The 144,179-nt window shown below is 40.6% G+C and overlaps 1 protein-coding gene and 1 long non-coding RNA gene across 2 annotated transcripts; one reads left to right on the forward strand and one right to left on the reverse strand.

The window, feature by feature from the left end:
* Positions 1 to 9,360: 9,360 nt before the first annotated feature.
* MAP1B (microtubule associated protein 1B) lies at positions 9,361 to 81,309 on the reverse strand. The gene is made up of 7 exons (XM_063180615.1): positions 81,056 to 81,309; positions 76,354 to 76,455; positions 35,190 to 35,272; positions 31,453 to 31,593; positions 18,087 to 24,561; positions 15,744 to 15,982; positions 9,361 to 13,986 (listed from the first exon to the last, which is right to left on the reverse strand). Exons 1-7 carry the CDS (start codon positions 81,231 to 81,233, stop codon positions 13,831 to 13,833), a joined length of 7,374 nt encoding a protein of 2,457 aa, XP_063036685.1. The 5' UTR covers positions 81,234 to 81,309; the 3' UTR covers positions 9,361 to 13,830.
* LOC134432145 (uncharacterized) lies at positions 81,031 to 101,487 on the forward strand. The gene is made up of 4 exons (XR_010031233.1): positions 81,031 to 81,125; positions 83,449 to 83,530; positions 95,993 to 96,141; positions 101,179 to 101,487. It is a non-coding gene; the product is annotated as an uncharacterized LOC134432145 (long non-coding RNA).
* Positions 101,488 to 144,179: the final 42,692 nt, after the last annotated feature.

Below are 144,179 nucleotides of genomic sequence, written 5' to 3' on the forward strand. Positions count from 1 at the left end.
ATTCTTCAGATCAGTAAAACAATGTAGCTATTCACAAGAACACAAGGAAATGGCAAGGCAGGAAAGAATCATAGTGCATTGATTGTGGTTGTGATGCATCAGCATCCATCCCTTCATGCATTCCCACTGAATCTTGTCAGCTGCAGCCAGCAACTTTTTGGAGTGCACATTGGGGCAAGATCCTTTAAAACAGGGAGACCTGAGTAACAGCCGTGCTGTAATTGCAGTTTGTTAAGGCAGCAGCACTGTTGTCTCACTGTGCTTTACCACAGGGTCTAAATAAGCATTTCAAGTTTTATTGTGCGTCTGCGTAGTTTTGCAGTGATAAAACTCACACCACAAACCCTCTGTAAATCCAGTAAGAACATGCTGCAGACCTGTGAACTTGTTTTAAGTCTAGGAAAGTGTACATTAAATACACCAGACAGCTTTCTTAGAATTCCCAGCAAACACACTCAGAGCCTGATTGCTCTTTTATGTCTAGGAAACCTGATACTAAGGTCCCTGACCCCATCTTGTCAGCATCTCCTGTAGTTTATCCCATAGAGCAACAAGAGAGTGCTGTCTCCAGCCAGGTAAGTGGATGATTTTTTGGCTTGCCTAGCAGTGGAGTTTCCTGGAAAAGTCTCCTGAATTTTTTTTCTCTTTCTTGGTCTAAATACTGTCTGATTACTAGGAGAAGTTAGGGAGCCTTAAGGAAGGGTAGAAAGCCAAATACACTCTTAAGAACAATTTCCTTAAAACTAGTAATTTTAAAAAGGTCATAGTCACTTCTAATTGAGACACAAGAGAATGGAGTATCCCTTCCCTGACCACTATTTCAGTTATTCAGTTTCAGAACATCATCTGTAGCTCCAAAGGTTTTGCAATCACTCCTGCATCCAAATTCCTGTACGAGCTTCTCTACAGACATCACCTCTTGGGATCTTCACTACAATTTTACACGTTTCTCCTTGGTTATTGTTGGCCACTTGGCAGCACAAGGAGCCTGTTTCCGTGGGCACCTCCACTCTCCCTCCCTCAACCTGCTGGTAGATACACCAGGCTGCTAATGCTAATTGAGCTCCAGCAAGCTGCCAGCTGCTGTGTCCCTGCTGTCTCACAGAGTTGGCTTCACTTCCCCCACAACTGCCCCCCTTCCCATTTATTCAGACTTAACTATTACAGCAATAGGAGAAAAAAAATCCTCCTGTGAGCTCTGAGTAGCCTGCTAATGAATATTGTAGGTTGCCTCTTTGTTTTACTCCAGGCATGTGGGCTGGAATTCTCTGACAACAGTTCAAAGCATAAACCGGTAGGTACAACCTTTCTCTGCCTTTTCACCAGTCTCCTCTCATATCCCCCTGTGCCCTTGAGAGAAGGGGATTTCTTTGCAAAGTGCTTTGCAGGCAGCAAATCGGATTCATGGGGCCAGATGAAGGATATCAAACCCAAGACCAGAGAATCCAGAGCAGAGGATCCAGATTATTTGTGACATGAACCAAAAGCCAAGCCCTCACATTTATCTGTCCTCTTGGTATCACTGTGAGTGAGATGCCACTTTTGACACTTTGACCAGCTCAACCAACTGCACACTAGGGACCTTCTTCCTCTTAGGGCCCAGCTAAGTATTTCTCCGTGGTCCAGTAGCTACTGTCCTGCTCCTCCCCACCATAGGTTTCACCATGGCCTCAACAGCAACCAGTTTCTAATGTTTGGTCTAGTCAAAGTGTTTTCACATTTAGTAAATCCTTACACGTCCAATATGTGTACCTGCACCCTCCTGAATTCTCCAGCAATCCTCATTGCTACTCCCTTTTTGATCTTGCCTGTGATTCTCTTCGAGTTCCTCCTATGTATCATCTCACATTTATTTGTTATCCTTTTCCAAGGAGGCTAGCCATGTCTCTGCCCTGCAGCCACATCTCAGTGGTGCAAGCAGCTTGGGGTACCAAGTGCTTGGGCACCCTGTGGTTTGAGGACTGTGGGTACAGCTGAATCTCAAGATGCTCAAAACATGTATTAGCAAATGAAGCTGGAGGGAGGGGAAGAAGGTACTCTCCTCTTTGGTGCTCTCTCCTACCTGCTGACTTTGAGCAAGGTCAACAGTAAGACAAGTTGTGAGACAGGCTAATTCAGAGCCCACTGCTGTTCAGTGCTGTTTGTCTTCCCCAGGAAGATACATACAGTAGCTCTGTACCAAATGCAACAGCATGAAAAGTCAACACAATATCAGCTAACTTGGCTTAACTTACCTGATTTTCTCCTTCCCACTCCAGGAAGACGTGATTATTTGCCCCCTTGCATAAATCATGTTGCACACAGAATCTGGTTTTTTACCTGCTTGCTGAATTACTTTTAAAAAAGAATTTTGAAGCAGCACCTAGGAGTGAAACTGGGCCCCAAGAAGTCAAAAGCCTTTATGTCCAGATGCCTGCAGCCATGTGTGCTCTGCTGTGTTCGCCGTCGCCTGCTGTGATGCAGCTGTCCACATTTAAAAGGAGGAGGGGCAGGGAAGTCATACAGCTTCTTTTGATCTGCTGCTGCTTAAATGTGAGCTCTGATGCTAAAGGAAGAGTGTGGATGTGTTTTTGTATATGTATATTACAAAAATAGCTTTGTGCTCTACAAGCACAAAAAGCTCTGAGTCATCCAGCCCTGCTCCCTGGTGCTTGATTTGATGTTTAATGCAAGTTCACAACCCAATGAACACTCTTACTAGGATGCTAGGGTACTCTCAATGCTTTTTGAAACATTTCTGGTTCTTGCTGTCCTGTTTCAGACAGCTGTCTAGACCTTTCTATGCATGAATAGGACTGGCTAAATACTTCCTGCAGGGGACATACCAAAATCTTTCTTAGTAGTAACACTAGCTCGTATTTTTGGAGCACCTCTCCTGGAAATGTTCCTTCACATCCTGTTTTCATTTGTCTACAGCTGTGATTAGGATTAAAGTTATTGCAGTTTTTCCCTTGTCAGTATATTTCTAAATCACAGTACTGCATCTTTCTTCTTGCAAGTTTTTGAATAATTTCCCTGCTCGTTCTGGTGTTTTTATTGCTGAAGGCAGAGGAAAATCTCCCATTGCTATATACATTGTCTTGCATAGTCACTGAGCTGTGATGAGCAGCCCAAATGATACCTGACTGGGGTAGTGTGTGTGGCACAGCATTGCCAGACTTGTACATGCCAGTGTGAGCAGCTCTCCCATGTTTTCCCAAGTCTGGGAGAAACCCTTCAACAATACTAGCCAAAAGAAACAGAGGCCAATACAAATGCAAAACCTGCTTGGTATGTTGGTAAGAATTTGGCTGCTCTTAAAAGAAAAAAACAGCATCCCAATTCAAACCCATGGCAGACACCAAATATGCTGCTGCTGAGGCAAGTAAATACGTAACTGCCCGTGTTACTGGCAAAACAGTTCCAACAAAGCATTGAAGGTCATTATCCATTATTCACAAGAAGAGAATTACATATTTATACCCTTGCAGCTCAAATAAATGTTGCCAGAAGCCTTGCACAGATGGGCCCTATTTATGGTAACACCTGATCTTGCCAAGATAAGGTTACAAGATGCTTTCAGACTGGGTCATATGTTGTGTCCTACACACAGTGCTGGTGTCAAGCACCTGTTCCTTCCCTAAGTGGCCAGTCCCAGATGCTTGCCTGCCCATGCCAGAGTTCTCTGGTCACCCTTAAACGATAGGACTAGGATGATGATGCTTGCCAGCTTTGGGTGAAGGTTGGCTGGTACAAGGGAATTTCTGACCTGAGCAGCCATCACTGTGCTGTTGAGACAGATGGAAGACAGTCTGGGACACAGATTAGCAAGTGTCGTCTCTTCCCCTGCCTCCTCGGGAAGCTGGAGTCAACAGTTACAAAAGGGAGTTGCACCACTGATTTAGAAGGATGCAAGATGTGGTCCGCTGAACAGCATCCACTTTTGCTGAGCTTCCTGGGTCAGTTTAAACTACAATTCCTGAGGTTCCTGGGTCAGTAGAAACTACTATTCGGCCCTGCAAAGTATATTTGAATATTTGAACGTATCTGTGGAGAGTAGAGTTAAATTTACCTTTCCAGAAATTTAATGATAGAACTGTTGAGATGAGGAAAAGGCTTTTCAACTGTAGAAGAGAAGCTACTGCTATACTGCTGACAACCTGAACTTGTGACAGTGACTCTTTCACAATAAAACCATGGAGAATGAAGTATAGGTCAAAAATTAGTGACAAACCATTAATTCAAAAGTAGCTTTAGATGCTAAATGTGGTAGAAAACTGTGCCACCTGCTCTGCATCAGTCCCCACAGAAATCAAAGTTGTCACTGAACTCAGCTAGCAATTACATAGTACTTAATCATGCTACTCTTAAACCTTTCTGATGAACTCAAGTCCATTCTACCCATTTGAAATTGAAAATGCCCCAGGCACAGAAATAATCTTAGAATTAGAGCTCCAGTGACTAGCACATGACAAAATTCAGCTTTCAATATATCTTGCTTATTGCAAATCTTGACCATTTCTCCTTTAAATGATTTGGGCAAAGAAATTTTCAAGCCTGTTCTGATCCTTACAGAGGGTAACTCCTGGTATAATTTCATCTTTGGAAACTAAATTCTGCCTGGGAATGCTGAATTGCACTCTCGAGGAGGGTTCATATTAAGTATTTAATTGACTTGGTGGTTCGGTTTACCTTCAGCTGTTAGGAAAGTGTCATGGTTTGAGAGGAAGTAAGTTTTCTGGGATATGCTGTGGTCACACCAATAGGTGCTCAGATTGGAATATTGGCACCTGGTGTGACCACTGGGGACATTGGATACACCTCTGAGAACACAGGGGTTAAAAGCAGAGCACTCCCAGGGGAAGCTCTCTTGGGTTCCAGTGAGGAGAGAGTTCGGATCTCTCCCTGGTCCAGCTGCTGCTGCTGGGCAGCCATGCGGCCGGGTGAGGTAGGCCGGGCCTTGGACAGACATGGGAGGTGAAGAGGCCCCGGCATGGAAGGGTGGGAGAAGCACCAGGAGCCCCCCAGGGTGGGGGGAGAGAGAGAGAGAGAGAGAGAGTACAGCCTGTGCCTGTGACTGCTACCTTGTGCCGGCAGCACAGCTGAGAAGGAAAAGAAGCGGGGAGGTGCAGCGAGAAGGTGTCGGCTGCTGTGGGAGTTTTGGGCAGGCAGAGCCCAAACATTAACCTTTCCTAGAAGAGAGATAGAGATGAAATGGAAGAAGGAAATGTGCAAGTGTGAAGGTCTGGGAAGTGAAAGATGGCGGAAGAGTAGAGAAGAATCTTAGGTGGGAAGAGATGATGGAGTGGCCTTAGCTGGACTTTTCTTGTTATAGCCATGGACAGAACCATGTTTCCTGTGACACAGAGACTGCATCCAGGGGGAGGCAATGGTTCAGAGCCAAAAGGGTTCAGTGTTGCTACCCCTCGGCCCCAGGGGGGTGAAATCTGGGGGGGACAGGTGTCCCAAAGGTGGGACTGTGCTCTTTTTGGAATGGGACAAAGCATCCTTAAAAGGACAACCCTAGAAGCAGCTCTGGTCCATGTGCAGTGGTGAGAGCACTGGGCATGGAAGGAAGAGGTCACGATGGCAGATGTTCTCCAGGCGGTGCCACGAGTGACATGGAAGCACACGAGGTTTCAACAGTGTTTCCTGGGGAAGCCTATGGCACAAGAAAGACTCCTCTCCTCTTGATGAACTGAGAATTGATTATCTAAAGGGTGGTGATGGACTGAGAGTTGGTGATCTGAGGGATGGTTTTATTGAAAATTTGGTGGGGGGAGGAGAAAATGTTTTTGGAAGGTTTTCATTTTTCCTGTGTGTCTCTTTTTACATGTAGTTGTAGTTTAGTTAATAAAGTTTTCTTTTCTTTATTTCTAAGTGGGGGCTTGCTTTGCTTATTCCTGGTCACATCTCACAGCAGACACCATGGGGAGTGTAATTTTCAGGGGGCACTGGCATTGCACCAGCATCAAACTATGACATAGGTGAGCAGCGGCAAAATAACATGAGATTTGTAAAAGCTCAATCAAAATTAATTTCTGGACCTTAACAGGTACAGGTACAACTTAACAGGTACAACTCTAGTCCATATAGGCATTGTTATGTATGTTTAGCTTTGTTTGTATTAGGGATAAGCTCCAGATATTTCAATTATCTTTTCTGTGTGATTCACAAGCACAGGTGGTGGACCAATCTGCAGGGAAAGTGACTCCACCACCTCCCCGGGAATTCTAATGCCCAATCACCCTTTCTGTGAAGAAATACCTTTTAATGTCCAACCTAAACCTCCCCTGATGCACTTTAGGATTCCGTCCTCTTGCCCTGTGACTGGATGCCTGGGAAAAGAGCCCAGCTCCCACCTGGCTACACCCTCCTTCTAGGAGCTGTAGAGAGGGACGAGGTCCCCTCTGAGCCTCCTCTTCTCCAGGCTAAACAACCTCAGCTCCCTCAGATGCTCCCCACAGGGCTTGACCTCCAGACCCTTCACCAATCTTGTTGCCCTTCTCTGGACATGCTCCAGCACCTCAATGTCCTTCTTAAACTGAGGGCCCAAGAACTGGACACAGGATTTGAGGTGCAGCCTCACCAGTGCTGAGTACAGGGGGACAATCCCTGCCCTGCTCCTGCTGGCCACACCATTGCTGGCACAGGCCAGGATGCCATTGCCCTTCTTGGCCACCTGGGCACTGCTGGCTCACGCTCAGCTGCTGTCAGTCAGTATCCCCAGGTTCCTTTCTGCCTGACCACTGCCAGCCACTCTGTCTCCAGCCTGGAGCTCTGCCTGAGGCTTTTGTAGCCAAAGTGCAAGACCCAGAACTTGGTCTTGTTAAACCTCATATTCTTGGCTTCTGCCCATCAATCCAGCCTGTCCAGGTCCCTCTCCAGTGCCCTCCTACCCTCCAACTGATTGACACTCAATTCCAGCTTAGTATCATCTGCAAATTTGATCATGGTAAACTCATTCCCCTCATCAAGTTCATGAATAAAAATACTAAATAGAACTGGGCCCTAACACTGATCCCTGAGGGACACCACTAGAGCCCAGCTGGATGCAGTACTGTTCACCACCACTCTCTGGGCCTGGCCATCCAGCCAGTTCTTAGCCAAGAGTGCTCCTGTCCAAGTTGAGGGCTGCCAGCTCTTCCAGGAGTGTGCTGTGGGAGATGGTGTTGAAGAAGGCACACACAGCACAACAGAGGATGGTACATGCTAGTGCAGACTAGTCACATCTATGGAAGATGAATAGTGATTACAACAGCAGGCAGCAGTCAAAAACTGCTGGCTGAATTAAGGACATGGGCAATGCTTTTGGGCTTAGAGATGCTTTAGAAAGCATCATAGGACCCCTCAACACCTCTTTTTTGCCACATCCTGGGTGTCTTAGGTTGCAAATGCAGGATTGACCAGGGGTGTGTATTCTATTGCCATCTGTTAGAGGTGGGGCAATTATCTTCTGTTAATTGGGCCACCTGTTAAAACCAGGTGGGGCAGTTTTTCTTTATCTCTTCCACAACCAATTATCCCTCGGGGAAATATCTTCTGTTAATGGGCCATTGAGTGTCACTGCATGGCTGATAAATTTACATCATCCCATTGTGAGATGCTCCGCCCATGGGGAGGAGCCAAACATTCCTACCTGGATGTAATCTGATATTTGGAACACCAAAGCAGCTTTTTCCCACTGGATTCCCAGAGGAAGAGCAGGCCCATCTACACTGCCACTGAACCTTCAGAGGAAATGTACTCCCTTTCTATAGGCTCATTGATTCAACAGAACCACATCTGTCACTCCAGGAGGACTGCAGCCACCATCTAATCAGACTGCTACCTATAAGGGTATTGGTATTTATACCAATAAGGTAATATTCTGATTCTGTCAGTGTTGTTATGTATTACTGCATTTTTATTTTTATGTTTTTCCTAATAGAGAACTATTATTCCTACTCCCATACCCTTGCCTGAGAGCCCCTTAATTTCAAAATTACAATAATTCAGAGGGAGGGGGTTTACATTTTCCATCCCAAAGGAGGCTCCTGCTTTCCTTAGCAGACACCTGTTTTTTCAAACCAAGACATTGGAAACAATGAAAAGCTAAAATTTCCTCCCACCCTCAGAACACTAGAAATCAAGAATGAATAGTCTACTGGTCTAGGATGCCACAAGATAGATCCCCCATTTTTTATAGACTGAAAAGATCTGAGGAACCATCATAATCCCATGGAATCTGAAATAATACCTCATAAGCTAATTGAATTTGTTAAGCTGTGTTGAAGAAAGGAGCTTTCATGTGGCATTTGGAAACAGCAAGCCAAACACCACATACCAGGTAGGTCTGGCCCCTGTTACACCTATGCAAAACCACAAATTTGCTATGCAGCTGCAAGTAAATGACTGGGATTGAAGCTTGACCTGGTCTCCTTTGCGCAATCATTTTAATATATTTTAAGTAGCATCAGTTACTCTACCACAAAGCTTAGAAAACCTTGATGTACACATATGCAGAATTATAAGATTTGCAGCACTTGACTTCCCTCATTTAGTCATAATTTTTCCCTATTTCACCATGCTCAGCCCAATTCAAGCAAAGTACAGCATTTCTTACAGTCATAAGAAGCTAGAAAGAAACCCTTGGACTCTGGAGATGAATAAGGGCCTGCAAAAAGGGACTGCTGTCTGAGGGTGGAGGAAATCCCACAGGACCTCTGCTTCTCCTGGGGGTGAGCACTCCTTGCATTTTGTTGCTCCAGGCTTTACCTGCTTTCATGCCATCACCATTGACTACTGCAATCTCAGTACAGAGGCCATTGCAGCAGCAAGCCACTATAAAGGTAGAAAGCCTGATGTTACAGCCTCCCTCAACAGCAGTAGAGGAAGCTGAACATTTATACAGTAAAAAACTGAACTGAGGGCTCAGCTTCCCCCCACTCTGTCCCCTCCAACCAAGACGAATGGGCAGTGATGGTCAGGAAGGGACCATGAGTACTGCAGACAAGCTACACACTCTTGTTGAACTGCAACAACTTTGGAAAAGACCTCATGGTGGACTCAGTTTGATGTAAATTTATTTGGCATCATCTGTGACTGTGTAGTTACTGAAAATTAGGTGCTTTCTCATTCTCCTGGGGAGTACAGGAATGAGAACAACAAAGAGAAGCCATGTCATGGTACATCATGGTAATGTTTCACACCACAAGATAAAAGTATTCTTCCACATTTATCTTCCAATTACTAAAGAGAGATTGGGGTTTATCTGGCATTCAAATAATCACTGATCTTCAGAAAAAGAAGAAACCCCATAGACTAGGTAATCATGACTAAGAGAAAGAGAGAACTTAAAAATACATACATACACAAAGACAAGAAACATGTCAACACCACTTTAGCACTTTTGTATTTTATTGTGGAACTGAGTTTGATTCCTTTACATCAAATATCCTCAATGGAAGAGGGGATATTGCACACAAATATCATAAAAGCACTACATATTACTTTCACTGGAAACTAATTTTCTACATTAGATATGACTGGATAGAATAGAAGTGATGCAGGATTATAAGACATAATACCATACACAGCTGCAGACTGACACAAACACCATTCAGAACAAGAGAGAGGAGGTGTGTGAGGTGCTTCTCAGCCAGCCACAAGACTTTCTTTCCATAGTTTGGAAGATAATGGCTGCATGCAAATGCGTGAAAGCATATTTCAGATTTTGTCTTTTACATTGAGATTACAGCCCAGTCTTGAAGAGGTAGCTCCTGCCTTCTGGAGCACTTAGTTAGCCTAGTAGAGAGAAGCTGCTTCTTAAATTTTTTTCTTTCTATATTTTATGCTATTGTTTTATTTAGTTACTCCTTTTTAAAGAATTTTTTTGTAAAGTCACAACAAACAAGAGTTTTTTTCTTTTTTTTCAAATTTAAAATAGCAAACATTTTTAAACCAGGTAAATAATATAATTGCATTCTAAGAAATGCTTACCCCTAGTTGATTTTAGTGTTTTGTTCAATTATTAAGTGAAACGATGAAAGCTTTTCTTTCAAGGGTAAACATTATATTTTTTCATATTCTAGTAAATCCAGACCAAGAAAATTACTATTTCTCTCATAAACATCATTACTGAGCAAGAACCTCTGGCGACAGATGAACAAAGAGAAGCGCATGACAGAAATGTTCCAAATGCACAGCAAGTGCTCTTTGGAACTCATTTGCTTGTGTTGGGAGGGATTGAAAATTCAATTAACAAATTTATTAAATCTTAGTAAAAGAGTACCAGAACTCTCCTAAATGCATAAGCTATCATAGACAATTAAAAAAACCCCAACATTCATATACACAGTTATCTCCATTCACCACATTATGTAAAATAAGTAAAAAAAAAAATCAAAAGTGATTTCTATGAAAGATGGGGTGAAAATAGAGGTCAATGAGTCAGGCCCACCACAGGACTTTGAAAAGGCATGCAAGAGAGGCCCTGTCCAAGTACAAGAGTGGGATGGGATCCCCAAAGTTAATTCTTCATTGAATTATGAAGCATTATATTAATAGCATAAAGATCATGACTGGGAATGCTGTTATGGGTAATACCATCATTGAAATGGAGTGTTCTTTGCACTCAGATATTGAATCTTTACAATTAGAGTAATCAATAACAAACCATGCTCCTAGAAATCTATGCTGATCAACAGCACTCATCGTTCATGTACACAGTACATTTTGATGACTGTTACACTAAACTAGTTGTGTAGCACTAGGATTAGCACAGGTAGATTAGATCCACAGGCAGGAAAGTCATTAAGGGCAAGAGGAGCCAATGGAGGAGCTCATCGCAGTGTTGAATCTAGGTACCATTGCCATTTGGAAGGGAGTGGATGGAACAGGCATTACAATACCTCAGAATAGCCAGACTATGGTTTTAATATTCTTGTAGCAGCAAAAAAAGCAAATGTACATGTGTCTAATTATAATTATTATTTCAGAAGTAAAACAAATGTTTCAGCCATCCTAAATTTGCTTGGGCATATTTAAGGCTTGATTCCAATTTAATTTACAATAGGATCAGATGACTGTAACTTCCCTGACAGTAGTGAAATTGCTCCTGATTCACAGGAGTGAGTGGCATAAGTGAGATTAGTCACAAAACTACCACTGTACTTAAAACAATTTTCTACCAAAGCAGAGATACAAACCATGTCAGGTGTTGTCAGAAAATCAGAAAATCTGTTCCCACCCACTCAAAAGGTTTGAATTTTGAACTATATAATAAAATAGACAAATCAGAAAGAATTGTAGAAACAGTACAACTATTCTGCCAAAAATTCTGCAGAACATGCCTGCAAAATTATACTACATAGTCTGCAAAGATATCCCATATCTTTGTAGACTATGTATTACAAAAGCATTTTAAAGTGAATTACATGAGCCCAGCAAACATGCTTGTTTTCACAATACATTTCCATCTGCCTTTTGTGCCATAGTCACTCTGAGTTATTCTTAACTACTTTACAGGTATAGCAATAAATAAAACAGCATTGCTAGAGAAATCTACAAAAAGAGAAGGCATTAGAAATAAATCAAAACCCCAACCACTGACAAACAGTAATTCACAGCATTAAATGGGCATGAGAAGCCCACATTTACAAGACCCTAAACCAGTATGAAAAAACCCTCATAAAAATTAGGAGTGCAAACATACACCTATTAAACAAAAATATCCTAACAATGTAAAATTAAAATAAATTACAAGTAGAGAAAATAAAATGAGGTCATAGTTCACTACATTGTAAAACTTAACAGCCATAATGGTGATTCATACAACCAGCACATAACTCCATGCTGTAGGCCTTTACACCTTCTTAAATTCAGATTTGCAGACCTTCTACAATGCAACAAGATTTTTTTAATTGGGGTAAAATTTCTGAGACTAAAAAATCCAAACTGTCTTAAATCACAGAGCAGTGGTGCTGTTCCTCTGCAATCAGTATAGAGAAGGAAAAGAATGGAGGCATGAAGAAGGAAAGGAAGAAAAAAAGAATAGTAAAGGAAGAGGCAACAAGAGGAAGAGGAAAGGAAGTGAAAGAGTTAAAAAAGAGGATATGAGAGGAGGAGAGAGGAGTAAAGGAAAGAGAGGAGGAAAGGAAAGAGCAGAGGAAAGAGGAAAGCAAAGGGGAAGAGAAGGAAAAGGAAGGGAAGGAAAAGGGAAGAGAAGGTACTTTTTGCTTATTGCTTGTTCTATCCTTTTCCAAGATCTTGTGAGGGTTGAGAATGTAAGTTATAACCTTTTAAGTATTGGGCAATCAACTTCTCAAATCCCATTTTCTGTCACCATCAACAGAATAATTTTATGAGGGTATCCTTCCATACCCATCTCCTGAAAAAGGCATTGACAGTTGACTGTTTTCAATAAATTTTACCTCAATATCAATTCTCACTAGAATCTTAAACAACACTACTCATTTATCTTACAAAACTACTAAAAAGAATGCCTTCACCTGAAAAATTTTTCTTTGCATTTACCTGTAAATGAAAATGTTTGTTACAAGTCATGTATTAAACGTTCATGCAGCACTAAAAAGAAAGGCTTCTGTACATTTGTTCCCATGTTCACTCTTAAATTAAACAAATAAAATCAGGTAGGACAAAGGAAGGCTGAATACTGTACAGGCTCACAGGTAACCTTTTCCATTGTTCTGAATGTTTCACTAAATTTTGTAACTCTGATACTAGACACCACTTCTATCTTGCTTCCACAGTACGAAAGGAGCCTTCAAAAAAAAGCTCATCTTGCCTTGTTGAGCTGTCCAGGTGCATCTGTGAAGTGTTCACATAACTAATATATGTAATTCATAGCACCAAACCATTTGACCAGTCAGATAAGTTCCTAATACCACACATGCACACTCACGCTTCTTTACTGGTGTAACTATGATCCTACACAGATGTTTTATAAATTTGCTGTCTCAGCATTAAAAAATAAGTGCATCAAGTTTCTTTGTACATTCAAGTCACTTTCTAAGGCAAATTGTCTACTGTATGTACTCCCGACCGCTTTGGTATTTTGCTTCAGTTAATCGACAGTGGACATGGGTGTTTTCAAGCATGTGGACTAGTCACTTCTGGCTGGAGTGAGTGGGCTTTCGCTGGAAGCATGCCTTAGACTAACAATTCTGCATGTTGTAAGAAAGGTTTTAGACTTCTGGATGGGGTGCAGGCTACATGCATATTTGGCCTATGATTGTTAGGGTGTGTCAGTATGCAGAGTTCAAATTAAAGTGAAAAGCTGCTGATGAGTGATTAGGTCATACATCCCTTCCTAGCCATGTTCTCTTTCTTTTTATGTTTGAGCTAACTTAATTCTTTAAAAAAAGGATCCCCATAGTGATAGCTCAAATTGATAAAAATTTAAGACTTTCTTCTCATGTGAGAACACAAGCAGACTCTAGTAAGCGATACATCTATTGCCACGAGACTAATGCAGACCTAATAATATACTACTTTCTCCTCCTACCCCTCTCTCTTTGTCTCTTTGTATTTCTTTAGAGGGCAAATGCCTCTACCTGGCAAAAGTCAATTGGGGTTGCTAGTGCATGGTTTCAAAATGTTCAGTGGAGATGCAACTGGATCTGTATTTTCGCAGTAATTTGTACTCTACTGTGGGAAGACTGTTATTTCCCTTAGCAACCAACAAAGACTGAAAAATATTAGTGACTTGCATCACTGTGACACAGTATAGCATTTGGCAGGTATATAGTTCAGCAGTTGAAATAGATGACTTGAATTTTCAGGAAAGGTGTTTTCACACTGAAGAATTTCTGGAAACGCAGTTTAATCTTGTGATGCACGGTCTTGTTCTTACAGCTCAATCTTGCATGCAGGAAAAGATTCATCTTGCATAACAACAGTGCTGCTGCTTGCCAAAACCATGATGTTGAGATCCTGCTGCTTCTCATGGGTCTCTTGATACCATTCCCTCATCACTTCTGAGTCATGGGTTGGGATTAAAGTCACCTGCAACATGAAGTAAAAGTCCTATTTAATGGACCACAGAAACAGTTGATATGTAAAATGTCTTTTCAAGAAGCCCCAGCCAACAAGTATGTTTCCCTTTCGGAAAGAGTGAATTTTTATGCAATAATTACTTGAATAAATGGATGGATAAAAAGAAATCAACATGTAGGTAAGGTAGAATGACTGAAAATAAGGTTTATAAAAATAAAATGTTGGTTTTGTAAGGTGCTATTATAAATAACTATGTAGTTCTTGGCTTTCACAATTATGTATTGGCATTTGCAAATTATATTTCATCACCACAATTTTGATATAGTACAATTTGTAATCACTTTTATGTGCATTTAATATAGTATAATTTGTCAGCTTTTTGGGGCAGTGTCTTGGTCCCAGTGTAACTTGTATATTTTAGTGTGGTAAACGTAAATTATAGTTTAGGCTCTCACAAAATACTAAAGTGGATGTTATGTGTTAACTTATGCAGAAGTAACTGTAGTTGTGGAATAATAACTGATGTCTTTGTTTTTATAACTAACTGACAGAAGTGAGAAAATCAGATGAATTTGTGAAATAGCTGATGTTGATTTAAAATACTTGTGGAAATAGCTAAAACGGTCTGCATGGTCAGATAACATTTGTAAAGATGTAAAGACCACTGCCACTGACCCTTCAACTATCACTATCGCCTGCTGAAACCACAGAAGTGAGACACGACTCTCAAAATCACATCCATGATTACTGCATGTACTCTAAAAAGATGGGTCAGCAGTTGAACCAAGCTAAAGAATCCCTGGAACATATAAACAAGTTTAAAGAAGTGTTTGAATATGTTTAATCTGTATGAATATGTATTTGACTAATGCAATGAAAAAGTACATAAGAAGACTTGCTATGATTAGCCAGTGTGCCTCTAGCTACAGCTACACGCCCATTGCTGTTTACTGTCCCTTTTATCCCTTATTAAACTTTTAAAACTGTTGAAGAGTGAGGCTGGTTTCTCACAGTGCTGAGATGATCTTTCAAGAGAAGTATAAGGTTGCAATCTGCACTGATAACTCTTCAGATTACAGACAAATATTTTTTTTACTTATTCATCATAATGCAAAGGCACATGAAGTTTCCAAATGCATGCAATTTCTCTAAAAAGTGTGAAACATTTCTTCCCTACTTAAAGGTGCAACAATGCCAAACTCAGATCATGTATCATGTATGTGGTGTAGTAAAATTATGAGATGGCCAAGCTGGCCCTATAAACCAGTTCTTAACTGTTTTAAAAACCAGGAACTGGTCTGAAGGGACAGCAGTGCAGCTCTGCTTCACACATCACTGGTGCACAGCCAGGGTGCCTGCTGGGGTTTAGGATTCTTCCTTTTGTTTCATTCTCTCAAGGAATTTTCTCCCAGATATGTTGGTAGGAGATAATAATGATGGGGTACTTAAGAAAGGCAAAAGAAGTTGCCACACCTCAGAGGAAGAGTGCAGCTAGCTACTCTCTATTTTTACCTGGGAGTTTGTCTGGGAAGGACAGAGATACCACGAGATTTGCTCTGGGTAAAAGGTGTTGGGTGCAGGTCCTCCTTCCTCTCATCATATTCTCCATTCCAAAGGAGGTTCCTGCCTTTCTTGGCAGACACCTGTCTTTCAGACCAACACAGGGCCCCATTCTCTGGCAGCCACCATCTGTGCCAGAGGTGCTCTAGTTTCTCATAGCTGAGAAAGGTTAGATTTCCAGATTGAGATAGCAATGAAGAGCCTACCTGCATGTTACTCTCCCACTGCGCCTTGCCCTCCAGCAGGGAGTCCAGAACAGCCCTGCTTGGCTCCTCGGCCGCGGCATCATTCCCGCTCACCACATAGTAGGATGACCGCACCCTCTTGAAAAACTCAACATCAACATTCTTGCTGTTGCTGTGGTTGGGAATGTACACCAGATCCAAATACACTGGAGGTCCTGGAGGCACTGCTGTAGATTTTGCCACCTTAGTATTCCCAGGTCCTTTGGAAACCAAACAACAAAAGAATATATCACAGGGTGGTTAAAAGCATGCATTTATTAATTACTGTTATAACCACTGAGGTGAGATGTGTCCAATTATGGAATTACCCTCCTACGTACAATGGCAAGTTACAGCTTTGTTGTACCCCAATTATGATTGTAACGGGAGCAAAACCCTGAAAAACTGGAACTATATAATACAATAAAAAATCACTACCATATAACAAAAATTTGGCTGAACCTTTTCCAGTAATATACTACTATTATCCAACAATTACTATGCAGGGCTGTGATTACTGAATTACCATTCAGTAAATGGTGCTATTATTTTCCTGATGAAGAAGTGCAGGTTTTTGAAAGTCTAGGGTATGACTGATCATAAAATCTTGTATCAAACAGGAGGCCATGGAAATTTGAAGCTGTCCTGAAATCTGAGGTACATAGCAAGACATAATAGCAATTGATGCACTCAGGCTGCCTTACAGATGCATCAGGAAGCTACTACACATGAGCACAAAGAGGAACTTGGAAGGAGGAAGTTGCAAAGCAATTCAGGGAATAGAGTCAAGTATTTGTCTGCCTGCTGTACCCTTATTTGCATACACAAAATATCTAATTATCACAAAAAGTAAGGGGAAGCGTTTCTTTGGTGCTGTACACAGTATATATGGTACTTGTTCTAAGGGCTTCAGTCAAAATGAAGTGCAACATGTAAACAATTAAAACTATTACACAAAAAATCGCATCTTTTGCTCTAAAATAATGGTGTAAACTAAAAATCGGGCTTCAGTCAGTAATTTTACCTACATGATTAATGTTTATGGTTTATTAGCTTTCTCATGTTGATTAAGCTTGGTAAACCATTATCTGAGCAATATGATCAATTTAGGGTTAAATAGTGTAAGGCCAGAAAACTCCCTTACAGCTGTCTAGCATGTTCGGACACACACCACAGGGCAAAATGCCAAATGAAGTGATAAGATTTCCTGATTTAGACAGGTTTTGCTATTGGTTTTGTTAAAAAATATGTTATCATCTTTGATGATAAAAAAGAAATCTCAGATATCATTTTAATTTGTACATACCAACACCGATTATGATACTTGTTGCTATATTTTTGCAATTTTATGTCATTACAAATTATTTCAACATATACCTGAGAAGTATGCCTAATGACTTTAATATAGAACTTAAGTGCTGCAGAAATGCACAGCAAGAATAACTACATTGCTGCTTTGAGATGTATCTTCTAACAGAGATGCAAATGATGGGGTAAGAAAGGAACAGTGGACTACCAAAAATGGGGAAGCTAAGGACAATTGACTGCTGGTTTGTTGTGCTGAATTCTAGAACTGCTCCTTGTAAAGAAGCTTTCAACAAACATCAGTCCTCACAGCAGAAAAATCAAAGTACCCCCCAAATAGTGCCTAACAAGGTCTGCTGGAAACAACCTATTAGCGCAATACCTCCTTCAGTAATCTAATTCACAATTTTTTGCTACTTAGAATGTATAAAAGACATTCAAAATTACATTAACTTTCTGTGTTTTTAGTTATCAGTGATGGCATAAGACTGGATTATGTGATGTACATGCTTACTTCACTCAAAATGCTTTTACTAATGGTAAATTTTTTTAAATGCTGCTTTTAAAATCAATTCAGCAAAGTAATAAGAGTATCCAAAGAGAGATAGTGACTTTGCCTCGCACAATATTAAATTGCATTAATTTATGTTAAAGAGAATTGTATCTACTTATTTCTCACAATGAATAAAAGGGTTCAACTTGCTACTGATTTTACTTCACCTACAAAAGTGGTACTTCTAATGCTATTAGGTGGTTAACTGTTCAGACAGATTGTATTAAATTCTTTCTATTTTATGTACTCTCTGGGCAAACAGACATCAATTTTCTCAGATTATAGAAGTGAAAGTAGTGACTTTCATGCATTTAAATGTGGCATTTACATGTTGGATTTGTACTTAAAACCTGAACTTTCTTTGAGGATATGCCACAAACCACACTTTAGGCTGATATAATAGCAAACTAACTACACTGCAACAACTAAGAAAATCATAACACCAGGGCATTACTATTTGTCTTTACCTGTGGTTGCAGTCTTTGCTGACTTGGATGTTGTTGTATTTGCTGCATTCTTGGTGTCCTTATCTTTCTCTTCCCCTCGAGACTTTACCTCTGGATTAGAGATATTTTTGGTTGCCTTCTCCACAGATTCCTTCTTTTTTGGAGAAGCTGTTCTGGAAATTTTGTCTAAAGATTCTTTTGTAGCTGGCTTTGGTGAAGCCACTTGTTTCGATTTACCATCACTTTTTTTAACAGGAGAAGATGACTTGGTCTTGGTGCCCTGCTTTTTTGTCTTTGCCTTTTCTTTGAGGTCCTTCTTCAAAGGCTTACCTAAATTCTGTTCAACTGGCAGAGCCTCTGGATCAACCATGGTAACATCAGGGTGCCTTGGGGAAGGGCTGCGATCCTGCATTGGGACAGGTGGTGGGTCAATGTGTTTGTATGTAATTGTCTTATCTGTTGGAATGGTTTCCGATTCATCTTCTGAGTCAATGTTGGCATCTGCAGTGATGGAAGGACATTCCTCAGTCTCCGGGGGAACATCCGAATCGGTCTGAGATGGGGCAGACTCGCTCACAGACGTGGGAGGAGTTTCATCACACTGCCGCCCTTGCTGCTTTCCCCCAGAAGGAGGCTGAGCTCCCCCAGACTGAGTTAGTGGCTTCTCCTGATCTTTAGACTGTTCTTCACTTGCAAACCACTCAAGGGGATTTGGGTTGATAAACGAAGGTGAAAGTTCTGTTTTGGGATGTTTATATTCACAAGAGGACACAAGGCATAAGTCAACATCTTGACGGGATTCTGCTAAGGATTTAATCGGAGTAAAATGTGCACTTGCTTCATAGGAATAGCTGGTAGCTTCAGGTGACCTCCCAGTGCTAGCTCTCCCAGTTGTCTCAAACGAGTAATCTGTGGCTTCAGGTGAACTGGAGGCTTTCCCAGTTGTCTCATAAGAGTAAGTCATGGCCTCTGATGACCTGGTGGCTCTCCCAATTGTCTCATAGCAGTAGCCAACGGCTTCTGGTGACTTAGAGGTTTTCCTTGTTGTTTCATAGGAATAATCCATAGTATCAGGTGATCTGGTAGCTTTCCCAGCTAACTCATAGGAATAATCTGTGGCTTCAGGTGATTCGGTAGTTTTCCCAGCTGTCTCATAGGAATAATCTGTGGCCTCTGGTGATCTGGTGGTTTTCCCTGTTATCTGATAAGAATAATCTGTGACCTCAGATGACCTCATATTTTTTTCAATTATCTCATATGAATAGTCTGTACCCTCAGGTGACCTAGTAGTGTTCCTGGTTATCTCATAGGAATAATCCATAGCTTGAGGTGATCTAGTAGATTTTCCGACTGCCTCATAGGAATAGCTGATACTCTCTGGTGACCTCGTACTTTTCTCTCTGGCCTCATATGAATAACTAAGTTCTTCTGGTGACCTGCTACTTTTCTCTGAATCTTCTTTATCTGGGCTGAGTAAAGGTTCTGGACTGTGCTTTGATAGGGGTTCCTGATAACCAAAAGCTTTGATAGGAGACACACGCTGTAACAACAAAGGTGTGTGACTAGCTGACACTGCTCCTGTGATTGCAGGAGAATACAGGGCAGTAGATTCCCTTGGAGATAGTGGAGACAGGTCAGATTTTGGTGACAGCTTTTCCCCCAGGCTCTGCATCTTTTCTGAGGTAAAAGAAGAATGCAGTGACATCTCTCTGGGTGGAACACCACCTGAAAAAGTTTCCTCTGGCAGTGGTGAAGCTACCTGGGAAGGTGTATGAGCTGATGAAGTTGAGGATGAAGCTTCAATTTGAGAAACTGAAATAATTTCTGAAATATCTTTCTCTTGAGAGTAAGATGACTGTTCCACAGGTGAAGTCTTCTGTGCAAAAGGAGACTCCTGTATATCTGAAGGGCTATAATCTACTTCTGTTGGTCCGTTTTCAGATATATGGTGTACACTAGAGGCTACAGCAGGATATTCTGGAGACTGCCTACTGAAATCCATTGCTAAAGACTGCTCAGGTGACTCTTGACCATATTCTACTGACATAGCTGACTGCTCAGGAGATCTGTGATCAAGCACCGGTGTACTTGATTTTGCAGTTTTAGGTGAGAAATCTGGTGGAGAAATTGACATAGGCCTTGGGCACTCTTCTTTAGATGGAGACATTTCTGTTTCCTGGAAAGTTGTTGGTGTTTGAACAACTGACACTGAAAGGGAATCATCAACTTCAGTAGAGTGGGGAGAACCAACCTCAGCATGCAAAGAAGGAGATACATCATCAGTAGTTGGTTCTGGAAATGAACTAGTGGCAACAGATGCTGTAGAGACAGAAGCTACTCCTTCTATATGGGAATAGGTGTCTTCTGCAACAACCTCATCAACAGGGGTTGCAGACTTGTCAGAGACAGTGCCTTCAGAAATTGACATTTTGGTATCTTCTTTTAAAGAACCAAACTGACTCATATCTATTTGAGTTGGTGAGAGATCACCTGCTAACTTCCGCTCATCCAAGACCAGTGAAGACTGGGAGCTGCTGGGTTCTGTATCCTCCATTTTCCTTTCCAGGCTGAAGCCTTCCTTAATTACCATAAATTCCATGCTTTTTTCATCTTGTTTTTCTTGGAAGAGGCCCACAGAGCTTGCTTCAGAAGCTGGGCTCATCTGAACAGGTGATTTTTCCTTTTCAGGTTTCCCCTCAGAAGGACTTTTATAATCTCTGGTGGGAGACTTTAAATCAGCACTCAAAAATGCATCGTAAGTGGTCTCTGAACCTATCAGTGGAGGACTCCGCAGAGGCGAGAGAACCTTTTCAATAGGAGATTCTGAATCTGGCACAGGCTCATCCATAGGGCTTATTCTGCATTTCTCAGACTCATCTTTAACTTCACTGAACTCAACGCTAACAGGAGCTTCTGTTGACTTTTCACTGGTTTCAGAGGGAAGCTGACTGGACTTTTCATCAGTGGGAGACTGATAATAAGGTGTGTGGCCAGCACTACCAGCAGCAGACTGTGACGGAGATGCTACTTCTAATGTTTTATCTTCTGGGCTTGTGCAGTGCTCTTCAGCAACTTCTTGGTGTACATCAGGCAATTTAGCAGTGGGGACAGACTCAGAAGGAACCTTGATCTCATTGGGAGTGAGCGAAAAATTCACACTACGTTCACTCAGTGGTGTTTTGGCAACAGGTGATGGAGGGGACAAACTGTCAGCTGGACTCTTGGCTGAGCTATGTTTTCCACCATCTTCTTGATAGGGTTCTCTGATTTCTAATTTGTCAGTGCCTTGGATTTCACTTTCTCTTTGTCGGTATACATCTTGGAATGCAGATTTGCAGAATTTGTCTTCTTCTAATGAAGAGGGTGGTGAGATGGTAGAAGCTGAGGCATTATAATCCTTTCCTTCTGTGGCCTCTGTTTTGGATCCTTCCGATATCCCATTAAAAGCATCTGGAAGTGGAGAAAGTTTAGTTCTGCTGAACTCCTGAGAGTACAGTGATGTCTCATACTTGGTAATGTTCACATATTCCTGAGAGGGCGACTCACTTTCCTCGTTGTTAGTTTCATCACTCATGACATCTCGGGGTGTTGACATTTCATCCATTGGAGTTGGTTCACTAGATATTTCAATGGTGGACTGTGTGTAACCTGAAGTAGCAGTGAACTCCTCAGGTTGATCTTCTCTATTTTCTTCATCAGAAACAGTGGCTTCGCTTTCTGAACCACCAGGCAGAGTCTCGTCATGGATAGAAGAAGCTGGCTCAATCACGGGAGACTGAGACTCGGAGCGCTTAGTTGGTGTAATTATGAGTAAGCCATACTTATCCTCGGCTTCACCAGATTCTGCAGCTTTGTCTACCACAGCCATCACGTAATCTTCTTCGGCTTCTGTTTTTTCAGTTTCTTCTTCATCTCTGATGTCTTCTGCTTTGTCTTCCTCATCTTCTTCAGTCTCTTCAGTTTCTGCCTTTTCTATTGCTTCTTCCCGGTCTTCTTCAGCTCGTTCATCGGACGCCTCATAATCTGCCTTTTCAATATAATTTTCATCTTTAATGTTAGTATCTACTTGAGTCATTACTTTTTCTGAGGCACCTGGAATTTTTCTTGATTCTTCCACATATGGTTTTGTGGCATCCAGTTGTGTTTTTTCTACTTCATTTTCATCTCGTTCTTCAGCTTCTTCTGTCTCTGCCTTTTCTTCATAATCTGCTTCAGATGATTCTTCCAAGCCAGTGCCCTCATCTTCAAACTTTTCATTGTCATCAACCTTATGTTTTTCCACAGGTTCCAATTCTTCAGGTGTCTGTTCACACTCACCCTCAGCCTCTGTGGTAGTTATGCCTTCATCAGATGACTCAGCAGGTCCTTCATTATCCAATTTTTCTTTTTGTACTTCAAAAGCGTCTTTTTGTACTGTGCCAGTGAGTTTCAGATCATCCTTTATAAGTGCAACCTCAGATTTTGTTTCTTTTATTGTTTCCACTTCTTCAGCTTTTAATTCCTCAAAATCCTTTGTTAAATCCTCTGGTGAAGACATAAGGGATCTCTCTGCTTCAAGCTCCTTTCCACCGGCTGTAATTTCTGCAGCTGCTACAGTTGTGGCTCCAACTGCTGCAAGGGCAGCTTGTGCTCCACTGACTTTGAGGTCCTTCTTCACACTTTTAACTTTTCCTTTTTCCTTTGGCTTTCCAGCAGCTATTGCTTCTTTTTTAGCAGGTTCTTCCTTCTTTTGTGGTTTAGGCTTTGCTGCTGGCTTTTTGGCTTCATTTGAAGGAGTAGCTGTCTTCTTTGTTTCTTTAGGAACCTTTTTGATGTCCTTTTTGGCTTCTTTGTCTTCCTTCTTGATTTCCTTCTTCTCTTCTTTTTTAGCTTCTTTTTTAGTTTCTTTTGTTGAAGCTTCTTTCTTTATTTCTTTCTTAGCCTCCTTCTTGTCCTCCTTTTTCACCTCTTTCTTAACTTCTTTCTTGGTATCTTCTTTTTTTTGTTTTTCCTCTTTTTTGATGGGTGTTTTCTCTTCTTTTTTAGAAACCTCTTTCTTTGGTTTTTCTTTGTCCTCCTTCTTTTCTTCAGGCTTTGCTTTGACTTCCTTTTTCACTGTCTTCTCCTTTGACATTTTCGGTTTTACATCTGTACCTTGTTTTTCAGGAATTTCAGATTTCACTAGTTGTTCTTCCTTACTTGCTATGTCTTTTTCCACCACTATTGGTTTGGTCTCTACTTTTGCTGGTTTTTCTTTTTTAACTGGAACTTTTTCTTTACTTTCCAGCTTCTGCGGCTTTTCTGGTACTGGACTAGGCTTCACAGACTCTGGTGTTTCTTCTTTAGATTCCTTTCTGACAGGCTTATTTGGTGGTGTCTTTGCAGCAGGCTTCAGACTCTCCTTGCTATCTGTTCGTTGTTTCAATTTCGCTTGTTTCACAGCTGGACTAGCAATGTTCCCAGTTAGGTCTTTTTGTGTAACCATTGGTTGTTTAAGGAAGTCTAAGTGTTTGAGTTTTTCTAGTCCCTCTAGAATATTATACTGTGTGCTGTTTCCAGGAAAGAGAACTCGGATTATTTTTTCTGCAGGATTAGCTGGATGCCACACAATCAGGGATGAGACAGAGGTGAAATAGGATAAGGGAATGTCAAGCTCTTGGCCATTAGGTAGTAGGAATTCAGCTTTATCTTTGTTAGTACCACTCCACTGCTGCATAAAATATTGCATCTCTTTGCTATTTTTGACAGGATTAAGCACATACATCTCAAGTTTGCCAACTCCCATTTTCTGAAATAAAATGATAGGGTCAATGGTATTTCCTGTATTTCTGAAAAGAGGTTCTGGTGTCATAGACAACTTATTTAGATACTGGAGAGTAAAGCAAGCTTCTTCTACACTCCTTTTTACTCTAAAATTAGGATCCAGGTTCTTCAGGTTCTCAGGTACATTAAGGAACACAACTCCTAAATCAGGCGAGATCAGATTTTTCATCCAGTCACTGTTGGTAGTAGACCCTTGGGACTGTTCCTCTTCTAGTTCAGCTATCTTTCGCTGAAGCATGCTGTTGATTCCTGGCAGATTGTCATCTCCAATGTGAGTGAGCAGAATGGAATCTACCCTGTCCAAGTGCCGGATAAGTTTCCAAAAACAAGATTTTCTTTCAGATCCTCCATTGATAAGCATATTGAATCCATTCACTGCGAACAATGCCGAGTCCCCTCTTCCCCCTGGGAAAATGTAACAGCAGGGTTTGGAGAGCTTCAAGAAACCTCCTGAGGTTGGAGGCTCCAAAATGTCAAAAGGCGATGGCACTTCTACTGATTCTGACAGATACTCTGTGAATTCAGAGAGTCCTTCCATCTCAGGCAATATGGAAGCTGAGTTGAGTTTAATGTTAATGAAGTCTTGAAGGTTGTGTCTGTCAAGGTTGGAATTTTTCCAGTCCCCTTCTTCAGGGCAGAAAAGAGTTAGGCTGGCTTTGTTGGCAGGGTGTGTGGTGCTCAACAATTCACCAATCTATGGTTATAAAACAAAAACACAAGAAGATGCACACAAATTTATTTTTTAATGACAATTAATGCCAACACATATTTCCTGATCAGATAGATAAAACCTTTTTCATTTGGTTCTGCACTGGTGAGTCCCTATTCTAGACACTAAAGTAAGCTGGTATCACAACTATTTTACTGCCTTATTTTTTTAAAATACAAAGGAGGACCTTATTTCTGCCCAAAGGACAACAGGATACAAGGTTCCCCCTTCCCTTCTTCATACTTTATAGAACTGGGGGGATAACACAGCCTGAGCTGCCACTGTATGTCTACCATGGGCTCATCAGTCTCCCAGCTGGTCCAAGGGCACCCAGAAGAGACAGCCAAGTATCTAAAGGACAAAGCACAATCTCTCAACAGGCAGAAATCAACTGCCACACAGAGGAGGCCAGCATCCTCCCAGGGGCAGCTGGCATCCTTTCTGCTTCTCTTGGGATATATTCCTCCACACCACTGTTTGTGCAGGTCTTTTTGTGGGCTGGCTCCTGAAAAGTCAGTACTGCTCCCAGATTTATCAAGATTGGCTGCAGGAGAGTTTTCCAAAACAGTGATCACGAGATGCTGGAATTCAGAGTCCTATGAGGAAGCAAAGCAGTAAGCAGGACTTGCTGCTTAAGTTCAGGATTTATTGCTTACTTAAGTTCAGAGGTCCTGAACTTCGACCTCTTCAAAGACTACTTGGAGGAATTCCATGGTTTAGTGTTTTGGAAAATATGGGGGTCCAAGAGACTTGGTCAGTATTCAAGCATCCCTCCTTCAAGCTCAAGACCAGCGTATTCCCAATGAGCAACAAAGGGGTCAGGAGACCTGCACGGATAAGCAGGGAGATTCTAGTTAATCTCAAATGGAAGGAAGAAATTTATGGGATGTGGAAAAGGGCACAGACCATGTGGAAGAACTATAGGAACATTGTCAGAATATGCAGGGATGTAACAAGGAAGGTCAAGGCCCAGCTAGAATTGAGTCTGGTAAGGGCCATCAAGGACAGCAAGAAGGACTTCTACAAGTATATCATCAGCAAAAGGAAGAATAAGGAAAATGTGGGTCATTGATAAATCAGATTGGTCTCCTGGTTATGGAAAAGAAGGTGGAATTACTGAATGCCTTCTTTGCCTCAGTCTTTACTGCTGAGGCCAGCCCTCAGATCTTGCAGATAAGGGAGACTGGAGAAAAGAAAGAATTTTCTTGGTTCTAAGGGGTTGCACTAGAGATTGGCTGGGCAGACATAACATCCATAAATCCATGGGTCCTGATGAGATGCACCCACAGGTGCTGAAGTAGCTGGCAGATGTTGCTAAAACACTCTTTGAAAAGTCATGGAGAAAAGGAGAGGTGGATGATGACTGGAGGAAACTCAGTGTTACTCCTCTATTCAAAAATGGGAAGAAAAAGGATCCAGGAAACACTGGCCAGTCAGCCTAACTTCCACTCCTCAAAAGGTGATGAAACAGGTCATTCTGGAGGTCATCACCAAGCAAATAAAAGAAAAGAAGGACATCAGGGGCAGTCAGAAAGAATTCCCCAAGGGGAAATCATGCTGACCAATCTGACAGCCTTCTATGATGGCAGGGCAGGACAAGTCAATGAGGGGAGAGCAGTGGATGTTGTCTGCCTCCACTTCAGCAAGGCTTTGGACACTGTTTCCCATAACATCCTCATAAATAAAGCTCAGGAGATGTGGGTTAGATGAATGGACAACAAGGTGGATCAAGGACCAGCTGAATAACAGAGGTCAGAGAACTGTGATCAGCTGAGGAGAATCCAATCTTATTCAAACTCTTTATCAGCAACCTGAATGAAGGGATGGAATGCACCCTGAGCAAGTTTGCTGATGACACTGTGGGGAGTGGCTGATACACCTGAAGGCTGGGCATGCCATTCATGACCTCAAAAGGCTGGAGAATTGGGTGTAGAGAATTAAGTTCAACAAAGGCAAATACAAGGTTCTGCATCTGGGGAGGTGTAACCCCAAGAACCAGTAACAGGATGGGGGCTGAATTGCTGGGAAGCACCTCTGCAGAGAATGACCTGAGAATCTTGGTGGATGCCAAGTTGACTATTCTCCAGCAAAGTGTCCCTGTGGCCAAGATGGTCAATTGTATCCCTAGAGGACACCATTCCTGAAAAGCCAGCACCCTTCCTTCCATCAGGAAGTGTGTAGCCAGCAGGTTGAAGGAGATGATCTCTACTCAGCCCTAGTGAGATCACTTCTGGAGTGCTGTTCTGAATTCTGGTCTCCAGAGATCATGAAAGACAGAGAACTACAAAGGGTCGAGTAGAAGTCACAGAGATGATGAAGGGACTGGAACATCTTCCTTAGGAGGTGAGAACATGGGAACTGGGCACGTTTAGTCCAGAGAAGTCTGAGAGGTGTTCTTGTCAATACATATTAAATATCTCAAAGGCAGGTGTCAAGAGGATGGTGCCAGACTCTTTTTGGTGGTAGCCAGTGACAGGACAAGGAGCAATGGCCATAAGCTAAAACACAAGTTCCACTTCAAAATGAGGAAGAATTTTTTTTATGTTGAGGATGGCAGAGCACTGAACAGGTGGCCAAGGGAGGCTCTGAAGTCTCCCTCTCTGGAGATATTCAAAATCCACTTGGACATTTTTTGTGTCAACTGCGTTGGGTGACCCTGCCCTGGCAGGAGGCTTGGACTGGGTAAGCTCCAGATGTTCCTTCTAACCCTAATGATTCTGTGATTAAGAAATGAGTTAATACTTCAGAAATGGAAATAACTGTAAGTTTTTGGGCCCCTCTCTTCAAGGAAGACACTGAGAAGCTTGAGCATGTTGAGAGAAAGGCAACGGAGGTGGTGAAGGGCCAGGAGAACAAGTCTGACAAGGCGTGGCTGAGTGAGCTGAGGTTGTTTAGTCTGGAAAAAAGGAGGCTTGGGGATCTTATTTCTCTCTGCAATTGCCTGAAAGGAAGGTATAGCCAGGCGGGGGCTTGGTCTGTTCTCACAAGTTACAAATGACAGGAGGACAAGAAATGGTCTCAAATCGCACCAGAGGAAGTTCAGATTGGGTAAGAGGGAAAATTTCCTCCCCAAATGGGTTGTCAAACACTAAACCAGGCTACCCAGGGAAGTGGTTAAATCACCATCCCTGCAGGTATTTAAGATCTGTAGATATGGTGGTGCTTGGGGGCAGAGTTTAGTGTTGAATTTGGAAGTGCTGGGTAAGAGCTGGACTTGATGGTCTTTGAGACCTTTTCCAACCCAAACAATTCTGTGAATTTGTCTTTTCCAATCTTAATGATTCTATGAATCCATGACTCTAAATTTTGTACTTCTGAGATTCCAAGGTCCAGAGCCAAAGAAAGATCAAGGAGAAAAAACAGGGTTAAAAATGCTTGTCACTAGTTTGATTTAAAATTAATGGACCACAAAATTTGAAATCTAGAGTAATTATATTAATTTTGCCAGTTTTACTTAAATTCTAGTAGCAAAACCAACTGCTGCAATTAAGGCACAGAAAATATGATTTTCCATGACACAGTACAGAGAGGCATTTTTTATCCCAGGGTTCTGAACTAAAAAACAGTATTTGATGGTCCCAGATAAGGAGATAAACATGAAAAAGTATGACATATTTTACCTTATTTCAGTCCCACAGATACTTTCATTTGACTTTTTTTAACTGACAATTCAGCTAAATGTAGCTTATTTCTGTTCTATTTGCACTTAACAAAGAGACCACCAAACTTCTATAGAGAAGTAATTCAGATATTAAATGTCAATAGAAAATGTGCCAGCACATCATCATGAAAAATACCATAATCTTCTTTGCAGAGATTCAGTTGTCAGTTCAAGATTTAAGAACATTTTTCACAAGGATGGTATAGATAACACTACTGAATAATTGGGAATTCTTGGACCACAAGCTGTATCAACAGAGGAAATTAATATATAAAAGATTAATGATGTTTGATTGTGTTGGATCTCTCTGGGCCTCTCTGTGTGTAGGTCTCACTTTTTTCTTTGTGTTACTTAATTTATTTTTGAACATTTACCAAACATGTCACTCAACAAAGATGCAGTGGCTGTTTTAAAAATACCTGTCCAAACAAGAGATAAATAAAGTCCAAAATAAATATTTTCTACCTTCCTGTATCATTGTTACTGAGTATCTAAACCATTTGACAGGAGTATAAATAAATCTCACCAATATGTCAGATATGGTCCTATCTGAATTACAGCAAATGCAAAAACAAAGCAGAAAGAATAAATGGAGAAAAGGCTGAAAAAGTTAAAAGATAAGGACAATTGGGGAACCATTACTGTTGTTTATTGCAGAATTAAGAAAAGAGGGGCAGCACAGATGACAGCTTTGAAATGGATTTAGATTCTTATGACAGGTCTCTGATCAGGGTTGAAAACGCATTATTAGAGAGAGCCAAATGTAAGAAAAAATAATTTACTCTGAATAAATAGATCCAAGTCTGTTGCATGCATAAGGAAATAAAACTGGAGTACAGACTGCTTCTCACAAAGAGACGATTTTCTGTCTAGATTAAAAAAAAATATATGGTAACATACTGGGGAATGAATATACTGTGTCAAGGTTTGGGGTGACTCCTCTCCAGTTTATATTATACCATATTTGGATTTCTGCTTCATGCTTCTAAATTCTGACTTTTTTGCTCCCTAAAGTTGGCATGCATAATGCAGACAGTGTTAAGCCACTGGAAGCCCAGGCTAATGAAAAATTAAAGGACATTTATTACAGGCACAGATTGTATCTGTTAGGAATAGCAAATTCAGTCATGCCTCAGAAAAAAGTATTCAGAGGATTTGAATTTCAAATGGTGACACTAGGCATAGACAGTAACAAAAAGATGTAGCTATTCCTTCTCTTCTCCAAATTCAAAACCACTGTGTGAGTAAAGAAATATACCAGCAAACCTGAATAAACCTTTTTTAAACATTGAAAGACATCTGTTGTGGAATGCTTGAGTTTTAAAGGTATCTCAGCCAGTGAAAACAAACAGTAAATTGGCTGCTCAGAGGAAACATGGTTATTACTTCCTACCCTGAATCACAAAGGTACAAAGCATGTGTTGGGCCATGTACAAAGAAAGACTTTCGTGTTTTAGCTGCTGTTGCAGAAGCAGGGGAATGGGACATTTCACACCCTCCCACATAGGATAAATTGAAAAACCTGCTTTCAGGCTTTTCCTGAAGAGAGTTCTGCATGCTAGAGACAGATTTCTGAATTAGACTTTATACAAATATCTCCCAAAGTGTATTTACTTACTTGCAAGCACATTCCTGACCTTAGTTCAGGTTTGGCCCAGTGAAATAAAAATGGGCAGAGGGCACAAACACTCCCACCTTACATGGTCATAGAATCACAGAATTGTTTAGGTTGCCAAAGACCCTTAATATCATTGAGTCCAACTGTAAATCTGTCACTGCCAAGTCCACTAGGATCAGGACAGCACAGTAATTCTTTCATCTTGTCACCACATAGAAAACCAGTAGCCACTTTTTCTAGACCTTTTTTCCCAATTATTTATTTTCAATTTTTAATAAAAATGTTGCACACGTGAACTGCAGCATGACAAATATGATCTTTCTTTGGTTTTTTGAAAGCTTGCAGACACACTGAGACCCCAGGGTTTCAGAAACAATAGGCTGGAGGCCAGCACTTGCTGAGAGCCACACCAGCTGGCTGGTGAGCACACTGCCAGCCACGGAGATGAGCCAAATGAGCCTTACTCTTAGCCCACAGGAGTGTGTCCTGAACACCCACTACTGCAGCAACCCCACAGCATCGCCAACTCATGGCCAACCCCCATCCTCCCACTTTCCAAGCAATAATTTTGTTTCTGAATGGTAATGGTAGCATTTGCCCCTAGTTTTGCATGTAGTCATAAAGTAATTATGTGTTGCTAATTAGGCAGACATAAGGAACTTGAGCTTGTAATTTCATAGAAAAGTAACTCTGAGAAGTGCCAGTGAATTTTATGTGCCAGGACTGTCTCGGGGAGCAGGAATCCAGCTCTTTCCTCAGCCATTTGCTGAACAAAGAGACTTTGAGAAAGATCAAATGGATACAGTAAGGTCAAACTAGAGCTGACGCAAACTATGCTATTTCAGTGCTGAACTTTCCAACCTCAGCCTACTGACATGCTTCTAATTAACAGTGGAAACTAAATCTGTATGGATGCAGCCATACAGTTTATTTAAATATATACTTTATATGACAGCCAAATTAAGTATGACAGCTTGTTTACTATGGATTCCTGCCCTATGGGAGCTTTCAGACACAGAGCATTAAGGAAGAGAGCAAAGTAACAAGTCATGAAACAAATGGTAAATACTGGTATATTTAATGCTTATCATTTTGGTATGTAAAAACCACAAGTTTTACAGATCCACTGGCCATATTTTAGACACTATAAAAAAGTTAAGCAGGTAGATGGTGCAAAAAATACAGTTATTCTAACAAACACCCTCTGTCTTATTAATGCCACTTGCTAATTAGCCACAGGCAAGAACCTGGTGTCAAGTTTAATTCGACTATTTTGTATGTACACCTTAGATTAACAACCTGTGTATTTTTAACACAGGATTATCTCCTTTCATTTTTAAGGATTCCTTGATTTTTTTCTTTCTGGAAGTTGTAATTTAATTTCCCAAATTAATATTCAATTATTTTGTTAGGCAATTTAAATTAAATCTAAAGTAAAATAAATAAATTTTTTGCAAGAAAGCCTGTAATAAAGAGTAAAGAGCAGCAGCACCAGGCTGCCTGTGGTAAGTAACTCTAACAAGACAGACACTTTTAGCCTTCCTAGGAATCTCAGCCAGCACACAACAAAGCAAAGAAGACGCTTTTCTAAACATACCTCTTGATCTGTGAAGATCTCAATGAAGTTCTGGAAGGAGAAGGACCCTGACTGAAGAATGAGTTCTCCTGTGTTTTCAAAGCACTGGCCAGTTAGAACAAGGAGTTTGTGCCTTGCAGCATCTGTGATCATTAAGCGCACCTAGAGTGAAGAAGAGAAATACATCAATAATGGGAGTGACCACGGGTTTCAATAGTCCCGTGAGAACACAGAGTTTATTTCTCCTAATTTACAATCAGTCTCTGGAACAGGACTCCCAAAACATTATGGAGTTATACTGCTGCTCACAAAAGACAATGAGAAAGGGTAAAACATGAAAAAAAGGAGGGACAAGATGGAGTTAGAAAGAAGGTCTGAAGAATAAACCAAATTAATGACATGAAAAAACCAGCAAGGAGCAGAACAGAATACAACTTGAATGAAGAAAACATTATTTTAGCAACAAACTTATTCATAATACAGTTCTTGGTATACTTTTACAGAATTGTATCAGGACAACCTTCGTAAACTATTTAAGAGCACATGCTTGTTACTTTACTTGACCCTCACTACAGCTACTAATTGTTCTTGCTTACCACTCCCAAGGGGAAGATTTATGTGCAGGCTAGGAGAAAGCCATATATTCTAAATTTAGGAAGAAAACTAAGCAAAACCTGTGTAAGATTCTATAGTGTCAAGTAAATGCTTTGCAAATACTTCAAAAGTCTTACCCAACACTGAAATACCAATTCAGTCTGTGGTAAGCTATGAATTTTAAGTGCACTAATTCCTCTATTAAGGAAGAAATAAATCAAACCAGAACAGTGATTTCAGAACAAGGCTATCCACATATTAAACTAATTGAGCAAATGAGCAGAGTCCATCTGGGCCAGCTCCACATGATAATGCACCCAAGCTCCATCTCCATGGAGATGACACAATCAACTCAGCTCTCCTAGCAAGATATTCTTTCCAAGGTTTGTATTGATTGTTAAGCAATCAATTTCTCTAAATAACTCTTGTGAATGCCAGCAGGCTGAGCCAGGGAGGCTTAACTCGAATCTCTGCTGAACAACTCACGTTTCTAGTACAACAAGAAAACACACATTGGAGAGTAGGAGAGTGTGTATCTCAAAGAAGATCCCAATTCTACCGTGTCTTCACTCTTATTTTATTAAATAAATGACCCTGATACTGAGCAGCAGAAAGTTCCTTTAATTAAACATAGGACTAGTGCTGGTGTGCCACTAATTGCACTAAATAATTACATATTCAGAAATATAATGTATGGATTTAATGTATCTATTTCTATTTCAGACAAAAATATAGATAAGTGCAAACATTTGTCTGACGTGCATTACTCAAATCTTCTCTGTTTTCACTCTATTAAAACTGTATCAGAACTGGCTTCCTCTTCTAAGTTTTCTTTTGTTGCTGCCAGCAGTGCTTATCAGTCTGGCTTATCAGTGTAAACTCATCATGTTTTCCAACAGTAAAACTACTTCCTGACTTGTCAATCACTGAAATCACTGATATTTGACTATCATATAATTCCCCTTCAATTTTATTAATTGACAATAAAATACATTCTGCAGAGTTAGCAAACTATGCCAAGAAAGTAAATAAACAAATATTTGCAGATTACAGATCATAATGTGTACACATGGAGGACCTTAAGAGACACATAGATTTGTGTCTGGGTACAAGTAAGGTTTTTTGAAGAATGACCAGAAATTTGTCTCCTGATTTCAAGACCACCTAATTTTAGAAGAAATACTGCAAGGTGATGATTCTGTTCAGTTTAACTGCTGCTTAAAGTTCAAAATTTGTTGAAGGAAGTGCACAGCAAGATGTAAGCTCAGTCAAAACAGAGATTAAGATGGAGTGTGAACAGAGACCAGCACATCAGCAGATCAGTGGTTTCCCACGATATGGTACATATGATATGGTACAGTCAAAGGAATATTAAAGCAATGGAGTGGGGACTTCCTAAAAAGGGTGTAAATGCTCATCGGGGTTTTCTTGAGGAAACAACAATCTCTCTCTCTTTGGGTCTCTTTCTAATGGGAGGTGTTTGGCATTTGACAGGACATGACAGGAGTTTTGGGCACTATCACATGTGGACTACCACCAGGGTACCAGGTATATTGTATTTCTTTCTAATTTTTTTTGTTTGTTTCCTTGTTTGACTTGGTTTTCTTTTTTATGCTGCTGTTTTACTTTGGGTTTTTTTTTTTTTTTTTTTTTTTGCTTCTTTGTGTGTTTTGTTTTTTTCCTGAGTGAATAGATTCCAGTTCTTCTTCTGGTGAAGTCACAGCTTCAGATGGTATATCTCTGTCTCCCCCAGACCCACCCTGGAAATCTCTGATATATGAAATGAAGTTCTATTTGTCATAGTGAACAGAGAATGTCTACTCCAACCTCTGATTTAATTCTGCCACCTCTTTTTGATGGTCTCTTTCTGAATTGTGTCTATTCAGAGCCTCGCTTAGCCAACCAAGTTAAATCTCATCTGTCTGACTGGGTCCAGTTAGGCAGGATGAAAGCAAAGATCACCTCCCACAGTTTTGTGAGATGAAATTTACAGTAACATAGCCAAACATCTTCCAGAGCCAATGGAGTAAGCCCAGGGTTCAGAAATCATTAATGGGAGTAGATCATGCTCTTCTATGTAGTCATCCATCAAAGGAATGACAAGCAGCAGTAACAGAAATAGCATTTCCCAGCTTTTGGCAGTTTTTCGTCTCCTCCACCCCTTCACAGATGCACACACTTGATGGCTTTTTACTCAGAATGAATCCTGGTGACCCCCTTGTCCTTACCAAGCACCTCTAATGGCTTTTAAGAAATTTTCACGCACTGTATTTTAGTAAGTAAGTTCCCATTGACTAAGGTGGCTTTTTAACTTCTACAGGTTCAGAAACTTCATTTGTTTTGGAGTCCTTTCTTCTGTTTGTGTTCAACATCATTTAACAATTGACAGCAAAATAGTTTTTTCACCAGTGACCACCAGCAGAACTGCTTTATCTCCCAAAAGAAATTAGACTGTGGCAGTGCTTCCCAGCACAGACCAGAAATGCAATTATCCTTATTATTTCAGCCTTCTCACTAGCTAAATGAATCAATTTTGTCTTTGAGCTACACAATCAGTTCTTTGACTCTGCTGAGTTAATACGGAAGAAGCAGTCCTCTTATGGGCACTCTCCAGGGTTCACTAATCATGTCACATGCTTTTTGAAGGACAGATAGATCAAACTGGAGTCACCACCACATAGCTGGTAATTCTCTCAAACCCAAATTTGTCCCTGGGCACCTTTAGACACTTTCTTCATATGTAAAACAGGCACCTAGAGCTACCAAACAATGGCAAAGCAAAAGAAAAGCTTAACCACAGCTGCCTCCACTCCCTCAAGAAGAGAATTTGATGCATTATGAGAAAAGAAATGCTGGGATCAGAGGCGCGTTTCTGTCCCATGCTTCTGACAATTTGTTAGGAGTCTGGGAAACCAGGAAAAGATCAAGGGATGTGTGACATTTTTCATTATATTTATTCCAAATATACCCTTTCACTCACAGTCAGGACCTGCTCTAATCGTCTGCTAAGACTTTGAAAAACAGTATTTGAGTTTGTCAGCCTCTAAGCTGGCAGGCAGTGACTGATGCTCCATAATCACCTCAACTACATCTGCCTCAGTGCCCTCATCATGTCCACTTAGTGGAGCTTTCATGACATGTTCAACAAAGTATTTCTTACTCACCTCAGTACTAACTGCTTCATCAGAGGGATTGATAAGGACTACAGTTTCTAAGACATCACTTCTGTGGTGAAGAATCTTCTGACCTGCAAGTGCAGAGAGGAAAAAAGAAAAATTAAATTCAACCGTTGCGGTATAGACCAGGACTTTGCAAGAGTTTGCTGTGTATCTCATTATGTGACAGCCCTCTGGCTGACTTGTCTGAAGGACTACCTATAACCCACCTTGTTCTCACAGAGCTGGTGCAAGTAAGGGAGTAACCATCATTAGCTGAGCATCTGGCCCTGACAAATCAAGTGAAAACTAGAACCCCTGCTGCCAAAATGCTCCCTTCAGCCTTCCACTGGTATTGATTAACATAGGGACACTGCAAAAAGTTCCCTGTGGGGATGGTTAGACATTTGCCATGCTGCCCTACTTTATCTCGCTCCTGCTTACAAAAGCTGTAGCAAGCAATGTCAAGCAACAACAGTGACAGGGCATAAAAATAACATCTAGATCCTGAATTAGTAAAGTCTGGGCAAGTTGGGAGCAGCCTCACAGCCTACTGGCTTTCACACTAACTCTGTCTCTGTATTTAATAGTGATATTCATCCGACTGGGAGTGAATGCCAGAAAAACAAAATAGAACTGTTGATTTCCCCCCCCCCCCCCCCCCGCCCCGCCACACTTATGTTAATTGGCAAATTCTTATCAGGGTCTCTCTCTGTGAGAATTGCAGTGAGTTTAATTAGCACTGGATTGTCATTCAGAAATCCAGACTGGTAATTAGTCCAAAAAACCAGAAGAGCCATCCCTTCTGAGCAAACTGCTTGGCGCAGTATTAATCAATTAAAATAATTAATTAGGCTTAAAAGGGAGTACAGGACACAGACCTATTTGCCAACTTAGATAACCTCCACTGTAAAGAGACGTAAATTAACAAGACTGAGGACAGTCAGGCTGAAAGGAGCTCCACATGCCTGAGAGCACTGTGTGAGAGAAAGGGCAGCCAGCCATTCCCACCGTGTCCCTGGCTGGGCAGGCTTGGTGCTGCCCTACCTGCCCCAGCGATGCCCTCTTCCTTCCTCCCTGACCTGCCTGCCCCAGCCCCGCCTTCCTCCTCCTCCCTGCCCCCTGAGCTCCCACTGTGCTGCGTCTGTCGCTGCTGCTCTGGGCAATCTCTACATTTATAAGCATGTGAGCATACAACCAAATGATAGAAAGTGATGGAGAAGCTAAATAGTGTCCTAGAGTAAAATGTGAGGGAGGGTTGTTATCTATTCTCTTGTGCGTGACAGTGCCTAGAAACTTAGGGATAAACATCTACTTAGTTTGAAGAAACCTAGTTTTCTTAACATACATTCTTTCTGCTACGCTTCCTTGAAAGAAGGATCCAAATTATATATTACAAAAGGGGAAGAGGGCAAGTTTCACTCCCTCTGCAACATCCAGTTCTGATATTACCCTTTGTAATTCATTTTATTTTTAGTTTTGCTTCCTTGCCTATCAGAAATGCACATATAAAGCTGCAGTCAATAAAACATCCAGATGGTTCTGTTACCACAGACTCCTTCAGAAGATGCTCTGCGCTCTGATACTTTAGTTGTCAGATTTCCCTTAAATTAAGAGATTAGGAGGAGTTTATTGAATCTTATCAATAAGGAAAGGAAAGGAACCCTTTAGGAGACACTGAAATTTCTTGTGTAATAGACAGCTGGTGACACTGAGCACATACTGTGCTTCAGGCTAGACTAAGGCTCATATATCATTAGACGTGAACACATTAAACACAGGCAGAAAAGAAATGCAATTAGCCACATGCAAAGTTAGACAAAAATGCACATTTCTTTCATCGGGCTCAAAGCACATACTTTGGATTTAACTGAAGCTGCTCCAAGTCGTGTGTCTGTGTAGCTAGGAAGGATTTTACCTGAGGAGTCACAACTGCTGCTGACCAACACCAGTGGTGGTTACTTACATCCTACCAGACACCCTGTTGTGGTGCTCGTGTGGGTTCATGGGCCCTGAGACTGATCTCCAGGGGCAGGCAAGTTGTCTCACCACGTGCATGGTGCTCACTCAGAGATGCACGTGTGACTGTCTCCCTCTTCAGCTCCTTGGGATAAACACGTTACTGATTCCCACACAGGGTGGGGACCCAGCGCTGGCAGGGCTCGAGTCACTATGAGGGCTCCCATCCCAGGAACGTCTGGGAAGTTTGCAGCTACTTGCTGATGTCAGTAACATGGTCCCATGTCCCTGCTTGACACATAGGGGAGACTTTGAAAAACTGTTTGCAAATTTGTAAGAGTAATGCAGGCTTGCTGCCCAGACTGATATCCTGGCATGCTCAGCTCATTCCCATGGGAATGGTTTTATCAGACAGAAATTAACTATCACAGTGTAGGAGCAGAAAGCAGCAACAGCACCTCATAAACTGGCAAGAGACTGTGACTTATTAAATTACAGATGGGAGTGGGAGAACCTGAGACTTGTGTACATCTGGAGTTACTTTACTGGATTTTTGCAGCCTCTCTCTACACATGACAGATAATTTCTGTGACTTGACAGAGGAAGGAAGGAAGATACTTCCACATTGCACAGAAGTGGATGGGTAGATGGATTTTACCTGCCTACAGTTTCTAGGAAGCAAGTCAAAGCTCCTTATAAAGACTTTAATATATAAATATTGTTTGTGTTTGGAAGAAATCCAAGTATCTGCCTATCTTTTATCTTTATTAATTAAGGCTTCAAATTAAAGACTGATATGAGCAAAGAGTCTGGCAGCTGCTTGATTCAGAACAAGAACAGAGAGAAGTAAATAGTGTGTGAGATTTGCTTAAGATTCACTCATCAGCCTAGTTTCTATGGCCATAGGATCCTTATGCCCCCCTACTCATCCAAATATCAATGAAATCTATTGTGTGATTATTGAGATGAGGCTGGTGTTAGTCACGTTTCCTAGAAAAGTGACAGAACAGTTTTCTTAACTTACACAGTCAAGTCAGGCAATCAAGCAGCATGAACATGAGAGACATTTTTAACAGTAAGTATGTAAATTTGTGCAAACACAAAGTGCAAATGAATGGCAAAGGAAAGAAATCAAGTCCTCATTCAAGTTTTGTTTAACCAAGCATCTCTACTGACACACTTTTCCTGGGCATGCCTGTGCAACCCAGGCCATGGGTGTGCCTGCTGTAACAGGCTACTCAATAGAAGAGTTTCCACCAGATTCTCCTGTCACTCCAGGTAGAAATCAACATTCACTTACTCCCTATCAATACAATTCCTGCACAAAGTAAACACAGAGGAAGCAGGCAAATCCTTCCTGCCATCATTCTTGGCAGAAAGGGTGAAAGGAGTATTCTCCCCGGAAGTATGCCTTCTCCCTGAAAATGGTAACCAGATCTGGCATTCAAACACATTTCTCTGGCAGCTTTGACCATCTCTCATTTCTCATTGTACAGAACTCCAAAGCCTGGTTTCACTGCCAGGAGGCATGACTGTGGCAGTGTGACGCCAGCCACCGCGCTGGGTGGCATTAACAGATGGCACAGCCCGCAAGGCTGGCTGAGGGAACTTCCCGCACACCTGGAATGTGCAGTGACCTCCCTGCACCTAGAAACCTCCACTGCTCTGCACTTGGAAGGAGCTTCAATGCCCAGGTCCCCCAGCTGCACCTGGTCTTGTGGGGAGAAACTGAGAGGAGAAATTCTCCAAAATGAACCATAAAACATCCATCCCTAAAATTCTAAGGGAAGCTTAGCCTCTTGAAAAACAGTATTGGAGCTTGTCAGCCACCATGCTGGGAAGCAATAACTGATGTTCAAGAATCATCTCAACTGCAATCTGTTTCAGATTTACCAGGTCTGATGAAGGTTATTGAAAGGTTATCATATCCCTAGCACAGTAATCCAATCACTAATACAATTTAAGTAAATTCAAACTCTCACTATTTCATCTGCTATTTCTAGTCTGGACTTCAAAATTGTCCTCCAAAATCAGACAGGTTAACTTTGGGCTCTTTGTGGTTGTTCTATATTATCAACAGAGCACTCAAGAGTCTGGACAACTGATCATCTGATGGTTGCTATGTCTTGTGCTAACTGAACAAATCTATTTTTCCTTGTTTTCAATGCAAAGATCAAGGGGTATAAATTGTCAAATAATACTGTAATAATAATACAATAATACTGTAATTGTGACCCGCCCCAAATATCCTATCTGCCTGGAGGCACTACATGGCAACAACAATTTCAGACCACAGAGAAAGTAACAAGACACCCTTTTATAGGAGACTATCAATTATCCGAAGAAATCTTGCATAAATTATATGGAGCACTCCATCCTCTTCACTTTCTTTGTTGAGAAAGGGATACCAAAGTATGCTAAGCTTCCTGCTGAACTAAACTGCAAGCTGGAGAAATAGGTAAGTTTCCAGCACTGAGAAAAGTAGTGATTTTACAGAGTCACCAAAGCAAATTCTGATGCTGTAAAACTCTGGAGTTCTGTATCTGCAAGTAAGAAGAAAATGATTTGCAGACCTGACGAAGAAATAGCTGTCTAATATCCAGGGACTGGACTACAAGAACAGGACTTCACAAAGCTCCTTCAGAAAGGTCTGAAAGCCCTGCAGGTGATGCCAGGGCCTGTGGAGGGCAATCATTCAGTCTTGTAACTAGCTGACACAATGGGGTGTGCATAACACAGGCATAACTTCATTTATGCCAAAGAAGATGGATTCACTGCCTCCAGGGCTCAATTCAGCCCAATGGCTTCTTAAATTTAGGCTGTCATCAAGGAAGGTATAATAATTTTTTTTTTCCAGCTATAACTCCTATAAATGTATGAATATCAGAATATTTTACACATTTCTAGGTGAAAATAAAATCCTGCTAGGATGCCAAGCTGATGTGACAGCTGTGAACAAATCTCATAATGAGTTAAAATTGCTGAGCCCTCTGATGGAGACAAAGGTTTGAAAGAATGACACTAAGTGCAAAATGTGACCATTTTCCTTGCCATCATTTAAACCTGCTTGCTCTGGATATGATGGTAGGTTCAGATTCATATCTAATGTTACATGGTTTTTATAGGGAATTATCTCTGCAAAGTTAGGTTAATCTTTCTTGTATCTGATCAGCTGGAATGCCAAACTGTGTTGTGACTGTCCAGAAAGCATAAATTTCTAGTTTATTTTCTCCCTCTCCCCACATAAATTGATGTTTGAATTTCATTTGGTTCAGCTGCAGCCTGGTGATGATAATTAAACATTCTTCCTACCCACATCTGACTTAGAACAATTTCTTAACTACAAGTCCTGAGAGGCAATATGTCCTGCATACTCTTGTATTGTATTTCTTCATTTCTAAGCTCAGATTTATTTAATGAAATAAAGCCCGTTGCCTACAATTTCATTTTTGTTTTTGGGTAAGTCCTTATCTGTCAAATCTCTTTAAGGCTTATACCTTCAGACAATAATAGAGTCCTGAAAGTGGGAGGCTAGACAGAAGATGATTATGCAGTCTGAACAGTGACTGCAAGATTCAGCCTCCAGTTACTGTACTCAAACCCAGTTAAACAATCCTTGCTCAGGACACTCAGACAGCAGTGAGAAAATGCAAGTCGACCAATTGGAACTAATTTTCATAGCTGGATTCATATTTTCTGCCTCAAACTTTAATCTCTAATACTTGCAGACCTATGAACTGAGCTGTGCTAGGAGCTGTTGCAAGAAGTACAAGTGATTGCAGGGACCTCACTGCTCTGAGACCATTCGCTCTGAAATATCCTGAAATTAATCCAAGACATTACATCACCTTTTTCACACCCTGTTGATCAACAGTTTAATTGTGTCATCTTTCCACACTAAATATTGATTTCTTCCATGTCTGCCAACTTTGTGTGGCATCTAATCTTCTGTCAAAATTTATCAAGTAGAAGCAAACTGCCTTTTCACTCCCACCTGTTAGTGCTGGGCAAATTAGTACTCTCAACTCTCATTTCTCACCTTCAGAAAATGGTATTTCTCACATAATTCTGGATATTTGACAATTTCAGGACACTATGGACTTCTAAAGCATTAAAAATCAAAGACTACCCTGAAAAGTTGAAGCAAATAATTCTGAGTAAAATAACAAGAAAAGTTTACGTATTATCATTTTAATGTCTACTAAAATAGATTTATCTCCCAAAAGAGAAAAGACCGAATCAAGTAGCCTAGGGATTTCATTATTGATTTCATTGAGTCTCTGGAAAGAAGTGAAATTTAAAACCAATACTTCTGAAGACCTCAATAAAATCAGAGTCAAAAAAACCCCACTTGCTGTTTATATGCTGCACTTGCAACAGTAGTGGAATCCAATGTGCAATAAATGGGCTCACCCTCGACTTTGCTTAAGAAAATATATACTAAATAGTCAGGCAACAGCATCAATTTATTCAATTAGTTCAGCGACAAGTTACTGCTGCGGAACATTAAAATTCATTACCAATGGAAAAAAAGGCCAGCCTCTTAGTGAAATAGGTGGCAATCTGGTTGTTGGAGTACTTCTTGGATTAGGAAATCGATTTGATTTCCTATGACAACCAATTATTCGCAACACATAAGATTTTATATTTCTGGGGAAACATTCAATATCCTAACCAGTTGTAGAGACAACAGAACTGTGGCAACACTCTTTGCTTTCTCATACGATGCCACAGTCTTTCATGGCTGTCTCTGAACTCTGTAATTTCTCTTCTTCCATTGACCTGTGTAATGTACAACTCACACGACAAGTAACGCTTAAATCCCAGTAGCCTTGTACACAAGTATTTAGCAGCACTGTGATTTCAGCAAGAGGACAGCAAGCACAGGACATGAATATGAACTAGAACACCTGGAATTATGCTTTCCAAAAGGAGTCTGCAGCTTTATAATCCTACTCCAAGAAATTATCTTCTGTGATTACAGAAAGAGGAAAAAGAGGAGTGTTTAGAGAACAGAGTAGTTCAACATCAGGGCAGAAAGAGATGAGTGATGGGGGTTTATTAGAGGGCTATGCAATGTTCCTAGCCAAGAACTGCCTTAACCAACATCATGGCTGTAGTCAGTGTAGCTTTGAGTAGACAACACCTCTTTCCAACTCAAGTGTCTGACATGGGCTTTCATCACGAATTTATTTACCTGAAGCCACTATCTCCCTCATGAATCACTCCTCCAACCTTGAAACATGCAGTTTCAAAGATGCTAGAGAACTACTTAATTCATAATTGGTTTGCCCTTTGATCCTTTCTATGTGAATTATAAAGCATTTTCCATTATTTTCAAGGTGACATATAGCATTTATTAATGCTCCAGATAATTAAAATTTAAGATCTTCCTCCAAAATATTCACAGTTTCAGAGTGGCTTCCTGAAATATATAGCTTAATTGTGTTGCAGAATATTTCCACATACTGGTTTTGTAGATACAACTCTACAGACACTGTGATCTCTAAACAACTACAATTTATTTTATCTTTAGAACAGATCTGATAAGTGTGACAGAATTTTAATCCTATGAAATACATGTAGGGAAACAATATCCAAGGTCATATGGAAACAGAAACATGAAGCTTTTTGTCGCAGAATGAGGCCTTTGTCGGGGATGAGCCATTTGTCGGGTGCAGGGAAAACTCGGGGCTCAATATGAGTGATAAGCAAGTTCCATTTATTGAAGAGAGCATCAGACACTTATACAGCAAGTAATAAGCTCATGAATATTCTGTAATTTACACCGTCCATTGGCCACACCACAACATCAGCTCTTCCTCATTCCTTAGGGAATACATCTCTCTTTTCTCATGTCTCTTTCACTATTTGTTATCATACTACAGCTAGGCCCAAGGACACGCTATCTTGCAGGTGCAGGACTTGGAATTAGCCACACCCTTGTAGTTTTCCAGTCTCTAGTCAGCTAAATTCCCAACAGCTTTTGAAGCCAGCTAGAGTGTTGTAGCTAGACAATCCTTTTGGCTCTGCAAGTACATCACAATTTCGTGTTTTCGATAATACTGACTATTTAAAAAGCTAAGCTACACATAATGGATTTTTTATTTAATGGACCCTGTTAGCTATTTCCCAGAGCTGAAATCCTTCTATAAACTATTTCCCTGACTGTTATGATATTGATATCATTTTACACTAGCAATGTAATCACTGCCGACCTTGAAACCCTAGGTTCAAACAGCAACAGAAAACAACATCCAGTGAACTTTGCAAGGAATTTGTCTGGGACTATCGAGACAAAAGCCAAGCAATTTGATCTTTTCCTCTTGCAGATTCTGCATGTGACAAAATGGAGGCAAGCATGCAGGTAAAAGTGAGATTCTTTCAGAGCATTTGTCTTGAGTTGCATATCTCTAGATTACAGAAGTAATAATCTTAAGAAGTTCTTAAGAGCAAGATAATAAATTAATGGCATATACACCATGGTCAGCCCTATATTTTTAGGCTTTTTCTTTGTCTCTCATTAATCCCTCTCCTATCCTTAAATCTCAATTACATGGAAAATAGCATTGCTCCAGGATGCACTGCGGAGCTGGTCTGGAGATTTCTTTTTCAGCAGCACAGCACAGTGCCCGAGCACTGCATAGAAACTGGCAGCCAACACGCACCGTGATGGGAGACTGCAGCAATGCAGAGCTGACTCATGACTCCTGAAGGTCAATAAAAGTCCTCAACTGAAACTGCATTTGGGAGGGTTACTAACCAGAGAGAGAAGGAGAGGTGTGCAATATCAGATCTCTTCCACAACCCTCTCTGTCTAGAATGAAGGAAAATTTCTTCTTTGAATTCTGGAAAACATCTTGGACCTAGGAGTTAAAATTATCTGGAGCAGAGCAAACTGCTCCCATTATAATTTATTTAAAATAGTTACTGCAATGTGATATTTAACTTTGGTCAGTTATTCAGAAAAGGAATCTCTCACATCTCAATTGTCAAATAGCCAAATAAAATCTTATTTAGGAAAAATGCTACTTCTTTCTCAATACCCCTATCTCATACTTCATGGTTTATTGAACACATCATATTTCATAATTCACAGGACTGGTTAGAAGCATAAGTGCTTTTTTGTTGTATCGAGTGACCGGTATATTACATTACAGAGAAAACTGTTTAGTGGTGTTAAAGGTGCTAAGCAGGTTTTTTCCACCAAACATGCTTGGCACTTTTTCCAAGGGCTGCTTTTTATGGGAAAAAAACAAACCCAACCAACAAAACTAGCGGACTTATTTTAATTACTTCTTAAAACAAAGTCCGATTATGCCAATCTCCATTAACTAGCTTAGCATCTACCTCAAATCCAAGTGTACTCCATAGGAACATTGCCACTGAGGAATGGAAATGGTTCCTTCATTATAAAGATCTGCTTTTGAAATCAAGCTAGGAAATTTCAGCAATTATGGTTCTCCTTAGTGGTATTTAACCAAGTAGCCAAGACCCTTCCTTATATTTCAAAAGAATACTCAACAACCTCAGTTAAATTTATTTTATTTCCTTTCAAATGTTGCCATTACTAAAACTTTTTCTTTTTACATTCTTTCCCTTTACTTCCCTGTGGTGCAGTGCCTGGCTGTACTGCTCAGCCCACAACATCCTGACTGCCAGGGGAGGGAAGTTTTTTCCTTTCCTCTGCAGCACACTCTGCAGATGCTTCCTTGCACTTCACCGCAACTCCCACTTTCATAAGGAAAATGGAGCACAGCAGCATCAGGGAAACTATGACGTAAATTTAAAATGTGTTGCAAAGGGATAAATACTGAAATATGTATTTCAGAAAAAAATTATTTCAGAATTTTGCTTTGCCTCTTCCCAGACATCTCTATCTGAGTATATTTTTAGTCTTTTGCATCTCCTTAGAGAGAAGTATCTGAATTTTGATCACTTCAGAAGGTTTCTGTTAATGTTTCTAAATTGCTGCAGCCTTCTTACTAATGGGTTTTCATCACTATAGCAGCTGAAGCCAAAACCAAAGCTCCAATTAGAATCCTCTGGAGAATATTTCTGGGTCTCAGTATCATTACCTTACATGCAATTAAGTTTTAAGTTCATCTGCCATTCCTGCTGAAAATCTGACAAGTCAATACAACCTATAAGGATGTCACACAGAGGGAATCCATTCCTTCCCTCGAGCACATTTTCTTTGCCATGTATTTATTAAAATTTCTAGTTTAGATACAATTTTTATTCTTCCTCCTAGTTCAAATCAGAGACAATTTCCTCACCTTGACAGCCCATGAATAATGAATGACAGATTCTGTTTGCAAGCACTACAGCTGTTCTCGGAGCCTTGCACTGCAGATTATACACTTTACTTTGCAGTATTTTAAGATTACTTATGTTTGAATTTTCCTATGGTGTGGGGAATCAGTAAATTTTCTTGCGAAAACACCCCACAGTTAATAATCCACCCTTGATCCCTGTACTGTAATGCTTATTATGTATTAGAAAACCCCTACATTGTTTGTCAAAATATCTTCCTAAAGATAATTTACCTAGTGGAACTCTTTGAAGAACTGTGAAGTTCTTGTTCCTCAAGTAACATCACAGCTTTATTGCTATTCCATGAACAAATCATAGAATCATCACAGCCGTATTACAGAGGAAAAATTGTATTTTTTTAATACTTGGGTTTATTTTTGTGCATTTTAGGAAACTGGAATTCTGTTGAATGTAGCATTACTATCAGCTAATTCACCAGCTGTGGAATATCCCTGAGTCTCTGCAACCACTACAGAATGTAACAAGATGCTCTGTTTGTAAGCCTTTAATGAGAACTAGGTATAAGCTTTTCCCCTGGCAACCACCCGGCTTCCCGGCTTCATAGCAAAATTTGCCCAAAGCTTTTATTCTGCTTTACATATAAACAGTGTTGCTAATCAGTTTCTAGATTAAATTCACTGTCCCTTTCTAGCAGCAAATGCTTTCCTGGTCTGAAAGAGCAGAGCAACTGTTCTACCCCAAGGCAGAGACAAGAGAGAGCCTCTTAAAAACATCCAAACCCCTTCCTCCACTGATACTTTACTGAATGTGTGCGATTCTTCACTGTGATGGTTTTATACAAACTGCAAATATAATATGAAATCTATTGCCTCTGCATACAATACAGGCAAATACTAGTAATTGATGCTAGGTTTTACAGAGAAGAAAATGAGAAGCCACACCTGTTTCAGCACAAAGGGAACATTCTTCTGGGTTTCATTTCTGGAATTAAAACAAGCCATAAAGTAGTAGTCCCTCCAGACTTAGGCGTTTAATTTTTGGATTATGTGCTTAAGTACAACCAACTGAACTACATTATAAAGCAGAAAAATACAATACTATCTTCTAATTAGATTATCAAAAACAGGGAGACAGATAAACATTGTTTATCAAAAACAAAAAGCCAGCACATATCTTCAGGAAATACAAACCCATATTCAAACATTGTGTTGCACAGGCAATGTCTTCTCATACCTAACCTCTTAAAATTTCACCAAACAATTATCCTTACCAGTGGCTGAAACTGTAACAGCAGAAAGCAATGCATAAACAAGAAATAGTGATAGCCCATTTCCACTGATACAAGAAAAGAATAGCCACCAACAGAGGTCAGAGGACTTGGAACCAGAAATCAATGAACCAGCAAGTGTGACAGCAAAAACTGGTCCTCTAAATGGCATAGTGGAGTGATTCCGGAGGCAAGTCAATCATCAGTTTGGATGTTTTTATTTCTTGACTGGCCCTGTATTGTCTCCCTATACCAAATTCTGTACAGAAGGATGAGTGAGGAATAAATCTAGCTCTGAAAATACCTATTTTAATCCTCAAATGTTTAACTTGTTAAATCTTTTTCTCAGGAAGAATAGATGCTCCCAGAAATAGTTCAGGTAGCCTCTGAGCTGAGGAGATGACTACTGTTGCAGGCCTTAATGGGAGGATCCTTTTTGCTTAAGCTTAAGCAAAAGCATTTACAAAAAGCATTTACAGGAGGAAACAGAACTCACACCTGGCAAAACCATTTACTCCTGTGTATGCAAGAACTGCTGCGGAGAACTGTGTCCTGCTAATGATCCACCAAACTTCCAGACAGGCCATGACAATGCTCAGCACATATCAAAACTAGTTGAAAATGAAATTAAAAAAAGCAAAATCTCACTCTGTCACAGAAAGCAAAACATTTAATTAAATATGAACTCTGCCTTAGATTCTATCTCTTGCAGCTAAGTCTTCTTACCTTTTACTTAATCTTCATTGTTATTTTGAAGCCCCTAATCACCTTTTATGCCTCAAAAACACATAAAAGGTGTTTTTGAAAATAAAACCTCTGAAAATACTTAATATCACCTAGTAGGAATAGTCATACAATTTTAATCTGGTCCTTTGTGAAACTCTTGGAAACCTCCATCGTACTATGATTGCTTAAACTTCCAAGCTTTATTCTTCCCTTTTTGTGCATGCTTAACTCCTGTTAATGCCAAATGAGAATTATGTGCATACAACAAAGATTAAACTCTTTCATTGTCTAAAGGGTGCTATCAGCCCTGTGCTGCTTCAGTGAAAAAAAAAGCCTCAAGGATATTGCAAATACTGTGGGGAATTAATCTCATTATACACTACTAATAGCATTTGTGGCAGTGTTTGGTTCTTAGATCAACCATAGGTGACCACCTGGTGCCTGGTAACTAGAAAGCTGCTTCCACAACACATGCACAGACCAGGCTCTTCTTGGGAGACAATCTGTAAGCTGCAATGGCTCTAGACTCCATACACTTTCTCTCCCACTGAGAAGAACATGTGTTTTTATTTTCAGTTTGTATATTTTTAATTGAAGGACAGAGCTTTGTGAAAAAAGCTGGTTTTTTTTTAAAGAAACATGGGTTCAAATACAAAGATTTTTAGTTATGAATTAATACACTGTGATGCTTTCCAGGGCAAACTTCACGTAGGCTTGTCTTCTTGAGTTACCAAATGATTACTCGATCAGATTCACCTAGTCCTTTCCAAAAGTAAAATTGCTGCAGGGCTGATTTTAAGTACTCTTCAGGAGAACTTTCAGTGAAAATAAGCACATGTGTAAAAGACAAACTAGGATACTGAAAAATACATGAGATGTCGCTTTTATTGTCTTGTCTGTAAGTATTGTAGAAGATAAGTATTACATTTACAAAGGTATTTTTAATTAGGTTTTCTTAGTGTATACCAATTAAATCAGCAGGGTCACGCTGACTTAAAACAGCCAGCGACCTAGCACACAAATGAGTTTTACTGCAGATTTGAACAGAAAGGACACAGTCACTAAGCAACTGTTTGCAAGCACCAACTGAATAATTAAAGCTGGTTTCATCATACAGATGACACATCATGCTGTGAAAAAAATTACCTCTGGCAACTCCCGTTTCTGTATCTGAAACCTAGAAAACTTAGGGTTAAAACACAAAGAATGGTGATCACCAGCCTTTTAAAAAAATTTCAGATTTCTAATCACATCTGTCAATTGATACCAAGTAGCCTCCAGCAAAGGACTGCCAAGATGACACATATCTAAGTGTCAAAATTGAAATCTATAAATGTGTTGGGAGAGTATTTTTAATAGAGCTGATGCGATTTTACAGGCATACAGCAATTAAAATACAGTTCTTTCATTTCATGTGTTTTAAAAGATGTCTTGTATCCATATTCCACCTGGGGATTTCATAAGGTATCTCTTGAGCAATACAGAATGGATACTAGAGATACAAAGATTCTGTTTAAATCAGAGGATTTAAGTTTTTGGGCTCCTCCCCAGCAAGCTTCAGGCTTTGCCTTTGCCTCTGTGCACACACTACACCTGAAAATGTGCTTACGGAGCTCTGAAGTCTGAAAGCTCTCACCTGTAGCCCCAAGGGTCATACTGTTGAAATTATCTTAATGATGTATCTCCCTGATAAAAAAAAAAAAAAAAAAAAAAACCAAAAAAAAAAAAAAAACCAAAAAACAACTGGGGAACACAAGAGTCAGAAAAAAGAACAGGTCTTGGGAGTTTCTTAAAGACAAAATCCAGATAACATTGAAAAAATGCTCAGCTCTCACATAGTTGAGAATGAGACAATGTGGTAAATTTGGTAGATAAATGATAGTTTTGTGGAAAAATTTGAAGTATAAATTATCTACCAATAACAAATATCAATAATCTACATTAGGATTTATCTAAGTCTCAAAAATTCCTGCAGGCTTTCACCTCAAAAATTCTGCAGAACACAAAGTGGCAAAAGTGAGAATTTTGTACCATTTGGTAAACTCCATGAGGATATTAAGAAGATTTAACAATGTGGCCTTGGATAGGCATGCACAAAAAATGTCCATTTCAACATACTTTGAAGGAGACCTCTAGAAAAAGCAAGAGAAAAACATCTTCCTGACTCAGATATGATGGTATACCACTGTGTATTTTCCAAGAACAGATGAATACATGATAAATAAACAAAGTGTCAAGTGTAAAAGTAACATTAGGGAAGTCAAGCACTGTACAAATTCAGAATGCATGTGCCTCAAACTCTACCTGTCTTACAGTGAAGAGCATGTACTAGGTCTGCACAGGTGGCAGGGCAAACGGAAACATCCCCTTTGCTCAAAGGGCGAGATTCAATGTGTTATCTGACTATTCTATATTGCCTGCCTTCCTTAACCTAATGACCATTTCTGGAGACCTCTTCTTCAAAGTACAGCCACTGAACAGGTTTTTATTCAGGTTTTGTTTTATCCCCAGCTGATACATAAAATTACTGTCATTCAGTTTCTAGCTCACACTCTGTCACAGGATGTGCTCCATATCCCACGCCCCTCACTTCCATGCAGTCCTACCTAGACTGATGAAAACCTCACCCAACCCAGATAACCTGTACCTTCCTCATTTGCAAGAGAACTGGCACTGAAACAGCTGATTTTTAAACACCCACAAAATATAAATTCCCAGGATTATAAAAAGAGCCATTGGTTATAGCGGCTGTGCCAACACAAGCCTACCAAGGTGGCTAAATCCCATATGTTGCTACTCAGTTTTTAATAGGTCACTGGGCAAAATTTCATATATTTTTTTATGCATGCTAAAGTTAAAACTGAATATGGCTGCTGGTAAGCATGGGGTAGGAGATGGTATGTGTCCATAAAGAGGTTTATATATTTTCTGCACATGCCTAAGAAAGATAAAATGAAAAAATATATGTATTTATCCTTTCACTAGGACTGCAGTACTGGAAACATTCAGTGCTTATCCTAAAGCTGCTTGTATACACCCAGTTAAGAGGACAGAACCAGAAGAAGACCCATTTACTAATCTGCATATCCTGGGGATTTCACAAACACAGTAAGAACACCCCTGATGACAGCAGGTGCCACCCAGACAAGAGAGGTCTTTGGTACTCTCAGGAGAGTGTCCATTAGGAACCCACAGGGAGATTGCACCCCTGTTTTGGGACCCACCCTCTGTCACAATCAGCAGATTTGCTGAGGTGAATTGACTTCCTCATTGCTTCCAGGAAAAAGCTGTTGGGCCAGACCCATGCTTTCCAGTGCTTTAGGAAATCTCTAAAAGGGTACAATTAAATCAGATTTAGATTTCAAAACAATGTCTCTGACCCCCTCCCTAGTATCCCTTAATTCACACTTTGAGGGTGTCATCAAGATTGCTGGATTTCCAACAGGTCTTCTTTGGCCTCTTTTCTCCAAATAATGTGAGAGACTGCCTGTGCTGTTGTTTTTAAGTGACAATGAAGCATGGAATATAGTCCAATCAAGTTCTAAGCAAAAATATTGTCTGGTATTACACTAATATTTGATTTGTTCATCAATAAAACTCTTATAATAATATTTACGGCTGAGGGAAAGGTTCCCCTTTTATATGCCAAAGAATAAAAAAAATTATATGAAAGAATCTTCAGAAAACTGGCACACTTATTTGCAGACTGTCCTTGGACTGGTTGTTATAAAACAAAACCACATGTTCTTTGGCATAGCTCTCATTGTTTATAGATTTAATCTATTTACTGTTAGTGAGTATTAGATGTTGATCTGCAACTTCAAACAAATCCCTGTTGTTCACTGAGGTGAAAGCATGGGGACTTATACTTTATATTATAAAGACACAGCATGTTTGCTCTTATTTAAAAATATTTATAAAACATCCCATGCAACTCTCCTTTGAATTCTATTAATTGCTTTCATTTACTCAAGGATACTGCAAATTCAATTGGCATTGCAATATTTCATTTAATGCAAGAAACTCTCACAAATACCTTATCATATTCAACTGAGTCAGAGGAGAGTTCTCAAAACCTTAAGGGCTCACTTATATCTTCAGAGCCTATGTTAGTTTTCAAGTCACGTCAATTGTATATGCACCCCAAGTGCGTGGAAAGGATACATTCATGAGCAAAAAATAAATTTGTATGTCTGACCTTATGTTCTAATTACACTGATGCAGTTCTCTTTTCCCTCATTTGACTTCTATGTATTAACATTCCTGTGTAATAACATATCTATGAGATGGTGCTTCACTCTCATTTTCTCTGAATGTTGGTCTTTGCCAACATTCTTATGCTCACCCATTTCAAGTATCTGGGTACTATCTACTCCACTATTATCAGACTTACTGTATATGCCATTCTTCATCCATATGCAATCTTACAGTTTCTATAGTGCCTTTCTTTCTGTTATTTTCATCTCCAAGAAAAATATTCATTTCTTATCTCAGCATCAGATAATATATTAAACAATAGGTTCATTTAAATTTAAATTACAGATTGCAGTACATCTCCACAGTTTGTGTGGCAGTAAATCCTAAACCCTTCTGAAACACAAAAGGTCTTAATTCTGGCTCTGAGCATCTTAATTTCAGTGTTTGAATCTTTCCTGTTCATAAACCCAAGATGTGAACACCAGTCACACAAATTGCACCACTCAAGTAGTCTGATGGCTTGCATGGATCTGTCTGTATTTGGCCAAATCCAAATTTGGATTTGGCCAAACGATGGGTACATGTAGCTCCTAGTGGCTTGGAAGGAAATAGGAAAGCAGTAAGAAACGAGATCTGGGCAGGTTTGGCTCTCTGACCTTTTAATGTGGATGAGGTGTCCAGTCCCACCTCACACCATGGGATTTAATCTCCTTTGCACCACCAGCATCACAGAATGTTGAATATGTTTGTGCTAATTAATTACAAAACTGCCCTCATTTCTTCACTCATTCCTTTCTCTTCCTGAACCTTGCTTTCTTTCTGTCCAAAATGTAATTTTCACAGACAAGAACTCACATGAGAGGTAAGTGAACTGACACAAACATGCAATATAAACAAGTAACACAAAAGCAGCATGAGCTGCCCGTGAGCCCAGCATGCATTAGGTGTGCTGAGGCTAAGGACACATCCAGGACATCCAGAACATTCTCTACCTGTCAGTCTCCCAGCAGAGTGTACATGGGCAGCATCAGCCCAGCCGGACACAGCTGTCACTACTGCTTATGGCCAGGATAAGGGCTCATGCCTCAGCTGTGGAGACCCTCCTCCTTGTACCCCACTCTGGAATACACTAAGGGAAAGGAGACCTTTGTGAAAATGTCCCTGATAAAGACAGTCTTATGCTTTTTTGGTAAAAGCTTTTAAATGGAAATAATTTTTTACACAATTTCAATTTGGAAATTGTGGGGGGCAACAAAAAAGAGGTAAGATATTACATGTTTGCATGCATCTGAAAAATCCTGCACATAAAGAAAAACAAGACATTTTATCAAATTGTGAATTCTATTGAAAGGGCTTTTTCAATTAAAATATGTCTAGTTAAAACCTTTGAGCAGCTTTGCAATCTTTATTTTCAGTAACAAAGGTCAAAATTACATTTTTGGTTTCCTTCAAGTGTGCCTTCCAGCTCCCTCCCTGAGCTCCTGGGAGCTCTTGCTTGCTTTATTCCTGACAAAACCCCTCCAGGCCACAGGGATGGGAGGCTAATCCCAGTGTGTGCCACATTTACATTTGGAGTGAGTGTCTCAGAGCTGCAGCTGCTGGCCTATGTTTCTGTCATTATTTGCATTTCAAACAGAATCAATGGAAGCAATGAACTACAAAACAAACTGAAGTTCTACAGAGAAAACTAATGCCTTTTTTATTCTGAATCAGCTACTGGAATACTGAAAGACTGAAAACTTGGTAAGACTGCACAGTCCCTAATACTGAGTACCACATCAGATGAGACCAACAGTACTTATCTGTCAAAAACTGTAATTTAAAAAACTTCTACAGTTGGTGGTAACCTAGTTTTTAATAGGTAATTACCTATGTGATTAAAGCCTAGCTTAAATACTTCAAAATATGATTCCAAAAATAGTATAACAGAAAAGACATTGAGGCTAACTAACTCTTCCCATTTTCTTCCCCCAATACTTCATGCTGCTCTATGTTTCACATGCTAGAAAAGTCTGAATTTCCTGCCTGGAAGTTTGATTTGCAGTTCCCAGACTAATACCTATCTCAGCCCTACTGCCATATCCTTTAGGTAATTTCTCACTTGCATCCATCCACAATCTGAAAACTTGCTTAGGAGGCTAGTATCAGACATAACAGAGAAACTGCAGGCAGGTTATAAATCCAGGTTCTGCAGGGAAATGGAAAAGGCAGAGAAGTCAGAGAGAATACCCCCTAACAGTCTCAAGTGTCTAACATTAATCCTGTTCATTCTCCCCTACTTTCAAGCAGCACTGTCATCCATGCCCTGCAAATTATATCTATTGTGTCAAAATACTAAAGAACACTTCTGACAAAAATCCCTAAACCACAACTATTCCCTGGTGAGCAGGGCAGTGAGGGAGCACTGGGATTTGAATTGGCCACAGCGATCCTGTGGGTATTACATCAGACCTCCGAAGCTGATGGCTAGGACACTAATAGCAAGAGTAGTTTGTTTCTTAATGGACCTCTGGGTTCTTCAGCACTCCCTTAGTACAAATAGTTCAGCATTAGTCCTTCCCTTGACTCCTTCCCCTTTTTTCCCCTCTTCATAGCTGACATAAATAATCTTTTATGCAGAAAGTGGCAGTACCAAGGTTACTATTTTATCTTCCAGTCCTTGATAGTGAAAGTTCAAAGGATTGCTAGATCCTGCAGGATCTCATCTCATCTCTTCTTAAAAGTCTTACAAAGATGTCTGGATGCACAGGGAAGTGTGTTGACTCGGTAAGACACAAAATCAAGGTTCTGTCCACAAAGCATCTCTTGATATCTTGCAAAATAGTTTGTGTGTCATGAATTAATTCCTATCCATAAGCAAATTGTTTTCTGCCTACTTAGAATCTCCCTGGCTAATATGTTTGCTAGTTTTTGTTATAATTTTCTGAGTGCTGTGAAAAAGGTTTTCAAACAGCTTCACTTCAAATAAGCGAAACACAGTCCATTTACTGTTCATGTTTCTGTTTGTAATGTTGTTCAACGAGTGTTTAGGTAATACTTGCATTTTATAACTACCTATGCAACTGAATCTTTTTGCCAGTTATAGCTGTTGTACATGATTTGCAATAAGAATAACAGAAGTACTAGAGAAGATAAGATTATAGAATAGAAGGATGTAGGATTACAGAATCATAGAATGGTTTGGGTTGGTTAACCAAGTTAATTCTGACTTCGTTATTGGTTTAATATTGTGAATTCAGACATAAATTATTCGTCCTCTCTCATACACTTCTATATCCCATTGCAAGTTACATAGGAATTGCCCCCATGGCATGGATTCCATCTCATGTAAATTGGCATAGCAACAGTAGGTTCACATCCTGTGTTTAGCCTGCAAGAGGCCCAAAAAATTCTGCTTGAGAATGTCTTTATCAACTAAACAGCTCATGTGAACTGAGTCCTACAACCCATGTGTACAGTGGTGGTCCCAGCATAAACTCTCTTTTTATATTATCAGATGGATTAAGAGCTGTTGGGAACAGTTGAAACAAGAAACAGTATTTCAGTAGAATGCTTAAAGCCAAGTTAAATTAAAGGCCTAGGTCTAATTCTACTCATTTACGTTCAGGCACCTGTTGTATGTCCTTTTTAACCATCTCATTTAAGCTCTTCTCAACAAAATCAGATAAGAAGACAAACTGGAAGGCAGAGGGAAAGTTTAAAAAACTGCACACTTAAAAGTGCTATTTTTTACATCTCTATAAAAGAGCCCAAACATGAAAACACAAGCAGGCATTTACATCTTTGAAGGACAGGATCAAGCCAAATTTCTATGACCATGGAGTGAGTCACCTGAGTAAGAAGTTTAGAAGTAGACCCAACCATGTAGTAGCAGAACTTCACTAAAGTGATAGGTATACAATTTTTACAATAAAGCAATTATGAAAATTTCAGAAGACAATCTCTTGATTTCATATCTATTCATCCCATGTATTAACTTTTCATTGGGTCTTAGGGTAACATTGAAAATGCATTTTTAAGGAAAAATGTTTGTGAACGTGCTAATTATTTTAAAACACTACCTTTAAACTCTTATAGCTTATTTTTTTAAGTGTTTGTGAAATCAGAACCCAGATTTGCATCCTTCTTTGGTCCAAAAATGCTACCTCCTAGTTTGTGCTCTCTTCTGCTGTTGAAGACAAATCCAATCAGATCAGATACTTATCCAGTGACAACTTAAGGACAAGTGAAAGATGAAAAGGAAAGTTATTTCACTTCCCTCTCTTACCTCCTAGCATGTCTGATTTTATTCATGCCTGTCTTTTGTGATCTCCTTTTGTACCACACAGAGCTTATCAACTGACACAAAAATAAATGCATAACAAATATTTTACAAGACCAGACAAAGGGATTTGCTAAATATAAAGAAGCTGCCTGGTCAGACTTCTACTCTTATCCCTTAGGGTGAGTACTGTTGCTTCTGACATCTCTCAAGTTTTTGCAATACCATCTCAAGCACTACTGGCAACCAGTGATTAGTCTAGTTCTCAGACACCTTAAGGGTCAATAGAGAAAAAAAGGCAACAAGTTCTACAGATTACCTTAAAATCAACTTGTGAAACTGGAGTGCTGTAATGGATGGCTATAAACACTTCAGGAGGAATAGGCTTTTGGGTAGACCTGCAAGTTAGGAAGTGTTTTGATTATCTTGATGATGGTCACAATAGGGTTCCTTGTTCATGGGTAAGAATCAGGGGGAAAGCCAACACAGCAGATATCCTGGTGAGAGTCCAGGATAGACCCCCAGCCAGGATTAAGAACAGATGAAATATTCTATAAGCAGCTAGGAGAATCACTGACTCTTGTGCTTGTGGGGAACATCAAATTAATAGATGTCTACTGGAAATGCAACACAACAGAGATGAAACAGCCTAGGACATTCTTGGAGGGTGTGGAAGATAATGTCCTGGAGCAGCTGGTGAGGGAGCCAACCAAGGAATATGCCCCAAGGAAATGTGCTTGTCTAACTTGATCTCCCCTTCTGTGACAAAGGGTCCCACTTAGTGGATGAGGGAAAGGCCATGGACATTGTCTGCCTGGACTGCAGCAAATCTTCTGACACCATTTCCCACAGAATTCTTCTGGAGAAACTGTCTGCTTGTGGCTTGGATGAGTGCATAGTTTGCTGGCTAAAGAACCAGTTGTACGGCCTGGCCCAAAGAGTGGTGGTGCATGGAATTACATCCAGCTGGTGGCTGGTCACCAGTGCTGTTCCCAGGCTCAGTCTGGGAACCAGTCCTATTTAGTAACTTTATAACTGATCTGGATGCGGGGATCAAGTACACCCTCAGTTAGTGCATGACACCAGGTTGGATGGGAGTTTTGCTCCACTGGAGGCTGTGAAAGCTTTACAAAGACATCTGGACAGTCTGGATTGATGTGCTGAGGCCAGTGGTGTGAAATTCAACAAGACAAATTTCTAGGTAATCCTTTTCAGTCACAACAACTCCAGGAAGCACTACAGGCTGGGGCAGAATGACAGGGAAAGGCCCTGGAGGTGCTGGTGACAGCAGCTGAGCGTGAGCCAGCAGTGCCCAGGGGGCCAAGAAGGCCAATGGCATCCTGGCCTGTGCCAGCAATGGTGTGGCCAGCAGGAGCAGGGCAGGGATTGACCCCCTGTACTCAGTGCTGGTGGGGCCACAGCTGGAATCCTGTGTTTAGATCTGGCCCTTCATGGTAGGAAAGGCACTGAGTTGCTGGAGCAGCTCCAGAGAAGGACAACAAAGCTGGCGAAGGGTTTGGAGCTCAAGTCTGATGAGAAGTAGCTGAGTTTCTTACATTGTTATCTCATGTTCACTCAATATCATATTTCTGCATAATTCTTCTAAAGAAATCCTGGCAATCTTGTATAACAACACATTAAATATTTTAAGTAAGGCTTGCATGTGGGCCTGTCATGAGCTGGCATCACTGCTTTCTGTGTGGAGCAGGAACAAGTATAAGACAACATCTGGATCCACAGCAACACACGTGAAGTGGTCTAGCAAAGGAAATCAACAGAATGATATAAACATAATATAATTTCCTAACAAAAAAATTGTTTTCTTTTATTTCCTCCTGGGATGTGGCTATATATCTAATCAGAATCCGTCTGACATTTTAGATCATTTGCAGTGTACCTGTTGTAGCTAGGTCATAACCATATCATGGGAATGGCCCAAGAGCTCAGACACAAGACATTTTCAGGGTTTTTATTCGTAAGCTGGTTCTGAGTGTTCTACCATTTGACTACAGTAATTTGCTTCCTTTAGGAAAAACATATGGGAAGTTAAAAGTCTATAGTACCATTTTGAAATGCAAAATTAAAGTTCACAAAAACACTGGTTTTCAGCTACATTTCTAGTGCTCAAATTGCTTTTCTTTCTTCTATAAATACAATAAATAATGAAGTCTCATTTAAAATTACCCCTCTCAGTTTAAAATTTTCCCGTGAATTATCTAGTTCTGGCCTTTACATTAATCCAGTGGTCTTCATGACAATTATGCATTTTCCTATGCTGATGGGCTTAGAGTCTAACTAGATGGGAAACCTTCAAAAGATGTGGAATAACATGAAAAACATATGAGCAAGTCCAAGAAAGCATGACAAAGGGAACAAGGGTTTCCAACAGAACAAACATAACCAGGGGCTCTATGACTCCCTGACCCACGCATCCAGAACAAGGGCACACCCGGATGCTCCATGGGGGAAGCTCTTGCCTTTGCCTTCATCTCTGTTAGTGCGCACTACACTGTGGTCCTCACAATCATGTGGGCCACATAATGTGGCAATGTGGCAGCAGCAGAATTAAGTTTAGATAGAATGGCTTGCAGCAGCACTGACTAGTCATATTTGGTAATACAATCTGCATAAAATTTGACTATATGGGTTCCTCTGATATTAATGAAAATTTTCTCAGCTTTCCTTCTAGAGAAACTCAGAATGGAAATCTGTTAATATAAGGCACAAAGGCATGGCTTCCCATCTCCTATGTTTCATTAAAGAGGAAGAACACTTAATACTAAAATAATTTTTCACATGGGTCTTGTGTCAACTTTGGCCCCTATATCATTTATGCAAATTATACATACACGTATAAACTGCTAACTGTTCATGCAGACTAAGCATTCCTGGGCACATATGGTCTCCCACTAGGGAACTGATTCCATATTTGTGCATTTTATTACTTTGCTAACAAACGCAGATATCTTTGTAATTAAACAGGCTATTTAATGTTCTGAAGAATGTGACCATGTCAAGATTTGCTGCAATTTATTCCCACTTATTAGGTTCATACTGTAGAAGGGAGCCGTTAACAAAGGAATGAGATAACAAAAAAACTCCAAACCCATTAACAAAGGAATGAGATAACAAAAAAAGCCCAAACCCAACTACAGAGAAACACAATAATGATGAGTCTCCCTTTATCCTCACAATTTTTTTTTTTTTTGCTGATGACTGTTCTGAACAGGTTGTCTGTGTACTGAAGAGCCACTCACCTGGTAAAATTAAAGGTTTAAGCTTTGCAAGAATTTTCCTTTAGTACTGATTAATCCCAAATTAATGTTTGAAGATGACATATAACATGAAGTATATGATGCACTTTTTTATTTTCATGGGAACACAAAAGCTATTTCAAGTAGCTTTTGAACTTTTGAATTCACAAAAGCTGAATTTCAGCATAGACTATTAATAAGAATTGTCTCCAGGGGAAAAAAAAATATATTTATTACTTTGGAGATAGCAAGATTTCCTTTGGGCTGATATAAGAAAATAAAAGGCTTTTGAAAAGTCTAGATAGAATTTTTTTACTGGCTTTAAAAAAGGAAAAAAAAAATGTACAATTAAGGCAATACTAGTTACACTGTGCTTTGGTATAATCAATAGAACATTTTTACAAGTAATGACTAAAGCCCATTCAATAAACCTCTGAGTAACACCAGGGAAAAGAAAGTTTCCTGTAGTCTCCCACATCACCTGTTTCTCCTCCTCTCAGTGAGCATTAGAGCCATTCTCTTCCAGGGCTGGCTGCAGGTGGATGGATGTACCAAATCCAGCACTTTGGGATGGTCTTGTTTCAAAAGCCATCTCAAAACAAAGTTGCACGAAAAACAAATTCAACCCTCCAGAGTGATTCTGGAGCTCTTTTCTTGCAGCCTTACCTTGAGAATTTTCAATCATAAAATGCAGAAACGTAGTTGGCAAACTTGGCTCTCAACTTAATGCCTGTGTCTACTTTGGCTTCTGTGTTCTGCACTTACAACTGAGAGAGCAAGAAAGCAGCTGGCCACTGTGAAATACAAAGGGGGTCTCTGGCCATCCCCACCTTAGGGGGTTGGCCATTCTCAATCAACATTTGAGCCTGTCAGAAGGTGTGAGCAGGTGCCACAAAAGGTCTCAACAGATCACAGCTCCAGCCCCATGGATTGGTGCCTGAGTACATTTTTATGGAAAGAGCACACTAATGGGCAGAAAATGAAGGAAAAATTGAAAAAAAAATTACTCCCTCCCTCTTCAAAGCTTCTTCCAGCAGCAGCCACAAAAACTGGACATAATTAAATCTCCAGGAACTGCAGGACATTCTTTCAGCCCATGCAGAAGTGAATGATATGACAGTAAATTTCTGCCATTTTATTCTTTTATAGCCAGGGGGGACATCCAGAGATGGCATAGAAGGTGAGTAAAAGCCATCTAGTCTGTCTGTTTACCACTGATCTCCCCCTTGATATATTCCTCAGTCTCTGTCGTTCCTCCCCTGAGAAGTGCTGTCACTAACCCATCACTCCTCCTGTGCCTGAGAGGATGGTGTCTGCAGCCTGAGAGGCTGTGCCAGAGCTGACCTGTTCATTATCTGGCAGACTGCGCTCTCACAGGCAATTCCATTAGCAATATCCATCCCAATGACAAAGTACATCTTCTACGTGTCCGGTTTCCAACCACATAGATCTAAGTGTTATTCTGGGTCCCTTTTTTTGACGTTGGAAATCACTGACATAGTGCAAGTTGTGTTTATTGCCCTCTTTCTTTCAAGCTGCTGGATTGACAAAAGTTTTCCTTTAAAAAATGTCTTATATGCTTTGGTGGTAAGGACACTGCTCTGGCTGGACTAAGAGAACTAATAACAATAAGCTTTCCACAAAAGACCCACAAAAAAATAAAATTATCTTTGAAATGTGAAGCTGCATTTCAAAAATATTAATATTCCAAAATTAGGTTAAGAATGTTGGGAAAGGATCCTTGTAAGTTATTTGAACTCTGCACTTAAATTCACATTATTATTGTTGTTTAAATGAAAAAAGTAATCCAGTGAAAATTAAATGAGCAATTTTCATGTGAAAGCCTCTGGGCATTATAAAGATTCACAGCACAAAGTGTCATGCTGCTTCATAATAAATTGATCTGAGTAAGGTACTAAATATCTGCTGCCTTTTTATAGCTGAGAAAACATTTTGCATTACCAGTTTCTGAAACAGATTGACAACAAAAATTTTTCTTCAATACACAGCCACAGGTTACATGCTCCAGCATCTTCCAGTGGCAGCATCCATCCTCCTATACTTTGGCAGGCAAAATAACCCTGATTTAATTAATTAGTGTCTTCAACTACTGTTGAGCTCATTAGCAACCCTCTAACATTGTATGTTCTGAAGATATATGCTAAAGTGCAGTAATTGTAGGTATTGGTTCATTAGCAAGTATGATCAACATGGGTTATCAAAAACATTTTTCATGCATAACAAATAGAGCAAATTGCTAAAACAATAAAAGAAATATCTAAGATCTACAGCAGGTTCATCTACATGATGCAATAATTTGTTAACATAATTAGAAGCAGATTTATAATAACTTAATTTTCCACCTTCTTAAGTCTAAAGGAGACCAGGGATATTGTCCTGCTTTCTGCGGAAAGTTTCTGCCCTGGCTGACAAAATATCAGGTGAAATTAAGACTGTGCAATGAAGAAAGGGTTCTTTTAGATGTGATAGACTCCCTTTAGAAATCTTGCTGATTGCACAGAGGCTGTGTAATTATGGGCACTTGTGAACTGTACTTCATTACAATGACAAAGTGTTGGCACTGGTGAGACATGTAACTCTCTCAGTATTAAATGAACACAATTCAAATACTCTTTTAGAATCAGCATAATCATTTGAAAAAAAAAAAAACCAACACAGGGACATGCTTAAGGAACATGGTAACAACATAGTTGCACTTTCCCCTCCAAAGATTAAAACAAGGTAGTATTTATTTCCTCCTTCTTGGGCAATAGAAATCTCATGATTTTCAATATTTTCTCTTGACTTAAGAAATGTAAATGTTGCCATCAGATTTCTACTGGAAGCTTCTGTTCTTGTGTATTATAGGCAGAGGCGCAGTATTTTAATCTTTTCCATATGAACCACAGTACATTTTAAGTTTTACACACTTAATTTTCAAAGGGAATTACACTAAAAGGAGAACTATTACTAGATGTCAATGAATAGACCTATGACCGATGATAGTTCTAAGTTTTAGAGACGCACAAGTATTCTTCCTTAGCTTAAGACAATAGTACTTACCTATGGAGAAGAGAAATAAACAGTGGAAGGGTTGACTGCCTTCATTACACAAAGTAACATTACTGTGTAGTTCATAACTCATTAACTGGAGAAATGCAAATTTAAAAATAGAAATATTTCTACTATACACTATTATAAACATATATTAAACAAAGCCATACATAAGGAAAATGTACAAAATTTTAAGTCTTTCACTTTGACATTTTCTGCTAAAAAGTTTTGATTTATGGCTACTGTTTCAAGACCTTTGTGAATGTTCATAAATTAACAGAATTTACATATTGTTCTAACATGTTCCCAAATGGGAAAACTGCTTCCCTTGTAGAAAATACTAAAATTAATTAACAGAATTTACATATTGTTCTAACATGTTCCCAAATGGGAAAACTGCTTCCCTTGTAGAAAATACTAAAATTAATTTGAGGAGAAAAATAATGAAATGAGAATGAATAATGACCTGGTCATGCAAGCTCTCCTCATTTGGCATTTATTGTATGGCCCCTGTAAACCCGGCCGCTCACCTAAGTGTTTAGAACACTAGACTATGCCATGCTCACCTTTCACTGAAAATTTGGATAATCAGAATAAATTTAATGGAATTATGGAAACTTCTTCCCAGCACAGTGCTTGCAAATTACTCAACAGCTACATATATTTACTTTTGGGTTTGATAATTTTTAGTGGATACCTTGACCCGTTTGACATCCTCCCACTATGCTCTGCAGCGCTGCAAGAAAAGGGCAGCAGTCCCCAAACCCAACTCCCTCTATCAAACCTACGTGTCAGATAAGAATAGCAAAGCAGAAGAATGCAGATAAAACTAGAGAGAATACACGGTCAGTCAGTGTTAATCCTTTTTAATATTCCACTTCTCACCAGAGAGGATTTAATTGTTTCTTAAATGGCTCTAGGGCCTCTGAATGAGCAAACCTGTCCAACAGAGCAGACATTTCTTTGAAAAAAATCTCTGTAATAAATATTGATCTATCACAACCATAGATAATTCTGGAGTCATGGCTATATCTCCTTGCCTAATTAAACTGTGCTAATATGAAAATGCGGGCCAGGCCCATAAGGCACAAGAGATCTGAGGGAGTGTGGAAATGCCTGGAAGATGCAAGCTCTGGGCAGAGGCACAGAAAGGCGCAGGAACTGTACTTGCATGCTAATGAGCTCCGACAGATCCTAATCCATACAGATGCAATTTAAATTCCCTTCCACATCCTCAGCCTTAAATTCTCCTAATTAACCCGCAGCCATGAGATAAGCAGCCATGCAGAGTGGGGGGGATGGCTCAACAGAGGTGACAAAAGGCAAAAGGCTACTCTTTGGCACTTCTCTTTCCTCGGGATTTGAAGGTTGTGTCAATCATTAAGCCAGACTCAGAGGGGTAATCAAAATGTGATTTCCTTAATTTCCCCATGACATTTTAACTTTTACCTTATAAGCATTCTGGGATTTAGAGCTGGCAAAAAAGTTTTAGCAATCACAAAACACACACTTCCACAACCACGTGGCAGCACTTCAAAGCATTTCACTCCCACTTGACAAGGAGCTTTGTTAAAGATGGGAGGCAGTATTTCACCAGCTTGGCTTACCGTTTTTGTAGAGACACTCAGCTTCCTACAGAGATTTGACTAATAGAAGTCAATTTATTTCCAGCTCCAGCACCACGCAGACTGGCAAGGATACCATAGAAGAGAAGTGCTACACTTTATTTTGAGTGGTGTCACAGCAACCCAGCAGTGTTGCATGTTACTACATGTAGAAACATGTTACAAACCACAGTTCCCAGAGCCATATCCCTCAAACTCTCTGTAGATGGGATTTACAAACCGCAGTTCTTCACAAGCACTCCTAGGATCTACAGACTGCAATTCTTCAACAGCAGTCCAATGCTGCAACACCTAACAGGGCAGATCCAGAGAGACCTGCCTGTTTCCAGTAAAAATCCTCATAATTTAAACTCATTCAAAATCAGTGTTTGTCAAAGTGTTTTTTAGTAATCACAATAAGACAAACTGCTGTCTATGGTTTTGGGCATTTTGTGGGCTTTTTTGTTTTGTTTTGTTGTTTGGGTTGTGGGTTTTTTAAAATGAATGGTAACAAAGAGCTGCTTTCAGTAAGCATTGAGAGCCCTGCTACTCCACTGCAATTAAATGAGATGAAAAGTGTTTGATTGTCCATTTATCAGTATTTGCATATATGAAAAGATCTTGCCCATGCAAATGTATGCAGGTGTTGTTTAATAAAAAGGTTCTAATGTGTTCTTTTTTTAATACAACTCAGAAATCTGAAGGAATTGCACAATTTCACAAATGGCAAATCTCAGCTTTCCATCTCTATTACTGTTATTTTCAAATCAATTTGAGTGATCCCTTTAGTGTTTACATTTAACATCTGGCTAGTATCTTACTAGCTTATTTGAAGAGAGTTGGTGTCCTCATTTTGAATTTTAATGAAGACCACACTGCATATATCACTGACATTAGATTCCCTACTGGTACACTTGGCCTTGATGGAAAGCTGAAGCAAGACAAAAAGAAATAAATGCCATTACATTACTGCAAATGAATAATCTAAATCATGGGTCGTCCACAGCACCTGACTATGACTGCCACATTCAGTCTTTACATAGTTCAGGGGCAAAATTAAGAAGTAAACTTCAGGTCTCTTGATTTATGATACAGCTCGATTTATGATTTATGTGTTCTACAGTCACTTAGAAAGCTATGATTTTTTTTTCCATCTCTGAGAAAGGAAAAATGCCACACTGGGACTTAACTTGTATGAACACTTACAAGTATTTTTAGATGGACAACACTGATTTGCTTTGTCAAACTACCTGCTACTGCACTCCTATATTCCTAACAGAAAGTCATAGCACAGACTGAGACAGGGAGACAGGGAAAAAAACTGAGATGTACTAAACTTGACAAGTGAGTCAGACTTTACTTGCATAGGTCTCAGGTCTTATTCCACGCTGTGCTCTGAGAGAGAGACAGGCACTATTCCAGGTCTGACTGTGGATTATATTGCAGCTTCTGAACGGGAGACATTCAGGCCTCTTGGAGGTACCCAGAATATACAGAGAATACATGATCTTGTCAGGCTGATTTTCTTATCTGTATCTAGAGATGTGTTAATTTATGCAAAAATCTAGCTGTGTATAATGATCTTGCTTTTTCCCCTACTAGCTCTGCAGAGTTAATGTTAAGCCTTTCCATAAAATGATCACTATCTGAGATAGTGATTCCACCTGAGAAAGTTCTTGACCTGAATGAGCTTTTCCTTCATTGACACTGAGAGATCTGAAGTTTGTTGAGCTCATTTCACATTGAGGGATTCATCTTTCAGATGAACATCTATCAGTCAACAGAGCTGAAGTCTCTAAAATTTAAACTCCCAGCAAGATCTCAGTGAAAAATAGAAACATATGTCTCACATTAAGAACTAAGACATAAAAACATTACAGAAGTATTCATACTGACTTTAGAATGTGATCATTTACTGCACAGCAGTGAGCATGGGCATTGAGAATGCCATCTGCTGGTAAAAGCAGCATGAGGAAGTACAATTCCTTGTAAGGCAACTTCCAAAAATTAGAAAGTTAAGAAACATGATGTGGTCAGTTGTTTGGTTTGGGTTTGTTTGGTTGTTCTTTCTTTTTTTTTTTTTAACTGCTAATTTGAAGTTGGTTTTTTTTCTTCCAATAAACTAGCTTTACCTGCATGATATGATTAATTTTATATAGAAACTTAGGTGGGAATGGATTTTGAACCAGAAGAGAATTACAACTTTATTTTGCACTGGAAAAGATTGACTTTTGAAAATTGTAACAATTTAAAAGATATAATACATAACAAGGAAATATGAATAGAGCTGAAAGACTGAGATTGCTTCTACTTTCTTGCTCTTCTGGGGGGGGAAGCCATATGAGAAGCAGCTGAGGACACTTGGATGCTCAGCCTGGAGAAGGCAAGACTGAGGGGAGACTTCATTGTGGTCTTCAACATCCTTGTGACAGGGAAGCAGAGGGATGGGTGCCAATCTCTTCACTCTCATGACCAGTGACAGGACTCAAGGAAGTGGCATGAAGCTGAGTCAGGGGAGGTTTAGGATGGATACAAGGAAAATGTTTTTCACGCAGAGGGTGGCTAGGTACTGGAACAGGCTCCCCAGGGAAGCGGTCACAGCACCAGCCTCATAAAGTTCAAAAAGTGTTTGGACAATGCTTTTGGGCACATGGTGTATGTGGTTGCTTGGGTGTCCTGTGCAGGGCCAGGAGTTGGACTCAGTGATCCTTATAATTCCCTTCCAACTCATCAAGTTCTATGATTCTGTGATTCTCCTATTTCACCGGATCTCATAAGTAATTGTCAAGCATTTATGAACTATTTGGTGAGAACATGGAAAACTGTACAGTACAAATGAAAAAAAAAAGTCAGCAGTGAATCTCTTTGTTAGTGTGCCATCACCTAGAGCAAGTGATTCCAAGCTTTCTGTGGCCAGTTTGTGATTTGACCACAGTGGACAAAACCTGTCTGGTAACTCCACTTACAATCCAGTGATTGTTATCATAGGACTACAGCAAGATGCACAGAAGCCATATCTCTGCTGGTTTCAGAATTGTCTCTGCTGAGTTGAAAACCTTTTCTTTCTCTTTTTTTTTTCCCTCCATGATAACTGATGAAGTGTTTTATGGCATCCAGTTCCATAGCCAACAGCCAACCAAGTTACCTAAACTAACTAACAAAAACCAACCGTTTTTTGTGAGATAGTTTAGGTAACCAAACCAATCAAAAGGTCTAATATTGGCCTAGTGTTTTCTGAGAGTGTCCCATCTTTGCAAGTCAGTCGGAAACACGGGACAGTACATGACAGTAAGATTTGGTGGGGTTCAGAAAGGACTTGATCTAAACTTGATTTGATTATTGCTTAGACTAAGTTAACAATCACTGACAAAGAGACGTCCATCTGCTCAAAAGTAAGACCAAAAAAAAAGTTGGAAGGGACAGATGTCAACTCAAACATATTTAATAGCAGAGGGAAGCCAGAAACAAAAGTAAAACTACAAAACATAATTTGTGAGCAGACCATGACTACAGCTTTTCCTAAACTCATCTCTTAGAAAGTACATATTATTTATTGTCAGCTGTGGTGCGGCTCCAAGGCAGTGCACCTGGAAGATCCAAACCTGACAAGATGCCATTCACATTTTTCCACTAAGTTACCATGACTTACTCTGACATATAGGAAGGTTCCAAGAGGAGGAGCATGGATAAAGGAAGGTAAGCGTCATCTTGGATGAACACAAGTTTCTCTCAAGTCCTGAAAACATCTGCTAATTTGAAAACAGCATTTTGGGAAAGAAAGGAACAGGATACAATGTTTAAAATAAACTTAAGAAATTTAAAGAAATAAGGAAAATAACATTTTTAAACATCAGCATCACAGAATGAAGCCTTTGATCTCTGCTGTGTCCATGCAAAAACTGCCCCTGCGGGGCTACCAAAGCTGTCTCTGAAACAAGGCAGTAGAGCCCTGTTAACTCAGAGCTGTGGGGAAGATAAATGCTGGTCTGGTGAGACCTTCCTGATGGATCTTCTGAGAGGCCCATCACTGATGAGATCATTCCTCTTCAAGGGACTGAAGTCTGGGGCAGAACTCTCCTGGGTGGAGGTACCAGCCATCTGTGGCTGTCGGGCTAGCTCTACAGGACTGCCCTGCATACCGCTCTTTCACTTCCCACTGTGAAAGAAAGATCTCAGGGCGCTCCCTTCTTTAACATCGTCCCTGACTAAAAGTCTAGGCATGAAGGCAAAAAGTGTTAAATCTGCCAGGATTGGAATATTGCCCTGAATATAACACGCTGTATACAACACACAACTGCTACCCTGGAGAGCAGCACTATGCTAAAAAACTCACTTGATTCTCAGAGCACTCTAGAATTCATGAGGACACATGTAATTACATAGATTACCAGCTGTCTCCCGACGCTGCATGAAAACTCCAGTTAGGAATGAAAGTCAGAGGAGCATCAACTCTTCAAGTATGTAACGTGCTGTGTGAAACTCAAAAAAGTAGAGATACACCAAATAAAGTGAATCTCTAAATATTTTCTAGATTCTCTGCAGGAAGCTCTGCAAGATTTCTTGGCCCAGAATATACTTTTAATTTAAAGCAAATTAATTACAAAGGGTGCACACAGCCCATGAAAAGGTCCAGAAATGAAAACAATACCTTTTTAGGTATGGAGGGGTCTAATGAATGGCTGCACTATACTGTTCAAGAGACTGAACAGTAAGTCTATCATGTTTAAGGAAATTTGCTGGCTTGATTTTCTTGCTTTCCTTCCTCTGACTACTGTCTACAAGTGGCTGTGGAGAACCCACAACCCACACCAATTAGCACAACCCAGTAAATGAGCTTCCCCCACTCAACAGCTCCTAACAGATTAATACTTTAAGATCCTTCTATTCATCACAAAATGAGTATGTTGGCAAAGTCTCCTTTCACATGATAATCCACTGCTTGACATACAATGACACTGTCCCACCAAAGCTGAAGACAAAATGTGATTCTTGTTATAATTACAGGCTTTAATAGGTACAGAGGGTTTTTAGGCGCAGAGCAAGTATTCTCACTAGGGAGTCTTCAAGAATACAATTGGTCCACCCAAACTATTTAGGCCATTGAGATGGTCCTATGATCAAAGACACCCATCCCTACTTTTTAAGAGTAGGTTTTAGAGAGATAGGTAGATAAGATAGCATATTGAAACATAAAAAGAATGAATTACTGAAACAGGGGACAGGAAGATTAAAATATGTAAAGTTGCTGGGAAATGGTAAATGTGCAAAAGCCTAATTAGTATTGAAAAATATTTAAATCTTCCATGTCTAATGAACTTTTAGAATTTGAGCTTTGCAGCTAATAATGTTAGGTTTGAAAAAATCAATAGCACCATATAAATTATTATGAGCAATGCCATTAAATTATTGCTTTGAGACAAGCATTAAATCCTATCCCAAGATTCTCTTGAAGGCTTACTCTCTATATCTGTTTAAAGTACTGGCCACATACAAAACATAGATTTTTTATTTCCAAGTGTTGTGGTTGTGCAAGTTCTAGAAGACCAGGAAAACTACAGGACACAGTCTGAGATTAAGAAAGCATGCTGGAAGGCCATAATACCCATCACAGGGTGTGTACTGCTTCCAAGCCTTAAGATCAGAAGCAAGACTCCTGTACTTGGCCTCTCTTAGGGCTCTGTCAAATTTCATCCCCTTTGCTTTGAGTAGTTAAACAATGGTGTCAGCAAATAAAAACCTGACTGGAACACAAATACCTGTGTGCAACGCCATGTTCAGCAACAAAAGCTAGAGTAGCGGAGGAAGGTGGGGTTTTTAGTTACCAAGATGGGAGCTGTTTAGAGACTGGCTGGGAATTATTTTGCCTGTGTGAGGTGCTGAGCAATTTTCTTCACCATTGTAATTGGTTTGGTTTTGGTTGTTTCTTCGGTTTTGTCTTCACCTATTGACTCACCTTTATCTGGACCAATGAGTTTTCTTACTTTTGCTCTTTCCAGTCTCTCAGGTGTGGGGAGAGATTCAATCCACTATGAAGAGCTTACAAGACCTAGGAAAGCTTATTCATTAGTCAGGACATGGGAGACAAAGCTGGCATCAGTCTTCTCTGAAGAAAAGACTGAAGGAAAGCACTGTCGTGACACTGGCCCAGCTTCCAAAGGCAGCCTTTGATAGCGGGGAGTTGACTTCCATGTGAAAGTCTGCGTAGTTCCTTAGAATCACTCAGAGATTATACAGGCTAAGAATATGGCTAATCTCTCACAAGAAAATTTTTTTTTCTTTTTTTGTTTTTGCTTTGGAGGGTTCTTTTGTGAGGTTGATTGCTTGTTTTAAATAACACCCCAAGCTTTCCAGAGTTGCAGATGGGCACAATGTACCACACATAGCAATACATGAGACAGGGGCAGAGGGACACAAGATGGTGATTTATCTCACCATTACAGACAAGCTTTGAAGTACTAAAATACATAAAATTGCAACACCAAAACAATACTGAAATTCACACAAGTTTGTTTATGAATTGGTTATTATTTTAATACAATTTTTTACACTCAATCTTTTATTTTATCAGAAACTGGTTTTGAATAACAAACAGAATAAAATCTGCAAATCCAGGTCACGAGAAGCACTACTTTTCTTCTCAGCTCTAGGAACAGATTACCACCAGCAACTACAACCCCAAACTAACCATCTTGTCTTTTTGGTGGGACCATCTGGGGGGGGTTGATGCAAAAGCATACACCTTTCTTACAGAAGTATCCAGCTTTCTATTTGGGACTGACTGCAGTGCTTAACTCGCCTACTCATAGGGGCTGTGAGGTACTGTGGGATACTCCTGGCAGTCAGGATCCACGGATTTGCAGCCAGCGTGGATGCACCTCTTGTACCTGTCTCTACAAGGCAGATGACAGCTGGAGCACTTGTAAGGTCACTCTCAGCAGCCACAGTGCCAACTCTCATTCTACAGATGGCAGTGGGAGTAAACATGAGCTCCCCATTCCACCCAGTCTGGAGACAGGGAGTGTCTCAACTCTTCTTACTTGGGTCTGGTTCTATCTCTGAATACTGGGGTAGGCAATTCACTTCATATGAAGTAATGTTTGTATCTTTCAAGAAAGAAGACAAAATGTTCACTTTTTTGCTAATTAGGGGTATTTTTGTTTCTGTTCCAATTTCAAAATACTAGATAGTACTTTCTCTAATCCGAAATCCAATCCAATTATTTCAGAGATCTTTGGATTCAGTCTCTTCGCATTAAAAGGCCAATTAAAAACCTTTAATATTTCTCTCAAGTAACTCATAAATTAGATGAGAAAGTAAAAAATTCCACAAAAGCAAAGTTGGTAAATCTTAACAAAATTAAGAAAAACAGACATCTGACAAAAATGTTGCACATGACAAAAAGAAATTAGATTTTAAAAGTGGTAATGATATTCTGGTTACATATTTATCATAAATCCATGATGGAAGGGATGAAAGGTACGTCATCTGTAAATGATACTGGGCAGAGGTCAGAAATAAAATACTGTTAAAATTTTCAGTTTCAGAAATCCCACATAGACAAAATATTACAAAAAAGATTGCAGAATCTCACAAGCAACACATTAAGAATTATAATTCTATCAGAAAACCGTTAACAAAGTAACCTTTGTGAATATACCTGTGAATATTATAAGCATATTAGGTATGCTTAATTTTCATTCTAATAAAGAGGAATGGGGATTCAAATTTCATAATGCGGTTAAAATGCTATCATTATTCATAACTAACTCAATCCCATGCCTTTGGTAGCTGCCTCACACAAGCCAAAACCTGCTCCCATAAAACAGGGGCTATTCTGTAATGATTGAACTGACTGTATTTAATTTTGATACAGGCATTTAAAAATAACCTCTCACTAATTTTGCTGATTTACACTAATAGCTTAGTGTGAATCAGCAGGTACCAGTGTTTTGGCAGCAATGCAAATGCATGCTAATTTTCTTTGAGATCTTTCCTAAAAAAAGCAGAAATGGAAGTCAATGCCAGAATGATTGTCACATAAGTGCAACACCTTACTCACTGTAAAAAAGATGATAAAGAGAGTTATTAGAATCTCTAGAATTTTTAAATAGTACTAAGAAAAGAAGGCTTTTGCAATTTTTGTATCCAAACACATAGGCTATTACACTGTAATCCTCTCCCAAACCACCAAAATCCTTGCATCTCCCCACAAAAAGCTCCAGGGCATACGCTCCCATCAACACCCTCCAACAGGACCCAGGGGCTCCTGGCTTTGTGCTGCTGAGCAGCTCCACAGCTGCAGCCCTGGGCCAGTGGCAGCTGCAGGTCACCCTGCAGGGACACCATTTGCAGCCACTGCAGCGTGAGTCAGCTCAATTACCTTTCCCAGTCTGCCTCCATTTTCTTTCGTTCAACGCGCAAATACTTTGAGACACAAAGCAAGTCTTGCTGCCAACTAAAATTAACTTCCCCAAATGTATAATGAGCTAAAATGATCCCACTCGATAGCTACTCCAGCTATGATCACAGCCTCTAAATACCTGAAGAACCATATTTGTAGCATATCCCTAAATGTGCATACCAGGCCACCTGAGATCTTAATCAAAATTAATTCCTGGGCAGTTTTGGCATTCTGATAGCGCCTGAAAAATCTGGTGTTGACTTCCTGTCGCTTTTCCCTTTCTTTCATTTCAAATAACAGGTTTAACTCAAGTACCTATGTCCCAATTTGAGGAATTCTGATGAACTGCAGTTTTCAAGTAAATCAGCACAAAACCCATGGTGTTCAGGATTTTATTAGTGATCCACAAGATCACATGGCAAGCTACTAGGTGTGATGTTAAGTGGTTTTAGATCTGCTTTGACAAAGGAAATGGGACTACACACCACTTCATTGAAGTGCAGAGCTGCGCACATTGCTGACCAAAATTCCCAGATCCAAAAGTTCTCCGCAGGTTATGAGCAGCCCGAAACCGTAACTTTTGAAATGGTAACTGTCAGAAGGGAACTTGTTAAGGCTTTATGGAACAATGACAGTACCATAAAGCAAAGACTTCTTAGGAAGCCCGAAGGAAGCAAGCCCACTGCTGCTGCAGATAGCTGCCAAGAGGAAATAAAACATGTCTTGCACTTTGCCAAGATCTCCTTTGGCTGCAGGCAGGCTGGCAATAAAGTAGTCCTAGGCACAGGTAAGGAAGGACTCATTCAAGTCAGCAGTTGGCCTCTGCACTGGCTAATGGGCAACAGGAGGCCTCCTGGTACAATCCACATAGGAAATGCACAGACGTTCCTGATAACCACAGGACAAACTAAAAGTAGCCACAGTGCATAGCTTGAGCAGTATTTATTAGAAGGTTGAGGGTGAACAGCTATTAAATAAAATGGATTTTATCTAGACAAAGGCTTGAATATGCACCAATGCAACAGTTAAGTGTCTCCAGATGGAAACTGACAGATAAAATACCAGTGTACAAATCTTACAGAAGGGCTTTCAACAGCTTCAGCCTACCCCACCCAAAAACATGGTCTTTTGTGAGGATGTTTTATGCAGCTGAAACTTTCTTGTTAATTAAGCAAAGATTGGTAGGTACAGCTGCCATTTCAAATGAGCTCTTTCCAAGACTCTCCACTTGTTCTGCCTCACTACCAGATGCACATCATCTTTTCCAGCTTGTACATTGTTTGCATTTTTTGTCCTTTTCATATTACCATAAGATGGAAGTTATCAGTACATGACAAAGAAAACAGAGGCACCACTGGAATACCCCTTTAAAGTCATGGTGCCTGTTGTCATGGCAACCAATTAATTAGTTCTGTTACTCATTTTTCACCAGCACCTGGCAACATCACCTCTCCAAGATCTGAATAATAATTAAGGAGTCTGCCAAGTCAGCTGCTTTACAAGGTAGTAGAAAAGATCTGCAGGAATTTCCATTCTGAATCTTATTTCTAAGGAATCACAAATCACTCATAAATTGCCCAACAGCTGAATACAGTGTGCACAAATATTACCTTGACAACCCATCCCCTTGAAAAGAACACAAAAATAGTCTTGGGATCTAATCATGCTCCCTGCAGTACCAGTACCTACATTGCTATTCACTACACAGGGAGGGGCATAAGACCTTAAATTCTTTAAGTGAAAACACACAAATGCTTTGACAGACAATCGCTTGCATGTCTTTCTTTTGACATCATAGGTGTATGGCATGGGGACAGGCCCCATTTCCTCCAAGCTTCCTTTTGCAGAAAGATTGCTACCCCTTACATTGTTGCTGTCCATATCCTCAAGCTGTTCTGAGAAGCACACAAGCACATACTGAGCCACCACCCCAATTACCATAATTAAACATGATCATCAAACAGGCTCCAGTCAGCCAGCAGTCGGACCTGAGAAAACCAGGAACCTTCCCCAAGAGTAAACTGTCCCTATATGTGAGCTGCACAGAGACTTCAGATTCAAAAGGCTGGAAAGAAAAAGGTTGTTTAATTACATTCCACAGGCAATCCCATCACCTTGGATGAATACTTCCCTTGGACAAAGCGTCACCTAGTTACCTAAATTCCACTTCTGAGTTTGGGACCACAAAGGAATACAGACTTACAATCATCTCTTTGATAGTCCACCATTTCAATGGTTGAACACCCAAAATTTAATATTTGGGTGCTGTAACAAAGTAAACACTCTGACATCTTATTAGAATGTGGCAACAAAAAAGCCTTCTCTCTGCCAAACAGCAGAGAGGATACAAAGGAGCCTCATACGGAATTCAGTATCAGAGAACAGCAGAAAGAAAGTAAAATAATTCTCTGATCTGTACAGTGGGCTTCTGGAGGTAAAAATGCACTTCTCCACAAAAATTTAGATGAGAAGTTGATCAAAATGGATAGCTTTATCCCTTGATATTGCCTTTATTCAAGTTTCAGGCTCCCTTCATGCTTTGCAAACACTGATTTTGGCAGTTTATTGTTTAAAGATTGAGCAGTCATGAAAAACACATTCATTTCTGCTTGTCAGAAATGTTGATGAATTCCAGTCACATGCAATTAAGCTAGAATTCAACACAATGACAGATTAAACAGCTAAGTCTAGACAACAAGGGGGGAAAAAAATCAAAAATACAATTCCCTGAGAAAAATTCCTAAACAATTCTACATTCTTTCTGCTGAAAAAGGGCTGCACTAGCTTATCTTATTTATTATATGAAAGTAGAGTATTTGTTTTATTTTAATTCACGCAGCGGTATTAGAATGTATAATCTAAAAGAGGCAGGAAAAACACAAGTCATGCTGTAATATTTTTGCTACAGGAGCAACATAGGATCTAAGTTTTTAAAGTAGAACAAAGATAGGGCAAAAATGGGATACACTGCATTTTGCATTTCTTACATTTTCTCTCTGTAAAACAAATGTCACTGAGGAATTGAATTGGCTTCATGACATTAAAATGAAATGAAAGACAAGTATTTTAGGCCCCAGTTTACATCCACATAAATAAGGGGCTACATGTCTTTACTCAAAAATCTTCATGCTGTGTATTGTTTTATTGCTTATGCTGATTTTCAAACCAGAGGATGAATCACAGAAGTATGTAATTTTTTCTTAACCCTGGCAGTGCTTCACTCTCTCTAGATATGGGGAGATACAGCAAAAACTGCTTTAACACATGCTGCAAGAAGAAAAAATTAGTTACACAAGACATTTTTAAAACCAATGTTGTCATGCTAGAAAGGCATCAGGGTCTCTTTGTCAAAAGTGTATAGCACCGGACCTCAGGAAGGTGATTTAGTAGTACAAATACAAAATTTCATAGCCCTTTTCACCACACATGAGAGAGGTTCCAGAAGCTGGAATTTTTAACACTTGTCAGTAGTAGGTTGTACTGTATGACAGCAGTCAATATGGATATGGCCACAATTATTTCACCAATGACAGAAACCTCTACTAGTTTGAAAACGTCATATGTGTTCACACGAGAAACCCAATTAAATTCATTCATACTCATTCAGCAATGGTATTAAGTGTAATGAGATCTTAGAAAACTTACCAAACACTTGATTCTCATGAAACCAGAGCAAACCCAAACTTTACACTTCACAAAACTGGTAAACAAAAGTTTCAGTTTATTGAATGAATCCTTTTAAAGAAGAATGAGCTTGGAAAAAAGGCAGCAAAAGAGATTTAGTCTTACTAACCCGATACATTTCTGATTTCCTCATACAAGCCAAAGAGAGTTCCTGGGAGTGAAGGCAGACTCACCATAATGCAGCTTCTCATACCAAGAAAGATGAATAAGTTCAAGTCCTTTGGGGAGAAACACAGGGCTCGAGCTGCAGTAGTGCAGCAGCTGTGACATCAGTTCTGGCTCTGTCCCACTATGGAGCTAACCTTCCCAGTTATTGTTTTGTGTGTACACCACCTACCACAATAGGCTTCCGTCACTGGACTACAGATTGGTGCCACATGAAGAAACTGTTCAATCAAAAGGTGAGTTTTCTTAACTTTAAAAAGGCCCTAAAACTACTGCGCCAGGCAATTTCTGAGTGTAATTTAGCAGTTCTGTTCTTAAACTCACCTCGAACTTCAGGAGAGAATCGAGCTGAATGGCGAGACACAAAAAGCTTCAGTTCTTGATCCAAGTTGCATTCGACCAAGTTTGTGTCCCATGATCGGATTCCTAAAATTCAAAATACAAAACGCATGTAGCTTGACACATGAGCACTGGAAGCTTTAACTGAGTACTTTTCCATTTGCATTCAAACTATTTGCATATTTCTGAATTCCAAGCCCAGCCTCGCTTTCTTCCAAGGCACAAAGCAATTTTTTAAAATGCATTCAGAAGGATTCTGACAGGAATCAGAAAAAAACCATCTGCCTTTCCAAAGGGTGACCATTCTTCAAGGCCCTGGCTTTAGAGCTGCAGTAGTAGCCACTTTACAGTAAGTTACCAATGTCCCTGACATGACTTTAAAATCCTAAAGTACAAATTTACAAAAACAGAAGTGAATCACCCAGAGGACTCTTCAGTCATGTTGTCCTTTTTAGAAGAAAAAGCATTACCTAGCATGCTGCTAATTAATATTTAAATACAAAGTATTAAATTGCTGACTTCTTCATTCAGTATCTTTGAAGCATACCATATTTTAAATTAAAATTCAAGTGATCTTTTATTTATGAAGTGTCAAAACTCCAGTTTTGAAATTTGAAAATGCTGTGCTTGATCTTTTTTTTTCTTTAAAAACCAAATTGCACATCTCTGTTCCCTACTGTTTTTCCCCCAGCTACTTAAAAAAAGTAAGACACTTGACACTTACATGACCAAAAAAATATATTATTCCAAAAAGATTTTTAAGGACTGAAATTCAACCAGGGAAAAAAGTCATTGCAGCCAAAAGACAAGTTTCTAGTCTTCCATAAGATTTTAATGAACAATTTGGGAAAAAAAAAGAATATACTTCAGATTTTTATATAATTTTGTTTTGAAATTGTTGTGAAAATCTTCTACTTTTGAAATAATGAGCAGGGTGTAACACTACTAGTGAGTCCAAGCACTACTGCCATTTTGAAAACCAAAATTGCACTCAAAAAAATCATCATTACATTTACAGAAATGAACTGGCAAACATAAAATGGATTGCTGGTGAGGAAGTGTCTGAAGGCTCCTCCCCACATGACCATGCTTTTGTATGGAGTTATTGGATTAGACCACTTTGGGGTTTGACAACAAGATGCCTGAAGAAGTCTGTGTCCAAGCCCTCAGAATGAGTCTAGAATTAACACTTCCCTCAGGGTTTCAGGCTGTGGATGTTACTTCAATGCCTCTTCTCATGCTATATGTATTTTCGGTTTCAAGGCAGGATAAATGTCAGAACTTAGGCAGAAGCCATGTTGCAGGGACAAAGCATGAGGGGAAAAGAGGGAATAGCAGAGAAACCAGATCTGCAGTGCTAGTCTCCCATTGCACCTCTGAGTAGGTTCTCCATGCAAATATGAACATCTGCATTTCAAGAGCCTGAAGCCTCTGCAAGAAGAACGCATCCAGGGCTCTTGCTTGTCAGCATCCAAGTAAAGGTAGTAGCAAGCTTACTGCAACATGCTACCAACAATTAAGTAGCTGCCATCTGAATCTCAAGAAAAAATTGAAAATACAGTATTGCCTGTGTGTTCCATAACCACTTGAGAAAAATAACTGAGCTATAACCAGCCACCTCCACTTCCTGACTGACGCATCATTGTTCAGAGGCATAAGTAGCAAGACTTCTGCAAGTCTCCTTACTTTGTTTTCTCAGAAAGCACTTGGCCATATGGTAAATTTTTGGACAAGTTTTGGCAGGCAAATACATCTAAACAGGCTTTAATATCTTCCAGGTGCTGGAATATCTGAGAGCAAGAACACCAAGATGATATAATACCATACAAATAGAGCACATATGAAAACAATAACTATGAAACTGACATTGATCACAAAGCTGAAGTGCACTGAATGAATGAGTGCTGAACTTCAAAAAGCTTGAAGAAAAATAGCTCCCTGGCTTATGACACCAAGCTTGGGCAGAGAAACTACAATGCTTTCTGGAGGTCCACTAAACAACACGGACCATGATTCATCAATGCTGCTAATGAAAGGACTAGTCCACCATCCCTAGCTGCTTTAGATGTGATCCTAATTTGCAGTAGGGATAAGATTCTGATTAGATGTAGTCAAGATTGCTCAGTCATTGCCTGATTTAGCCAGGCAATGTCCAAAATACAGAACTCAACCCAAAAAAAATTGGAAAGAAAAAAAAAAAAAAAGCCAAGGGCATAAAAGCCTTTATGCCCTATGCATACAAGCTGAAGCTGGAATTTGGGTAGACTATCCAAAATATGCAACTGCATGATTCAGAAATCTGGATGCAAAAATTATGCATGTGTATTACAGCAGAACAAAATGTATTAAATGAATGATATCACTATATCAGGTTTTGGGCAGAACAAAGGTAAATGTGGATGAAAAATCCAAGGTCAGTCCAATGATGGCTTAGCAGTGTGGACATAACTGCTGTAAACATGGCGGAACTGGAGCTATTTCTTTCTTTATGCAGTCTTAAGAGTGCAGTGCCACTAGACACAGGAATAATCAGACAGCAGGGAGGGCACACCCAGTAGCATCTGCTAAATCAGTGGAAAAATCTTGAAGCTTTCTCTTCACTCCCCTCTTCTCTTTTGGTGGATGGTGGGTTGGAGAATTGCCTCCTTAGCAAAGTCACATCCAAAATGTAATTAATGAAAATGCGTCTTGCCACACCATTCCCTCCCCACAATATATTAAGAAATGACTCTGCATTCCACCAGGTTGCGTAGCATCACGCCACTGATGTGTTATCAGCAGATGTTTTCTTTGACACGTTGCTCTGCAGTTTGGTGCATGAATCCACAGTTTTCACTGATGGTACCCAGGAGATGTACCAGAGAAGACAGCAAGGCAGAGTTATCAAGAACCAAAATACATTTAAAGCTCTGTTGAGAATAAAGGCAGCAAGAAGTGGGTTTTTTTCCAGACTACAACAGACTTCCCAAACAGAAAAATATTATCTGAGCCCACAATTGCCTCACATAGACAAAGCATCAGACTCCCACTGTATTCATCCAGAAAAATGTACCTCAAAATTTCACCAAGGAGTTTTCATAGCAGGCAAAAATCTCAATCAGATGGTCTGATACTAGAAAGTGCAAGGTGACTTCTAATCCAAAATGATGAATTAAAAGGCCAAACATTCCCTCTAAACACTTAAACCTGTAAATGGGTGTTCTGCTTAGTGGCAGGAGATAGCAGCAACTGAGCAATGCAGCAACGACTGTACAATAGGAGATTCAAGAAGAGACTGGAGAGCAATTCTTCAGAGGAAGGGTATTAGCTGTCTTGAGGGAAGAAATTTTAGCAATTTGCTTTATAATCTTTGACAATTTAATTAAAATGCAGCCAGTTCTCTTGTAACACAACTGAAAATTAGATAGAGTTAAGGAAGTGCAATGCTGAAGAAGCTCTGAATGACAAAGCACCTGCCTCAGTAGCTCTCCCCAAGAGACAATGGTAGCAATAAAGATGAACAGGTTATGATGAAATTGAGATGAGGATGCCTTTTCCCTCAAATAGGAATGAAAAAGAATTCAGAGAAATAACCAACTAAAGCAACAATGGCTGAGAAAGCAACAATAGAGACATAGATGAAGTCCTAGCTGGACTGCTGAACCACACCTACATGACAAGGCTGCTACCAATTCCCCGTTCCAGGATCGCTTCTCCACTCTTAACAATGGCAGTTCCTGAAATCTTTGTTTTCACCAGCCCAGAACAAAAAAATACAAATTATAAAATCAGCTATCAACTGAGTTTAAATAACTGTAAGGTCCGGCAATAATTTTCTTCATTCCACTAATACTGCAACAGCTTGTTGGTTTTTTGTTTGGAGTTTTTTTCCTCCTCTCCGCATACACACTGCAATCTATTGTATCAGAAGCCACAACGAAGACTTATAAAACTGTCATTTCACTCGCAATACCACCCTGCATCGCCGCCTTAAATAAAGGACAAATAAATGCCGAGTCAGAGGAGCCCGCAGTCGGACAATAACGCCGCTGAGCCCTTGGGTAAAAGCCTTGTTACTCATATGGGTTTTCTTTATTGGAACATAAACGCGTCTATAGAACATGGGTCCTGAAAAAATTGTCCAGACGACAGAAAAGTCCCAGCGCCCAAGTTAGACACAAAGGCGCGGCTGCGCTCCCGCCCGCGCAGCCCCTGCCGCCGAGAGGGAAAACGCCCCGAGCCCCGCCGGCTCAGCGTGGCGGTGGGGAACGGGGGCTGCGGGCGGCATCCGCCCCGCAGCGCAGCGCAGCGCAGCCCATCCACCCCACCGCCCGCCGCCCTTTGTCCGCCCCGAGCAGCACCGGGACCGCAGTGCGGACCGTGCCACGCCCACCCGCCGGTGTCTCCGGGCAGACGGGCTCGGCGGCGGGCGCTGCGCTCCCGAGCCGGTCCCTCCGCCCAGCCATGGCGGGGAGGGGGCTCGCTGCGGCTCCCGCACCCCGCTCCGCAGCGCCCGCACCCCGCGGGGGAACGTGGCGGGGTGGGCGATTGCGGCGGGACCCCCCGGGGAATAAAGCGCCGTAGCCCGCGGCTCGGCGGGCTGCGGTTCGGGGGCTCTCCCGGCTCCCGGCCGCGCCCAGGGAGGGGCAGGGCGCCGGCGGGGGGTGTCGCGGCGCTGCTTGCGGCGCCCCGGCTCCCGCCGCCTCACCTCGCTCGATGTTGGTGATGGCCCGCCGCAGGTGCTCCTCGGTCACCAGCTCGCCGATGACCACCAGCAGGTAAAACTTGCTGTCTAGGAAGCGGTGGGAGAGACTGGGCGAGGTGGAGGTCGGGTTGGGGATGCTGCAGGAGGGCTCCGAGTCCACTTCCACCACTACGGTGGCCATCGCCTCCGCCCCGCGGCTCCGGGGCGCTGAGCGCTCGGCGGCAGCTCCGCAGGCGGCAGGGAGGGAGTGAGGGCGGGTGGGGAGGCGGCGGCGCTTTTATACGGAGACGGTGCAGGGCAGGGACCTGGTGAGGAGGAGGAGGAGGAAGGGGGGGAGCCGGCGCATCCTCCGCGCCGCCGCCGCCTTTCCAGCATCCACAGCTGATGTCATCTGCGGCAAATCCTCCCCGCGGCGGCCCCCGGAAGCAGGAAGGACGCGGGGGGCGAACAACGCCCCGAGGGGACGCCGAGGGGTGCGCCCCGCGCCTGGAGCCCGGCCCGGCCGGGGACCCCTGGGCCCGCGCCCCCCGCCTCCCTGCTCCCCGTGCCCGTTCGGGGCGTCACCCTGCCCGGCCGGTTATCCCTAGGCCCGTCCCTTAACACAGGGCGATGAGGAGCCGCAGGTGATGGCCTGGCAGACCTGCTGAGCTCATGCGGGAAAGCCGCCATCGGGTTCCAGCAGCGCTCCAGAAGCGGATGAAAAAGCAGTGCCACTGCCCAAAGCCAGTTGTCCTCTCCTACATCTTGCTGTACCACTGCAGCAAAATTTGAGTCATACTTAAACACACACCCTCACCTAGCAATCTAAATGTTCTTTCTTACTTTTTAAATTTGAGAGCAGTTAATTCGATAAGATACTTCACACATAGCCCTTCTGCACATATTCAATGCCCACAGATATATGACACCAGAAGAACACTGGTTTTGGACAACATGCTGAAACCTCTAGTCTTAGCTTATTCAAAGCTGCAGAAATTCAGACGGCTTTGATAAGTGATGTTGACCGGGCTCAAGCATCTCCAGGGAGCAATGATAGCAGAAAACTTACCCAATGACAGAACCAAAGATTTCATTTCTCATCTCAGAGATATTAGTATCTACACCCTAGTACTCAGTGATAACCACCTCTGAAAAGTGTCTTGCTCTCTCCTAACAATGGATGGAGAAGTCAAATGTGATGTCTGAGATGTTCCTCTCACTTTACTGACATAAGCAAGCCACTCGTTTACACTAAGCATCTTGTTTATATGGCCCAAGTGATGTGGGATAAATTTCACTGTGACATAGGAAAGGATATAAACTTTTATAGCTTGTTTTTTGAGATAACCTCTTGTCCCTGACTAAGACACTTCCTCTGTCTGCAGCTTCTTACAATGCTGGGAGTGCAAATTCTCTGCCTACTGCTCAGGAGCAGAGTGCTTGCCTGGATGAGCCAGTAAATCAGCCTTGTCTTCTTTGTATTTTGTTCCAGGGCACAGTGGACTAATTCGCATGCATTTCAGGTTGTCACTCCTAAGTTTTTTCTGTCTTAGTAGCCTAGAGCTACAGTATCAACCCACAAAGGTTAGAAGAGCATCATTTTAAGTGCTGGTCCATAGTGTTGTATCTGTCTATAGCACCTAGTGGTTTTGATATGAATAGTTCCTCTGCATAAATACAGCACTCAGAGTCTTGGCTTACACAGTGTGGTGTGTTTGGATGTTGCATCCAAAGTACTTTTCCTGGACTGCCGTTATTCTGAAGGTTGTGGAGTGCGGACAAGCGTTTTCACAGCCATGTCAGGCGGCTGAGATGACACAGTAGTAAAGAGCAGCAGTGCTCATTCTTCACTGGAGCTGACACTGCTGGTAGAGCAAATACAATGGCATAGATGCAGAAGAGCTAGCAGCAGTTTTAAGGTTTGCAAGGTATTCAAAGGCAGTGTATCCCACACACAACAGTGTGTTCCTCTTGGCATACCCCTGCTAATCTGTGCCCCACTGTGATTTGCTCTTTCCTCTCAGTTTCCATGGGATGGTATAGAGACCTACTTAGAAATAATGTCCATCTCCTGTAGCCTTTCCCGATACGACACCCTTCCTAATAATTTATCATAATTATAGATACCTTCAAGACTTGCCATGTGATACCCACTGGAGAAAGCCAGCTTCACGCACAGCATCTGTAGTTTTGGGATATGCCTTTATGCCAACGACCAGCAAGAGCAGCTAGTCTCTCAAGCATGGAAGGGGCTTGCCAAGGGGTCTTGCTGGCTGGTTGCAGAATAGACAGATGCTGGCTCCTGGGCATAAAGATAAAACATTTACTTACCTCACAACACAGCAGGTTAGTCAGAGAAATGCACATCAGTACTCAAAAGGCGCTATATGTACTTTTAACCACTTTCTTATTTTAAGGAAATAGCTGGAAAGATGCCTGTGAATTTGAAAAGAGCTCCAAAGAATGCATTTTATCAGAGAATAAAATTCTTACATACAGGTAGGTGATACAGTTACATTTGAAATAGCCTGCTCAGCTAGTCCTCTATTTTATACTGCAGTGTGAAATAACACGCAGTTAGAACATGGTATGATAAAAGATGAACTGTTACATTCAAACTGTCTTGTGATGGGTGATGTGTCACCCATTAAAACCCTATGGACAAGAGGTTGTCTTTGGAAAAAAAGGATCTTGTGCTAACCTCTGCAAAGGATGCAGACCTCTAGCCTTGTCTGTTCACAAGCATATGCTGCCCCATCTGGGATGGAAGGTAGATGGGAAAGGTGCTTTATCCTCCAGAACATATCTCTGAGGAAGCTGCAGGGTCCCAGCTCCATAGCCACTGCTCATGCTGTGTCTTGCCTTGTCAGTATCCCAGTCAGGTAGATTTGTTTGTTATCATCTTTCCCTACCTGGACACTAATTTATATTCTGCAATATGGAGCATCAGGTCCACTGCTGAGTGAAATGTGGAGATATGCTGCACAAGGCTAACTTAGTGTCCTGTGACCCCCACTGTTTGAGAGTGATACCACCTATCTATCTGCAGCTAAATCACAGACCTATGCCCCCTCAGTAGAAGAAACAGCAACGTTCATGGACTGTGGAATGTATCTTACTGTTTCAAAGAGACAGTGATTGAGATCTGCATCTGTCTAGCTTTTGATTGTCTTGGTTTGATTTTGTTGCTTTATTATGTTCAATACCAAATTGGAGTCCCACAGCTGAATGTGGTCAAATAGTGTATGCAAAGCTGTATTTTTTAGATGTTGTATTTTTTAAAGAGGCAGTTTAAATAAAGTGCTTGAAGTTTAAAACATGCTTCTTGGTAGTATGTGCCATTTGTTACCTACTAATATTCAAGCTTCATTCAAGTCCAAACTTCAAATTTTAAATAAAGTTTCAGTGATGTGCAAGCCTTTAGACTGGCCCTTTGTCTCAGGTCAAGTGTCATCCCTACCATGAAAGAAATACATATCCATATGGATTGCTTCACACCAATTGACATACAGACTGGAGAACAAGAGGTTGGAGAGCAGCACTGTGGAGATGGACCTGGGGTTGCATATGAGTCAGGCAGCCAGGAGGGCCACCTGTGTCCTGGGGACATCACGCACAGCATCACCAGCCGAGCAAGGAAGGGGATTGTCCTGCTCTGCTCTGCCCTGGGGCAGCCTCACCTCAAGTGCTGGGGGCAGCTCTGGGTGCCAAACTAAGAGTGAAATATAAAACTATTGGAGAGTGTCCAAAAGAAGGCCATGAGGATGCTGAAGGGCCTTGAGGGGAAGGCCTATGAGGAACAGCTGAGGTCTGTTCAGCCTGGAGGACACTAAGGGGAGACCTCATTGCAGTTACAGATTCCTCATGAGCGGAAGAGCAGGAACAGACACTGATCTCTTCTCTGTGGTGACCAGTGACAGGACCCAAGGGAATTGCATGAAGTTGTGTCAGGGGAGGTTTAGTTTGGATATCAGGAAAAGGTCCTTCAACCAGAGGCTGGCAGAGCACTGGTAGGGGCTACCCAGAGAAACTGGAACAGCACCAAGACTGATAGTTCAAGAATTATTTGGACAACACCCTCAGGCACATGGTGTATTCTTGGCGTGTCCTGTGCAGGACCAGGATTTGGACTTCAGTGATCCTCATGGATCCCTTCCAACTCAGGATATGCTGTGAGTTTTTGAATTTAAGAACTTTACTGAAATTGAACTGTCTTCATTGAGAGAAATGCCAGTCTGAGGATTGCACAATATGTCATGAAGGACATTCCTCACATCAGTAGGATTTCTTAAGGATAGGCAGGAAGGCCTAACTTCTAGAGATGGAGATTTGGCAGCCTAGGCCTGAGGTGACAGAATCACAGAATGGCTGGTTGGAAGGCGCCTCTGAAAGTCATTTTGTCTAATTCCCCTGCTCAAACCGATGGTAGGTTTCTGAGAGCTATGTTCAGTGGGGTTTGAATATCTCCATGGATGGAGACCACCACCATTCTGGGCTACTTCTGATGCATGATGAAGTCAGGAATATGCAACCAATACTATAGCAGATAATACCTATAACACTGTGTACCTTACCTGGTGCCTTCCCAATGTGACCATCATTCTCAATACACCCACTCCACCATGCCCCCATTTTCTGCAATCTACCATCCCCATGTGGTCCAGCCTTAACCTTTCAGGGTCTCCTCAGTGCATTGTTCCTTTAGGGCAACTCAGCAGGGCCTGCAGCAGCAGCACAGGTGCAGAGGGACAGTCAGCATGCCACCCTGGCCCCAGCAGGGCAGAGGTGTCACCCTGCAGCTGCTGGCCATGGTGTGATTAGTCATGAGCCATTCCCTGCCAACACCTGGGCATGTGGTTCATGGAGACAACTCCTCCTGCCTTCCCTCATTTTTTAGGCAAGGAAGCATCTTAATCTCTAACATCCTCAAGCTGGTGCTGCCAGAGGAGCTCCTCCTGCAGCAGAGATAAGGCAATAGCCAGGGTCACCAGAGAGAACTGTACCTGCAGACTTGGAGTCCATGAGAGACTCTTGGGAAATACTTTACATTTTAGGGTGGCAGGCTTTATCTTTAACTACATGGAAAATTAAAATTACTGGACCAACATTCGTTTCAGGTATTTTAAAAATATTAGTTCAATTTTAGTGATTACTTTTTAAATTTCAAAGTAGAAAAAGCTTCTATTTGGTTATTGTGAAATATCCATTTCAATTGGTATTTCATCTGTTTCCCACTCCTTCCACTTTCTCCACAGAAAAGGAGAAGTTACATATTAAAAAAAAAAGTGAAGAAAGCAACACTATTGCTTTTAAAAATAACATTTTTTCTCACTTTTAGCTTTCTGTCTTGAAGTGAGAGAAAAATAACACCAAGTAACATTTTGCGTTACTTCCCAGTGGAAACATTTATTATTTTTTATCAGAGCAATTTCCTTCTTTTACTTTAGTGGAAAAAAGATTAGAAGTGAAAAAAGAAAAAAGTACTTTCTTTAACTGCAATAAGAACTAAATTAAAAGAAAAAGATTTTCCTCTGGACTATTAAAAAGAGACAAATTAAAAAATAATTATTTTGCATAATTTTATCCTGAAATTTGCTATGAACAGAACACGTAGCTTTTCCTGAAAATAAAATGATTGCTTCTCCACTGTTGGAGGGAAAATACAGCCGTTTTAAGTAATTTTTACTAATTAGGATAGTGCTTAAAATTCAGCAATAAATGATAATAAAAGTATTGACGGCAATGGTACTCATTGTACCACAAAGCTGGTTGGATAATTAAAGCATCATCAGCTGCAAAAACAATGGTAAGACAAAGTGGTTGGAATGAGGCAGTAGTTTTGAGCATGCTTTGAGCTCAGGGCTCAGTTGTCAACTCTTCTGAACAAGAGAGAGAATGGTCTGAAAATGTGGGATATAGTTAGGGTTTCAGGAGCTGAGTTTGTCAGAGTTTTAATTCTTATTGAAGGACTGCAAGTAACAGAATTTAATTTGGGTGCTAGAGGTAAAAAACAAGTAATCTCCTATCACACCGACCTGAAGAACCCTATGGTCCAGAGTCCCCACATGTGGTTCCTTTCGAGCTAGTTTTAGAGCTCAGTCTTGACTTAAGAGGGGAGACAAATCAGGCCATGGGTTTAGGATGGCTGTAGGTACACTGTCATTTGCCTGGTTTGGGGGCAGCTGGGAGCTGGGAGTTCCTGCGCGGGGCTGTTGGCTGCCCTGAGCCCCCTGTGCAGCCTGGCCACAGGCTGCCCAAAACCTGTCTGCACTGGCAGCACACCCTGTGCGTGCTGGAGGACCATCAGCCAAGCTGTTAGTCCCTTAAATCACTACAGGCACAAAGGAGAAAAATATCAATGAATATGAAAAATGTAAAATAATGAAAACATTAGCTGTTGGCCATGTGCTGCTCCGTCCTAGATATCAAGTGACAAAAGCACATGGAGGTGCTCTAAAGAAAAAGGTGGGGTTTTTGTTTGTTTGGGAGGTTTTTTGTGGTTTGTTTTTGTTTGTTTATTTTTGTTTTCTCTCCAAGCTGAATTGTCTAAAGCTGCCTCTGGTAACTAAACAGCAAGTAGATATTTTACATAATATTTTCAGGTCATTTTAAGACATGCCTTACAATACTTTTCAGAGGTTACCTGCCAACTCTGCTAGTTCTTTAGGATTGCTTTGAAATTATTATTTTACTAGGGTCCTGTTCTCTCAAGCACTCTACAATAGAAATGACAAATTGCTACTGCACAGAGAATAGAAAGGAAGAAATCTAGGCAAGCATAATTTCATACAGTGCACTGACAGGCTTCCAAACACAGAATCTGGGGAACTGCTCCATCTTCCTACTGGAAAGGTCCAACAGACCCTGCTCCTACACTGGAGGCATCACAACTCTCCAAGGCTGCAGCAATTTCATGTATTGCATAGCTGCAACTAGAGTGGTGCATCGTTTTGCACCCTTGCCCAGGACTTTTTGTGCATGCAAGGACTCTGATGCAGCCTTTCGTTCTTATTATGTGGAAAGTTATGATGAGTCCTATTCCTAAAAGAATAGTTTGTGGCTCTGATACTGCCTAAACAGTATTTAGCCATTCTACTGATGTAGCCCGTAGTCCTGCTGTTACAATCATCCCATCCTTTAAGTGTTTCAACTACCACAAGCCTCATACATTTTCAATAGAACTTGATATTTGAGCAGCATAAATGGTAGAAATGGTTGACTTAATTTTATATGTAACACAAAACAAATTCCACAGTTGGAATTTGTAGGAGACCACCTACATGATGGACCATCTGGTTCCTTTCCCCTTTTGTGCACTTTATTTTTTTGGCTTAATGGCAGTGTTACTATTTGTATGATTTTGCAGCATATTTTTGGCGTTTGTTTGTTTATTTGTTTGTTTCCCTTTGTTTTCTGGGGTTTTTTTTTGTATTTGTCTGCCCCAGGCACTCCAGTAGGCTGACACAAAGTACAGATGATTTAAGGGTGCTCTTTAAGTTAACAAGTCATTCCTAGTGATTGGTATTTTGCAGTAGGTTGGGATGTGCTGACTAAGAGTTGCACTGCAGAATTTACTGAAAGGCCTGAGTGGAGGGTGTACAGCAGGGGTGCCAAGAGAGCTCAGTAACCTGAGCATTTTGCCAAGGGGCTCCTGTTTCAGGAGTGGTCAGAGACCACCACCACTGGGCATTCCAATACAAGGGTTCACCCAGTGCAAGAGTCCTTGTGGAGCTGGAACCATGCTATAGGATAGGCAGAGTATGCCATGATTGCCTCCTAAAAATTGACCTGATTTTTTGTCAGCTTATAATGCAATTTTCTTGCCAGAAGTTGCATGATAACCTCTTTGGGTTATTCTAGAGTGGTGCTATATTTTTGAAATACAAAGAAATTTTGTTGTTTCTCATTATTTGCAAAGGAAATAGAGCAATACTGAAAAGTATGATTTCCAATGCAGGAATATAGATCCATGACCAAGTACATTACAAAATGCAGAAAATCAGCAATTTTTAAAAATGTTCTTTTCCAGATATTTATAGTCTGGTTTTTGAGGTTGTCCTGTGCCAGGTCAGGAGTTGGATTAATGACTGTTGTGGGTCCTTTCCAAGTTAGGTTATCCTATATTTCTATTAAATATTCCATTAAATTTTCCCTAAGATATCTTGAACTTCTTGTATTGTGATGTTTTTTTCTAACTTCTCCTTATGCTGCTTCCAAAACCATTTTGAATTCTGAATTTGAAAGGGTAGAGTAGTTCTTCAAAGCTCAAGGTAGGCAAAATTTGTATTAACCTGATCTATTTTACTGCAGTCATCCTCAGGCATACTTTAGAGATAGCAGCTATTATATTGTCATTATATGGAACAATAGTATATACTTGTGTATATCACATAAATGATACAAGAAAAACCTCTTTCTCCTCCCAGTAATACTGGTAATACTACTTTTTAGATCTTCTACCACAGCAGATGTGCTATTTCTGGGATAACACAAAGTGCCATTGCACTTGGTGAAAAGGCATGAATTACTATATCCTTTCCAAGCAAAGTCATGGATATATATTGCATAGATAGAGTGTAATCTCCATTTTTGGGTAATACAGAGGCACTGTATTTTGGCAATACATGGTCAGAACTGTTTTTTTCATATTTCCCTGAGAAAATCATGTTTCCACAAACCACAATGTGTTGACTCTGTAATAGGAGGGAACAGTTTTATTTATCTGGATATCCTTACCACAAGCTCTGTATGCTTTCTTTGGATAATTTGTGTTGAGTAGGTTCAGTCACAGTGGATTTTGTTATCACTGAGAGAAAGCACTCAAAAAAATCCCTATGACACATGGGTCATAAAATTGGTTTTTGCTAAATTTGTGCATTTATACATTGTATTTTTAACAGCATTAAAGTCATTATAGATGAGTCATTCAAAGAAAATGTTTGCTTGGCTCCAGAGGAGTCTCTGATTACCTTTTGCTTTTTTGACATCTCAAGCTATAGGCTCAGTCTTCCGGTTTGGTCACATCATTTTCCTTGGGTTCAGTTAATGTCTCAATCTGATTTGATAGTAACAAACTCAGTAGAGAGCATAAAGCAGCTGTCCATGGCCACTTTTATAGAAAACTAAATTAAAACTGTGGTAGAAGGACCAGTAAGTCTCCATCTAAAGAAAACTGCTAAAGCCACCTTACAGCGCAAAGTACTACAAAGAGGAATTAATGGAAGAAAAGATTGGGAGACACTGCTGGTTTTGGCAGAGATAGAATTAATTTTTTGCCACAGTAGCTGCTATAGAGCTGTGTTTTGGATTTGTGCTGAAAACGGTGTAGACAATGTAGAGATATTTTCATTATTGCTGAGCCATGCTTTCCGCCAAAGCCTTTTCTGCTCCTCGCACTGCCCCACCAGTGTGGGGGCTGGGAGTGCAGAAGTAGTTGGAAGGGGACACAGCTGGAATAGCTGACCTCAACTGACCACAGGGATATCCCAGACCATCCCAGACCATATGGCATCATGCTCAAGATGTAAAGCTGGGGGAAGATGAAGGAAAGGGAATATGTTCAAAATCATGGCATTTGTCTTACCAAGTCACTTTTACGCAGGAGGGAGCCTTGCTTTTCTTGAAGACAGCTTGCCCATGGAAAGCAGTGAATTAATTGCTTTGCTTGTTCATGAGGTGTTTGCTTTACCTATTAAATTATCTTTATCTCAATGCATGAATTTTCTGGCTTTTACCCTTCAAATTCTCTCCCCATCATGCTGGGGAGGGAGTGAATGAGCAGGTGTGTGGGGCTTTGTTGTCAGCTGAGGTGAAACCTGACGGAGATGAAGTGCAAAGAACACTGATGAAGTTCTAATAAAATGGACAGGGAGTTATTTTCTCCCTTAGAATATTTTCTGAAGTCTAGGTTTTATGCCCCTATTTTTTAGGGTTTTTTTAAGGATGATAAAGGTTGATGGTAAGATTGTTTTGCCATTGGCTTTCCTGGTTAGGAGGCTAGCATGGCAGTTTGGCTCCAGACAGAATTGCTGGCATGTAAAGCCCATGTTCTGCTAGCATCCAGCACATAAAAGGGGTAAATATCAAGGCTGTGAAATATTTTTAGGATAAAAAGTTTCTGAAGAAGAACATGAAATCGAGGAAGAGTCATGTTTACTTTGGCTGAAAAGGATGCACGTGATGCTGCGCAACCTAATGTTAAAACACATATAGTTCCTCTTCTCAGGCTGCAGTCGCTGGACGAAAAGTAGAGTAAGAGCAAAGAGGTGATTAGCAAGAGGGTCATGATATTGTCAATTGAAATTAGAAAGTAATTACAAAAATAAAGGAAGGAATGTAGCAAGAGATTGGGACAGATAGAATAGGTATTGAAACAAACATTAAACATAACCACTTCTCTTCCCATGTATTCTTCTTTCAAATAACCACATAGGAATTCATCATTTGGGGAAGAAGAGGAAGAAGGGTGGTTCTGGTACAATTCTACAGCCCTGCAAAACCCAGGGCATTGCATAAAGTGTAGGTCAAGGTGTGCCCCGGCATCCCCTCCAACAAGTAGAATGATTTCTTGCAGCCATGGTTATCTGTGTTCCCCACGGAGCAGAGCAGTGGCCGTGCAGTCAGCACTGAGAGGGCACCTGAAGATTCCCATGTGGCTACAAAGGATGCAGAAGCCCCTTCTGGAGCCAGCAGAACTGGTTGTGCAAAGCAAGGACACGGTGTCATGTCCCAGGATTGCTATACAGCCTCCTGCCCAACAGCTTCTCTTCAAGCAGCGCCAACATCCTCTGGGTCCAGGGCCAAAAGCTAATGGGAATGCTCTTCTGAGTAAGCATTTCTGGACTGAGTGCACTGTGATCTTCATGAATTGAGAAATTTCTCAGGATTGCTTGCAGACCCCTGCCTCCCTCCATCTCTGCATCGTGTCACTGGTGGCTTAGTCTGTGCATCCATTATTGCACAGCAGCAAGTGCAAAAGGACTAATGACAAGGGTCTAGTGTATCTCCAGATTGGGGTAGCCACTAACATTTTCATTCCATGAGATTTGTTTTCAGTGTCTTCAGCACAAATTCCCATTTAAAAGTTTTTCCTTTTTGTCCTGTTTTTCTTGGGGTTTTTGTTGTTGTTTTGTTCGTTGGTTGTGTTTTTCAGGATTTATTTGTTTTGTTGTTTTTCTTGGTTTGTTTTAGTTGGGCTTTGTTTTGTTGGTTTGGTTTTTTTGGGGGGGGGAAGTTGAGGTTTTTTGTATTTTGTTTTGGTTTTTTTTCTGAGCATGAGCAGGAAAACATACACCAGAATCTAACAAACACTGAAAGCCAACCTGGGCTATTTTGGGTTGATGCATCTATAGTGATATTTTGCACTGAGTATTTAACTAACATTATCATAAAGTTCTCCTTGTGATAAATAAACCAGAATAAAACCAGCTGATCTTCCAAGAACTGAATTTTTCCTCTGCTGTTATTGGCAGTAAAAATTGATAAAGTATTATTTTAGTGTCCAGTGTAAGCTTAAATGATTCTCAAACAATGAAAGGAGCCCACCTGCCAAGGGAAATTATGTATTTTACCTGTGTCCCAAAGATGTAATATAGTTGGCCCCTCATTGTTCTGTTTTTTCATGTATAAACCACAGATTTTCTTGGCTTTGGAAAGCTATTTGAAAAGGTGGATATAAATTCTTCAAGAACAGCAAAGTAAGAAGTGCTTTTTCTCTAGGTTTTAGTTTACATTCATTTTCTTCCACCCAATTTCCTACATGTATATTTTGATTTTAAGGAAGTTTCTGCTAGTGTTGCTCAGTTGTTTGAGAGTTTTTACCTTTAGTATTTGTGGTTTTGATGTCACTGATTGTAAAAGGAGGGAGATGTTCGTGTGCAAGGGAGTGAAAATGAAATTATGTAACACGAGAGGATGATCCTCCTTTTGCAGTCTCCTAACCTGAGGGGTAATTTTATCTACTCTCCAGATAAATTCTAAGCAGGCTGTGATAATATTAACAAAATGAATTTATTATATTGTGACTTTATAATTTGTGCAGACTTTAAGATCTAGGCATGCTGAAGAAAAGTCTACATTAAACTCACATTTTTTTAATGTTTTCCTGAGAGAGTAAAAAGTTTACTCTGTTGGTACAATAGTACATCCAGTAAAATATCCAGCAGCATAGCTCTCTTTTTACTTGTGATACAATGCCTCTGGCTTAGTATAAATTCATTATGCAGTACGCCCAGTTTACTGAAATTCTGGAAGCTGATAACAATAATTAAAATACTACATGACAAGTAGTATTTTATTATGCAATCCCACAATGCCTCAGTGAGTTGTTAGGCACACAGCCAACTGCTTTGAACCACCTGGAAGAATTATTTTTACACCTATCATGGATAGTGTTAGGGAATGATCTGATGGGCTTGCAGATCTGTGGTTATCACACACTAATCACGCTGGTAAGATTTCATCTCCCGAGTAACTAAACTGATATTGAGTAAGTGATAATGGCCAGGGGTGAATATTGCTGCTGTCTTAATGACTGATAGAGCTAAACACATGGCCCAAGACTTAACAACAGGCCCTTAGTCAGCAGGCAGAGCCCCAAATGCAGCTGTGGGTGTTGTGATAAGATGAGACGGGCTGCAGGTGTTTCAGGAGGAAGGGGAAGAAAAAAGCAGCATTTTTGTATAGGCATAGGATATGCCTAAGGAATAAGGTGTGTATGAGCCAGAAGTTATAAATCTGCTTAACATTTCATAACTGTAAATATGTGCAAATTTATCTGAATAGCTTCTAGTCTTTTTATTTCTAGTAAAACTTATTTTGTCAAATTAATTAAAATATCTTAAAACGTTACAGTTCCAGAAAATGTGATATCCTCAGTCTGGATACTTCATCCTCTGATGTCCAGTTTAATCAAATATAGCCTTGATTTTCAAATTTACTTGTGTACCTTTCCAAGCCTTTGCTCATACTGAGACCAACTTGGTCCATGATGAAGTCACAGCAAAAATCACAGTTGTTTCCCTGGGATGACAATTCTTGTGTGGTGGTTTTGTGGCTTCAAGATACTGCCAGGTTAAAATTTGTAGTATTTCTCTAGTCAGGACCAAATGAATAACTTCATTTCTTTTTTTCACTGCAACCTTAAGAACACAATGATTGATCCTTTTGTATTGCTACTTAATTCATGTGCATTAGGTAATGAACACATCACGATTTCCCAATAGTAGCCATGACAAGTTAAGCTTGAAAATTCACCATGAGTATTGAGAATAGTCATGTTCTCTAAGAAAGACACTAAATGTGAATTTCTAATAACGGAGGATATTTTTTTATATACTCCTAAGAAATCCTTCCTAATTTCAGTTCTGTGTACTGTCAGGAGAGGAGATGGTGTTCAGAGCAAAAGCCTAACTGGGGTGCTGTGAGAAGCACAGTGCAGGACTATCCACTTTCCTCCTTCTGTTGTAGTGGGAACTGAGGAAGCTGAAACATTCAGGACACTAAATTTGATGCCAAAAAAATAAAAGTTACTTGAAAAAAATCTTTAAGCTTATCTTGTTAAATATTTTGTTGTATAGGAAAAGTAACTGAGTTACTAGTTTTGCATGAAGGCTGAAGTAGTTTTGGTTGCTCAGCTGATGACAACTCATTGTTTCGTAGAAAATATTGTTATTGATGCATGTTGTGATTTAGGAATGATACTCCCCAGTTTAGTGCTTCCACTGAGACTCTCCAAACCGTGTTGCTTCTTGCTTGCTCCCCTTTCTCCTCCCTTCTCCTGCACGAGAGGGAGAGGAGAATAGGAGGCAAAAAAAGGTTAAGGGTTGAGGTGAGAACAATTTACTGGAAACAGCAATGAGATAAGAAAACAAACACTGACAGCAACAGTATAAATAAAATAGTGTACAAAAGAGAGAGTAATTCACTTGCTCACTGAACAGCTTGACCTGACCACAGCCGCACCACCTGGATTGCTCCATCCAGCTCCTAACTGATGCCACTCAACTACTCTCCATTCCTCTGCCATGCTTCCTCAACAGGAAAGAGCCCCTTCTCCTCAGAAGAGAGTCCCTTTCCCCTGCCCCTGGCAATGATGTGAAGTGGTCTAGAATAACCCCAAGTCCTAGATCTGCCCTCTCCAGGCTACTGCACAAGTTAACCCTGTCCTGGCTGGAACTAGGACAGTAACTGAACTGAAGAGCATGAACATTTTGACACTTGTTCAGTGGTTTTATTGATGAGTTTCATCTAAACTTAACTGTCCAATAAGGTGTTGGAAGGAAAATCGATTTTCTCCTCTTAATGAGTGAAGGGCTTTAAGCATTTTTGCCTTGAGTGTTGCCTCTGGAACATCATTTTGTACTACATTCTCAACAGTACAGAATGCAAATTCAGAAAACGTATCAACACAAAATTCAGACAGACAGTGTGATCATGACAGTCCCACGCTCTTTGAAACCCATCTGGAAAGAGAGCTCAAATTCCACAAGTCTTTGCCATTTTCTGTAACACAAAAGGGAATTTCAAACATGCAGTGGTAATGTCAGTTGCCTGGTTGACTTGTGGGCCGGTTTAGGTGCTCTCAAACAATGGCTTGCTCTTGCACAAGCCTTGGTCTGGTGAATTACAGCAGAGGGACCACGTGGTGACAGAAGATGCCATTTGATTTCTCACCTATGACCATAAGGTCTGTCAAAAAATTTAAAAAAGGAAAAAATTGGGATAACTGATCAATATCTGGGCTGCAAGAAAAATAGGTAAGTGCTGCAAGTATAGAGTTTGTGAACCTGCACACAGGTTGGAGGTGTACAGTATTAACCTGTCATTTAAATCAGTTGTGTGAGAGAAAAATTTACGAAAGATGTTTGGGAAATCATAAACCTGGAAAACTTCAGTGCAACAATTAGTAAGAAGGGTGTCTGAATATGTATTTTAATGCCGTATAAACTCTCCATCTTACAGAAAACGCCTAGCAGAAATCTTTGGGCAAGCTTCATTCATGGAAGTTGCTGACAGCAAAGTGAAAGGGCAATTGGCAAAGGCATGATCTCTATAGAAACACAGTCACCAGAGCCTTATGAACTGTGTTTCCAAGAGCAGAGCTGGACAAGGTAAGTGGAGCTATCACGACTCTCCTTTTCCCGTCTTTAGACCTGTCATGAATAGCTATGCTGCTTCTTGCTTCCCTGACAGCTTAAAAGAAATGCAGCCTATAACTACACTGCTGCTAGCCCACTGTGACTTCTCTTTGTTATCAAAAGGTTTGCCACAATGTGTAACACTGGAGAGCACAGACAAAACCCCCTGCTTTAAGTTTTAATTTACTATCATGGCTCTAGGTGAAAATGCTGTCCATGAAGTTTTCCATGAAACATAATATGAGAATGGATTGGAAAAATAAAGACAAATGAAGATTTTCCTGTTGTGCTGCTCTCCTTGGTGGTGTGATGGGCTTAAAAGCTGGTTTAAAACCAGAGCTCTGCAGGTGGCTGCAGAAGACAGGCACAGTCTGTATCACCTGGCTCTGAAGAAATTTCCACTTTGATTGCTTATAAGCAAGTTGCCTTGAAAGGTGCTATACCATCAGCAAATGATGCCAAAAGTGCTCCTTCTCTGGAAGTTTCAGGCTTTTAGCACTAGGACCCCATCCAACTGAAGGCTCAGCAGTGATGATAAAGCAAAGCTAACAATCAGCTCAGCTAGACAGAGAGTAGTCTCTTTGATGTAGGTAAGGAAAATTGCTTTTTTCAAACAGCAACATTCAAGATTTCCTTTACCTTTTTTGTTTTTCCTTGCATTTTACCTGGATCAGAGAAATGGGAAGCCTTGAGACATCTAATGCATACCTTGTTATGAAAATAGGTTAGTGTTGCATTCTAGCATCAGTCTTGTACAAAACAGAACACTTATTAAAAAATTCCATTCCTTCACCTCCACCTCCTTCACCTCCTAAAAGCTCGTCAATATTTTCACTTTTTTCTGCTGTTGTGCTTTGAGTCCTCAGACTCCCTTAGTCCTGTCTCTTACCCAAAGGCAATGCTGGAGGACGGCTGAACTCCCTCACACAGTGCAGGGAGTTGTGCCAGAACAGATTGCAAGGAGAGTGATGCAGCACAACTCGGCTCCCTCCTTCTCTCAAGATAGAAACTGGGCTTTGAAAACAATAAGCCTCTCCAGCAGGCATGCTCAGAAGCTCCCCACCGACTGCTGATTACTGTCGGCATCCAATTACTGCCTGGAAGGTGTAACAAGCCAAGCCCCAGCTCTTTTCTGATGTACCACAGGGTGAATCACTGCTTTTGTAGTCTTGAAAAATATAAATATTTGATGAGCTACAGGCTATCATTGTCTCCCAACTCCTTTTCCTGCACTGTATTTTTCACACAGGAACCAACTTAAAATCTGTGTCCATACAAAGATCGCAAATCCACCCCTGTGAAATGAACTGTTAAGTTGAATGCATCTAGGTGCATCCTAGATGATAACTTAAATCCTATTATCCTATACTTTAGATGACAGAAGGACTTTGCCATGAGTTGCAGATTTTCTCCTGCAAGAGCCAATTTCTTTAGCAATTTTCCTTGGATTCTTCAAATGTCTTAACTTTTCAGTGCTATTATTTGGATTCAATATTGGTAAAAAAAAAAAAACCCCAGAAATGCTACAACAGTGATGAATGTTATTGTCTCCACTAGAGTATTGATCTGAGATTGGTCAGTAGCCCCCAGTTACTTCTGAACATAGCAGTGTCAAGCTGGCAAAATAGAAGTCAGACTAAGGGTAAGGTCACCAATAAGTTGAGAACAGAAATACTCTATTCAGAGTGATGCAAAAAGAATAAAAACCAAACAATTAGTGTAAATTTTCAGGAAAGAGTCAAGATTACCAAATTAAAATAACGCTTTTTGTTCTTAAATTCAGTGTCATCTTTCTATGACAGAACTTGGACAAAGGGATTTTTGAGAAGCCTGATACAAGGAACTAAGAGCTTCCCTGTAGTTATTAGCAGAAAGGAATATTATCTGTTTATTTCAACACCTGAGAAAAATCAAAGCAATCCTGAAATCAAGGTCACCATAAAAAAGGCTTGCCTCGGAATTCAAACCATGAGTTTTCACAAAGAACATTCACAGAGACAAATCACATTTACAGAACCTGATAATAAAGTTTGTTCCTTGTTTTCTCTATAGGTAGAACAGTTGTCATATTTTACTGCACACTGACAATAGTTTACTCTTCAATTTTCAGTAGTCTCCAGTTATATTAGAAATACTGACCCAACACTGTTATATTACTCCTTGAAGCCCAACATCATGCATCTTCAGAGTTCACACACATTTTTAGATGGAATACTTTTATTTGGATTATTGCAGCTAGAAGAGAAAGGATCATTACAACATCTCCTTGATGAAACACAGAGCCTGTACAATGCACACAACAATATAATTGGTTTTGGAATGGACCAACCCCAGAACAGGATGTGACCCTCACTCTGTACCTAAGGAGGCACAGCACAGCTTTGACATGGCATGACTGCCTTGGCTGCTCAGCAGCAATACAGATATGTGTTCAAGAACTGTTCAAGGCCAGGCTGGATGGGGCTTTGGGCAACCTGGTCTCTGCCCATAGTAGAAGGGCTGGAACCAAGTTTGATCTGTAAGGTTCTTTCCAAACACAATCATTCTGTAATGGTTAATATTCCAGACAAAGCCTTGGGTTACATGCAATTCCCTCAACATGCTAAAAAATGTCAAATCTGTATACTCTCATCCAAAAAATAAGTGCATGAAGCCCCAGACCTTCACTTGGGAATACTCTGTTTTGGGCCAAATATCGCTTTTTGGTTATGTCCTTGTAGCATCATGAACTTAAAAGATTAATTACATGCCAAATTCCACAAAAATGATCAGGGAAAAGAGGCAAGACATTAAGAAAGCAAGAGCCATACAGCTTCTTTGTTTTATATTATCATGGACTCTTTCAGCCCCAAAGGGGAAGGAGTAGTATCTCTAACTCTGATCTCTTATCTTGAATTATTTCAGTTGCTGGATATTTTTGCCTAATCAAAGCACAGCAATTTCTTTCACAAATTTACTTTCAACAAAAATCAGCTTTGGTGAAGTAACAGATTTGAGTTTCTGAAACAGTTACTTCAGGCTTGGGCAAGCACATCTGTAGATGAGGCCCAGATCTATTTCCAGGTCCATTAGAGAATAAGAGTGATGCCATGGTGATCAGTGCAATTATTTTGGTTCAGATGGAAATGGTTTGGCAGGGACATTACAAAGGGACATCAAATGAAATGTTTTTTTTTTTATTAGATAAATGATGAAGATGGTTTCTATATTGTATTAAATGAATGTTTGTTCACTTGTATTTTCCAGTGTAATCTGTAATCCAGTAAATTTACAATCTTTTTAATAAGCATATGTCCAAGAAAAGTATTTGGTAATCAGGACACAGGGTGTACAGAATAGCAATTTAGTAGTCTACATCTAATTGCTGAAAAATACACCTGAAAGTGGAAAAGTGGATATACATAGAATGATCATAGAAGGTTAGGTTGAAAAAGACCTTTAAGATTATTTAAAGGCCAATGCTGTAAAGTCCTCAGATAAACCAAATCTCTAAGTGCCACATCTACACATCTTAAATACCTCCAGGGATAGTGACTCCTCCGCTACCCTGGGGAGCCTGTTCCAATGTTTAACAGCCCTTTCAGTGCAGGAATTTTTTCTAGTATACAATCTAAACCTCCCCTGGTGAGACTTCACCCCATTTCCACTTGTCCTATCACTTGTTACTTAGGAGTAGAGCCTGAAACTCATGTGTCTGCAACCTTTTAGGTAGTTGTGGAGTGTGGTAAGTCACATTTCACACCCCACCCCAACTCTGAGCCGCCTCTTCCCCAGGCTAAACACCCTCAGCTCCCTCAGCTGCTCCTCACAGGACTTGTGCTCCAGACCTTTTCCCAGCTTCATTGTCCTTCTCTGGACATGCTCCAGCACCCCTTTTCTTTTAGTGAGCTGCCCAAAACTGAACATAGTTCAGTAGCTCTTTCCCCCCACATCCAAAAAGGAATGGAGATTCTCCTTAGCTCTCTTTCTGTTGTTAATTCATTAATAGAACAGAATATAGATTTATGTTACAGTAACAATATAAATATAGAAGAAATACTCTATTCCTTCTTTTGTTACAAACAAGGGGCATATGCAATGAACGGCATTTTGCTTTCACTTAAATCCTTCGTAATTATTATTTCTTCTTTTCAATTGAACCAACCCCACCCCCACTCAAAAAAAAAAAAAAAAAGTAAAAAGATATGGTAGTGATGGATGAGCTTGCTAAAAACATGTGGTTTAAGGCCGTCTGCACATATATCTGCTTGATATATGTGTATAACAGCATTCAACATTTGAAAAAATAAAGTAAGATGCCATGAGATAAGATTCCATGAGATATTTGACAGTTCCCCTTTAATTTGAATGCTAGGTAATGCTGATGTTGTTGGATGGATGCCATGAGTACAACTCTGAAAAAAACTATCCAGACCATTTTGATTTTGTCCTCCATCAGTGTAACGATATCCCAGGAGGCTGATGATGGACTTTCTTGTTTGTGGCATGATGGTCCTTGTAATTTTGATTTTTATACCCAGCAATCATGCTCTTATGAACTGAGGTCCTGGAAAGGAACATTTTAATACCCCTACCTTTATGGGTACCTTGTTTCCTTTCCTTTTAAGAAAGAAGACAGGCTATTTGTTAATTTTTCATGATAAATTCGAACCATGATGAGACCATTGTATTTGTCCTTTTTCCTTATTTCTTCAATGGCTATCTTATGGACTTGTTTTGATTCACTGAAAAGGAGCCCATTAATAGACTCTTGAGTGGTATGATTCGTTATTCAGTACCAATGTAGTAAAGCCTTTCATGTAGTTTGCCAAAACCCAGAGGTCTTAATTTCCCAGGTTTCACATTCCTGCTTCAGCTGGCAATGTTGGAAATGCAATAATTAAAAAAAAATGTTGGATGCATACGGTATAAGTAAGAGATATCACTTGGCTGTCAAAATGGATGATCATATTGTGTTTTACTGATAAATGGTGTTTACCTTTTAGATTTAATGCATTTTTTTTTTTAAAGCTTTAACTCACAGAACGAAAACATCTACAAAGAAGTGGTGCTTTCTTTCAAGGCACAGGCACATATGCTTCACATCTCAGTAGTAACACACTGATTCACAGCAACTGCAGCTTCTGTGACATGTGTTTGGATTAAAGTAATAGAAAATAAATGAAATGTTTGAATTCCAAAATACTGGCCAAATCTTTTATTTATTGAGTTATGTAAAAGAATTTGCTTTTCAATGGATTCGAGAGGAGGCAGGGAGCAGTTGGATGCACTGGAATGAAACCAATTTACAGAGCAGTTTTTATTCTGTCGGAAAAAAAACACGGCCACTGTCTTATTGTCCACAGCCAATCACATCAGTGTGAGACTAGGCACTGCTTTCAAATTACACTGGTCTGACATACACTTATTTACTAATCCCATCCCTTGAGCAGGCATTATTTAATTGCATAGCCAGACAAAGTTTAGTAGCAGTCAGGTCAGAAGATTCATGAAAGAATCATGATGAGACTGGATTCGATCTTAATATCTACATCACTTGTCAAATCTTTTTTCATGAAATAAGAAACAGTGCTGAGTTTCCACTTTGTGATGCTATTCTGAGACTACACTGAGCTGTCAGAAGAGGTTCAGAAAAATCTAGGATACAGGGCAGAGAAAATCCATCTGCCAGAATTTTTAAAAAGGAGCTCTTGCAGGGTCTGAACTGACTCTGAGATTTCTGAAGAGCTGACTGATCCCTGCTTTTCAGACTTTAAGGCCTTCAAACAATAATGGCCTTTTGAACCAAGATAATATGCATTATTATAACATAGTGTCTGCTATGTTAAAATTTCTTCTTTGGTAAGGAACCTCTTCTACTCAGTGCCATCTTATTTCCATGCATACACTCCCCCCCAAAAAGCTCCACCCAACAGTCTAGAGGTTTCAGTGCAGCAGGTGCTCAGTTTTTGCTCTGGGGATGGTTGAATCTCCCAGAGCTGGCAGCTCAGGCTGAGGTGGCACCCAGAAGCAGCTCTGGCTGAGGAGCTGGCAGGGCAGCTCTGTGTAGGCACAGAGGCCTCCCCAGAGGTGTACAGCATGTGTACAGCATTGCACGTGGGAAAGCCCATGGACACAGAGCTGACTAGGATGGCCCCGCCGCTCTTAAGGCTGAACAATACTGTGGAAGCAGCCAATGATTAGTGGTGATGGCTGGTAAGTAAATGAGTACACTGCACTGTCAGATAGCCTTGGCCATGTCTTGACATCTAAGCTGATGGAGTTATTCTGGGTGTGCACAGGTAGAGAAGAGATCAGCATCCTGCCTGCTATATGGGTTGTAAATATAGAATAGCATAGCATATTAAAATGAAAGGTGTGCCAGCCTTTTATATACAGTTTGATTAACTTCAAAGGGGCTTCTATAGCACAGAAGCCGTCTCATTTACAAAAATACCAAACCCAAAACAAACAAACAGAAAAACCCCTTGAGAACTGAGATCATTTGCTTGCTTCTTAGATGCAGTATACCTACTTATAATGCTTCCAATGTGACTCTAATGATGAGAAAAATAGCAGTCCTATATTCACTTTTTTCCCACTGCACATCCATCTTCTGTGTTAGACGCATTTTACTCTACAGCCTTTCAAGATCATCCCTTTTCCCCACCCTCTGAGCTGCTGTGTGTCTGAAGTCAGGCTTGTCCTTTGCTGTACAGACTGAGGAGGGGAAGATATGGAAATATCTGTGTTACCACACGTGCATACACACAAGCCCCATGCATATCTGGAAGCACAGGAGACCCCAGTGGTTGTGCAGCCCCCTGTCCATCCCCTTGTACTTGTCCTGCAGCTGCAGCCAGGCTGGACAACAGCCTTTTCTCCCCCCACCATGACCCATGCTGAAACCCAACAGTGTGAAAAACGGAGTGCCAGGCATGACATGAGGTGATCCCTGATACATGCATATTGCAGACTCCCTGGATTTTGCACCCAGGGTTCAGTAGGAATTTGAAGTCTGTCATATCCCAGCAGTGTTTGTCTGTTTTTTTTTTTTTTTTTGGTTTTTTTTTTTTTTTTTTTTTTTTTTTTGAAGGCATGAAGACAGTTCCTAGTTTAATGTGTGTATTTGTGGGTATGCTGCCCAGCCCATGATCTGGTAAAGTTCAGAGAATACATCTATTGCAAAAGAACTGGAAATAAAAAATTCCTGTGAAATTCAGCCTATGTTCATAGCCACTCAAAAATCATAAGCCTCTAATTTCCCAGTCTTCAAGAAAGTCTGCCAGGATAAAGAAAATATGGTTTACATTGTGCTATATTGAGCAGGGAGACTCTCACACAGGGGTCACAAAACTTTGCTTACATTCCACCTGGCTAGAAGCATGTAGCTTCCTTGGGAAAAAAATATGCTCTTGTTGAATTATTCAGTTTTACTTCATTATACACGCAGATATACTTTATGATTGCTATCATTATTCATTTCTGGTTTTTTATTATCCACTAGCTCACTTCCAGGGTGAATGATTTGGTGGTGGATGTGGCAGAAATCGGTAAGAAAAGAACAGTGACTACTTCACACAGATGATAATGTCCTTCTCTGGCTCGGTCCTGGCTCTTCCTACAAAAGCATGAGCTGTGCATTATTCAAGGCCAACATATTTCTGCCAATAATAGAATTTAACAATTCCCCCAAACAAATAGATGCATGAGGAAGAGAAGAAAGCAAGGGTAACCTGAGAGGGTGTTCATATAGATTAGCTCTGTTTAATCTCAATTTAACTCACCATCTGCCTCCTCCTAACCTGCATGTTCAAGACAGCACTGTATTTCAAAAAGGAGTGAGAATTGCCTGATGCATGTGGATGAAACAGCTGATTCCTGTACAGGAGTTTGTTCATGGTTCTCTTTCTGTCCCATCAGGGTGCCTTTGTTTTAGCCATGCTAAAAATAAACACTGTACACTTGCACTGTGGCTCTTTATGTATATTTTTATATATGTGATGCGTAGAGAAACTAATATGTGTATCTGCATGCATGTGCTGTCTCTAGGTGTGTGCACAAGTATACACACACACACACACACACACACATCGCGTTTTTCTAAATGTATTCATCTACACATAAATTTTAATAGGAATAACAGTATTTGAGAGGCATTTTAAAAGTGTATATCTGGTCATTCATGAGAGAAAGGGAGTAATAAAAATCCAATCTCTGGTTTCAGCACGTTTGTTATTAATTATTATAATAAACACTTATCTATAGGGAAAATAGAATTTTCACAGGATTAATTGAAAATTTTAAAGTCTTGATATATCTAATGCATGAGTTATTTATTTGGATTTATGTTAGAAGAAAACAAATACATTGAGTAACCCCTCAAATTATATTTTCTGGCAGCAGCTTAAAATAAAATGGTGACTAAAAATGTAACAGATGATGCCATTTTTCCTCTTATACAGCTCCTATTTTCAGCCTTCAGAACTGGACTTACACTGCTTTCCCAGGAGGAGCTAGGCTTATGGCTTCTTGGGCAGCTGGCTTCCAGAGGAAAGGGCTTGTCCTAACCTGAACAGTGGGTTTGCCCTCTGCCAACCCACACATCTCTACCGCCCCACAAGCTTTTATAAAGGCTATTCTCTTCCAAGAACAGAGAAGCATCCTCTAAAACATTAATGAGCTGGAAAGATCACAAACATGTTAGGATCTCTTGGTCCTGCAGATAACCCAACTTGGTAGCCCAGATTTGTTTTCAATTGCACAGGAGCAGTGAAAGTGAATGGTCTTCAAGAGTGTGTGCTATCCCAGCTCCCCATTTGCATTTTCATAGCTTTAGGGCTTTTGTAAGCAAACACAATGCTTTGCAATGAGCTTCAAAAGCAAAACACAGAGTTGAATAATTCAGGCCCCCTATTTTTATTACATTTCAGAAATGGCCCCATCTATATGTTTCACTGCTAATTTATACGCCACAAGAACCCTTTTGGCTACACAAAGGTCCCACAAAATGTAAGGTCACAAAGATGCTGCTTCCACTTTTTCTATTACTAGCAATCAAAGGTGTCCTGCCCCTGACACTATTTATTCCTTAAGGTATTCTTCCATATCAAAAAAAACCCTCATTTAAAATCCTGGGTGGGAAAAACATTAAGATCTGAAAGACTACAGGAGACACAATATCTGCACAGGCCTGTGTGGATTTCAGGTGAGAGCTGGTGCCCTTGTTCCTCACTGAACAACAGAGAGGAGCAGAATTCATCACTCGCATGTAAATAAGTAGGTGAGCTCTGTGATGTATTGCAGGGACCACCCCCTCTGCTCCAGCAGCCTCCTAGCTGGTCTCTGCCCGCAGGAAAGCCTCTGGTTTGATAAGTGCCACCTTTCTTATCTCCGCTGTTTTCTTCTGGCTGGCTGTGTTAGACTTTTAAATTTTGTTCAATCCATCTTTCATATCCTCTCAGCACCACTTATGTCTCCTCCCTCTGTTCTCTTTTGTAACTAGACGCTTTTAAGTGTCTTCACCATAATTTCCAACCACTATCTATTTCTTTGCGTATTTACTCTTGAAAGAATTTGAGAACAAAAACATTAGTTTTCAGTCAACCAGGGACTTTCAAAACTGATCAAACCTCTTCTCCTCATTTTGTAATGATTCTTATAATATTCCCATTTTGCTAAATGAGCTTTTTAATGTACTTTTTTCTGTCTATGCTTTCTAATGGCTTTCTAATTACCAAAATTTATAGAGCAATTTATATTTAATAAAGCTGATGTCTGTTTGCTTAACACAAGAGAATGTTTGCTAATAAGAGGGCACTTAAATAATCAGCTACACAGTCCTCAGAAGCAATGCAAGAAAATAGGAAAGTGCAAGTCACAGTGGATCTGTAATGAAACAATGCCCTCCACCCAAGAATGATGTGTGAGAGGAGAACCTGAGCTCTACTGAATCAGCTAATCAAGGAAACGGAGACCCCACTTCCTTGAAACAAAACCAATAGAGAATTACTATCTCAGGACAAGATTCAAAAACAAAATAATGAAACAGGAGGATCTTAAGCCTGATGCTATAGCATTTTCCATGATAAGGGATTTTGTGTTGTAAAAGTTCAGAGCAGGCACTGCCCAGGCAGGTTTCACTTAGTGCCTGGATGCAGCAACACAAGAATGATTCCTATTTCTTGCCCTACCCTCTAAAGTTTTCTCAGATGCTCCTCCCTCTCATTTCAGAAGTACTGCACTTAACTTTTGGTGTCCTAATTTCTTTTTCCATCAATATATTTTGTGTCATCTCCCAGAATCTTTAATTTGCTCACTTTCTATTGTTGGAGAGTCTTACAACTGAAGTATTTCCAAGAGTATGCCTCACAAAGACACATTAAAAGGTAGCAGAACAATCTGAATCCCAATATGCATAAAGTACATTGTTAACAAAATTTTCCTATTTTTTCCATTTACATTGTTTTTTGGGACATTGCCACCCTCCTCAGAGCCCTTGGCCTTTTGCCATCACTTTGAAAGGGAAGCTGCCACAAAAGTCAATGGGAGATTAGCGTAACACTCAGTGACAGATTTGGCACGTTGCAGCTCTAATACTGATTTTGCTTGAAGGGTCATAAGACTTAATAAGCGTTCATATCAACCCCCTTTGGCCATGTAATAATATACTCCATCACTGATGCAGCATTAAAAACCTGAAATTCATTACACACTGAACCACCCATGGTAATTTTGCTATCACTCACCCTGATGAAAGTCAGCTTTGGTACCATAGATATTGTTTCATGACAGCTCTACAGTTCTTTTCAGTCATCATTAGGTTGTCTCCATCCTCTTGCTGCTTCTGCCTGCCTTAAGGTTCTATTTGCACTACTAGTTTTTAAACTCCTGCCTCTAAAACTGTTTGTGAAACATACAGACATGTTTTTTGTGTGCAAGTGGGTATTCATCCATTCATTCAAATTCATACATTCATTGACATATACTTCCTAGTCCGTCTTTGCATTCATACAGAAATGCTAATTCTGTATGAAAGCCAATATAAAGGAAGGTTTAGCATATATACTTTTGAACTCAAATACCAGTTTGAATCTTGCTGGCATTTTGACCTTTTCCACTCACCAACTCAGACTCAGAGGCAGAAATGTGCAAAAATAAGAACTGGGGAGGCTCTGTTTTCATCCAATATTTAAGCAATAAGTGACACTAGTGAAATGGGGCAATTGTTTCATCACTGAGAGAATGAAGCTAATTCAGATTGATTTGGGATGAAAACACGAAGTATTACTAATCCCAACTGAAACACAGCAAACACAATTACCATTCATTTGGAGAAGTAAAACTGAAGATATGCCAACATTCTTTTACAGACCAAGGACAACTAATAATTCTGCACTAAACTTTTTCAGCTGAGTCTATATGCACACTTCATGGTGTCTAACCTTTGAAAAACAGCAAATAACTTCTAATAATTAGCAAGTAACCCCTCAATTAAGTTTTAAATAAACTCTAGCCTTGGCAAGTGATTATCCCCAATTAAAACTGGGACACTAATCAGGACCTTCACCAGAGCCTTTCAGCTGTCGTCTGTGGGCTGCTCCTGAGAAAGCTGAATAAGAAAAGCAAGGGCACACACACGCATACACATACATGTGATATTCCCTGGGGAAATGCCACTCCATCACAAAGCAGCAACAAATGCAGCGGGTCTGGCTCTGTAAAGAGTGGCCTGCAAGCTCATTTTTGGCTCACTACCTATTATCCCATAGCATTTCACCCTTACTTTCACAAAGGCCCTTGCTATACCTTCCCTTCTGATTTGCCTCACTGTTCAAAGTGTCCATGACAAAAAATGAGTGTGTGGTGCCTTTCACTGTCTCTGGCAGCATGGAGATGAAAGATGTCCTTTGTAAACAAGAACCCCTGCTGCTGCAATTTCAAACCAATGGGACAAAACAGAGGCTGACAAGCCTAAAACCTTTTTTCAGACTTCCAGTTCTTCTTTCAGGGTTTTGCTGGCTGAAATGCTGTTTTTCTAGATTTGTTACTGGACTTGCATCCAGTGTTTACATTGAACTACCAATATCTGCTCTATATTGCTTCTGTCACAGTGTTTCAGATAGCATACATTTTCATTTTATAGCTCTCCTGCTTCCCTTTAACTTATGACCTTTATTGAAAATGAACCATTTGTTTGCAGAATGTCAGGCGAAAGGGTTGAATCACAGGGGCTTGGCATCTGTGAAATGCTTTGCAATCCATTGCAGCTGTATTGGGAAAGCAGTGATGGAAAACTATAAAATGCCTGGGATTATAAGTTTATTCTTCTAAGGCAAGGACCCTTACTTGCCTTTGGATTGCCAGGCACACTTCACTCACCAATATACAAAAAAAGGGCCTGTTATGAATGAGCACTCTCTTGGCGCTTCCCTGATACATTTTTTTGTTGTCTCTTCTATCAGTATTTCTGTCATTTTTGTCATATCTTTACTGCTCTCAGTATCTCACAGTTCTCCTCAGTGGGCCCTAGGTACTTGCATGACGTGCTTCAGAAGCCAGATGGGGACTGGGTGAGTTCCAGAACTCAGCAGTGTTTGGCAGCAAGGTCCACACTGCAATGCTGGGACATGGCATGTTACAAAACAGAGACAAAAACCTGTTTTGCTTTAATTTCAACAATTCATTAAACACGAGCCAATCAGCATCTTGCATCTGCATTGTTTACCAGCAGCCTAAAGAATGCTGTAGTGTAAAAAATGCATTAATCTTGTGTTCATAGAGGGGCAGGATGAGCTTTGCACCAGTGCCTCTAACAAAGGGAAGGATTAATCAGGAGGAGGATGGGATGAACATGAGACTACTTGCGTGCTGTTGCTGCAGATATTGCTGCAGATATTCCTAAGGGGGTCTCTTCACACCCAGACTTGGAGCTAAGGAAGTTCTACCTGAGAGCACTATCTAGTTTTTCAGGATTTTAGCTGGAACCTGGAACGGGACTTAGTAATTTGAGGAAGGGAAAGCAAATCTTCTTCCTATTACCCACCACCCCACTGCCAGTGCTTTGCAGGAGTGTAGTGGCAAGTTCATGTGTAGTTTCCCCTATCATAAACCACAGATGGATATCTTCATTCCTCTGGGTGCAGTAGCATGAGAACCTTGTTGTGGCTTCTCCTAGAGGAGCACAGCATTCAAGGGGCACTGGCAAAGGGCTGAAACATGAAAAATGGGCCAAAAGTCAGTAGCATAGGCTCTGTTATATATATCTGACTACTGAACTGGTACTTGGGTTGTCCTGCTAGCTGTATGCCAATTACTGACAATTCATACAAGTTCTAATGACCTTGGCAGTGGTCAGAACAACAGCATTTTTATTCGAGGGCTTTGAGGGCTTGACAGTATGTTTGGAACACATTGCTGGAGAAAAAAATAAAGAAGCACAGGGAAGGAAGTGTCATCTATACAACTCAGAGTTAATTTGGCACCCTAGGAAAACAAACAATCCATGCTTACCAGAGTTTACCAGAGGCCCTGAGTAATCCAGCCGATCAAGGTTAAGCAGGGGTGGGGAGAGAGAGGAAATTCTGCTGAAACAAAAGAATCGAACTCAGAGAAAAGTACGGACCCCTTGGGAATTTTAGAATGGTTTGGGTTAGAATGGACCTCAAAGATCATCTAGTTCAAATATCCCTGCAACGGACAGAGTTCCCTCCCAGTAGGTTAGGGTGCTCAGAGCTCCATCCAGACTGACCTTGAGCACTGCCAGGGATGTAGCATTCACAATGTCTCTGGGCCACCTATTGCCCTGCTTCACCATATCCACAGCAAAGAATTTCCCCCTAATATCTAATCCAAGTCTCCATTCTTTTAATTTAAAGTAATTCCTCTTTGTCTTATCCCTAACTGCGCATGTAAAAAAAAAAAAAAATCTCTCCATCTTTTGTATAAAACTATTTTAAGTACTGAATGGCTGCATATACACAATTTTTCACAGTATATGCAGAATTGGAAGGGATCCACAAGGTACAACTCCTGGCCCTGCCCAGGACCATCCTCAGGAATCACACCATGTGCCTGAGAGCATTGCCCAAACACTTCTTGAACTCTGTCAGGCTCGGTGCTGTGATGACTCCCTGGGTAGCCTCTACCAGTGCTCAGCCACCCTCTGGTTGAAGGACCTTTTCCTGATATCCAACCTAAACCTCCCCTGACACAACTTCAGGCCATTCCTGTGGGTCCTGTCACTGGTCACCACAGAGAAGAGATCAGTGCCTGTCCATCCTTTTCCTCTCACCAGAAGAAGATGTAGGCTGCAATGAGGTCTCCCCTCAGTGTCCTCCAGGCTGAACAGACCAGGTGATCTCAGCTGCTCCTCACAGGGCTTCCCCTCAAGGCCCTTCACCATGCTCATGACACTCCTTTGGATTCTCTCTGAGGGCTTAATGTCTTTAATATTGTGGTAACTAGCCCTGCACACAGTTTGCAGGACATCTCAGGAGATGTTGTCATCTGAACCCTGCTCCTTAAAAGAAGAAAACACGACCAAACATAATAGACAATTATGATATAACTTGCCTTGAAGGGACAGGTGTCCTTACCTCTCAGATCATGAGCTATAGCCTTGAGCATCATAGAGTCCAGGCGAGTGACCCACACTGGCCCACTGTCAAGGATCGATTAATGTATAAGTAGTGGACAGGATTTCTAAAACGTCTTTTATGTGGAAAATCTTGTGTTTATGTGGAAATTTCTTTCTCAGAACTCAGCTGTGCTATTAGGACCAATGCTTGTCTTCCCTTAGGAATGATGTAGATTTTTTTTTTAAGGGTGATTTTTCAGTGTTCTCATTCAAAATTTTTTCTGCAGTTACACAAGATTACTTGTAGGCTGTAATATATGTTGTGATCTCTCCCTGCAATCTGTCTCAAACAGCTGGATCACTCCATAGCAAAATCAGACTTCATCTCCAAAGCATATTTATTATTCTTTGCCCTGCAGCTTAAATACCTAACTTGTATTTTCTTCATTTTTTGGTCACTGCATATATTATGTACTTCTGGGCAGGCTTGTATTGATCTGAAAAAGCATCATAAATTTTCCAGGTTCAGATTCAAGTTGCATTAACTGAAAAGGCAGATTACTGTAAAATGCAATATTCTGAAGAATCAATAAATCTTGCTATCAGAACAGATTAGGGTTTTCTCTGCCTCCCCTCACTTTCCAGCCATCTCTTCAGAGGGAAGCAGGAAATTTTGCTGTGCAGGAGGAATGGTCACAAACCAAGTCCTCACAGTACCTTCCAGCATTGCTCTTCCCATGGCAGCATCATCCACTCTCTGACTACTGGACTTGGCACAGACACCAGAGCAAGAGAAGGGCTGGATTTGGCAAGTTAATTAAAGTGGCATTGGCAGAGTGTTTCAGGTCTACCAGTCATCTTGCTGTCTTAATATAATTAAGGTGTGCTGGGCCTGCATCAATTGCTTGTGTGATCCCTTTTAGCATTCCTCTATTTATTAGTGTTGATTTTTAAAATTTATTGATGCATTTCAGTGTTTCCTATTTCAGTTCCCACAAATATTTTTTTCATCGCAAATATCTTGAAAATATCAAGAATAACAGAATGCTATTTTGATTTTTGTCCTCCTCCTGCATATTCTTCATTGTAAAATCACTATCATGGACGTCTGGTCACGACAAAATCTCATTGCAAGGAATACTGCTGCATTAGACTTGTTGCAGCCTATTTTGCTGTGGGCAGCTTATCACACAAATTTTATTTTGTGCAGCGTTTATTCCAGGTCATGGATCTATTTCCTGTGAGTGGAGATGAAGTTTTCCTACAGTTACTACAGCTACTTCAGTTCTGACTCTTTTCAGTATACAGAAGATTCATGTAAAGACGTTTCTTATTTGGGCAACACAGCCAAAATATCCTGGAAAACTGAGAAATTACAAAAGAACAGGTGGCCTTTCAGAGAGATTGGACTGGGAGAAATCACAGATTCAAGTGTCTGAACCTGCTTCTCGGTGGGGTTGTAATCAAGACTGTTAAAGCCACTTGCATTTTATTCTTAGCACAAGGAGAATGACAAATCTCACATATTACCAGTACCATCAGCAAGAAGATAAATATTTAACCTCAGCTCCTTTGGTCCCTGTAACTTCCGAAGTTGTTCCATGACAATTTGCCTATCTTGTAATCAGGAAATTCTTTAGAAATCCTGCGCAATCTATTCCTTTGCTAGTCTTTAATCAGTACCTACCCATGAAGAATCATAGATTTTTTTTTTTGACAGCTGAAAATGCTGAATTAAAGGCAATGTTTGGTTTTACTGTTGGTTGCCCTTATCACCTGGGCTAAAATCTAGCTGAGTGCTGGCAGCAGCACTGAGCAGATCAACAATGCAATTAAGTCACATTAATGGATGGCATGGTGGGACTCACCTTTCTTTCTCCAGCCGTCCCAGTGAGGCCTTTACTGAGAGGGAAGACCCCTGCACCCAACAGCAGCTTTGTTGCTTCAAGGGCCAACCAGATCAACCTGCCCTGGATCCCTGATGCCATGCCATCAGGGTTTCCCCCATACCTGGATGTGCCCAGTCTGACAAGTTGATGAGAAGGAGCAAAGCAGTTGGGTCAGTGTCTCAAAGTCTGGGATAGCAACAAACAAAGCAGATGGCTGGGGTTCAGTGAGATTCCCTTTGCCTACAAGGAAACATTGCCTTTCTTTAAAAAACCCAAACCTCTGGCCTCAGCTTTACCAACCAGGTGCATCTCATGCTGTCTCATTTTCCCCTGACTTAGCATTCAAATGTTCTGGTGCATTTCTCAATGAATAATTAATCTCATTTTGAGTCTTTTTGCTTTAACCTACTGTTTTCAGCCTTGGTTTTATTTCCAAGCCCTACATTTTTAAGTTTAAAATGTTATTTATTCCTCTTCAAAATTTCTATTTAATTTATAATTGCTCACTAAACCCAGAAGATAGATGTGACTATCAAATCTGTTTATTTTGGGAAGGGGGGAACAATAGAAGAAGGGAAATGAGAGTAGTTAATAGCAGCTTTAGCACTAGGCAAAAAGGAATCACAAAATTCTATGAACTAGCTGGCCCTCTAGTCCTGATCCCAGCAGGGTCAGGGACAGAGTGTTGCCCTGGAGCATGTCCAGGTGAACTTACAATATCTCCAACAGCACCTAACAATACTGCATCATTGTTCAGAAAACTTAAGTATCAACAGAGAGCAAGTTAGCTATAAAATACTCTTGCTGATTGAGTGTGTGAAAAAATTTTGGCAGTATTATCATCTGAGACAAATAATGTCTCTTTAAGAATTTGGGAACTTCCTCTTATGTTACCAGGATACTTTCAGTTGCATCTGTCCATCTAATCTAAGAAAATTACTACTGCTTTCCTGTTTTCTGATGCTAAAAATTAATTTGTTTTCTGTATGGGGCGTTTTAATCACTTGCATGAGGAAAATGTTGTGGCAAGCAGGGTATTTTATAATCCTGTGTGTCCCTTTAATAACAGGTATATCATATTTTCTTGCGAGACTTCAGGAAAGAGAGTTTTGGGATATGATACCTTTGGGTACTTGTACCTGCAGGCCAGTTCCATATCCTACAACCTACACATTCACAGCAGTGACTGTGCCTCCTATCTCTTATCAGTTTATCCTTTGATGACTCTTAGCCCTCAGGCGTCTTCCAGTGACATACAACATGGTACAGCAATTACCTCAGAGGGGCCCTAACAGCTCACCTGCATCTCAGGAAAGCACTCTTATAATGAATCCTCGTCCCCGCTGCCAGACATAAATCAGTCAAGAGAGTGCACACAACCTTCATCTGCCCTCGCCTGAAGCAAGTGTTGCCTGGTTTGCATCCCATCTGACCTTCTCGTAAGGTTGCTGCAAACTTATTGCCCCTGGTGAAAGGCCATATCTGCACTGGGTGACATGCAGAGGTGCATTTAATAAGTTGAAAAATCTTGTTATAACTTTTTCTTTCTTCTTATTTCACATGACGAAAAAATCTTGCAGGCAATTTAAAATTCAATTCTACAAAAGGGAAGTAACTGAGTTTTGATTGAAAGTGAGCACTTGTATGTGCAAAATGAAGCATGAAAGAAGTGAAAATGTAATGGGAGATCCATTACCCTGGGGTGGAATGAAGCAGACCCTTGACCTTGGGAGACACTCCTCCCTTACAAGTTAGAAATAAGTAGATGCATTTCTAATCAGCACCGCCAGGGTCAAATAACAAGAGAAAAACGAACACAATCCACCATTTGTCTGGGACTAGAAGGTGACAGCGCTACACTCTGTGAGAGGGACTCAGGCTGTGGCTTGGGAGGAAAGAAGCCAGGAAACCCAACTCCTCACCAGCACAGAAGATGCTGGAGTGACAGCTCACTCCCGGGTTGTGGAAAGCATGGGGTTACAGGGCTGTCACATGAGTCACAGCAGCAAGGTCTGTCAACTGCTCTTGTCTCCTGAGAAGACTGGATATGTATCAGGAGGGGGATCTCTGAAACAATCATACTGTTTCACACAAACCCCTGTCTGTGCATAAACAAAATGCAAGATTTCTCCAAGCTCCTCTCCAGCCTGCATGTAAATCTCACAAATGCATCTGTACTCAGGTGAAGTCAGCTGAGGTGATAAATGTTTCAATAAATCACACAGCTGACTTCTTCTTTAGCATATCCACTTGCAATCTGTAAACAAATCCTGCCAGGAAGTAAACTAAATTTCCTTTCTATGAAATTATTTATTTCAATTCTTCCAACACTCTGGCAACAACAATATAGAAATCACAGAAATAATGTGAATGGCATTTTCTGTTGCTCTTGCAAACAAGCTAGTTGATGTTAGCAGTAATGTTCAAATGACATTGTAAAGCTAGACTTTCAAAGCCAGCTTGCATTACCTTGATTCTGATCCCACAGGAGAAAATGAGGTCAGCTTTGACAAATACAGAGAATCTCAGCCATGAACACTATTGTTCTCACCCATAAGGGATATTCCTCACTGAGAAGGCGGTAAGCCATTAAAATATAAATTACCTTATGCCAGACTAACTTTGGACCTTGCCCTATGGATGGCAGTGATGGTGTTGCAGCTCAGACTATGTACCACAGATCTCTTCATGTTGACCCAGGTTACAGGTTCTGTTCAAGGTCTCAGAGACAGTCTATGGCAGAGTGAGATATCAAAATCAGCTTTCCTAATTTCTGCAGCACAACCACTATTCTTATCAGTGTGTCACTGATTCTTCAGTATTTATGTGTGGACACCATGTTAATTTATGGTGTTTCTTTATGAAGTGTGCCTAGAACAGCTGGATTTGTCACAGGTGCAGAAGCAAAATATTACATCAGACTGAGAATGAATTACTGAGACCCTGATCTCATTCACAACTCAAGCTCCTCAACTTAAAGGCAGTTAAGGTCTACCTTGATAGCACATGTTTTTTTCTTTTAATTAAAACATTATCTAAGTTTAGTCTATGTTAAGAACAACAATTTTGATGATATTTCTCTTGCCAAAAACTCATCCTGCAATAACTCTTTTTCCTTTTCAAAGCTTTTGTCTTACTCAATATTAGAATATTAATTCATCAAAACCATGATTGTCCTTCCAAAGTTACAGCATACTTGTACTTCATTTTAGTACCAGAACATTATTCAGCAAAAATAAAATTAATTATATCAAGAACAGTTCACAGTCAGTGTGCCAACTTATTTTTTAAGGTACCACTAACAAAGGTATGCAGAGTTTTTCTCTGACTGTTACTTGAAGTACAGTCTTTACCTTTATGCTTACCTTTATGTATAAGTTCACTTTGTTTTTATGGTATTTGAAGACAACAAGTGTCAAATTCACAGGTTTGATACCCAAAGCATCCTTCTCCAAATAAAATCATCTCCCAAGCTTTTAATCACAAACTATATTCATCTAGAAAAGCCATGAAGCCCTAAACACAAGAGAACAGGTCCACATAATAGATGGTCTAGTCAACATGTCTCAGTTTTAAGCACTGAATTCTCAAAATGTTTGTCATAAATCCAGAGTTCATGAAGAAGGGGAAAATTTTATTGAGAAGCTCAAGGATAGTAAATAAAGATTGTGTCACTACCATTTTGGAAGAAGAAGGAGCTCTGAAAAAAAATAAAGTAAATCATACACTGCTGAATTGTTTACTCCACTACACAGGACATATTTGGAAGAGTATTGCTTTAGAAGGGAGGTTAAACTCAGTGCTACTGCAGTCTGTGCTGTCAGGTGAGTAATTTTTCTTTGGAGACCAAATATTTTGGGTTTTTTCCCGATGACTAAAGTGCTTATATTTGCTTCTTGTCAATCAGCCACAGGGAATTGTCTGGTGGGTCTTGAAGCGTAGAGTGACAACATCAAGGGGAACACTAGTAATAAAGGAGCAGCCACTGGAGGGGAAAAGAATTAAACTTCTGCTGAGCCTGGCTCTGTTTCTCTGTTCTCTAGGAATTAGAGTTCAATCAGGCATTCATAAAAGTCAGCTGAAAACTTACAGAAGGAGTCAAGAATGTGATTTCACTCAGTGCTCTGCCGCCGAAGTGCTCATATCGCAAAGCAGAAAAGTGTTGCTGTTAAACACCTATCAAATTAAACTAGGGCACACATGCTGGAAGAGAACAAAGGGCTTCAGGGGAAAAAACAGGAAAAACCACAATCTTTTATTTGTCCTTGAAACTACTAGAACGCATCTCTCTCCCAAGGTCTGTAACCGTGCTCTGTATCAGTCCACGGTGCAGCCCGGAGGTTTTTCAGGAAGCCGGAGTGTCACACTGTGCTTCTGCTGGTGGTGTTTACGCTGCTCTGCTGGGCAGTGTGTGGCTGAGACGGCAGTGGTGCCCGTGGGGAGGGATGGCACGCCCGGCGGACAGCACTCCCAGCAAGGGTCCCGCTGCAGCCCGCCAGATGCCAGACTGCGAGCCAGGAGCCAGTCCAGCAACGCGACTGCCTTTCTGCTCCGCACAGCGCCGCTGAGCTGCCCCCGGCGCGTCCCCCTCCTTTCTCTCATGCAACAAAGGCTATTCTATAGGGAGGGGCATTTCCAATTCAAGAGTAGAAAAGCTGCGTATTCAGTATTTCTGGGGGGGGTGGGGGTGATGGGAGGGAATAATTACACAGCAGCACACCCAGTTGCTCTGGTTTTGTCTGATTGCTTAGCAAACTTTCAAAGGAAAGCAAGTAGTCACTATAGAAACTACCACATCATATGGCTGTTCGTTTTGCCTCTGAGATACAGAATATCTTTAACTAAGACATTCTTATTTTTTCCTGCCTTTAGAACACGCTGCACAATAAATAGCTAGGCTTTGTTGTGTGTGGGTGTGTTGTTGTGAGGTTTCTTTTGTTTGTTTGGTTGGGGTTTTTTGGTTTTGTTTTTATTTTTTATGTTGTTGGGTTTTGATTTTGTTGTTGTTGTTGTTGATTTTATTATTATTATTTCTTCAGGTTTGTTTTTCCACCACTGAATTGAGTAAAACGGTAGGGTTTACTTGGAAATTGATTTCTACAAGTGAGAAATGATCAGTCATTTCAGTCTGTTTGAGCTTCATTTTTAGTATCAACATCTTATCACTGTGGAAGAACTCACATTGAAGGATAGGTATAGTAAAGCTGAGTACAAAAATAGCTGTCAATCCACAGCTCATTGGGAAGGAGAGGTGAAGAGATCACATGCATAAAACTCCAGCAGGTCCCAGTTTGATGGCCAGTAATTCAAAACTCAGTGTCTACAGAGTTTTAGAGAAAAAAGCACTAGCTGTTTGCATTGACTTTGTAGGTAATAGAGCTGTCGCATGAAAGGTAAAACATCATAAAAAGCACTGATATGTGCAAAATCCCTTGAGTCAGTGAAGCGCTCAGTAAATACATTAAGAAAAACACAGTGTATGTAACCTTCCAGGGATGATTTCCCTGTAATCCATGGTGACCTATTTCTATTTTATTATCAGCACCATGACAGAGCTGAGAAGATATAAATCATTCAATGGCACAAACCCACTGAACTTCGTCTTTGTTCAAATTTTCACCTCTCAGTTCCCGAATCTGGTTTTTCTTTTATTTCTTTTCACTGAAAGGAATAGAGGACTTTTGTCAGAAGTTTATGATATGCTGTCTGGGCTCCCTCTTTTCTCACAGTGAAAGGCTCCCTCTTTTACCCATTTTTTTTTTTCTTTTTTGTCAAGTGTTTCTTGGGACATTTGCATGAATAAATAATTACTTATTCAGAAGTGCAGGATTATTTAGTGAAATTCTCTGGATGTTTTCCACTCCTTCAACACAGCTTCCAGCTCAAAACAACCTGTTCCCCCAGCCCAGCCTGCTCCCTCAGCCTCGTGTCCAGCTGTTCCACCACAGAGGCTCAAGTTTCCTTGCTGATCCTCAGATGGTACTGTCACCGTGTGTATTGCTGCTTGTTTACCTTTTCCAGCCCCTCTTCATCCCCAGACTCTCCAGTATGCCAGCTGCCCTTCTTGCATCAAAGCAAGCTTTTACCTGCTTAGTTCTGCAAGGGCTACCAGGCCTTTACTTTCACCCAAACGTGCAGGTTGCCCTCTGCACCCTCTGTGCGCTGTGCAGAAAGCAGCAGCAGAAGGAGAAACATTCCTGGGGCCAGGCTGAGTCCTTCATGCCCATATGGTGGAGCTGGAGGGCAGAGGGGACAGAGCTAACCAGCGCTCAGATACCTGGGTGTGAGCAGTCCCAGGAGCTAGGCAAGGAGCTCAGAGCATTCGGGCATCTGACCAACTGACCCAAACTGTGTCTCTGTCCTGCACAGAAAGGCAAGCCTAGGAAGCCAGCATTTCTGTCCTCATACCCTCCTCAGAGACACCACAGCTCTTATAATGCCTCCATGCATATTTCATTGTTTAACTACTGGAAAATTACTGTTCATCAACCATAGCCAACTGGCCAAGGTCTGAAGACTGGAAAGAATTAAGAAATATGCAGATCCTGGATCTCTACCAAGCATTACTTCAGCAGAGTTTTCAGGCCAGTTTTGAATGAGGTACTGGATAACCCCTATCCACAAATATAAACTTGGTCTGTGATACCTTTGTGTATCAGCTTGGCAGATTCCTATTCAGATGTCTGCCTACTGTTAGACCTTGAAGTTACAAAGACAGATGATAAATGGAGGCATTTCCAATGGGCCAAAGGAGTCTGTTCACAGTCCAATGCTATTAGATGTTTTTTCATTTAGATGATGACAAACGTACAGCTGGAAAAGTTGGAAGTTGAAGCAGAATAGATGGACTAGTGAATAAATGAGGTTATCCCTACTGTCAGATCTGTATTCCAGTGGAAAGACAATTTCAAACTAACATATTTCATTATATCTATAGATAATGTCTCAGATTGAAGGCCATAGGACACACAAATACAGGAATAGTTTGGAGGCATGGGATTCAAAAAGATTCAGAGTCAAGTAGGTTAACCCACTGACCCTGCCCTTCCAGCAAACCTAAAAAAACAAGCAACAAACACAGAACTATCAGCAGAAGTAAGGATGTGTTACTTCAAAGCTATATGTGGCATTTATGCAGAAAGCATGGAATCCCACACTTCTGCTGGGAACCACCGTGATGGACACATTGCAGCACTGAAAAGAGCTCAGATGAAAACAAGGGAAATGACAGGATGTCCAGGAGAAGCTATTTACTGAAGAAGCACAGTCTAGTCAATTTAGCCCAAGGAAAGGTTGAGGGGTGACTTGCTCCCTGTACAGGAATTTCTGCATGGACAGGTAATTACTACAAGCAAAGCAGGGGCTTAACAAGATCAAATGGCTAGAAGCAGAAGCCAGCTGAATGCACAGTAAAAAAAGCCTCCTGTTTAAAAAACAGTTACCAATGGAGAAATTTTCTAGGCCAGTGTTCTCACTTCAATGTTTTATCAAAACTCCCTTTTTTTCCTTTGAAGATGTGTCAGGAGTTAAGCTTTTAAGGTAGGAATAACTCAGCTAATTTCTACGGCCTACTTAAAAACTGTGGCAGCAGCAGCTGCAGATCTGACTTCCAGGTCCGTGTAACACACCTCTTAGAGCAGCGGCTGGAGAGGGCTGCCAGGGAGGCTGGGCACAGCACAGTGCTCCCACAGGACAACAACCTCTGCAGTCTTCTCTGTTGACAGTGCCAGAAATCAGCCCGAGGAGAGCTGGATCCCTGGAGCCGGCTGCTAGCCTCTGTGCATCACAAGACAAGGCAAAAGGTTCAACCTGCCAGAAACAAGCACAGATGGTAAACAGAAATGCCACCAGGGGAAAGATCAAACCAGCAAGCCTAAGGAAAGCTCAGAAGACAGTGAGAAGTCTGGGAAAGAGAACCCTGCCTGCTGGGACCTTGGGCCAAGGGCATTGCAGAGCTCAGCCACTTTCCTCCTCCCCTGAGACCACCTGCCCTCAAGACCAGCAATGGCTGCAGGTGTCCCTTGGGGCCTCTTTGTTTACAGGCAACAAACACTAGCATGGCTCCAGACACCCAGCTGCTGCAAAAGCGTCGTACCACCTCCAGATGCTCTCTCATTTCCTTCCTCTTCCCTCATCCATACTCTAATGATACCAGTCATTATCACCTGTCAGCTCTCCTTCATCAGGCCTTCTCCTGCTCATTATCACTACCTTCCCAGTTTTCCTCCTTCTCCCACACCTTTTAGCAATGAGCAATGTGCAGTGTGATAGAGTCCAGTATACAAATGCTTAAGCACAGTTTGTCCCTGTTGTGTGGCCACCAGGAATATGTAGGTACCTGTTGGAAAAAGCCACACACCTTCAAGGAGCTGGAGTCTCCAGATTCTTCCCAACAAGGGCCTTTGGCAAATGTGAAACTCTAGCACAGAGCTTCCAAAAACCGAAAATAAAAATGTAGTGGAAATATAGAAAGAGTAAAGTGTAGTCATTGCCAGGGATAAGAAACTAGAAATTATCCACTGCTGTAAAAAAAGCTTAGGAGAGAAAAACAATTTCAAAGCAAATGCTATGTTAGCAAAAAAAAGATAAGGTTCAACAAGGCACCAAAAGGGGAAGCAGGGATTTATAATAAAAGAAAAACAGCTATTGTAGGTATCCAGAAGACTGTAGCAATTACCAGGATTACAGACCTGGTTATACAACATATCTGGGAAACTTTACAGCTGAGTGTCCTTCTTCACTAGGAAATCTAAATGTTTGCACTCTTCACATATAAACCCATCAGCTCTTTGGAGCAAAGACTACATGCATGTAAACATAAAACACCACCAGTACTCAGACATTAAGCAGAGCAACAAAATGTTCTGCATGGCTCCCAAAAGAGCAGGTAACTGCACCAGAGACTTGTCTAGAAAAATGTCATTAATTGTTGCAAAAACACTACCAGAGAAAATTCTGCTTCTATTAGGAAGGATGGCTTTTCACTTCCCTTTGCAATTGGCAGCCATCTGTTTTTGGTTCATAAATACATCATGTTAAGACCATAAATCTCAGTGACAAGGCTCATGCTTCTGTGGACCGCTGGCCACCTGCCCTCACAGTAGCAGTGAATTTTGTTATGCACCAACAAGATTTTCATCATTGATCTGTGCATTCAAACCTGATGGCGTTTGCGGAAGACTTAATACACAGACCCTGTCACTGCTGCAAGTCCCAGAAGATTTGGACTCCTAGGCCTGCTCAAGTGACCTTTGCTGCAGTCAGCACAGGATGCACTCCCACCACAGCCTATCTAACATGAGTAAGAAACAAGAGCCTCAACAGTTTGCATGCCTGCAGTTGAAAGCCTTGCAGTATCCTTCAGCCATTAAAAGATGTGTGACCCTGAGTCTTAAAACCTGTGAAAGCAAGGTACTCTCTATAGTCAGATGACAGGAGGGAGGCTATAGAGCCATTTCAGTTCTCTTTCAACAGCCACAGAAGCTTTTAATTGCACTCTCTACTCCACAGGGAATACAGTACTCCTTTCCTGTCCCTGTGCTGAAGCAGGTGCTGTTTACCATTCTCACCCTCCCTTAGGAATTTTCCAAAAGGGAAATAGCAGCCTCCTTGAACCAAGCCTGTAGAAAACTTGTTGATGAGGATATGAGAATCTGATCCCATCTCTTGTCTTTTCTCTTGTCAATATGAGAGTAGTTTTAGGTAAATCTAGGGAGTTACTATTTTTGAGTATCTACAGCTGATTCCAACAACTTCCCTGGGTGCACTTCATGTCAGATCCTGAGCTGTGCCCATTGCCACAAAGGCAGCCTGATGTGGTTCTATCACTGCATCTTTGATAGCTTCATTAATATTCTTTATAGTAAACTGTCTTCACTCCAGTGTAACAGGAGTTAGAGCCTTACCTTCTCTGAGTATGCTGAACTCCTAAAACCACTTTAATTCCGTGGGGAAGACAGGATTTTCTATCTTGACAGATTTCTTTTCCCTTTTACAATCAAAGCAAAATTCTTGACTGGCTATCCTATACGTTCAATTTTTTAGAAAAATACAGACCTTGTATTTCATGGTTTTTTACACAGCTGTTGGTATAATGCTGGTTGTGTTTTATACTTGCATGTCTGAGGGGCAGTTCAGCTGGTAGCAGTCTAGTTAATACTGTGCACGTACAAAAAAGGTATGTCCATTGAAAAAGCTCTTTAAGGGGAGAATGGTTGGTTTCCATTTCCCATTGAAAAAACTGGGGTCCTTTGTGGAGAAACCTTTCTTATTAAGTGTTAGAACAGTATTTAATAGGCTTTTACAGCATAAGTGTTTAGGAATTCAGAAACCGCCCACTTGCCTGACTAAGCAGGCAATGAGGGCTCTCCCAATGACTGCACCACTCAACTTACAAAGCATCTCCCTGATGCTGGGGAAAAAATATGCTAAGAGTAAATTCCAAACATTTCACTGAGGTTTCAGCTATTATTTATTTTTGTCCTTTGAAACAGCTTTGTTTTTTCAAAAGAAATCTTTCTCTCTGGAAAACACATTTTCTCCTGAGAAACAGCAAAAAAAAGCATATAAAGAATTTCAGTGAATTATTGCACAGCAAGTGCTGTAGCAGACTGCACCAAATCTTCATCTCATCTTGCGTCCCACCATTGGCAGAAGCCAAAATCCAGTGCTCAGGGCAGGGCAGAGTGAGAGTGTTGACAAGCTGCCCCTGAACGCTGTCCTGGGAGGAACTGGCAGCACAGGGTGTTGTCAGTCAGGGCAGCTGGGTTTGTCATTAGCAGCTTCCAGTGGCTTTTATTTAGAGAAGCTCAGTGCCTTTTACATTACTGTGGGAATTTAGCACCTACCTGCTGCTACTCCTGTGCCCAGGAGCTCCCATGCTCAGCAGCAGGTCACATGAAGATCCACATTCCTGTGGCAGAGCATGTGATGAAAAAGGCATTGAGTTGTTTTTCCTCTGCCAACACACTGGTGCCCTTCAGTGTCTACAGAGCCGTCTCAACAACACCTTGTCAGCTCATCTTCAAGGTAAAACCTCTCATTCCTTGGGCAGTGGCTGCCCTTCCTCTGGTCATCCCCTGCCTCTAATTGGGTTTCTCTAATTTCTGCCATATACCCTTTGAAACAGAATTTGGCAGAATAACCAGCATGTGGGGACACAGCATCACAAGCAGATATATCCTATCCTCCTTCCTCGTAACTCTATTTTCAATCCCAAGCAAATTTACCATTTTCTGGACTGCTTCTGGCTTTTTTTGCTTTCAAAGACCTAATCCAAAGCCACCATCTCATTTCCAAGTGGATGTACCAATAGTATCTTCAGTCCAGAAACTGAGGGAAACCGCCTCTTCCCTATAAAAAATTCAGATTTTTATCAACCCAGAATATGTTCATAAAGAAGGGGAGGCTTTGCTGAAAGAAAAATCCCAAAAGTTGCTTCAGGAAGGAAACTTTCACAGACACTAGGCTAAACTATGAGGTTCATTGCACCTCATCTTTCACAACACTGACTTCTACCCCAAGCAAAGCTGTGCTTCTCCCAGCATCACTGAACAAACTGTGTTCCCTACACAGGAAACAGCTCCTGCCTCTTCCATCATTCCCCCAACTAGGACTGTGCCTGTCATGTTGCTAATTAGCCCACAGCATGATTACTCAGGTCAGACATATTGTAAATTGAGTTCTAGAGGCTCTTAAACCCTGATATTTGAGTTAACCTTTAATTAAAATATTTATAAGCACAAAAAATCCTCTCTGAGCACACTGCACCAGACAAGACACTGAAAATTAATTGGCCTAGTGAAAGTTAAGGATTAAGAAACAGTGATAATCAGAAGAAAGGACAGCAGACACTGTTTTAATGATAAGCTTCCCTAAGTTTACAGACAGGAGACATCAAGAGGAAGGCTGCAGTATGTCTGCAAGTAAGTAATTTTTTCTGTAAAAGGTGAAAACAGTAACTACAGTTCAGCCAATAGGTCAAGAGAAAACAAATATGTTTGAAAGGGTAAGTGAAAAGAGTAACATGGAACATTTCTAAAAATCCTACTGATGTTAATAGAAACACATGAGCTAGCACTTTAGCAACAGAGAGAGGAATCAGCAGCTCCTTTTTTTTTCTAACCCCACCTTCCTTTGTGAGCCTCAGCAAGCCAAGCTCAGTATCGATCTGAGGCATTTGTAAGGCTCCACATAAATTTCTTTCCACATAAATCAACAAGTTTTAGCAAAATCCCTCATGCACTTTTAGGAGTTCCTGGCATATCTGCATTTTTGTGTAAAAATAGCAAGCATGGGTATTTTTAAAATTTTGGTTATTTCAGTTCCTGTAATGAGCAGCATTTTTATTTCCTAGGCAGTTTGTTGTTGTTTGAGAAAGAAAAAGGAAATTCTCGAATACTAATCTGGCATTTGGAGTCTGTATCTTGCTCAGGAGAAAGCATTGCCTATTACTTTGGAGATATATGCTTAGGAAAATTTGTTCATATTTCTAAACCACAGCAAGAGATGAAAATACAGTTCAGGTTGTGACTAGTTGATTTATTTGACCTTTTCTGAAAAGGAGATGCCATAGACCAGCAGACAAGCTGGCCTTGTGCTTATCCCAGAATTTCACATATGTTTTGAAAGGCTGGGTGTACTATGGGCCTGAATCTTCACGGCCTGGTGGAGTTGCCCCTCACCATTTCACTGTCTGGGCTGACATACTGTCTGTGACTGAAGCTTGTAGCTCTATCTAGCTCAAAAGACTCAGGCCATAAACACAGACAAGTGATACTGCGCAAAAGGGCTGAGCACGCAGCTCATCAGTGGCTATCCATCACCCAGCTGCACATTCTTACTGCTTGCTCTAAGTGCAAGGTGGCTTACAACTACCACAGGCAAGCCATTACATGTGCCTGTGACTGCTAGAATCTCTCTGAGGTTTGTATTCATTTCTCAAAGCATCTATTTATAGGTGAAAAATAATCGCTGTATTTTTAGAAACACATTTGCTGGACCCTTTTAGTGACAGCAGCCAGAGATAAAATAGCCATCCACTCATAAAGTAAAGGAGTTTTTTCCATACCCTTCAACTGAGATGGTGGTTTTTTTGCACATATTGAAATTCCATCTTAATAGCACAGAAAATGCAGGTGTCTCATTGCAGTCACACCCCAGTAATGGCTGTGCAGACTCCTGCCATGAAGGTACTTCTTACACAAAAAGTGTAACCAAAAGCCAAAGAGAAAATTTTGTAGTGGGCAGAGAATATCTTAGGGTAAAAATAAGGTTAAAGCTAATGTGTCCTTGTGTCACATCTGGGGTACTTTTACTTAGGAACAAATTGCAGTAAATTTTGTAGGAAAAGCCTGATGCTGTGAACACAAATATATCAATTTGTGAAAGGTAATTGGATGACTTTTCTGAGAAAGGCATGAAGTCTAAACATCAGTCTAGAATTTTATTTCTTTCAGAGCTAATAATAAAGAGGAAAAAGACAAGAGAATCTCTTTTTACAGAGAGAAAGCATGGAAAAAAAGGAATTTTTTCCTTTCTTCTGGAATTTCCTTTGAAACTGTCTGACATTTGTGATGACAGTTACATGTTTAAATGCAGATAGAGTTAAAAACCTCACATGTGTTATACATGAAAAATGCATAGATATTAATCATGATGGGTTGTTGCGAGATGCCTGCTGCTTTTAGGTGAAGTCCTAGAGAAAATGTATTGGATTTGAATTTACTCCTACTAGAAAGGATGAAAGGCAATAGGTAACCTGGATTTAATTTGAAAATTTTGTGTTTATTTAAAATTATTTTTTAAAAGAAAGTATGATAAAGAAGATAAAAACTGGAAACAATAGTAAACAAGGAGGGCAATGAACAACCAAATCAGTTTGGGAGGTAACTGAAAAGCATCCTCAAAAATTAGGGAATCTTAACTGATAATAAATGACTTTAGGAGGCTACACAGTGACAATCTTAAAGGAAAGTTATACACAAATACTTCTCTGAAGGGGTGCTTTTTACTTCCTATATCTTTGCCACTATGTTCTTCTCCTCTCTCTTATCACTGCTTTGCTAATGAGATACCATCTCCCATCATTTTTTTCCTGTCACTGACCCTGACCCTGACAAGAATAGCTTCTTGTACGCCATAGATTCAATGTAATTTAAGTAATCCCCTTTAACTGTAGAAACTGGAATTCTGCCCGCTGGTGATTATTCTCATTTTCCCTCTCTCTGCACTGTAAACTTAGCTAACATGTCTTCACAGAGGACTCTCCCACGGAAAGAAAACCCATAAAAATTACAAGTCAATAAACAAGAAGGCAGATTTAGATATTCACATGTGGATAACCACCATGGCTTGTTTATATTAAAGGGGTTCATGCTGGCAGTAGCTGCAAAAGCTGATTGACAGAAGAGTGATTTTTAGTAATCAAGGTGCCAGCATTAGATGGACTGTAATTCTGAGGTTGCTATGAAAGTATCATGGTGAGATGATCGATAGATAAACAGACAGATATATATAGACATATAGATACTCTCTCTGTGCTCATATTTACAGTATTTCCACCTGTGAGTTGGTGTGATCTTGCTTCATCACTTTCCCTGCAGAATAATTTCGGCATCTGAGAAATCTTGTGGAAACTGGTTAGTGAGAAGTTAGGGACACACTTCTCCACTATTTCATAATGCCCTCTTTCCTTACTCTCTTTTACCCTAGTGCACAGCACAAAAGGTTCATTCCTGCTTCAGAAACTTGCGTCACAGCCTGATGAACTCTCAGACTGAATTCTGCTGCTGAGACATCTAGCTGCAGATACGTCACTGCTCTGAAGAAAAATTACTCCTACGCTGTACCATGATTTGTCTTCAGCTGCATTCAGTGTGTTAAAATCCAGCACCACAACGATGAACTGACAGATCAGAGAGAGAGGGTGAGCCTTAAAAGGACAGCAAGTCTCTCTGGCAGGGACATCTTTTGGAACACACACAGTCCTGAGAAGGGGCAGAAGGATGAGTTTGCTCTACACCTCCTGCACTGAGGACAGTAGAAAACATCTGTGAATTTAAGCAGAAAATGTGCAAATTTAACTTTTAAAGAGGAAAGTGAAATTACTTGTACATTTAAGGTCTGACGTGTCATGGTGGCATGGTTCATATGTTCATACAGAGCATCTCAGAAGTGTTAGATGGGATGGCACCCTGGAGGTCTTCCCTCTGATACACAGTCTGAGACACGACTTTCTCCATATCTCCGAGAGTTTGGTGGGGCTTTGCCTAGCCGAGCCTTTAAAGGCTGTAAAGCTGGAGACTCCTCTGTGAAGTGCTGCATGCCCTCCTAGCGAGTAGGATGCCTGTGCTGAGCTGCAACACTGGGGCCTCACCTCACTGGTTGCTGTACGGCCTTGGCAGTCACCCCTTTGCACAGCAATTCTTAGACTTTATGCTGACTCCTCTTTGCAGACTCATCTCCTTCTATCTTTCCATGTGCCTAGGGACTTGAAATCTCAGCTAGACCCTCAGAGGACCCTCAGAGGCGTCTTGTTCTCCTTGCACAGCACCCTGAGTGCACCCTCACACAGGGCCACATAAACAGTTCATAGCTCCCCATAGTGCTATGGCTATGATATCCGGTATGCGATGGTGCCTTCTTCATATAATGCCCACTGGAGAGGACAGTAGGAAAAATCTGAGACTCTGGAATTTATTTAGCACAAATATAAGTTATTTTCATACAAGGAGTACTTGCTGACAAGCATGTTTTCTGCTGCTGTTACTTACTTTTTTCCTAAAGTTCATCAGACACAGGACAAACACAAAAAATCGCTTTTGCAGAAGTGATTGGGAGTGTGGGAATGTACACAGTCCTCTAAAACTTGTTAGGAACATAGATAAAACCATTCACAGCCATCTTTCTCTTGTATTTTTAAATCAGCTTGGGACATGTCTTATCATGACTTCTAAAAACCAAAATTCTTTAGCCAGGCAGTACTGAGGTGAGTCCATATTTTACAGGCATGGGAATTTCAAGAGTCACAGCTAAAGCAAAGTTATTACCTTCGATTGGTTTTGAAAATTTTGGATGAGAAGGTATTGATAAAATTTTACTAGTGATTGATCCCTAACTGATTAATTACTTCAGTTTCAAAACCTGGGAGCTTTGGAGAAGAAGAGAGGGAGCTTGGAAAGTACTGTTTGAAATGCATAGTCAGAGTGCTGCTGAAGGTGTAGGAGGCAGTTGTTGTCAAATGCAGAACTAGGCTATTGCATGCATTGGACACGCTTACAACTTTGTGAAATCTCAGGATCTTTCCAACTAATACAGCACACATAATGAGAAAAGATCATGGTGTTTCTTTATCTTCAACAACAGCTCATGAAGATTTCTATAACAATTGTACAATTCCTGTACAATGCTCATTGACCTTTGTGTTTGCTTGGCAGAAGTAGCAGCCCTGACTGAAGTAGAGGTGCTGTTCAAATTAAAGGTAATCACAGTATTTGTGTTTATGGAAAACTTGAGTGCTAGCACCAAAAGACAAAGCTCTTGATCATAGTTTTCAGGCATGAACTCATGCTAGATGTTACAGACTGCACACATGACCCCAGTGGAGAAAAGCCTTCCATAAAAATCAATTCCTCAAGACAGGAAAAAAAAAACAAACTCACTTCATTCCCCATTCCAGCAGAATGCAAATATCATGTCAGCTTCCTGTACCTGCATGCCAGATGTGAGCATCTCACAACTGCTATGTTTCCAGTCTGATGTTGCCTGTCAGAAATGAAAGCCTGTCAGGTACTCATTTGAGCAGGTATGTGTGAGTGTGTGCAGTGTGTGCATGCACACATATGCAAACTTTTGCTGGACACATCCACACATTGAGTTTTTAAGTCACTAGAAATGTTTCCAAGGCAGAAAAAAAGAAAGAAAACCATTTTTACTTGAAACTCTTGTCTTCATGTGTTTCCATTTTTCTGAATTAAATGTACTTTTGTGAATGTTTCATGGTCAGAATCTCATATCAGTAGTTTTCCTTCCCCCAGACATGTTAACAAGATTCCACACAGTTCAGAAAATGAATTTGCAAATTAAACAGTCTATTCAGATGATTTTTACCCTTGACTTCAGTTAAATTTAGATTGTAATTTTCTTTCTATAAGATGAATGTACCTTTGTCATTGAGGATGAATTTGGGCTTATCAATGCTTCTATACATCAGGGCTCCAACCCCTCTGAGAAGCCTACAACAAATTCCCTAACTTCAGTGCTCATTAAATAAATGAATTTGTTCCTGAGCAAAGGGCACTGGAAAAGATGAAAGAAAAGAAAATAGGGGCAGCAATGAGGAAGGGACATCCACAAGTCATGGCCTGGTCTCAGGAACTTCCACTGTCACCTGATGTGGGAAATTAGAAACATGGGATGGCAGCCTGTGCTTGCCTCTCTGTAGACACCCTTATAGATTTGCGGAAGTGATTTGCTTGAAAGAAGTGCATGCTTAGAGTAGAATATCCCAGGGCTTTTAAAAATAGTTTTAGGCTGGGGTTTTCATGGCTGTAGAGAAATAGACAAGGGCACCCTAGACTTTGATTCTGGTAGGGTAAATTAAAAAAAAAAAAAATTGTAACATTTTTGCTTTTTTCAAAAGAGCATTCCATGTAGCCCTGCATTAGTTATGTTAAACCTTCACACTGAATTCACAATATTTTGAACTTAGAAGACGCAACATGCTAGTGCACAATACATTGCTAATCAGTCTGTCCTTGGCATAATTTCTGTATCAGTTGTGGACTCTGTATCACACAGGTTACCATTCAGGAATCATGGCTTTACTAATCTATGTGGATAATTGCAGCCTTTATCTCCTCTGACAGGCATTATGTTGTCAGGCCAGGCAGCAACTTGCTGATGAACTCATGAAAGAGCAACAATATGTAGTCTCAGACAGCTATAAGATCCAGCCCCCTCCCCCATGCATTGCCAAGCATTATTTAATAGACCGTTAAACACATTTTAAAGTCTAGCTACAGTTGAGATTTAAAATTTATTTCACAAATCCATCTTTGTTGCTAGTCTTTCAACTAAAAACTTCAAATTTTGTTTCATCAAGGAAGGAACCAGCACTCCCATCTGGGGTTCTTGAGAAATGTGTACCAAGGTGTGAGGGGCACACCCAGTGTGCTGTGCCTTCATCAGGGTAGTGAAACTACATGTTCCCCAAAATGCTGCCAGGAAATGGAGGGGCTGGGGCCTGAGATCTGGTCAGGAGCAAAGGACTGGAGGCAGAATACCTGCAGGTCCTGACTTTTCAGTAGAATTTCCCCCTGGCAAGCCTACACCTTACTGGAAGCAAATAGCCAAGAGACACGTCTAAAGTCCAGGCAAGAACTGAAATATCACACCTGGGTTCTAATTTCTCCATAATGAATAAAATATGCTCTCTGGTCTAATCTAAACATACACATAAATATATCAGTAAAATGCAGATGATTTAAGTGGGTGTAATCTCCTTAATACAAATGAGAGCTGCCATTTTCTGCGCAAAGCCAAATATCACTGCCATGCTGCAGTTATGTAAGGTTTACCTCATGGTTGGTGGGGGATGAGGGGGAGAGAATGTGTGAGAGCATTGTGAAAAAAATTAAACATTTTGTCTGCGTCAAAGAAATCATAGCCCAACAGTACAGAATGGAGTATGCCCAACTAGCTATCAGAATAGTACTCAAAAACAAAAGTCAATGAAGCAGTACTATATTTCACAATGAAAAAGATGGCATTAAGCTCGTTTGCTTTAAATAATAAGATATATTTCTGAATAACACCCTTTTAGCTGCCTGCTGTGCCTATGCAGACTCAGATCAGTGATCATGAACCTATTTTCCCAGGAGGTTACTTTTCAGTAAGTCTCTTCTGTGTGAAATGTCACTTGTAAATGAGGAATGGGATCTATTTAACCATACGTTTGATGGGAGACAAATTGCTGGGGCTGTTATTTTGGTGATTGCTCTCTCTACAAAGCCCAGGTAGAAGACAAAGCATGACACATCTCTTATAGACTCAGTGCAATAAAGTGTAAATAATTAAAAGCTTTTTGATATTATCCTGTCTTCTTTTAGAACATGTCTTCAATAATTCACTTTTTTTTTCTCTGAAGTGTTTTGTTACACATCTTCAGTAACTACCACAGTTTTCTTGATTAACCTTGATAGCATGATCTACTCTATACATGCATGTACATTGATGTGTTGCTGTTTGTATGCTGTGGGAATTTTCCTCTTCTATACTTATAATTTTCCACATCACATGTGAATCATCACATCTTCTCCCTCTATTGGCCACTGTTAGCAACAATAGGTAACACAATTGCAGCCTTCAGCGTTTTAAGTAGGATTAAGATTAAAGACCTGCAGTTTCTTCCTTCTTTTTACTGAGTGTGCCTTTGTTGTCCATGGAGAATTCAGCCTGCCCTTCTGGGTGCTGCAGAGCATCACTTCCCTGAGTCTCAGGTATCATACAGGTAACATCTTTCATGAGACCAGACTACCCCGATTATTATCACTTTATATTCTAGGACCTATTAAAAACAAAACAAAACCAAAACAAAATCAAAAAACCACCACCCCTCCCCTGCCCCTCCAAACTTTGAAAAGATTTATTTTTAATCTTGTAAAATGTTCTCCCTTTTTAAACTTTAGAGATTTTGAGGGAGAGTTTTCTAGGTTAGAAAACTAATTTCTAGCTAAAAATGTCTCACGTATGGTCTGTAGAAATATGTATTTCCTTCATTCATCTTTATGACTTGATTTCTATGCCTGTTTCTGCTCTTATTTCAGTCACCAAATCTACTGCTTAAACAAATAATGATGGGCTCAATCCCTAAAAGTTTCATTTGAAACACTTTTATTTTTAGGCTATTTTTACTCTGTTTTCCATGCCCATTAATTGATTCAGTTTTGTGTTTCTTTGGATAGAAAGAAACTATTGCTTTAGTACTTCAGAATAGGTTTCCTTTGCTAAAGCTTTCTGAATCTTAAAAGACTGTTTCCAAAAAAACTTGAAGGAACAATACTGAAGAGGGTAATTGTGGAGACAGTAGATAAGAGGCTCAGAGTAAAAATGGTTTCAAAATAAAATCTTGAAACCATTGGAGGAAATTGATTGCTCCTCACACTTTGTAATTAGCACTTCACTAACCTTTGGGAAAAACAGACCCAGAGCAAGGCAGGATTCATATTTCGAAGACAGAAATAGAAAACATTAATGATTTTCCTATAATGTCTCATTTACATTTTTGCTGTGTTTCATAATGTGCATTGGGTATTTCTGTTATAGTTTGCCATTGCAATCATTCTGCCATATCATATTTAGTAATAATTTTTAATAATATAAATATTTATCTACCTAAATATTTATCTATCTGTTTATCTATAATATTTATCTACCTAGATTTGTCTGTGTGTTTATATTGATATGCATGACTGTGATCCTGCTTGCACAGGCGCTTTTACATGTCTAAATACAATTCTGAAATCTGGTACATGACATACAAAATATATGGTTTATTAAGTAAGTACCTATTAAGCTGACTTAAAAAATTCTAACAATTCTTACAAACATATGTAATACATATATTTCTGACATCTATGTTTTTTCTGATTTGTCACGTTTGTCCAAACTAATCAACTGAGACCACACAGCAATATCTTTCTTTCATTATCTTTGTGGGGCCAAAAGGATTGATATTTCAGTATTTATCCTGTAAACTGGTATGTTTCATATATGCTTCACTGAATACACACCTATTTATGGGCAGAGCAGGAGGACCATTCACCTTCATTAAATTTCTTCAAGACTGATGCTCTGTTTACTAAACTCAGACTGAAGTGCATGATTATTTTTCAGTAAGATCTCCCTGATGGTGAATTTTAAAACTCTTTGAAATGTACACCCTGGTAGTGTTAGCTGATGTGCCTGTACCAATGAGTATATGTTATTCAGCACACACAGGTATTTCTGAACAGCTGAAGACATTCATGAAATGTGCCAGCCTCAACACTACATATATGATCTGCTCAGTGAGGGCATCCTTCACCTAGACTTCATTTTCTTTCCTTAACCTGGCATATTTTCTAGGTCTGAGGAGGCTCCTGCTAGGTGTCTGAAATGCCTACTGTTTCTATAAAACAATGATAGTAACATCACTTAGTAAAATGCTTCCTGGCATACATTAGTACAAAAGATTGAGCAAGACAAAGCAGTAATGATGAAACAAAGAGGGTGAAGAAAATCTGTGTATATATTACATCCAAATGGGGCCCGATACTCCAAAAATTTTGTACAAACTGGCTTCACCTTGGATCCAAAGGAACTTGTTCACATGTCATATAGTCCTCTACAGAGCCAAGATGAAATGCTAAACAATTTTGAAATTGTCTATTTTTTTGCATTTACTGTCTAAAAAATCTGCATTGGTCTTACATAGTGAACCTCAATAAAAAATGTAAGCAACACCCACACCAGATGGAATCAGATCATGACCATTTACCCTCTTTCTTTAGGCAGCACGTGGTAAAGGGAGAGCAGTGATTGATTCTGTTTTTGTGTGGCCAATTACATTGACTAATAATGTATCATGAGCAAGAAAGATTGCACAGTCTCACCTGTTGAGCATCCAGGACAAAGCAGGTAATTTTGGTGGAAATGTCAGCAAGAAGAGAGAGAGAGAGAGGGAAAGCAGTTGAGCTAGCAATCCACCTCACTACCCAGAGGACTGACATTCTTTGGGGCTACATGGCAGTGTTGGCTTTGAATTGATGCCACTTTGGAAAGGATCACCAGGCTGTGCCATCATTGGTCCAAGTTTCTCTGCACTGTTGATAAATACACTCATTTTTGGCATCAAGCCTTCAGGTTAGTGGGGAGGGAGAGGGGTATTACCTTCATATGTATAGTTAGCCATCAGCATGCTTTAGGTAGGCTTCAGAGTAGTCTTCCTCACTGAACAGAAATGTTTCACAAAAAGTTTCTTCCCAGTGTGCTGGGAAAGGGCTCCAGAGGAAACCTGCCTGTTAAGATAAGCACCTTGCATACAGCAGCTACCCAAACTCAGCATCAGGTACTTCACATTACATGTTTATGTGAAGTTTGTATACCAGTGAAACCAGCAGGGTTTATAAAAGAAATTATTAAATGTACACATGGGACTTCTACCATCAGATCATAGTGCTAGGAGAGGCCAGGGAGAAATAAAAGGTGTAAACACAGCAATAGATGTACTCACTAATCAAATACAAAGACATGAAGCAGAAATGCCAGTCCCAGCATCCAGACAGCAGCATCAGTGAGAAGGAAAATAGGAATGAGAAATGCCATTTTGAGTGAAGGGAGCTTCTTTGGAAGCAACATAGGATGCATGATGTTGGGTTACCCCTGCCTGCCCTCCCTGTGGATATGGCAGCCCCCTGGACTTCCTCCAGCAGAGTGTCCTCTTTTGGCACCTTGGGTAAGTAAGGTGGTGAGAAAGATCCTTCTTGATAAGAACGGAGCTGATGATTTTCTGGTTTCATACCTTTTGCTGTAATTGCCAGCATAATATTTGACCCTTTTTGACAGACATTAGTGTAATATTTTCTTTCATTTGACTCCAGGAAACTGAATACAGACTGCTCCTCACTCAGAAGGTGTCAAACATGTCAGAAAGAGGTGGATGGCTTGTGGATTGCTGTGATCTCTCTTCAGACTAGGGTGATTTAGCAACATTTAGGGCAGTTGTCTACTAACCTGAAAGCCATCAAACACCAAGACTGTAAGGAGATATTGAGGTTTGTCAATAACCACAAACTCATCACTGATGCCTAACATAACTAAAACCTGGTTTTACATTGCTGATGGTCTCTGGGCTTTAAAAGCAAAACCAAGAATTTTGCTTGCACATCATGCAGTTCAGAATGAAAATACAAAAATACCAACCCCCAAACTAATCAAGAACACACAAACAGACAAAGATAAAGGTGTGTACTGTGGAAAGCTGCACTTGTCCTCACCTTCCAGCTCACTTCCAACGTGACCTTGGGCAAGTAACTCGTCTGTGCCTCAGATAACTGGCCATAAAATTGTGCTCTCATCTTTGACTGACCTTGTTTATTTACATAGCATACTAATCAGAACAGATGCTGTTACTTAGCCTGTGTTTGTACAACAAGTAGCAGAGACTCTGACCTTAGCTGGAGGTCACATGTGACCAACATGTTGTGAAAAATGTCAGGATGTCAGAAACAAAAATTATGCTAATATTTCTCTAATCTCAACCTCTACATTAAAGAATTTGTCACAGTACACAAAACAGTTCAACAACACTTCAGATATGCATGGATGGCGTGTTTTTCTCTGTGACTTTCTGGATTTATGTCTGACACGGAGATTGGAAGACAGTGGACTTGGCTTCTCCAGAATACGGGGATATTTGTTACACTCACTTGTTCTGCTTCAACAGCAGATTCAGTTTGGCATGACTCCTAAATTATGTGACTTGTCTCAGTTCAAAGAGATATAAAGCACTAGTACTTCAGGTTCCTGTGCTAAATTTAGAGGGGATATTCAATAATGTAGTGTCGTTTTCTTGTCAAAGGCAGAAAAAAAGAATCCCCATGTAAAACAGAATACTACCAAGCCTGTGTTTGTTAATTCACCTAAGGATGGAGGCAATGAGTGGCTTCTGGCAGAGGACACCAGGGGGATGGATAGCTGATGGCAGAGCAGTTTGCAGCCTCAGAAAAACAAGTCCCACTACATAAGGAATGCTTCAACGTAGACACACATAAATTGCTTAATTTTGGAACTTTTACTAAAGCAGTCACAGCACTGTGTTTCTTAGCATAGGTAGCAAAACCCTTTCTCAACTGCAGAGTCTACAGAGTCCAGCAGACAGCATGTCCTGAGCCAAGTGCTGTTCCCCTTTTCTGTAAGAGATGCCTAATCTCACCAGACCAGAGTATGCTTTGGTCTCTACATTTGGCCCCACACCTCTAAAACAAACCTTGAAACAAACCTTGAGATGCATCCACTCTTGTTTCTTCTACAAATTCCAGCAATTATTTTCCCTAAGGGTTATTTTTTATTACCTGTAAATTTACCCTTTATTAAGGGTAAATTTTTAATACCAGAAGGACTTGTTCCTTCAGAGCATCCCTAGGTCAGTCTCAAACTTACAACAGGCTGTGCCAGACTCATCAGGGAAGGCAAAGCCTTTAACTTTTATCTGTGTCAAGACACTGGTAGCCTGCTCTGTAGCAGGACCACACAGCAGAAGCAGGGAGAGACATAGGGGTGCTCAGGGATCAGCTTTGCATTACGGGAAATAAGGATTAATTTTTCCCTCATGCCACAGAAGCAGCAAGGAAATGCTGAAAAACCTGGAAAGCAAAGAACAACAGGAGGTGGGCCAGATCTCTTCGATATAAAAAATAGCTCTGAAAAAGTATTGGAAACAGTATAACTAGATTCACTGCAGAGGATAGTTGAAATGTCCATGTTGTAGGTTTTGTGGCATGCATCCTCAAACATTCAAAGCATCTCAGTTGGAGATGCTGAAAATTTTCCCCAGTTATTGGCTGCCAGTGGTGCTTACCACACACCTTCTGCCAAGTCCACTGATCCTTCTATCTCTGACCTGCAGTAGAGAGTTGAGTTTTGCAGCTATGATGAAAATTCCACTCCCTTTTGGGATAATGATCAAAACCCTACCCAAATTTAGCAAACATATCCACCTGTCCCAAGCAGGCCAGCTCTGTGCAGAAAATGTGCTTGCTCTGCTTGTGAATGAAACCAGACAGGCAGGGGAAGACAGGACAAAACCCATTCCTCTCTTCTTGCACAGTGCCTTCCCTCCATTGCTCTGCTGTCCCTGAAGCTGACAGGAGAACACCGCTGGATCTCCTGCTCCTACTGTGGGCATGTCTTGCCTCAGGAAAGCCACTTCTCTCTGAGCCAAGCACCCTGCTCTTTGGTACAGCCACTGCTGCATGGGAACTAGTCAGTGTGCAGCCTGCTCTATGCCTGTGATCATACCTTTCCACCCAGATGCTCGGCCTTGCTTAGCCTTTGCTTCATTGGACTTTGAATATTGCGATACAAGGCTTCTCAGCAACATCTGGGTGTGCACTGTTTGGAAGGTGTTTGCTACTAGCTGTCCTTTATACAGTATGTTGCTGTGGCAAAGAGATTTAAAACCATTGAGGTCTCTCCTGGAGGGCAAACTTCACCTTTACAAGTGGCCAGTTACAGAGCAGGGTCCCATGTCAAAAGAAAAAGAAAAATCAAAGAAAGTTCTTTTTCAATTTATTTGAAATTCAGGGGAACAAAAATATGAGGAAAACACAGAAATACTAAATCAGGTCACTCTGGGTTCAACTCCTGCAGACATAAGACATCAACACTATGAGGAGGAAAGCCCAGCAAAGGCAGTGCAGGCAGCAGGGCTGCAGACAGCCTTGCCAGGGGTCACAGGCTGCCCCTACGCCTGTCATTTGTCCCCACAGGCATCTGACTCCTTGGCAGCAAGAGGCAGAAGCAGCCCCAGGCCCAGGCAGGCATCCAGGGAGCCCTGTCTGTTTGCAGCCAGAGGCAAAGGCTTATGCAATCACACTGTAAAGCTGAAAGGCAGCTATTCTGCTGCCTTTATTTTTTAAGACAAGAAAAGCATGCGTCTACAAGCTGAATGCTGCTGTGCCATGCTGACAGCATTTCTTGTCGATGACCTCAGTATTTGCTCATTCTGACATCACTGTCAGGAGCAATATAATTCAGGCTGGTGTCCTGTGAAATGCTTCCTGGGCAGATTTATAAGAGAATAAGGGCATGTGCCCTTCTGGACAGCAAGCCACTATGTGCTTACCTTTCAAAACACACTGTGAATAGTAATGAGGGAGATTTGAAACATTCCTTTTTTTCCATTAAAAGGTCCACTGCTGATCACTTCCAGTGCATTAAGAAATGAGGGCTTAAACCCTGAGGCCTTCACAGCATTTTCAGCAGACTGTTGAGGAAGAACATTCTAGTGTAGAGGTATTCAAAGAATTTCAGAACATAATATCATCTAAGAAATGAGCCCATCAGAAGCCAGACTGAACTGATCCCTGCACTATGACAAACATATTGCCTGGACATGTGTGCTAGTTAGCAGAAGGTCATCATGCATGCTGATATATTGGAACTGCCCTGCACCTTTTGTTATCAAGCACTGAACCCAGCTCAGCACTGTACCTGTGTTTCAGACAATGTGAGATTGCTAACTGGATTTTGATGACATTTAACTGAGAAATCGGGCTGTCCAGGTCTGAGGACTGCATCCTGGCCAAGGATGCCATAGCAATTTATGCTGGGGTTAAGTTATGTTTCCTTCACTGTGAGCAAAAGGCAGATACCATAAACTACATGTAGAAGTCAATGAGGAGAGGAGCCTAAATTGTATCATGGCATCTCTGTTGCAATTATTTGACATGCCTTGCAACTAGAAAGGGCTAATAATTGAGGCAAAGACCTCTCCAGCCACTGCTGCTCAGGGATATGTGCCAAGTTGTGACTTGATTACTTTTCCTATTTATTGATCTATCATCAAGATGTCTCTTCTCCACAGTTACCTCCAGCAAAAATGTATAGCAAAGTAAAGCATACAGACAGTGTCTTAGTTGACTACCTCAAACACATGGCCGCCATCCAACTAGATGACTGGATATTACATTAAGGATGAGAAAGGCATGGAATTCCAAAATTTTTGTGGTCTTTCATCCTATTTTCAAGCTTTCAAAGACTTACAACACTCTACCAACAATCCCCCTCTAAGTGGGCAAACTTTTTGTGGTTAGGCACAACATGCTAACTGCAACGTGATTTCTTCAAACAGGAGCCAAGACCTATACATTGACTAATTCTATACTGCTGTTGTTATTGCAAAATGAAAAAAGATAATCACCATTCAGGTTATAGTGGCTACAGAACTGTACAATTATTATCTACTTATGTAGCTCAGTGGAGGAATTTTATTAGGGAGCTCTATCCACATATATGTTCTGCCTGAAGGGTTGTGTCCAAAAAGAAATTGTACTTTTACATCTCTGCAGCATGCACTCAGAACTAATTTGCTCCTCAGTATAACTATAAAAAGCCCATGTAAAAATTGAAAGGTGAAATTTCTTGAAAATTATCAGCTAAAGCAGCTGATATATTTTCCTGGTGCTGCATTTTTTTGCCATGCCTGTTATACCCTAGCAGTACTGCAGCACTGTTAAAAAGCAAGAGCTATAGTTCTCCTGTGTTTGTTTTTTATTGAATGTAGTGGGAGTGATGTTTGAAATGAAGAGGGATCTTAGATAAACAAGAACAGTGAAGAATTTCACCGTGGGACTTAGGGGCACGTGACACATTTACTTTGCATAGGCTCCCAGTGGGAACATAGGGAATAAATGCAATCCTTCCTCCCTGCCTGCTCACTCACACATAGCGAGGCACAGACAAGGATTCAGTTATCTGAGGCTGATCTCAGGCACAAGATAAGTTGCGAGAGATATTTCTGGGCAGGAGAACAGACATGGATTTAGTCTTGTTAAACAAACACCCTGTTGTTTTGCCATTGTTGAACTGGGTGCAGAAAAAATCCACTTCCCACATGAAGCTTATCTACCATACAAAGGAACAGCTCTGGTTCTCATCATTCCAGCACAGCACAGATCCTGCCACCTGTGATAAATAAGAAAGAAATTGCATTTCAGTTAATTTCTCTTCTGTCCTGTAAAAGCTAGTTATGAGCCTCCTTCCTATGAAATATAGTTTCATCTGAGGTTTTAACACATTACTTTGATTCTACTCTGAGTTTTTGTGTAAAAAGGTACAAGACAACCCTTCTTTCCTGTCTGCATGCTGGCATTATTACCAAACAGGTCATGAACAGGTCACCAACAAGGGGAGTTCTGGCACGGCAGGCTGAGCTGCTTCTCACTCCTGATCAGTGGAGGAGGAGCTTTGGAACATGACAAACTAATTGGTTCCAGATCTAGCTTTGCTCTTGGGTGGATGGGATGGCAGAACAATGGGACAAGGAGTAATTCCTTCAGTTCCAAACTTTTTACAATGCTATAGCTTTCTCCAAGGCAAAAATAAAACTCATGACCTTCCCCAAAGGTCTAGGTCAACTGAAACTTCTTCCTTTTCTAACATTTTATATTCATTTCCATTTGTCTTTTACCTTTTTTACTGCAATTAAATAAACAAGATTGTGCTTCAAAACAAAAAAGAAAGTTATTTTTTTCACTTGAGAAATTGATGATAAACACAATTTCTAAGGGAGAAAACAGCCAGAGGTCTCCTTTCTGTGATCTCTCTGCAATGCACCAGTGAAGGTCATTAACATGTTGCAGTCCTGTGCTAGCATCCAACTGTCCTCCCCCAGAAAATCCCACTTCTCTGAAGTCCCAGAGGTTTTGGTGCTGGGTACAAGATCAGTTGTTGTGAAGCCATTCATTCCTCACTATGTGTTTGATCATGGCTGGCACAGAATCTGGCTTCCTTTCTCTGGCTGAACGGTACACTCTAGAGCAGGTTATTAACTAATCAGTGAAAGAGGGAATGTTTGAGCATGAGTTTTCAAATGGATGTCACTGATGCTTGGCCTCGTAACATTTCTCAGTTCTGAATGCATGGCTATTAGCACAGAACCTCAGCCTACTGTGCTTATGGTAATCACACACAGAGAAGCCAAGCTGAATTGCTGTCCTTAGCTTCCAGAACACTTTGGGGATACCATTTTACAGTGTTTGAATTACTAGTCCTGGCTCAGATTTGGCTGATTAAAGGTGGCTTTCATTTTCCTTATCTTACTGGTCATCTGTGGCTTCAAGGTTGAATTACATTTTATTGTTTAATATCTGAATGGAAGGAGTGAGCAACCACAAAAAAAAAAAAAAAAAAAAAAAAAGAGAGAGAGAGAGAGAGAGAAATAGAAAAACAAAAAACAAAAACCAAAACAACAACAAAAAAAAAACCAAAAAAAAAAAAAGAAAAGAAAGAAAGAAAGCTGAGAGGTCTGTGTCTGTGTCTACAGCCAGCACACATGGTGTCCTCTACACAGACAGGAATCAGACATCCCAACTTGATTCATTCTCACATCAGATGGGATGTTAAAACATGGCACGTCCTTCTGAGCTGGTATGGAAAGTCTAAAATTTGCTGAAGTTCAAAAGTGGCAGAAAAAAAAGCACATCTGCCCTCTCCATGTGCTGCCCAGCCCTGGCACCTCTGTATGTCAATGCAGATGCAGTTGCCACCAATAGCTCCCACATATTTCATCCAAGTGGATTCAGTCCTGGAAATGCCCAGGAACAATCCTGATGGCTGACATTCTTCCTTTGCCATTTGCCTGATGGTGAGAGACAAGAGTGCATGAACATCTCCTTTGGGATACCCAGTAATAACCTTCAGTGTTGTGTGGAGAGTTTCTAACCTGAACATAATGAAAAGTCTATTTGCAACGTGGCACAGTTACTGAGGGGCTGAAATTTTTCATGCAAATTTAGTTGCTGTAGACTTTCAGGGCTATTGCTCTGCTTGTTTTAAACTGTGAAAACAGCTTAAAAGATACTACTGTAGCTCTTCGCAAAAGCCCTGCTGCCACTGCTGTCTGTAATTTCCTTCATTCCTCATCTACTGTGATTGCCTTATTCATCTGTTTCATGTCAGGCATTTCTCATAATTCAGTATCTTTTAAAACAGCTAGAGTTTGCTCTGCAATTATGTGGAATGTTCATTTCTTAATCCAAAATAACTGTAGCCTTTGTGGGATCAGATTTCTGCGCTTTGCTTTCTATTAATATGTGATCTAGCTGTTGCTGATGCAGTCACACTTCTAGGAGAAGCAGAATTTGCAGAATCCACTGATCATCTGTGTGCATGAGACAAGGACCAGGCTGATTAATGCAGTTTGGGCTGCTGCCCTCTGGGGTGCAAGGGAGCAAATCTTTCATGGCGAGGAATTTGCACATGCACTATTCAATCCACAATAAAGGAAACTGCTTTGAAATAGCAGCTCTCACTCTATGGTACTTAGTGTAGCAGAAAGATTTCCTTGAAACCTGCAAGGATTGAGGAGTATAAGAAGTCTCAGCCGTAAGAACAGTCAGGGATTAAACATTGGTAAAAGGACTACCTGTTGAATTCTTATAAACTGCTTCCACATAGAAACAAAAGAAAAAATATCAAGATCTGCTCAGACCTGAAAACGTTTTCACATTTCAGAGATGCACAGCAAATTCTTCAATGTTTTTTGTTCCCCTGCTGACCTCTCTTTAGAGGGAGCAGAGCTCATTGCAACAGTGGGTTTTAAATGTTTTAAGGAGTTTTTCCTACAGTGTACAGACATCTCTTGTTGTAGCTACAGCTGCTTGTGACAAGCACGCCAATGCTTTTACTGCAGAACAGGCATGTCACAGAATCAATGTCCATGAGCAAAGCAACCCTCCAAAAGCACATTTGTGCCCTTCATCTTCAGACAGACATTTTGTTCGGGCATGAGTCCGGCTGGACTGGCTCTGTGATGTCTCCAAGTCACCAGGACACTTAGAAAAGCCCAGGCCTGAAAATAAGTTGTTTTTCCACGAATCAGCACATGAAATATAACCTCCTTCCATAGCAGAAGAGATCAAATTTGCAAATGAGTACCTGTGATTCTCAAACAAGGATAGTAAGGCTTTCTCTTCAGACTTCTAATGAGTTCAGTACTGGAAAAATTACACTAACTTATTGTACTTTAGATGCAGTTTCCCAATGCCAGTAACAAGGTGATTGTATGGCAAGGGCACTGGGCAATCTGAACCAGCCCTATAAATACAGGTTGGACATAAAGGCCATGCTGGTCTCATTTGGTGGCACCACCACAAGCCATAGAAATCTCTGTGGCAGCAAAGGCAAGTCAGAAACTCATGGCTACAGCTATGAGTGCTTTGCAAAACAGAATGAAACCAGCTGTTTCAAATAAGAATAAGTAGATGCTTAAACTGTGCCAAATGTAAAACAACATGAAAACACAAGGAAACCCCTCCTGGACTGCAGTAATTAAACCCCTGGTGTCACTGGGACTGTGGAGCCAGCAAAATTCCATGACAGTTGGACTAATGCCAATATTTTTTGCAAGTCTCACTTCTGAGTTCAGGTGGTTTTTCTCAAGTGACTTAACTGAGGTGAGAAGAACAACTATCTGAAAAGCTTGCAGAATTCATGCAGTGTTGCTTGACAAATCTGCTTGCATGTTTCCTTTCATTTGCTCAGATTAAAAGAGGGACGAAGAGGGGTGACCTGGTGATTCTTGGCCTACATCCTAGCTGAGCACTGGGAGCACAGATGCTGTCCTTTTCAAATTGCAGATCTGCTCCTCCTACAGCATGCTGGGTTTGGTGGACTTCCAGTTTCCTGTGGTAGTGATGCACAAAGTAATTTCCCCATTCGAAATCTCCAGAGGTAGCAAGGAAGAACCAGATCATCTGACAAGCAGAATTGACAAACATGATGGGGGAGACCAGTGACTGTAA

This window comes from Melospiza melodia, chromosome Z, assembly GCF_035770615.1.
Source record: "Melospiza melodia melodia isolate bMelMel2 chromosome Z, bMelMel2.pri, whole genome shotgun sequence".
In the NCBI taxonomy this organism is placed as follows: domain Eukaryota; kingdom Metazoa; phylum Chordata; class Aves; order Passeriformes; family Passerellidae; genus Melospiza; species Melospiza melodia.

Coding starts and splice junctions, on each gene's coding strand:
- MAP1B (XM_063180615.1), bottom strand. CDS start 81,233: ATGGCCACCGTAGTGGTGGAAGTGGACTCGGAGCCCTCCTGCAGCATC. Junction 76,456..81,055: donor CATCACCAACATCGAGCGAG/GTGAGGCGGCGG, acceptor TTTGAATTTTAG/GAATCCGATCATGGGACACA. Junction 15,983..18,086: donor AGCAAAGACTGCAACCACAG/GTAAAGACAAAT, acceptor TGGTTTCCAAAG/GACCTGGGAATACTAAGGTG.